Source organism: Talpa europaea (assembly GCF_964194135.1).
Source record: "Talpa europaea genome assembly, chromosome: 8".
Lineage (NCBI taxonomy): Eukaryota > Metazoa > Chordata > Mammalia > Eulipotyphla > Talpidae > Talpa > Talpa europaea.
This window is the reverse complement of record NC_140075.1, coordinates 58,596,350-58,740,528: the sequence shown is the minus strand read 5'-3', so window position 1 is coordinate 58,740,528 and position 144,179 is coordinate 58,596,350. Positions and strand designations below refer to the sequence as shown.

The 144,179-nt window shown below is 35.6% G+C and overlaps 10 protein-coding genes across 11 annotated transcripts in view; 6 read left to right on the top strand and 4 right to left on the bottom strand.

Annotated features, from left to right (window-relative positions):
• The window catches only part of LOC311175294 (olfactory receptor 4F6-like), a gene marked incomplete at both ends in the record, with an annotated part of 11,234 nt that extends 6,289 nt beyond the window's left edge, over positions 1-4,945 (bottom strand). Inside the window, one exon of the mRNA XM_084240191.1 lies at positions 4,780-4,945. Coding sequence (XP_084096317.1) covers positions 4,780-4,945 — 166 coding nt within the window. The remainder of the gene's footprint in view (positions 1-4,779) is intronic.
• Positions 4,946-11,447: 6,502 nt separating this feature from the next.
• LOC311175293 (olfactory receptor 4F6-like) lies at positions 11,448-12,389 on the bottom strand (the record flags this gene model as incomplete). The annotated part of the gene is made up of 1 exon (XM_084240190.1): positions 11,448-12,389. One exon carries the CDS (start codon positions 12,387-12,389, stop codon positions 11,448-11,450), a length of 942 nt encoding a protein of 313 aa, XP_084096316.1.
• A 16,056-nt stretch (positions 12,390-28,445) lies between these two features.
• Positions 28,446-29,384, bottom strand: LOC311175549 (olfactory receptor 4F6-like; the record flags this gene model as incomplete). Its single annotated transcript, XM_084240477.1, has 1 exon — positions 28,446-29,384. One exon carries the CDS (start codon positions 29,382-29,384, stop codon positions 28,446-28,448), a length of 939 nt encoding a protein of 312 aa, XP_084096603.1.
• Positions 29,385-48,584: 19,200 nt separating this feature from the next.
• LOC311175292 (olfactory receptor 4K2-like) lies at positions 48,585-49,496 on the top strand (the record flags this gene model as incomplete). Its single annotated transcript, XM_084240189.1, has 1 exon — positions 48,585-49,496. One exon carries the CDS (start codon positions 48,585-48,587, stop codon positions 49,494-49,496), a length of 912 nt encoding a protein of 303 aa, XP_084096315.1.
• A 6,831-nt stretch (positions 49,497-56,327) lies between these two features.
• Positions 56,328-57,266, top strand: LOC311175556 (olfactory receptor 4K3-like; the record flags this gene model as incomplete). Its single annotated transcript, XM_084240485.1, has 1 exon — positions 56,328-57,266. The coding sequence occupies one exon, from the start codon at positions 56,328-56,330 to the stop codon at positions 57,264-57,266; it is 939 nt and encodes a 312-aa protein (XP_084096611.1).
• Positions 57,267-69,104: 11,838 nt separating this feature from the next.
• On the top strand, positions 69,105-69,979 carry LOC311175569 (olfactory receptor 4K15-like; the record flags this gene model as incomplete). The annotated part of the gene is given in 2 exon segments (XM_084240496.1): positions 69,105-69,929; positions 69,932-69,979. Coding segments are annotated over 2 exon segments (873 nt in total).
• Positions 69,980-76,009: 6,030 nt separating this feature from the next.
• LOC311175550 (olfactory receptor 4K1-like) lies at positions 76,010-76,948 on the top strand (the record flags this gene model as incomplete). Its single annotated transcript, XM_084240478.1, has 1 exon — positions 76,010-76,948. The coding sequence occupies one exon, from the start codon at positions 76,010-76,012 to the stop codon at positions 76,946-76,948; it is 939 nt and encodes a 312-aa protein (XP_084096604.1).
• Positions 76,949-80,870: 3,922 nt separating this feature from the next.
• LOC311175290 (olfactory receptor 4F15-like) lies at positions 80,871-100,069 on the top strand (the record flags this gene model as incomplete). The annotated part of the gene is made up of 2 exons (XM_084240187.1): positions 80,871-81,235; positions 99,493-100,069. The coding sequence occupies 2 exons, from the start codon at positions 80,871-80,873 to the stop codon at positions 100,067-100,069; spliced, it is 942 nt and encodes a 313-aa protein (XP_084096313.1).
• A 10,873-nt stretch (positions 100,070-110,942) lies between these two features.
• Positions 110,943-118,388, top strand: LOC311175554 (olfactory receptor 4F4; the record flags this gene model as incomplete). 2 transcript variants are annotated; one of them, XM_084240482.1, is made up of 2 exons in its annotated part: positions 110,943-111,291; positions 117,658-118,388. In XM_084240482.1, 2 exons carry the CDS (start codon positions 110,943-110,945, stop codon positions 118,245-118,247), a joined length of 939 nt encoding a protein of 312 aa, XP_084096608.1. In that variant the 3' UTR covers positions 118,248-118,388. The 2 variants fall into 2 exon arrangements, with proteins under 2 accessions (XP_084096608.1, XP_084096609.1); XM_084240483.1 differs by lacking the exon at positions 110,943-111,291 and having other exon boundaries at positions 117,315-118,388.
• Positions 118,389-135,567: 17,179 nt separating this feature from the next.
• Positions 135,568-136,542, bottom strand: LOC311175574 (olfactory receptor 4F3/4F16/4F29-like; the record flags this gene model as incomplete). The annotated part of the gene is made up of 1 exon (XM_084240501.1): positions 135,568-136,542. The coding sequence occupies exon 1, from the start codon at positions 136,504-136,506 to the stop codon at positions 135,568-135,570; it is 939 nt and encodes a 312-aa protein (XP_084096627.1). The 5' UTR covers positions 136,507-136,542.
• Positions 136,543-144,179: the final 7,637 nt, after the last annotated feature.

Sequence of the window (144,179 nt, the reverse complement as noted above, 5' to 3'; positions counted from 1 at the left end):
AGAGCAGGGAACAGAACAGGCAGACTGATGAAACACACTGCTGCTGAGGGGAGCAACGGGAGTGGTAGGAGAGGTCTATTGTGTCATGTGGGACCCTTGCAGGCAGCCGGGGATAGAACCAACGCTGCAAAGGCAGCTTCACAGCCCAGCGCTCAACCGCTGCACCACCAGGGGAGGCCCAACTGTTAGTTTCTTTATAAAAAATCTATTGCTTGGTTGATTGATACTACAAGTTAGTGATAACAGGAAAAGGAGAGACAGAAAGTCAGGGACAAGGAAAGTAAAGGAAAAGGAGTGTTGGAAAAAAGCTACAAAAAGCATCACAAAAATAAAGGGGAAGAATTTGCAACATTAAGGCAGGAGGAGCCCAGAGTCTTCTCTTGCTGCTCACTGCTTAAAATTCTGCAGCAACTTCTTTGGCTTTCACAATTGCCTGATACCTAAAGCTACTGCAATTTGTCCAAGTCAAAGCCCCAGACACTCATCTTTCTCTCTACCTCAGAAAACTCATCAACTGCTGGGACACTATTTCAGAAATTCTCAGGTTGATGAATACTTTTGTTTTACACCAAAGGTGTCCCTGACCTTTTCTTCATTTGGCTGATTATTTCTGCTCAAAAAATTGTACCTGCACCAGTTACTCATGCATCACTCCTACTCTCCTCCAGTCTCCATTAAGTCATTCTTCTTTGGCTACAACATTATATGCAGGTTGTTCATAATACTTTTCATAATAATTATAAGTGATGAGTTTCTGTGTCTGTCCTGTTAGGTCTAATAGCTTCTTGCGAACAAGGACAGTTTCTTACTCTAAATACTGGTTCAGGTAATTGTTATGTGGTTGGGAAAGTGAGGGGATAGATACTTGTAGTCATGCATACGTACATAAATGCATGGATTTTCCTGAAATGGTCTCTCAAAAAGAATACTTCAGAAATACTTTGCTTCCCCGTTAGAAAACTGATGGCAATACAATTATTAAAACATAATAGCTACTCTAGAAGCCATATGAACCTACAGCAGTTCCGGGAAAATTCACATTCACGAGCATTTCACGAGTCCATATGAAATGTAATATATAATTTTCAATTTAACTAAAACACAATTCTACAAATATGACATACAGAACGTATATATGAAACTTACAATGTAAACGTAAAATATAACCTGGATCAAGAAAGTTTCCTGTATATATCAGGCACAATCTAAGTTTGTGGAGCAATGCAATTTGAAGAGAAAAATCTCATTTCATTGAGAGATACTGGCACCTGTGGGGGTTCAAAAAATGCTCCCTGAATTTAAAAGTAGAGTGAGATAGAATGAGATCGAGTAGTGACAGGGTAGGGAGACATTTTTATAAAGTAGTGGCACAGCCACTAAACATTACCTTTAAAGTAAACATCTGATATTTTCAACAGATTATTCTTTAAAAATTATACCATCCCCACTTACCTGACCCCCCAAAAAAATGCACTGCAAAAATGAATATGTTCAGCATTACTAGACTTTTTATGGAATATTTCCCTTGTGATCTACGTGGTTAGTTTTTCTCACAGCTGTTCCAGCTTTATTCATAGCTTTTGGTGACTACTTGATGACTCAGTGACCTGAGTCCCCAGTCCATTCACCTTGGGAGCTCTGTTTTAATTCTCATGTCATTAAAACAAAAAAGAGTATTAAAAGTTTGCTTTAAAAAATAAATGGAGGGACCTCCCTGGTGGCATGAAGGGTTAAGACACAGCACTATGAAGCGATCCACAGCCACTGCAGCATGAGTTCAATCCCCGGCCAGGGAGGTGACCCACATGGCACAGCAGACTTCTGCCTCACTCACAGTTCTCCTCAGCAGTGTATTTCAGCATATCCGCCTGTTCTGCTCCCCACTCTGTCTCTGTGAATCCTCTCACCCACAGCATCTCTGGTATGCATAAATAAATAAATCTTAAAAAAAATAAATGGAAAGCAAAGGAAGCTATGTGTAATAAAATATGACAGTAAAACATCTTCAAGATCAATATCTCCTAATCTTTTAAAGTCTATATTGTATACTTACACCAATATCAGTAAAAAGGGAATAGCTATTAGCAAGTTCATTAGTAAGGGCCACTTAACTTCCTAGTGGAATATCCATGATATACTGGTATTAATTAACATGGAAATTTAATATATTGGTCAAAATCACTCTACTACACCCACAGCCAATATTCAAGTGCCATTAATTTCTGATCTTAAAGTCCAAGGCTTTAATTCCTACACTGCACTGCTTCCTTTTATATCATTACTGTAAAACACAAATAAGAGTTCACAGGTGGAATTAGCTTATAACTTTTCCAGTGTCTTTACATATATGATCTCATCTATTCTTCCCAACAAAATAGTTAGGTGGAAGTGTACCATTCTTCCCTCCAATAAAGAAATGAGGTTGTGATTTGTATGCACTTAATGGTAGAAAAGGAGCATGGATTTATGTTTCCTAGGATTTGATCCATTTGTCTTTTTTTTGTCCACTAATTCATATCAAATTACTGAATGACTGAAATGTTGCTCAGAGAAGCAGCGGGCACACACAGGAGAGCTATCACTACACGTTCTTATCTCAAGAACTCTACTTCAACACACCATTTCAATAAACTTCATTTTTGTTACTTAAATTTGGGTCAATTAATTCAATATTACTAAGCCTTAAGTGAATATCTACATTATACTTTAGTACACACAAAAGTATAATTTTAACAAATATCAAGCAATGAGAAAGGTAAACCTAAGGTAAATATGACTATGAAGCCACATGTTGAACCACTGGGTGACTGAAATCTTATGAAAATATCATTTCCTCATTTACTATTCTCTAGTATCAACTTTACCTGATGTTGTTTAACTAAAGTGCATACAACATTACTTCATCATTTAAGGATACAATTTAGTGATATTTTGTATGATATTTTGTATGATATTTTGTATGATATTTTGTATATTTTGTATTGTGCAATCATCACCTTACCCTGTCACAGGATATATCATCACCCAAATAGGAAACAGAGTCCCTTGAGCATTCAACCTACTGAAGTGCATCAATCTTTCATAGCGGAGTAATATTCTTCTGTATGAATAGGCCACGTGTCTATCCACTCATCAGGTGATGCACATTTGGATTGTATTTATCTTTGGCTATTGTGACTAGTGCTACTACGAACATTCACGTATAAATTTTTGTTTGAATACCTATTTTCAATTCCTTTCAGTAAAAATCTATGAATGAAATTGACAAGTAATGTGATAATTCTATGCTTAAACTTTTTGAGGCACTCCCTTATTACTTTGGAAAATAGCTGCACCATTTTATATACCTACCAACAATATGCAGGATTTCAATTTATCAACATCTTTGCCAACTCTGTTTTCTTTTTTTGTTTCATTTTTTAAAAAGTATAATATATATCTTAATAGATATATAGCAGGATAGTATCATGGTTTTATTTATCTTATCTTCCTTTATTTGCCTTTTGAACATGAAATACAATCTTCATGAATACTACAAAGTTCACATGTGTTTTTATCTTTTTTTTTTTTTGGTCATCAGGTAACAGTGGTTTAAAATACTACATACGATTCAGAGGTACAGGATCAAATCTTTTCAGATGGATGCTCCCACAATATACCCACATCCAAGCCACCCATAATCCTACACCACAGTCTACTGCATACCCTCCCACCTTTGCTTTCTACTACTATCACCCCTTAATAATAAGTCATTGATTGGGAACAAATATTTGCAAATTATATACCTGAGAAAAAGACTTGCATTCCTAAATATGGAAAAAATTCTTAAACCTCAATATTAAGAAAACAATGAAATTTTTAAAAGTAGAAAATATCTAAATAGGTATCTCACCAAAGAAGAAATGCAGACAACAAAAAAAAAAGTATATGAAAGATGCTTAACATCCATTGTCACTAAGGAATTTTAAATCTAAGCAATAAATGTGATACTAATATTCACCTATCAAACTGACAAAATAAGCAAATTGACAATATAAAGCCACATCAGGAATGCCAAAGCTGGAGCACCATATAGTACCAGAAAATAAATTTGCACACACACACTCAAACACCCATACACATACACAAAGATGGGGCTACAACAAAGGGGCACAGGACACAAATGTAAGGGATCCTAATGGCCACAATTAGAAAGATTTATGTAACAAGATAAATAAATTGGTACTAGATTATTACCCAATTATTAACTATCTATGAGTTCATATTAATAGAAATGAATTAGTTAAGCTCATTGAAGAATAATTGAGTAACATATATATGCTATATATATATATATATATATAATATGGGTTTATATTTGTCAACTATTCTTCAATTATGCAATTGACAAATACAAATGTATACATGTACAAAGTGTTGACATATATATACATTGCTTACATTGAGGAATGATTATGAAAAATCAAGGTAAACATGTCCCTCACTTCAGGTGGTTTACTTGTGTGTGTGTACTCTCCTCTCACCAGTTATTCTTAACTATAATAAGAGCCATATTATTAACTATAGATACAACACAGTATATTAGACAAGAGCTCTTCAAATATATTGTTACAGTTTTCTCCAGCTATCAGAAAGCAGAATATTCCTATTTGTTACCATTTGTCAAGTTATTTTTTTCATTCTTTGAACACTGTTACCATTAATTTATATGGAAAAAAAACTTGAATACTCCCAGATTCCCAATAATCTTCCAGACTCCCAATAATTTATCAATCATACTGAATGGGAACATTCCACTTTTGGATGGCAAGGGTAGCCTGTAACGGAAAATTTGTACCTTTTGACTTATGTGACACATTCTTCCTCCCCTGTAGTCCATGACAACCACAATTCTACTCTCTCTTTCTGTGAAATAGTTCTTATCTTTTGAATTCCACATGGACATGATTTCATATAATAGTTGTCTTTATTTCATTTTGCATAATCTCCTCCAATTTCATTGACACTGTCAAAAATGGCAAATTTTCCTGATTTTTTTAAGGTTGAATAACATCCCCACTTGTATCATTTTTTACTTTACCCATTAAAGGACATTTAGGATGATTCCCTATCTCAGCTATTGTGACATGCTGAAATGAACATAAATATGCAGATACTTCTTGGTGATACTAATGTCAGTTACTTTGGATATATACCCACCATGATATTGGTGAATCATGTTTTAGTACAATATTCAATTTCTTGAAAAACCTCCATAATGTTTTAAGTAATGGCTGTGCAGTTTTACATTTCCACAAAATGTGCTGAGGAGATTGCTCACCTCCATATACTACCAACCTTTCCTCTTTTTTTTTTTTTTTTGAATTTCATTGAGGTAACACTGGTTTATACTTTCTGTGATCCAGAGGTATAGGGGCACAGTCAACCTTGCAAGGATGTTTGCATCAGCTAGGTTGTACCCAATCAGGAGTAATGAAGCACACTTGAAAGCATATACTAAGTAATAAGTAACACAGAGATCCAATAAAGGGTGAAGAATGTGATCACAGGAAGGCTTCTCTGGTGGCGCAAGAGGATAAGTCTCAGCACTATGAAACTATTTGCAGTCACTGCAGTATGAGTTCGATCCCCAGCCATGGAACTAACCTATATGGCATAGCAGACCTCTCCTAACTTGCCCCCTGCTCCCCTCAGCAGTATATTTCAGTCAATCTACCTGTTCTGTTCCCTACTCTGTCTCTGGTGAATCATCTCACCCCCTGCAACTCTGGCCTATATCCTAGTTCTTGTATGCATAAATAAATAAATCTTTAAAAAAAAAGAATATGGTCACAGGGATATAAGTGCAATTTCTGAACAAAATGTTCTGGAAAATAAATTATCTGGTCTAAGGGTAAATCCTAAGAAATAGCATTTAAAAAAAAAGAACAACACATCTCTGAATGTTTGAAAACTTGTTTGCATGTTTAATTCCAAATAGTCCCATGAGTTACTAAGCAATTCCTTTATTTTCATAAATTAAGTTGTAATTCTGTAACCTATAAAATAAAAAGATGTAGCCTATCAGAAATATTGCAATCATAATTTCAATAAATATGAGATAATTTATGAACTTCCATAGAATATTTCTGGCTCTTAGACTATGATGTGAAATGAAAATTTAGAAATATGAACTTATTTTATTCTGTAAGCATTCAGAAGAATCTATCACATACCATACTCCTTAGTAATCATAATTAGTAACAAAATTAGTCAAGTATAATAGTCACCTACTTCAGTTGGCTCTTTAACACAATTAACATAATCATGAAGCCATGTTTGTTGGTAATGGGATTACTAGCATTCCATTTAACATTCACAGGCAGCTCAGCACTGCATTCATGCCTAAGGACAAACCAAGTCAATTCCATGAGCCCTATTTGAGTCTATTTCCTGGGAGTAATTCAATTAAAATTTTCTTAGGAGACAAAAACTACATTAGTCATTTTAATGAAATAATTGCATTTAAGGTGGTGAACTAGGTGTTGAAGAATTAAAAATTAATGTTTTAAATGTCAACTGAAGTAAAACATACCAGCTCAGGGATTATTAAAGAGTTTGGTTTCATTTAAACTTAGAGTTTGGTATTATTAAAAAGAAAAGAGTTTAATATTATTAATCTTAGAAACTTAAAAAGGGTGCCCATGAACTTGAAACACTTTTGAAAACAGGGCAGTGGCTGTGTTAGTAATTTTGAGAATAAACATTAGCTTCCTAAACCAATTAATATGTCACCTTCTGGTGATATGTTAAAAACAAAAAGCATTTATGTAAAATGCTTAAAAGTATCTTACACATAACAAAAACACAAATTCCAAATGTTTTCAAAGGCTATCCATTATTATTAATATAAAAGTCAGAGACATTTTGGGTCCTCCCTCCATAACAGATAATACAGTTTCTGTCTGCCATCCGCACCTCATGTCATCCTCCAATGGCATCTAAGACTTCACAGGCCATGGAAGAAAAAAAAATGCAGATGACAAAATCTTAGAAATAAATAGTATATTTCCAGATAATGGGTGTACTATTTACTATGTCTGTCTGTCTGTATGTATGTATCTTAGTCTGTGGTTTCCTTAAAAAAAAAAAAAATCCAACAGAGAGTCAACAAAAGAAAAATTACATAAAAAAGACTTCATCAAAACTAAAGCCCAAAAATAGATGACTGGATCAAGAAGATGTGGTACATATATACCATGGAATATTACTCAGCATTCAAACAAGATAAACACATGCAATTTGCTGCAACATGGATGGCGCTGGAAGGGATCATGCTCAGCGAAATAAGCCAAAAAGAAAAAGAAAAATACCGGATGGTCTCACTCATAGCAGGAATCTAGAAAACTTAAATAAGGGACCAGGAAAATGAATAACTATAAGAAAGTGAAAATCAAAATCAACAAAAAACTATGAACCAGAGACACTTTTAGGGGGGCGGGGGCGGGAGGGGAGGGATTGGGGTCAGAATGGGGGGCTGCAATTGTATGGGGAATATAACAATAAAATTTATAAAAAAAAAAAAAACTAAAGCCTTTTGCATGTTAAAAGATATAGAGGAGAGAGCATTTAGTAAATCTTGTGTCTTAGAAGGGTCTGGTGGTGGGATGAATGGTGGTCCTCAAGAAGCTATGTCTATATCCTAATTCCTGAAACTGCAAATGTGACCTTATTTGGAAAAGGAGTCTTTGCAAATATGAGAATCTTGAAATGAGAGCATCCGGGAGAACTTGTGTGGGTCCTAGTTCCAATAACAAGTGTTCTAATAAGAGACAGAAAACAAGAATACATATTAGAAGACTATGAAAATAGAGGTAGAGATTAGGGTTATGCAGAGTCTGAGAAGGGGCATAGCCCCTCCAATATATTGCTACCAGATTTCTAAATCCCAAAACGGAGAAAGAATAAATCTGCTATCCATTCACCAGCCTGGCACTGATGAACGGCTAAAAGTGGCATATTCATGCAATAGAAAATAATTTAGCCATAAAAATGAATGAAAAACTGATACATGTTACAATATGGGTGACCTTGAAAACATTACATTACGTGAAATAAGTGAGACACAGAAGGGTTACACAGTGCAATTCCACTTCTATGAAATGTCAAGATCAGTCAAATCTATAGAGACAGAAAGTGAATTCATGGTTTCTGGGAAATAGGAGGATAAGGGAAGTGGGCTTAATTGTTAGCAGGTATAGTGTTTCTACTGAGTGATGGGAATGTTTTTAAAAGCAGAAAAAACAAGCAGGAAATATTATATGTCCAAAAGTTAAGGAGCAAGGAATACAAATTCACACACCACGGATTTTCTCTATTTATTAATTTTATTGTTACATGAAAGTTAAAATTAAGATTAAGTATGATAGAAATATGTAAAGATTTAACTTGATTCCCAATTTTGTTTTTAAAAATCTTCTCAATCAGGCATAAAGTGTTTTTAAAAATTCACGCACTCAACAAGCTTTCGTCGACTGCGTTTGAAAGGACCTATTATATATAAAATATTTTTCATGGTTTGGCATGAAAACCTCAACTGCCTTTAGGAATGAAGTCTTTAGTGAAATCAGTAGACATTAAGTAACCACTGGTGTAAACAGTTACAGATGTATTTGAAGAAGTGTATGCTTCATTATTGGGTTATAAAATCATATGTGTGTATATATATGATTGTATATATGTATATGTATATATATGTATACATATATAACCATATTTCAAGAATATATGGTTAGTGTAATTATAAATTTGATTTTTTTTACCTTACATGGAGAAAAAAAAATTTTTGCTACATTTTATGTTCGACTGTCATAGATTAAAAAGTTTGTCAATGCCTCTTCACAGATCTGACTTTTATGTCAATTGTTTTGCTTGCTTGTGTGTAATTTTGAACACGTCTTTCATAATATTGTCCTTATTTTTACTTGCTCTTTTTAAATTTTTTATATTTATTTTAGTAAATTTACTACAAAAATTTGAAACTTGCTTTAGTGTCTAGATTTCATTAAGGATTGTCATTCCTTTACTTCAAAGAACATCGGGCTTCCACTATTTGAGTTGCAAGTTCTGAAAACTACCTATTGCTAAAGAGAAAAATCAACACATTTTTATTTTTTCTACCCCTTTCCCAACAAAATGTTTAATTTATTAGAGATTAACATTACATACTATTCTTTCATGTGGAGCCTCACTTTTGTTTAAATACTAAATCTATTATATAATCTACACAATTATTAGCACCAGCATTGCTGAAGGGTCCCCAAATAGCTCTTGATTGCATGGAGTTAACTTTTTACAAGATTCCTCAGAAAATGATTATTATACATATAACATCTGACAAAACCTTCCAAGCTTAAAATTATTTCTCTATTATTCTGATACATTTGAAAGACTGACTACACACTAAATATTTATCTCACATTGTATTTCCTTGAATATTGTGAGAGACAACGTGGTTTCATTGTTGCCTTTTGAGATTATTAGTAAGATCTCAGATGACAACATGATTTTGATTCCTATTTAGGTAACGTGACTTTTTGATACCACCAGGCTCAAAAGAAATTCAGAAATGGAATATTCTGAATTCAAAATATTTTCAAACTATCCCATACTTTATTAGGTTATCTCTTTAGAATTAACCATATAAGACATTTTATATTAATTGTAATTTTGTCCATTATATTCTTCTTTGAATATCTAGTAGTTTATTCTTCGTTTATGAAATGATTTTGTCAAGTTTAAATTCAGTTCTGAGGGTCTCCCTGGTGGTGCAGGGTTTAAGATGCAATCTATGAAGCAATCCACAGCCACGGCAGCAGGAGTTCGAATCCTGGCCGGCAGGGAGAAACCCACATGGCAGGACAGACCTCTCCTGTCTTGCCTGCTGCTCCCCTCAGCAGTGCATTTCGGTCCGTCTGCCTGTTCTGTTCCCCACTCTGTCTCTGGTGAATTCCCCACTCTGTCTCTGGTGAATTCTCTCATCCTCCTATGCACCTCTGGCTGTACCCCAATTCTTGTATAAAATAAATAAATCTTTAAAAATAAATAAATAAATTCAGTTCTGAGTTTAATTTGGCTTTTATTTTTAGATATTTCCATTCAAAATTTTAAATTTGTGATTCTTTTGTATCTTCAATTGCAGTTTTAATTCAATTTATTTTAAATTGGAATATTATCATATTGTTTTATCACTTGATGGTGGAATCTGTTGCACTGAAAAGATTTCAATTGGATAAATATTAAAGGTGATCCATATCCGAGGACATCTCATTAAAAAAAAAAAACTGAAATTTTGATGACAGAGAATTTTGATTAGAAATATTTAAAATTTGAGATGTTTAGTCTCAAAGGGAAGATTTAACCCCTAAATTTAGAAGACACCACGGGAGATTTCTTCTGTACAATTCAGACTCAAAACAAGGAAAATATAGAAACTGTGTAATGAAACAAATTGCATCTCATATAGGAATACTATTTCAACAACCAAATATTTTCAAGACATTGTTTTGCATATGTTGGTGTCTTTTGAGGCTTGACTTACAATTGAGACTTAATGAGAAACAGAGTTGGTTGGTCAGTACTGCATTTCATCCAATATCAAGCAATACAACATTTGAGATTTCTCTCTTTGCTCGAATATTTTTTAGATCTCCCTCTTGTTTTCATCTCTATGACTGAATGCATTTTCTTAATTCAATGATATCACTGTGCATATTTAGAGGTAATATTTAAGGATATTATGAGAGAAAGAAGACATAATTTAACTTCTTAGGTACCAAACTTAAAAAAAAATTCAGTCCTTTAGTCATTAGCATAATAAAAGGGTGGAAAAAATTTTAAACTCTAAAAATTGCATCACAAAATTTTTCTACATTTTGTACTTTCCTGCATATTTGACTAATATACAAAATTTAATCTAACAAATTACTTTTCCTTTCAAAATTATATTCATGTGACTGAGTAATTTTAGTAACATCAGTCACAAAGGAAAAGGAGCAATAGCAAACCCAATGAACATCAAAAATGATCCTCCATTGCATAGCCAAAAATACCAGAACAAATCATTCTCTTCAAAGGTGATATTTTCTGTATGATTATTCAGGAAAACATTAAGAAGGAAGAACAGATCTGAATATATAGCGGGTGGTCTGGATTTCATTTTCAAAAGTATTTATTCTACAACAAAATGTAGATCAGAGTGCTTTCCATAATTTGAAAATATAAATACTATGTAAAATTGATTCTACATAGTAATTAATACTATAAAGTTATATGTAAATAACTTGGAATGATTTCACCAAGATTATTTGACCTCATGAACTAAAGACAATAAATTGTCTCAGACAATATGTTTTAAAAATTCAAGTTCACAATAGTATTTCAGAAGATACCATTTGTGCTAATGTGAGCTATTTAGGAAAGCTTCTCAAACTCAGTAACTGACTACTCAGTTTCCTCATTGATGTCTTCATATCTTTGTTTCTCAATGTGTAGATGGCAGGATTCAGAATGGGTGTAATCAAATAATCCAAAACAGCTAGAAACTTATCCCCTGGCACTGGGGGAAACGGCCATATGTATAAAAACAAGATTGGCCCAAAGAATAAAACCACTACAGTGACATGTGCTGACAGAGTAGAGAGGGCCTTAGACAAACCAGAAGGAGAGCTTTTCCATACAGTGACCAGAATGTATATATAGGAAACAGTCAATAAGGAGAATGTCCCCATGGAAATGAACCCACTGTTGGCAGTCACCATAAATTCCATTTTGTATGTGTCCATGCAAGAAAGTTTGATAAACCAAGGAAGGTCACAGTAAAAGTTATCTATCTCATTAGGACCACAGAAAGTCAAATGAACCACAAAGGCTAGCTGGACCACAGAGTGAATGAGGCCTACAACCCAAGCAAAAGCTACAAGCAATATGCATATTCTTGGGTTCATGATAGTCAGGTAGTGGAGGGGCTTACATATGGCCACATATCGGTCCAAGGCCATGGCGATGAGCAGCACCATCTCAGATGCACCCATGAGATGAAGGACAAATATCTGCATGACACACCCTGGGAAGGATATGGTCTTCTGTCCTGAGGACAGGTTAGAAATCATCTTGGGAACAGTTGCAGAAGAAAGACAGAAATCAATAAATGAGAGATTGGCTAAAAGGAAGTACATGGGGGAATGTAAACGAGGATCAAATATCACAGCAAGCACCACAAGGAAGTTTCCCAGAAAAATTGTTACATAAAATACTGTAGAGAAGAAAAGGAGGAAATGTTGCATTGGGATGGAGGCAGAAAGTCCAAGCAATACAAATTGAGACACTTCAGAGTAATTTGCTTCATACATTAGCTTTTTTTCTTGTGATGCCTAAAACAACAAAAGCAAAAGAACATTTTTTATCAAACATTAATATATAATGAACATTGAGTAATTCAATAATATTGTCTCTCAAATAAAGGAGACATCTTCACTAACAAGCACAAGGGTTTTGAAAATGTTATCCATTCATATCTCTATTCAGCTAATATCCCCAGTGAGTATAACTAATATTCCTAATATGTGTCTCTTATGTGACAGGCACTATGCCAACTTCTGAGCCAAAACACTAATTTTGATTGAGGGAATTTATAGGTTAATGATGGATGTAGACATTAATAGCTTTAAATAACAATACAATTCACAGGACTGATGTAAAGGAAAAGGCAGAGTACTATCAGGACAGGTGACTCATCACATCACAGAGGTGCTTTTTCACACACTGCTAATTAACTAGCAATATTACTGAAAAGAAAATGGAATAGCCCAGACGTGGACATGCTGTGTGCAAAGACCCTGAGACAGGAAGCTTATGGGAAAGAAGACAAATGACTGTGATTAGTTGAAAATAATAGGCCAGACAGGATGGAATCTTGCATCCATAATGAGAACTCTGCCTTCATCCTAAAAGCAATAGATAGTATGGACACTTAAGCGGAGGGTTCACCATATTTCTGCTATAAGTAACAAAAGTTTCCATGTAAATAATGGAATGAAAGATCTACAATTAACTTAGTGTTATGTCTCAGGAGACTACGGAAGACATATTTCACATAAGTGTGGACAGGGTGACTTATTTAAGCATGGTGCCCACACAAGTAAAACTTGGAAAATCAGATCTCTGCCTCTCAACATAAAGTCAGTAACTCAACTGAATATTGAAATGTTAAACAGTGCACATTAAGATGGAAAATCCATTGTAAGCAGGACCTATTATAAAAAAAATCAGGGAGAAAATAATTGATAGTGTTAAAACATTAAAATCACAGCAAATTGTGCACATATATAAATAAATATTGTGTATAAATATACACATGTAAATAACTTTTTATATTTGGAGGCATAAATACTATCAATGAAAGTAAAAAAACTATAGAATTTACTTGTAAAATATCACACTGGTGATTGTTTTTAATATAAAATTAATTTCTTCAAAATGTTAAAAGTATGAAATACCAAGTTTAAAAAATGAGTAAAACATATGAAGACTTTGACAAAGGAAGAAATCTCTTACTCAATAAATATATGAAAATGAAAACTGCCATTATAAATCAATTAAATATAAATAGGACCTAGGGGTACTGCTGTGTACTATCAATTTTTAGAATTTTAAAAATGGATATATCATGGTTGTGACTATAAAAAATGAACACTTATTCCCTGATAATGACAGTGAAAATTGATACAACTTTCCAAGAAGACACTTTCCAAATAAATATAAAAGTTTAAAACTTCTCTTAACTTATGAATAATAGTTAAGATATTTCATTTAGAGTAATAATGAGTGATAGTTAAAAATTAAGGTATGAGGTACTGATTAGACCAATGTTTATTTTAAAAATCTACAAATAGAATAATGTTCATGATAGAGAATTAACAAGTACTCCAACAACAAAGGCAATCAACTTCATATATTAAGAAAAAATATTAATTTATGTCCATAGTGGATGCTGAGTTATAGGCCAATATTTAAAATACACCTATTGAGAAAAAGAATAAATAACAAATATGTAGGTAATCAATTTTTAAAACCCATATCTGTTTAAAAATTAGAATGATGTCAATATTTAATCCTAATATTAAATAGTTCATCTCTGTCTTATATGCATTTATTAATTTGAACTATATGAAATGATTCCTAGTAAGTAAAAAGATGGTCAGTTATCAATTTGAGAGTTCAATATGATATCCCAACTCAATTTTTCTTTATACAATTGAAACTGTTTGATATTTAAGTATCCAAATTACTGATGCTTATTCTGTACCTCAATGAGTCCACACTTGTACTACCACCTCCAAGTCTACCCAGTCCCTCATTATGTCTTTCTCATGTCATGGGCCTTCCCCATGTCACTCCACATGGTCTCCTAAGGACACCACACCTTCATACCCTCAGAACCAAAGCAGCATGTTGTGGGAAATGATCCACAACAGTCAAGAAGAGAGAGGGCAGTCAAGCAGGCAGGAAAGGGCATCAGGAAATCCATGAACATACAGCAGTAATGTGAACCTAAAGGAAACACTGATGTGATGATGCTAGGAGGTGCTAATGTAGGAATACAGATGGAGAATTTTGCACCCAATAAACTGGTAGATAAATATAGGCCATGACTGAGCAAAAGAGAATGGAACAATCACTAGGTAAGCAGCAGAGAATGATTTTCAAAGTAGAACAACAGCAGACACTTCAAAGGCCCTGTAGTCAAGTTTCTGGCTTAAAGTTATGATCATGCACACAATAGGACCAATGCATTACCTTGGCTTTCACTTCCATGCATCTATATTTTTGCTTTTTATGAGTGGTTAAAACAACCACGTACTATGTATGACATAAAAAATGCATTTTAAATCAAAATAAACAGTTCAAGATGCACTTGAAGGGTAGTAATGACAACACCATTCAATTAAAAATTTAAAGTGCACTAATAGGTTTCCCTGATGTCCTAAGGGTTAAGTCTCAGCACTAGCCCCTTGATGCCCTGAGTTCTATCCCCAATCAGGGAGATAACCTACATATGGTGCAGCAGACCTCTCCTGTCTAGCCCACTGCTCCTCTTAGGAGTGCATTTCAGTAATTCAGCTCCCCACTCTTTCTCTCTCTCTGTTAAATCCTCTCACTCCCCCCTCCATTTCTCATTTGCACCCCAGTTCTTTTACACATAAATAAATCTTGAAAAAGATTAGAGTGCACTAAAGTTTTATAGCTATGTTAACAGCTATTTACTTATCAGAATTCAGAAGAGGTCAAGCCTGAAAATATTCTCTATAACAGATTTATTCCCAAGGTAAAAATAATCATATTTGAATGCAGTCAACTGCTAGTTTCTTTACAATAAATATTTGCTTGGTTGATTGATATTATGAAGAAAAGAGACAACAGGAGAGAAATTCAGGCACAAGGGAAGTAAAGGAAAAGGAATGTTGGAAAGAAACAAGAAAGAGCATCACAGAAGTAAAGGGAAGCAGCTGCAACACACTAAGGAGGGAGTGGCCTAGAGTCTTCTCTTGCTGCTCATGCTTAAAATTCCTCTGTATCCTCACTGGCTGTCACAACACCTTGGCTAACACCTAAAGCTATTGCAGTATGTCCACAGCCAGTGCCCCCAGACACTCATTTTTTAATTTTTTTTTTTGCAAGCTGGAAGAGTATTTTTTTTGTTTATTTAAATATTTTATTTTATATAATTCTTACATCGTTTTTCATTTTTGCACAATGTATGCATTTTCATTTTGGTTATATTCCCCATACAATTGCATCCCCCTGATTTTGACCCTAATCCTTCCTCTCCCCACCCCCAGCAATCAAAAAATATAAACTCATGCAATTTGCAGCAACATGGATGGAGCTGGAAGGGATCATGCTCAGTGAAACAAGCCAGAAAGAAAAAGAAAAATACCTGATGGTCTCACTCATAGCAGGAATTTAGAAAACCTAAATAAGGGACCAGAAAAAAGACTAACTATAATACAGACACTCATTTTTATCTCCACCTAGAAAACTCATCAACTGCTGGGACACAACAACTTTTAGATAGTTGTGGGCATGCTTATACATAAATGCATGGATATTCCTGAAATGGTTTCCAGTAAAGAATACTTCAGAAATACTTTGCTTACCTGTTAGAAAACTGATGGCATTACAATTCTTAGACTATTGTTGTTACTCTAGCAACTATATGAACCTATTGCAGTTTTGATAAAAATTCACATTCATACTCATTTCACTATTCAATGTGAAATGTAATATATAATTTACAATTTAAACACAATTCTACAAATATGATACATAAAACTTACATATGAAACTTACAACCTGTAAGTGTAAAATATAATATAGACCAAGAAAGATTCCTATATATCAGGCACAATCTAGGTTTGTGGAACTATGCAATTGGAAGAGAAATTTCACATTTCATTTAAAAAGACTGGCACAATGCTCCCTGAATTGAAAAGTAGAACGGAGATGGGAATGAGAGGGAGGACTGAGAGGGCATTGAGATATTTTCATAAAGTTGTGGCACAGGTACTAAGCTTTAAAAATAGTTGATAATTTCAGCAGCCTATTCTTTACAATTATTACATCCCCACTTACCTGAGCAAAAAAAAAAATGCACTGCAGAAATGAATATTTTCAATATTACTAGACTTTTAAAGGAATGTTTCCCTCTGTGATCTATGAGTTTAGTTTTTCTCATGACTGCTCCGGCTTTATTCACAGCTTCGGTGATCACTTGAGGACTCAGTGACCTGAATTCCCAACCCATTCACCATGGGAACTCCATTTTAATTCTCATGACATTAAAAGAAAAATTAATATAAAATTTTGTTAAAAAAGTAATGAAAAGCAAAGGAAGCTATGTGCAATAAAATATGATAATAAAGTATCTTCAAGAAAGATCAATATCTCCCAACATTTTAAGGCTATTTGTAAGTATCACTTAGACCAATACCAGTGAAAAGGGAATAGCTATTAATTAACAAGTTCATTTGTGAGGGCCATTAAAAACCCTAGTGGAAACATATATGGAGTATCCATGAAAACACAATCCCTGCACTTTAGCTCATTTGTATAGTTACCCTCCCCATTTTAGATATACTAGCATAATTAACATGGAAATTTAATGTATTGGCAAAATCACTCTGCTATACCCATAGTCAATATTCAAATGCCATTAATTTCTGATCTCAAAGTCCATGGCTTTAATCCCCACACTACACTGCCTCCTTTTATATCATTTCTATAACACACAAATAAGAGTTCACAAGTAGAATTAGCTTATAACTTTTCTAGTGTCTTTATATATATTATCTCATCTATTCTTCCTAACAAAACAGTCAGATGGAAGTGCACCATTCTTCCCTTAGATGAAGAAATGAGGTTGTATCACTTGTCATCAGGGAAATGCAAATCAAAACTACCATGAGATACCATCTTACACCAGTAAGAATGGCACATATTAAAAAAACTAGCAACAACAAATGTTGGCGAGGGTGTGGGGAAAAAGGAACTCTTCTGCACTGTTGGTGGGAGTGCAAACTGGTCCAACCACTGTGGAAAGCTGTGTGGAGATTTCTGGACCTACTAAACATAGAGCTTCCATATGATCCAGCAATTCCACTCCTAGGTATTTACCCAAAGGACACAGAAACATCAATTCCAAAGAACACCTGCACCCCTATGTTTATAGCAGCACTGTTTACAATAGCTAAGCTTTGGAAACAACCCAAATGCCCAAAAATAGATGACTGGATCAAGAAGATGTGGTACATATATACCATGGAATATTACTCAGCATTCAAAAAAGATAAACACATGCAATTTGCTGCAACATGGATGGCGCTGGAAGGGATCATGCTCAGCGAAATAAGCCAAAAAGAAAAAGAAAAATACCGGATGGTCTCACTCATAGCAGGAATCTAGAAAACTTAAATAAGGGACCAGGAAAAAGAATAACTATAAGAAAGTAAAAATCAAAATCAACAAAAAACTATGAACCAGAGTCACTTTTAGGGGGGCGGGGGCGGGAGGGGAGGGATTGGGGTCAGAATGGGGGGCTGCAATTGTATGGGGAATATAACAATAAAATTTATAAAAAAAAAAAAAAAAAAAAAAGAAAGACAATCAAACAATCTCCACAAACACCTGCCTGTGCCCTGGCACTAAGGGAGTGAAGCCTGTGCCTAAAGAGGGTAGCTAGGCCTGAGGAAGCCCAGTAGAGAGACTCAGGGTGCTGTGTCCTTCTGCTCCATTTGCTGATGTGTGATTTCTGGGAAGCCTTGAAACACAGCTAAACTTTGGTTTCTGCTTTAGTAAAATGCGGGGGAGGGGGGGACTTTATAGAACAGTCAGGGGGAAAATGCATGAAAAAGGAGCTTATAAACCATATTCCCACCAGGAGTACAACAGAGTCACATTCCCAGTGGTGACCCAGCAACAGGCTTCAGGCACAGCAGGTCCACGCTAGATAAAGGACAGGTATGCAGGGGGTGGGCTACAGGGAGGAAGGGGTGTTATTATTATCAAGTCATACCATTTCAAAGGAGAGCCCTGCTAAGCCAGATAACTTGAATAAAGTTTTAATGATAGGTCTGAAAACTCTTCTCCCGGTGGACTTCATTTAGTATATACCTATTGATTCTCAACTACAAACACCTGAAACTTGTATGTTGCAATGCTATGTTACTTCAACTACAAAAAAGAAAAAAAAAAAAAAAAAAAAAAAAAAAAGAAATGAGGTTGTGATTTGTATGCACTCAATCGTAGAAAAGGAGAATGAATTTAAGCTCCCTGGGATTCAATCCACTGGTCTTTTTTTCAAAAATCATACCACACTTACTGAATGACTGAAAGGCTACTCAGAGAAGCAATGGGAATACACAGGAGAGCAAACACCACACATTCTTATCTTAAGAACTCCATCTCAGGGCCTCCCCTGGTAATGCAGCAGTTGAGCGCTGGGCTATGAAGCTGCCTGCAGCCTCTGCAGCGCTGGTTCGATCCCCAGCCACTGGCGAGGGTCCCACATGGCACAACAGACCTCTCCTGCCGCGCCTGCTGCTCCCCTCAGCAGTGTATTTCGTCAGTCTGCCTGTTCTGGTCCCAGCTCTGGCTCTGGTGAATTCTCTCACCCTCCCACGCTTCTGACTGTACCCAGTGCTTGTATAAATAAATAAATAAATAAATAAATAAATAAATAAATAAATAAATAAATAAATAAATCTTAAAAAAAAAAACTCCATGTCAACTTATTGTTTCAACAAACTTGATTTTTGCTAGCTAAATTGCTGTCAACTATTCTAAGTTTACCAAATTTTAGGTGAACATTTACATAATACCTAAGTACACACAACTGTATAATTTTAACAGGTACCAAGCAAACAGAAAGGTAAACCTGAGCTAAATATGACTATGAAACCATACGCTAAACCAGTAGGTGACTGAAATCTTAACTTAGAATAAAAGTATCCATTCCTCATTTATTATTTTCTAGTGTCTAACTGCACCTGTTTTTGTTTAACTAACTTCACCTAACATTAACCCATTTAAGGGCAAAATCTATGACATTTTATATGATTAAAATATTGTGCAATTATCACCTGATCTAGTCACAGGATATGTCATCATCCAAATAGGAAACGAGTGACCCTTGAACATTCTCCCCCTGGCCGCCCCTCACCCCCCAGAATCATTTGTCTGCTTTCTCTATGAATTTGCCTATTATGGATATTTCATATAAATAAGCACATACAACATGTAACTTTTAATATCTGATTTCTTTCACTCAGTATGTTTTTGAAGTCACACATAAGAAGTGTGTTTCAATGTACCATTCTTTCAGTGAGGAGTAATATTCCTGTCTGAATAGACAACACATGTGCAATAGATGCACATTTGCATTTTATTTTCCTTTGGTTATTGTGACAGTGCTACTGTAAACACTCATGTGTAAAGTTTTGTTTGAATACATATTTTCAATTCTCTTTAGTAAATATCTATGAATGAAATCGGTGGGTCATATAATAATTCCATGGTTAAACTTTTTGAGGCACTCCCTTATTATTATTTTCTAAAATAGTTGCATCATTTTATATACCTATCAACAATATACAGGCTTTTAATTTCTCTATATCCTGGCCATTACTTATTGCTTATTTTCTGTTTTGTGGGTTTTTTTTTTGTTTGTTTTGTTGTTGTTGTTTGATGTTTGCCTTTTTCTACATATAGTAGACAGGAAGTAATATTTTATCATGGTTTTGGTTTATCCTTCTTTGTTTGCTTCCTCAAACTCAAAATACAATCTTTATGAATATAATGAAGTGCATATGTTTTAGATTCTATTCTTTTTTCATCAAGATAATTGGTTTGAAATACTACACATGAATCAGAGGTATAGAATCATGTCTTCCTCACCACACCCACCTCCATCTTCCACACCACACCCATCTCCATCACAGTCCATTATGCACCCTGTCTATTTTGCTTTCTACCCACCTCTCCCCCAGAAGAGGTCACTGATTGGAAAACAAAGCCAAAAATATAAATACTTGCAATTTATATACTTGTTAAAGGACTTGAATCCAAAATGTGGAAAGTCCCTTAAAGCTCAACATTAAGAAAACAACCCAATTTTCAAAGAAGTAAAGATCTAAATAGATATATCACCGAAAAAGAAATGCAGATGACAAAAAAAAGTGTATGAAAGTTGCTTAAGCATTAAATAATTTTTGTCATTAAATAATTTTCAATCTAAGCAACAAATGCATCACTAATACTCACCTATCAAACTGAATTGAAAGCCTAGGAATAATCCCATATACAAACAATCAACCAAACTGACAAAAATTCAACAAAATGACAATACCAAATCAAGGCAAGAATGCAGAATCTGGAGCATCCCAGAGTACCAATAAATAAGTGTACATATACACACCACACACACACACACACACAAAATGTGGGAATATCAAAGAGGCACAGAATACAAATGTAAGGAAACCCAATATCCACAGGTAGAACGAATTATGTAACAAGATAAATATATCTCTACTGAATTATAACCCAGGTATAAACTGAATATCCATGAGTCCATACTAATAGCAATGAATTAATTTAGCCCATTAAAGAATAATTGAATAACACATAATATACAGTTATATTTGTCATGTAATTGGCAAGTGTAAATGTATAAATATATAAATTTTTGACTTGACATATAATGTGCACTGATTCTGATAATCAAGATAAACACATCCCTCACTTCACATAGTTACTATGTGTGTCTGTGTGTGTGTGTATTCTATTCTCAGCAACTTACAAATATAACAGAATCATATTATTAACTATAAGTACCACACAGTATATTAGGTGAGAGCTCCTCAAATGTATTCTGTTACAGGTTTCTCCCACTATAAGAAAGCAGAATATTCCATTTTGGAATGAATTAGTAAATTATTTTGTTTCATTTTATGAACACCGCCACCATTAATTTATATGGAAAACAAACTTGAATACTGCCACAATGAATTACCACATCATATTGAATAAGAACATTCCACTTTTGGATGGCAAGCGAAGCCTGTAACTGAAAATTTGTACATGTTGACTTATGTCACCCATTGTCCTTTCCCTATAGTCCAATGACAACCACCATTCTACTCTTTGTGTCTATGAAATTGTTCTTATTTTTTGGGATGCCTCATGTAGGTGATTCCATGTAATATGTCTGTCTTTGTTTATTTCATATAGCATAATATCTTCCAATTTCACTGATGTTGTCAAAAATGCAAATTTTCCTTATTTTTTATGGTTGAATAACATACCCTTTGGTGTATCACCTTTCCTTTATCCACTGAAGGATATTGAAGTGATACCTAATTTTCTCAGCACCATATTTTTAAGAGACTCTCTTCTCTCCAGCATACACACTGACCCCTTTGTTATAAACTAACTGTCCATATAAATGTGTGTTTATATCTGGGCCATCAATTCTCTTTCATTGGTCATATGTCTATTTTTTTAAAGATTTATTTATTTATACAAGAACTGGGGTACAGGCCAGAGGCACGGGAGGGTGAGAGAATTCACCAGAGACTGAGTGGGGAGCAGAACAGGCAAACAGACCGAAGACAATGCTGGGGGGAGCAGCGGGCGAGGCAGGAGAGGTCTGCCGCACCATGTGGGTAACTTCCTGGCCGGCCAGGAATCGAACCCACACTGCAGAGGCTGCAGACAGCTTCACAGCACGGCACTCAACATGCTGCGCCACCGGGGAGGCCCCATATGTCTATTTTTAATTAAAAAATATATTATCTTGACTGCTATAGTCTTTTACTGTGAAGCCTGAGAGCATGAGACCCCCATTACTTTTCTCATATGTCATGATGTTTGGGGTATTCATAGTCCTTTATGATTCCCTATAAATTTCAATGTTTGCTCTATTTCTTTGAAGAATTCCATTGAAACTTTGATAGGGATTGCATTGAATCTTTATCCAATCATGCTAGGATAAGACTGACTTTTTAGCAATGTTAATTACTCCAATCTATGAGCACTGGCTATCTTTCCATTTCCTTATGACTTCTATTTCTTTTAACAATGTCTTCTAGTTTTCATTGAATTAATCCTTTACTTTCATTTTTAGATTTATTCCTATTTATTCAATACTTTTTGAGATGCAATAGTATATGGGCTTGTGTTCTTGGTTTCATTCTTTTTTAGTTCATTATTTGCATATAGGAATGCAACATACTTTTGTATGTTGATTTTGTAACTTGCCATTTTAGTATACTGAGTTACTGTTTCTAATAACTTTCAGTAATGACTTTTGGGTTTGTCTATGTATATGATCATGTCTTCTGCAAATAGTAATAGTATTACATCTTCTTTTCCTATTTGGAAATCTATTATATCTTTCTCTTGCCTAAAGGCTTTAGCTAGGAATTCCAATACTATATTGTGCAGTAGTGGTAAGAGTGGATACCCTTGTCATGACCTGATCTTACAGGAGAAACTTTCAGGTTTTCAATATTCAATATGACGCTACCTGTGGGTTGTCACATATGGCCTTTATCATATTGAGGTATGTTCCATCTATTCTCATTTTACTAAAAATTTTTTCATAAGTGGATGCTGGATATTGTCAAATGCCTCCTCTATACCTATTGATATTATCATATGATCTGTCTTTCCTTTTGTTGATATTGTGAGTTATCATGATGAATTTGCATATGTTGAACAATCCTTGCATCTTGAGATAAATCCCACTTAGTCATGCTGTATGATTCTTTTAATGTGTGTTAAATTTGGTTGGCTAAGAATTTGTTCAGGATTTTTGCATCTGTTTTCATCTTGGATATAGCTCTATACTTTTCATTTTTTTGTGATGTCCTTGTCTGCTTTTGGCATCAGAGTAATGTTGGTCTCAGAAAAAGTATTTGCTGGTCTCATAAAAGTATTTTTTTTGAGGACTTTGGTAAGGGTATTAGTTCCCCTTTGAAGATTTGGTAAAACTCACTAGGCAAACCATCTGGCCCTGATATTTTGGGTTTTTTTGGGGGGGGGATTTTAATTACTGTATCAATGTGCTTGCTTGTAATTTGTCTGCTCATTTTGCATTCCTTCCTGATTCAGTTTTGAAAAGCTGTATCCTTCTAAGAATTTGTCCTTTTCTTCCTGATTTTTAAATGTGTTTGTATAAAGACATTCATAGCAGTCTGTTATTGCCCTCTATATTTCTGAGGTGTCTTTCGTAGTTTGTCATCTTCATTTCTGGTACTATTTATTCAAGATTTCTCCATTTTTTAGTTTGGGAGTTTAGTAAGAGGTTGTATATATTATTTTTCAAACAATCAGCTTCAGGTTTCATTGATCTTTTGAAACTGCCTTTCTGACTTTTATTTCATTTATTTCTGCTGTAAATTTTATTATTTCCTTCTTCCTAAGGTTTTTTTCTCATTTATTTTTCTAGTTCCTTAAGATATAAAGTTAGATTATTTGTTTGAACTCTTTTTTCTCAATGTGGGCCTTTGTTTCTATTATCCTCTCTCTTACTACTGCTTTTGTTGTGTCCCTTAGTATTTGTTATGTCATGTCTCCAATTTCATTTGCTTCCAAGGATTTTTTAAATTATTTTATATATTTTTTACATTTTTGTACAATGCATGCATTTTCATCTTGGTTATAGCCCCCATAAAATTCCCACCACCCATTCACTTGTGAACTATCACCATGGTCCCTTGTGCTCTTCCTAGTCTTGGTCTCATTTATAGCAAGAATGTAGAGGATCCAAATAAGGGATCAGGAAAAAAACTAATTATAAAAAAGTAAAAATAAAAATCAACAGGCAACTATAAATCAGAGACATACCACAGTGGGGGAAAGGGAGTTATTTGCTAGGATTTTTAAAATTTCTCATTATTCTAATACTCACTCACTAGTAGTGTTGTTCAATCTCCACCTGTTTAGAAAACTTTTTGTGTCTCCTTGATCCTTGTGATTTATTTCAAGATTAATAGCATTTTGATCAGAGAAGGTAAATGATACATTTTAAATATTCATTAATTTATTTATACTTATTTGAGACCCAACATGTATGCTAGGCTGGAAAATGTTCCATGTGCACTTGTATACTCAGCTTTTTGGTCTTACTAGACCTACCAGTAGGTTTAGTAGGACCATCTGGGCTAGTAGGACCATATGGTCTAACTCCTCATTCCAGGCTATTGCTTCCTTGTTGATTTTCTGTCTGGCTGATCTGTCCATTAATATAAGTGAGATGCTGAAGTCCCCTCTCACTAATGTGTTGTGGTCAATATCTGTTTTCAGATGAGTTAATATAATAGTTGTTTTATATATTTTGGCAATCATCATTTTGTGCATATATATTGATTAGTGTTATATCTTCCTGATGCAATGATCCATTAATCATACCATAATGTTGAGCCCTTTCTCTTGTTACTTTTTTTTTTTAAGATTTTATTTATTTATATAAGCACTGGGTACAGTGAGAAGCGTGGGAGGGTGACTCAATTCACCAGAGCCAGAGCGGAGAACAGAACAGGCAGACTGATGAAATACACTGCTGAGGGGAGCAGCAGGCGGCAGGAGAGGTCTGCACGCCATGTGTGACCCTTGCCTGAAGGCCAGGGATCAAACAGGCGCTGCAGAGGCTGCGGGCAGCTTCACAGCCCAGCGCTCAACCACTGCACCACCGGGGAGACCCTCTTGTTACTTTTTTTAACTGGATGTTTATTTTATCTGATATAACTATGGCTGTCCCTTTCTTTTTGTGGGTCCCATATTCCTGTGGTATTGTTTTCCAGCCATTTACTTTGAACTTTTTTATTCATTTGTTCATTCATTCATTCATTCATTTGGCTTCTCTCTCTCTCCTTCCTTCTACATGGGCTCTTACTGCACTGCTACCTTTGAGGTCACTGATTCAATTATGTTATCTGTTCTACTTCTAAACCTTATTCTAGAGTTATTCATCTAACTTATTGAACACTTTACCTCCTATACTTCTGTTTTTCTTATTTATTTTGTATTGTTTCTTATTTCTACCTTTTGTTCACAGATTTTTTCTGAGCTCATTAATTTGTCTTTTTAAGTTTTTCATCTCTTTGATTAGCTTCTCTGAGTTCTTTTGTAATACTTTGACCCACCTGTCTGAGTTTCAGTCTATATCTTTGAGTTCCTTTATTGTAATGGTTCTGAAATATGTATCTAAAAGGACAATATAATCTTCCATCTTTTCAAGTTTGGATTCTAGAGAAATGTTCTCTCCTTGAAGTATCATACTTCTTTTGAGTTCCTATATTCCATGTATACCACATCTTAATTCAGTCATCTGTTTTGAAATGTTTTCATAACTTGGTTATTATAAATAGTGAGTCAGTAAACATTGGAATGCACACATCACTTTAAATCAGTGTTTCTGCACTCTTTGCAACTCTTTGCAATGCAAATTAGTTCTTAGCTACCTAGGAAAGAATTGCTTGATCGTATGGCAGATTCATTTTTAATATTTTACAAAATGTCCATTCTATTTTACATAAGACCTGGACCAGTTCACATACCCAACAAGAATATACAAGGGTTTCTCTGTCTCCACCAACTCACTAGCACTTGTTATTTCTGGACTTTTTATACAGGTGTCAGAAAATATCTCATTGTGATTCAGATTTCCATTTCCCTAACATTTGGTGATGTTGATCAGCTTTTAATATACCTACTGGAAATAAATACATCTTCTTTGGGAAAAAGCCTATTCAGGTATTTTGTCCAACTTTTAATTGGATTATCTTCTTTTTTGCAATTGAATGATATGAGTCATTTATAATGTTGGAAATCAACCCCTTATTATATAGATGACCTACAAATATTTTTTTGCCATTCTGGAGGTTGCTTTTTCTGTTCATTGACTATTTCCTTGTTCTACAGAAAGATTTTTAGTTTGATATAGTTTCACATGGTTATTTTAGCTTTTGTTTCCTGTGCTTTTCATGTCTTAAAAAAATCATTACCAAGACCAAAATCAAAAGAGATTTCACCTATGATTTTTTTTTTTTTTTTTTTTTTTTTTTTTGTGGGACCCTTGCCAGTGGCCAGGGAATGAACCGGTGCTGCAGAGGCTCAACCGCTGCACCACTAGGGGAGGCCCTCACCTATGATTTTTATAGGCATAAAATGGTATCATTTCCAATACTTAAATTTTTAATTCACAGGACACATTTTATGAGTGGTTTAAGACAGGCATTGCATTTCATGTTTTCCATTTGCATTTATCATTTTCTCAGCACCACTTATTGAAGGGACTGTCTTTTTTAGGTTAAGTATTCTTGGTTCTGTTGTCAAAATTAGTTGATTATATGAATATGGGGTTATTTCTGGGCTATCAATTCTGTTATATTGCTCGATGTATCTGTTTTTATGACAGTGGCATAGTGTTTTGATATTATGGCAATATATTTTGAAATCAAGAAGCGTGACTCCTCCAGTTTTTTTCATCATTCCTAGGACTGCTTTTACTATTTGGGGTCACTCTGCACAATTTTCAAAACAAATTTATTAATACTATACAAATGTTGCTAAAGAATTCACCAGACATTAAAAAGTTAAACAGATTTTACAGACTGCCCAATAATTTAAAATGAAAGTTATGGCAAAATTTTCAAAATGGGGAATTGTGCCTGTGAAGATTTACAATTCAAGTACTTCAGTTTCACAAGGAACATTTAACACAAAAATTAGAAGATAAAACACAAATTGAGACACTTCAGAATTTGAAAGGACAAATTATGAAAGCTATTTTATACAAAATGGGATATATGATGTGAAATATAAGGAAACAAATTCCATCTCAATATAAAAATATATTTTCAACAAGTAATGCATTCCCAATGTTACCTTATTACATTGTGTGGTTGCAAAATAAATGACCCCATAAGTCTAAACAGGCTTAGGAAGGATTTAGTGCTCAGCCCTGCCTTAGGTTATATTTGAGCTCCCACTCTTTAATGTGATTTTTTTCAAGCCATGCTAGTGCTACCTTCTTTGACTGAATATTACCTCTAATTAATATCATTTTTCTGTCAGTATACACATTTAGAAGGCATAAATAAAAGCAAAAGTAAGAAGAAAAAATATCTAACTTTGACTTTTTGTTGACCACATCTAAAGTGGCACTCAAATTACTAATAATTATTTAATTATATATTTTCAATCTATTTGTTTTCTGCATACATAAGTAGTAAAAATATTTAATCAATTATGAATTAAATATCTTTCAAAATTATATTTGCATGAGTAAATCTAGTAGCATAAGTAATAAAGGAAGAAAAAGAAGTAACAATAAATTAGAATCAACATAGAAAGAATTCTGTTTTTCTTGCAAAGGACAACCAAGAACAAATAATTCCCTTTACATTAGAACACTTTCAGCACTGGAAATAGCAAAATACACTACTGCTATGTAATTACAGCAAAATCAATTGAAATTCATATATTGTCAAGATTCTATGTATGTGGGGGAAATCTTATAGTCAAAACACTAGCAAATGTGTAAAACAATGGTATTTGAATAAAATATAAATGACAAAACATGTATAACAGGAAATTAAAGATTCTATATGCTAATAAAATGGAAGCCACATAAAATGAATATTTTCTGTATTTCTAAAATCTAGAAATTATGAAAAACAGCATGTAGATAATAAATAATATATTCACACTATTGGACATTAGAGTGAAGTAAACTAAGATTTTTTAGGCTACTGAATTACAAATAATAATTTTTTTCAAGATAGTATAACTTGACAAATATTTGCATATATAATGGTACTTTGAAAAGGTACCTCATGAGTTATTTAAAGGAATTTTCTCAAACTCAGGAGCTGACTACTCAGTCTCCTCATTGAATTCATCATGTCCTTGTTCCTCAATGTGTAAATGGCAGGATTCAGGATGGGTGTAATCAAAAAATCCAAAATGGCAAGGAACTTATCCACTGGCACTGTGGGAAATGGCCAGACATAAACAAAGATGCATGGCCCAAAGAATAAAATCACCACAGTGATGTGAGCAGACAGAGTAGAAAGGGCTTTAGACAAACCACTTGAAGAGCGTTTCCATACTGTTAGTAGGATGAAGATGTAGGAAATAATCAATAAGAAGAAGGTTCCCATGGAAATGAACCCACTGTTGGCAGTCACCATGAATTCCATTTTGTATGTGTCCATGCAGGCAAGTTTGATAAACCAAGGAAGGTCACAGTAAAAACTATCTATCTCATTAGGACCACAGAAAGGTAAATGGACAACAAAAGCTAACTGGACCACAGAGTGAATGAGGCCTACAATCCAAGCAGCAGACAAAAGGAAAATGCACATGCGTGGGTTCATGATGGTCATGTAGTGGAGGGGCTTACATATGGCCACATAGCGGTCTAAGGCCATGTTGATGAGCAGCACCATCTCAGATCCACCCAGGATATGAAGGATGAATATCTGGAAGATACACCCCTGGAAGGATATGGTGTTCTGTCCAGAGGACAGGTCAAAAATCATCTTAGGAACCGTTAAGGTAGAGAGACAGAAATCTATAAATGAGAGATTGGCTAGAAGGAAGTACATGGGGGAATGTAAATGAGGATCAAGTGTCACAGTAATTACAACAAGGAGGTTTCCCAGAAAAATTGCTACATAAAACACTGTAGAGAATACAATGAGGAAATGCTTCACTGGTCTAGAGTTAGAAAGTCCCAGCAATACAAAGTGAGACACTTCAGAATAATTTGCTTCATACATTAGTTTTGTCTGATGATACCTAGAGGACCAAAAACAAAATAATAACCAAGGGCTATTCAAAAATTAGTACTTAAAAAACAATTACAATTTTTATCAATTTTGTATTAGAGAAGAAATCTTCACTAACAGACTTAAGGTGTTTTAAAAATGTTATCAATTAATATCTTCATTCAACTAATATCCCCAGTGAGCATAACCAATATGTCTAATGTGCATTTACTACATGTCAAGTTCTAAGGCAAATCCTAATGTTGACTTGAGGAGGTTTATAGATTAATGGTTTATTTTAAATAGCTTAAAATAAAGATATAATTCATAGGATGGATACAATGGAAAATAAAAGTGTAATATGAAAATAAGGTGACTCATCTCAGTGATGTTTGGTCACATAATTCTAATTACATAGAGATATTACTCAACAGAAAATGGAATAGTTCCGACGTGGCCATGCCATGTGCTAAGACCCTGAGACAAGAAAGCCAGTGGGAAAGAAATAAATTATTGAAATAAGGCAAGATTAATAGGCCAGACAGGATGGACTTACTTCCATGATGAGAACTCTGCCTTCATCCTGACAGCAGTACATAGTATGGGCATTTAAGCAGAGGGTTGACCATATTTCTACATTTAGTCACAAAACCCTCAATGTAAATAATGGAATGAAAGATCTAGAGTAAACTTAGAGTAACTTCTCAGGAGACTACTGAAGATATTTCACATCAGTGTGGACAGAGTGACTTATTCAACCAATGGTGCTGGCATAACAGGTAAAACAGAAAATTCAGATCTCTGTCTCTCAACATAAACTCAAGGAAATAAATTAAATATTTATATATTAAACAGAGAAACAAATGAAAAAAGTATAAGAATATTTAATTAAATATTAAGATGGAAAATTCATTATAAGCTCAACCCTTGTTAATAAAACAGAGAGGAAACAATTGGCAGTGTTTAAAATATCAAAATTAAAATCATGTTAAACATAGATATGCAGAGATATATATAGATGATGTATATACATATACATATTATTGTCTTTAGAGATGTCAGCATAGCAAAAAAAGTAAAAATAACTGTGGAGAATATTTGTAAATATGACAAGGTGATTAATACTTTGAATATAAAATTCTTTCAAATACATAAATAATGTGTACTATACCAGTATTAAAATAAGCCAAATATAAAACATTATTTACAAAAGAGAAATCATGATAGCCATTAAGTAAATATAAAGTGATAAACTCATTAGCTATTATTAAATGTAGATAAGTTTGCTTTGAAGTGTTATTTTTTCTAAGTCAACATTTTTATATTATAATTTATCATGGATGATGCTATGTGGAATGACACTCTGATACTGAAAATGATGTTATAAATTGGTATCTCTTTAAAAACCACGTTCAAAATAGATATTAAAAGTTGAAAATTTTCCTTAACTTCTAAGAAACTCACACCAAGAAATTTTGCTTAGGGAAACAACAATAGATTAACTAAAAATTAAGTGATATGGCTCAGAATTATAAGTGTTTTAAAATGATCTATAAGAAATAACTTATGCCTGCAATACTGAATTTAAATATTCATGATAATTTCCACTGGAGAAGTCATTCAACTTTCTATGTCAAAATAAAAATCAGTACTATGGAAAGATACAAATAATGTATGTTTGATTAAAAAGAGATTGTTACAATCTAAACTATATAGAAAATCCATTTTTAAAACATATATCCAAGAAAAATAGAAAAATGCTTATCTTATATTCTTAGCAATAAATTTTAATCTCTGGACTTCTATGCACTTAGTTTAAACCATATGAAATTATTCTTTTTATAATCAAATATGACTGTTTCAATGTTATAGATTTTAACCTATTAGGTTGTTTCTGATATAATTTATAAACTATCTTTAAACAAACAAACGAAAATATAAGCGCTTATTCCACACTTGGATTGGATACTCAGGGGTCCCCACTTGCACTGACACCACCAAGCTTTCCCTCAGAGTCCAACCAGTACCACTGTTCTTTCTATGTCAACACTCCTCCATTTGCCACCCACATCAAGCATGACTACAACCATGCACCACATTGGTATGAAAGCAGCATAAGCACATGGACACTATATGAGGAAGAATAGGCTTGAGGGCATCCAGGCCAGTTGGGAGTGGGCAAACTGTGGGTTATAAACATGGAGCAGTATTGTAGCCAAAAAGAAACACTACAGGGGGGTGCTAGGAGGTGCTTGACAAGAGCACTGAACAGAGAACTTTGTAACAAATAACTGGGGGGGAAATAGAGCACAGCTAAGCTAGAGAATGGGACAATTACTGTGATGAATGACAGAAGGTGTGACATTTCAAATGATCTATAATGAGATCTACGTAAACATTATGAACAATATGTGTGGTTCTTGAAAATGTGGATATCCTGGCATCTAAAAAAATATGCATTCAGTTTGTCTCCAGATGAGCAAAATAAGAATACTTTAAATATCAACAGGAAATTCAGCAAAATAATACTGATAAATTTTAAATTGGTAGGAAATGGGGAGGTTTTTTGTTTTTCACTTTTACTTTCCAAATCTTAATAATTCCTTTATAAATACAAATGGTCTCCACCTGACTCAGTTCAATAGAAAGGGGGGAATATTAGAATCAATCAGAATACTATACTTGATAGGAAGTTTAACATATTAACTCCTAAGGAGGAAATCTAATTACAAATAGCAGGTATACATGTAAAGGTCACTAACAAGAACAACAACCCATACAAATGTCCAATAAACATATTTATTGATGTTTGTTTACATCATCATCAGTGATTATGACCTTAATTGTTTTTTGTTTAACCGATCAATAGAGAAAGAACAAAGCAGAGAACAGAGATAAAGAAAGAAAATACCCAGTAATTTCAAGCTTTCAATTTAAAAGGTACTTATTCATTGTTGAAAGGATTAGAAGTTGACAGTATTTATTAGAATTTAAAATATACAAATTTATATCTAGACATGGCAACACAAAGACACATATATCTATAGCATGTATACGTATGTATTTATTTACATATATACACATAAGCATATAGATTCATATAATAGAATGTTGTTGACACAGGTCAATTGAGAAGGTTCTGGTCACATTCCAGCACATATATACAATGGAATACTAAGAAGCACTTGAACACAGATAATAGTTCTACACATAGAGTTCTGGAAAGATTTCAATTTTAATGAAAATAACTGTATAAAGTTAATAATATGAAATTTTACGTTTGCATTTGAATTAAAAAATTCTCCAGGAATGCATACCAATTACCAGTGATGAGTCTAGTATTACATGTGACTTTTACTTGCTAATATCTATACTTCTATATTGTTTAAATGGTCTAAAACCACATTATCTTGATTTTGACTTAAAATACATGATATTTTAAATATAAAATAAGAGGTTCAAGTTGCAATCATTCAAATTCCAATTTCACTAAAGGAAACATTTCAAATAAGCATTTAAAGCTGAAATAAAGTTTTACAAATGTGGAACTGTTTAGCCATAAAGCATCACCTCAGTCACATAGGAAATATTCTCAGATTCACCACTAACACAAAATTTGTTTGTGAGCAGTCTAGGGCTAGTTTCTAAAAATTATGTCTGTTGGTTAGTTAATTGATAATAGGAGAAAAAGATGTCAGGAAAAGGGGGGGGTGGGAAATGAAGGAACAGGGAGAGGAAGAAAAAGGAGAGAAGGAAAAAATCAGGTAACCAAAGAATGGCATAAAACGTAAATAGGAAGTGGTAAGACTTCCATACCAAGAGAGCATTTCCTGTCTTCTCTGCCTGCTTAAAATTCCTCAGTACCTTTGCGAGGCTGCCCGCAGCCTCTGCAGCGCCAGTTCGATCCCCGGCCACCGGTGAGGGTCCCACCAAAAAAAAAAAAAAAAAAAAGAAATTTCCTCAGTAACTTCTGCCTTTACAACACCTCTTCCTGACACATTAAGTGTGTGTAATATATTTAGAGCCCATTGCCCCAGGCTCTCATCTTTTCTCTCCACCTCACAATTGCAAATCTATAAAGAAACTCGCTCTTGCAAGTTTAACAGTGTTTTGGTTCTCCAATACAGGTATCCCTGACCTTTTTTCTTTTGGCTGGTAATTTCTGCTCTAAAATTTTTTTATCTCTGCACCAATTTCTCAAGGGTCACTTCCTCTCTCCTCCAGTCTGGATTAGATGTTCCTCCTCTATGCTCCCATCTTATGCTTGAATGCCTCTCATATTACTTTTCATAACATTATAATTTTCAATTGGCTAATCTCTGCTCTGTCCTGCTAGGTCTAAGGCCTGCATGAGGGCTTCTTGTGTCTTACTCATAAATCCTGTCCCATGTAAATGTTGTTAGTTTGGGAGAGGAAGTATGTGGTTTCATGGTTGTGGACATGCACATGTACATCAATACATAGATAACTGATGATAATGGTTCTTGGTAAAAATGTTTTATTTTGCATCCCTTTTCCATTAAAAATCAATGCCAACAATTTTAAAAGTACTGTCACTCATATGGTATCTCTAATGCTATTCATATTATAGGTGACCATTTCCAAGATCCTTCCTGGTTCTTAGTGAAATATAACTAGACTCAGAAATGTCCCCTAAAACAAAGCACAATCTAAGCATATGCAGCAATGCAAACAACCTGGAGTGAAAATTATCACTTCCCCTTAGAAAGATGGGCATCAGTGGGCATTCAATAAATGCTTACTGAAGTGAAATACAGAAATAGAGAAAAGAAAATGGGATGGAGAGAGAGAGGGACAGATAGAAAGAACAAGGGGACATTTTATAGTGTTATATGATAGGTATTATTCATTTTATGAATAATAAAAACAGCTGACAATTTTAAGTCTATTGACATAATACCATTCCTACTTACCTGACCAAAACAAAGGGACATCAGAAATATATAATTTATCTATTGCTAGATCTATTAAAAGTATTTCCCTCTTTGATGCTATGTAGTTAGTACCTCTCACAAATGCTCCAGCACTACCAATGGCTTTTGGTCACCACTTGATGATTTGGTGACCTGAGTCCCCAGGCCATTCACCATGGGAGCTCTACTTTTAATTCCCATGGAATTAAGAGAAGGGAAAATAGTGGAAGTTTAATTTAAACCATAAATGGAAAGCAAATGAAATTATATTCAATAAAATATGAAAGCAAAATATCTTCAAAGAAAATTGGTAACTCCTGGCATTTTAATCTCTAGTTAAAAATTAAATGTTATCTAATCTAATGCCAGTGAAAAAGGAACAACTATTAACATACTCAGTAGTAAGAATTAATTTTAAAAAGCTGGAAGCATATTCATGAAATATCCTTAAAAACAGTCTATCTGCTTTTTGCCTCATTTACATAATTACTATCTCCATTTTAGACATATTAATATCAAATAATATGGAACTTAAATATATTGTCAAAGGTCATTTTGCTAGAGTCAGATCTAACATTCAAATGCAATTTTAAGCACATGTTCAATCTCAACATCATACCATTTTATTTTTTTAACTTTATGTTATTTATGTTTATCTATTTTTTTTAAAGATTTATTCATTTATTTATACAAGAATCAGGGTACAGGGCAGATGTGCGGGAGCATGAGAAGATTCGCCAGAGACAGCTGGGAACAGAACAGGCAGACTGATGAAATACACTGCTGAGGGGAGCAGCAGGCAAGACCGGAAAGGTCTGCTGTGCCATGTGGGACCCTCGCCAGTGGCCGGGATTGAACCAGTGCTGCAGAGGCTGCAGACAGCTCCACAGCGCTGCGCTCAACCACCTAAGCCACCAGGGGAGGCCCTAAGTTATTTATTTTTAAATACTTTTTTTCTTACATTCGTGTTGATTTTTGGATAGTATGTGATTTCTCCCCTCAGGTGTAGTCACCATAATTCTTCCACCACCAACACACACACACAGTCTATCCCTATAGTCTATTTTGCTCTTCTATCTCACCCTACTGTTTTCACATTTCCTCCTTCCTCTCCCCTCCTGGATGCCTCATATCCATGATCAGCTTTCAAGATTTGTATTTGTTTGACCATTTGTTTGGTGTTACTATATTCCACATATACGTGAAAGCATCCGATATTTATCTTTTTCCTTTTGACTTATGGTAATCCTGTCCAGCTCCACCCATTGTTGCCAGAAATGGCCTGAGTTTATCTTTTGTGATCACTGAGTAGTATTCCATTGCATGTATTCCATATGCGTGTTTTTATTTGTGTGTGTGTGTGTGTGTATACACACTACATTCTCTTGATCCATTCATCTGTTTGGGGCATATGGGTTGTTTCCATATATCTTGGCTAGTGTAAATAGTGCTGCAATAAACAGGAGTGCAGGTTTTCTTTCAAATTAGTGTGTTTGTATTCTTTGGGTAGATTTCTATCCAAAGCTGAAATAGCTCAATCACATGACAGATAACATTTTTAGTGTTTTAAGGAACCAGTAGGAGGGCACTGGCAGGATCTCATAAGAGGTTGTGAGGTCTCTGGCCACTCTGGCACCTTCCCTGGTGTGCGTTCAGGGAAGGGTCTCATCATTCTGTGTGAGTCCTGGAAGTTTCACAGAAGGTTGTGAGGCCTCTGCTGATATGGGCAGGTGATAGCAGGGTCTCACAAGAGATCATGAATCCTCAGTGCAGCTTCTCTGGTACAGGCCCAGGTCTCTTCAACTGCTTTCATGTAGAGGTATTTCTAGTCTATATCTCAAGAACAGGGCCTTCCTTTACTTGTTTCTACCCAACTTGATCAGCAGATTAATATCACTGACACTACCTACGTAGTTAATGTTAATCCCAGTAATCTACACAATACTGTGTTGCCAAGTTTGCTTTACAATGCCAACCTACTATTCATGAAGTATGAAAAGAACATTTTTAAATTGTGTCTTTACAATGTTTAAAAAAATAGAAGACAAACAGAAGTTGAAAGACATTCTCTGCTCTAGATTGGAAAAATTATTATTGCTAAAATGCCTGTCTTACTTAAAGCAATATACAGATTCAGTGCAGTGGCATTCCTCAAGCAAATTGAACAAACATTACTGAATTTCATATAAAACTACAACAGACCACAAATAGCCTAAGATATCCTGACAAAAAAAGAATAGCTTTAAAACTACATTACAAAACTACACCAATCAAAACAGTATAGTAATGGAAGAAAAAGAAACACAAAGACCAATGGGATAGAATCAGAGCCCAGCAATTAAACCACATTTACATAGAATATCTATGACAAATTAACCAATGATATACAAGTAAGAAAAGTCTTTTCAACAAATGGACGTTTGGGTAAACTGTACAGTCATATGCAAAAGAATGGAACAAAATCAGGGGGCGGAGCAACATGGCGGCAAGGAGACGCTGCGAGTAAGATCTCCCATTAAAAAAAGTTAATAGGGAGGAAAAGTGGCAGGTCCCAGTGAGAAGTGGGACATGGAAGATAAACGGGTGACGCCAGCAAACTGCCCGAAGAAGAAAGTTGCCACAAAAGAGGACTAGAAGGGAGGGAAGCGCAGAACCCTGCTCCCCTCCCCCACCCACAGAGTCGGCACTCTCCGACTGGCCGAGAGGAGGGAAACAACAAAATAAAAGGACCAACAAGAACAAACTACACAGCAAGCGGGACTGTGAGTGGAAAGGAACTATTGCAGCCACCACACCCCGTGAAAAGGAGCTGTGGAGAACCCTGCAGGATTCCCGGCGGTTGTGAGCAAACGGCTCTGGGCGCCATTAGAGAAGAACAAAGACCCCAGGAGACGCGCACACAGCCAGGGCTGCAGGTAAGCTTGCGCGGAAAAGCGGCGCACTTGGCGCGCTTGAAAAGCAAACGTGGACCAGGATCACAGCTGCCCAGGTCCCTGCGCCTGCGACCTAGGCTTGCGGGGAGATGCGCGGAGGCCCCACACAGGGGTGAAAGTCCCTCACTGAGTAAGCAGGAACCAGGCGCCCAGGCACGGGAGCTGGGTGCAAAAGGCGCCATTCCCACGCCACTGAACTGGGCTACAGCCCACGGCCTGGACCTGAGGGCTTTGAACTGAGACCCGGGCACGAAATTCTGGGCGTGGGTTCTCCACGACGGTGGGGCACAAGGCAGACACAGCATCCCAAAGCCGTTGAGGTTTACCCTACCATTCTCGCTCTCTGTTCCCTGTCCCACGGGGGTGGGGGGATTGAAAAACAGCCCCCCAAGGACAATAGGAGAGATCTCTAGCGCCACCTAGCGACCAGAAAAAAAGTCACTAACACCCCATAGAACAGGGAAATTTCTTAAGAATTCTTGAAAAGGGCAGAAGGCTTCTGGAGGTCCCAGTGGCCAGCTGGGAAGTTAGCCCACGCCAGGCCCCTTCCAACCAGCAGTCTGAGCCCACAGAGGGAGCAGGCACCCACGTCCGGGGCAGACCAGGCACGCAGAAGAGTGTGCCTGAGACCGGATGCGCAGGGACTGCATCCTGCTTTGCCAGTTTAGAACAGGGACATTTCTTCAGTAAAGACTGCCTAAAACCAGCAGAAAGCCCCCCCAGAAGCCAGAGAAGGTTCCTGGAGGAGCCAGAGGGGAGCAGAGAAGTTCACCCAAGATGACAGCCAGTCCTAGCAACACAGTGTCCCAATGCATACAACAAATTAGAAAACAGACAGTAGGGAGTAGAAGAACCACACACAACCTAACAACGCCTCAGGAAAGAAGCACACCACAAAAAGAAAACCACCCTCCAGATTGCAACGACAGTAACTTGGAAGAACTTCTGAGCCTTCCAGAAAGAGAATTTAAAATTGCCCTGATTAAAAAAGTGGCAGAAGTCATAAAGGAAAACAATGATCAGAAGAAGGAAATTGAGTCCCTAAAGAGGGAAAACAATGGTCAGAAGAATGAAATTGAGTCCCTAAAGAGGGAAAACAAAGGTCAGAAGAATGAAATTGAGTCCCTAAAGAGGGAAGTAAAAGAAATGCAAGAGATCAAAGAATTAATGGAGGAACTAAAGAACTCTGGGAAAAGCAATGAAAGCAGAATAGATGAAATGGAAGAACGAATAAGTACTCTTGAAGACACAGAAATAAAAAGAACCAAAACAGAAAAGGAAAGAGAAGTACGAAGGAAAAAGAATGAAGAAAGACTTCGGGAACTATCTGACTCTTTGAGGAAAGGAAATATAAGAGTTATAGGCATTCCAGAAGGAGAGGAGAGAGATGTAGGAACAGAGAAAATATTCCAGGAGATAATTGAACAGAACTTCCCAAATGCGAAGAAGGAGCTGAAAATTGATATACAAGAAGCAAGAAGAACACCAAACTTCCACAACGAAAGGAAAAACACAGCAAGACACATAATAGTAAAGCTCCCAAGAATCCAGGACAAGGAAAAAATAATGAAGCTGACAAGAGGGAAGAAACAGATAACATTCAAAGGAAAACCAATCAGGCTGACATCGGACTTCTCTGAAGAAACACTACGGGCAAGGAGAGAGTGGAGGGACATAGTCAACAGACTCCAAGAAAACAGATGCCAACCAAGAATACTCTATCCCGCAAAGCTCTCCTTCCTCTATGAAGAAAGAATATTGACTTTCCCAGACAAAGAGAAACTCCAGAATTTCATTACGACTAAACCCCCACTCCAAAAAACACTACAAGGAATCCTAAAGCCAGAACCTCAGAGGGACGAATAACAATGAAAGAAGACCAAAAAAAAAAAAGTTATTAAAAGAATAAATAAATAAAATCAAAGGAAAGACAAACACAATGGCAAATACAGATGCTAACATATCAATATTAACTCTAAATGTAAATGGACTAAACTCTTCAATAAAAAGACACAGAGTTGCAGCCTGGATTAAGAAACAAAACCCAACCTTTTGCTGTCTCCAGGAAACACATTTAGCTACAAAAGATAAAAATAGGCTCAAAGTTAAAGGATGGAAAACAATCCTACAAGCAAATGGACCAAAAAAGAAAGCAGGAACAGCTATACTTATATCAGATAAAACAGACTTCAAACTCAAAAAAATAAAAAGACACCCCAATGGTCACTACATTATGATCAAGGGGACAATACTTCAAGAAGAAATAACACTCATTAACATATACTCACCAAACGAAGGAGCACCAAAATATATCAGACAACTGTTGTCCTCTCTGAAAACAGACATCAGAGAAAACACATACGTAGTGGGAGACTTCAACACACCACTATCAACAATGGATAGATCAACAAGACAAAAAATAAGTAAAGAAACTAAAGCTCTAAATAAGGACCTAGAGCATTTGGGCTTAACAGACATCTATAGAACACTAAATCCAAAAAAAATGGAGTACACATTTTTCTCAAGCGCACATGGATCATTCTCCAGGATCGATCACATACTGGGGCATAAGACAAACATCAACAGATACACCATGACTGAAATCATACCAACCATTTTTTCTGACCATGAAGGCATCAAACTAGAAATAAACCATAAAAAGAAGGCAAGGAACTATCCTACCTCATGGAGATTAAAAACCACACTACTGGAAGACCACTGGACTAACGAGGAGATCAAAGAAGAAATTAAAAAATTCTTTGAATTGAATGACAAGGAGGACACTAATATCCTAAATGTATGGGATGCAGCAAAAGCAGTAATAAGAGGAAAATATATAGCAATAGAAGCTCACATCAAAAAACAAGAAAGAACTCAAAAAAACAACCTGATCTCGAAGCTCAGAGATCTAGAAAAAAGAACAACAAAAAAACCCCAAAACCAGTAGAAGAAAAGAAATAATAAAAACCAAAGCAGAAATAAATGAAATTGAAACTAAAAAAACAATCCAAAAGATCAATGAAACCAAGAGCTGGTTCTTTGAAAAAATCAATAAGATAGACAAACCCCTAGCCAGGCTCACAAAGGAAAAAAGGGAGAAAGCACAAATAAACAGGATCATAAATGAAAGAGGAGAAATCACAACGGACACAGCAGAAATCAAAAGAATAATCAGTAACTACTATGAACAGTTATATGGAAATAAGTTCAACAATCTAGAGGAGATGGACAAATTCCTACAACTCTACAATCACCCAAAGCTAGATAAAGAAGAAATAGAACACCTAAACAGACCAATTACAATTAGCGAAATTGAAATGGTAATAAAAAACCTCCCCCAAAACAAAAGCCCAGGACCTGATGGATTTACAAATGAATTCTACCAAAGATTCAGAGACAAATTAGTGCCTATCCTTCACAAACTCTTCCAAAAAATTGAGAAGGAAGGGACAATACCAAACACGTTCTATGAAGCCAACATTACACTAATACCAAAACCGAATAAGGACAACACAAAAAAGGAAAACTACAGGCCAATCTCCCTAATGAACACTGATGCAAAAATCCTCAATAAAATTTTAGCTATCAGAATCCAACAATGTATCCATAAGATAATTCACCACGACCAAGTAGGATTCATTCCAGGGACACAAGGATGGTTTAACATCAGAAAATCAATCAACGTTATCCAACACATCAACAAAAAGAAATATAAAAAACATATGATAATATCAATAGATGCTGAGAAAGCTTTCGACAAAGTGCAACACCCATCCATGATAAAAGCCTTTGAAATTCTTGGGATACAAGGAACATACCTCAACATCATAAAGGCCATCTATGACAAGCCAACAGCCAGTATCATCCTCAATGGTGAAAAGCTGAAAGCAATTCCATTAAGATTTGGAACAAGACAAGGATGTCCACTTTCACCACTGCTTTTCAATACAATACTGGAAGTCCTAGCCAGAGCAATAAGACAAGAGAAAAACATACAAGGAATCCAAATAGGAAAAGAAGAAGTCAAACTATCACTATTTGCAGATGATATGATAATATACATAGAGAACCCCAAAAACTCCACAGAAAAACTAATTCAACTTATCAATCAATTCAGTAAAGTGGCAGGGTACAAAATCAACACGCAAAAGTCAGTAGCCTTCCTATACACAAACAACAAATCTGAAGAAGAAGAAATAAAAAAACCCATCCCTTTTATTATCGAAACAAAAAAAATCAAATATTTGGGAATAAATCTAACAAAAGAGGTAAAGGACCTTTACAAAGAAAAATATAAAACACTGTTAAAAGAAATAGAAGAAGACACAAAGAAATGGAAAGACATCCCCTGCTCATGGATTGGAAGAATAAACATTATTAAAATGGCCATCCTACCAAAAGCAATATACCGATTCAATGCTATTCCAATCAAAATTTCAATGTCATTCTTCAAAGAAATAGAACAATTATTGATGAAATTCATATGGAATCACCAAAAACCCCGAATAGCCAAAGCTCTACTGAAAAAAAAAAAAAAGAAGGAAATGGAGGCATCACACTCCCAGACTTCAAACTATACTACAAAGCCATAATCATCAAAACTGCATTGTATTGGAACAAGAACAGACATACAGACCAATGGAATCGAATAGAAAATCCAGAAATAAACCCACAGATTTATGGTCAACTAATATTTGACAAAGGAGCAAAGACTATGCATTGGAGCAAAGAAAGTTTGTTCAATAAATGGTGCTGGGAAAACTGGGTTGCTACATGCAAAAGAATGAAGCTTGAACACTACCTCACACCATACAAAAAATCAACTCAAAATTGATTAAAGAACTAGACATAAGACCTAAAACCGTAAAATACATAGAAGGAAATATAGGTGAAACACTACGTGATTTGCATATCAAAGACATCTTTACAGACATATCACCCAAAGCAGTGATAGTGAAGGCAAAGATAAACAGCTGGGACTACATCAAATTAAAGAGCTTCTGCACAGCAAAAGAGACAATAACAAAAACAAAGAGAAACCCCACCAACTGGGAGAACATTTTTGCACCCAACACTAATAATAAAGGACTGATCACAAAAATCTGCAAAGAGCTGATGAGACTCAACAACAACAAAGAAAATAACCCAGTCAAAAAATGGCCAGAAGAGCTAAAAAGAAACTTCTCTGAAGAGGAATTGCAAATGGCCAACAGACGTATGAAAAAATTTTCAACATCACTTGTAATCAGGGAAATGCAAATCAAAACTACCATGAGATACCATCTTACACCAGTGAGAATGGCACATATTAAAAAAACTAGCAACAACAAATGTTGGCAAGGTTGTGGAGAAAAAGGAACTCTCCTGCACTGTTGGTGGGAATGCAAACTGGTCCAACCACTATGGAGAGCTGTGTGGAGATTTCTGGACCTACTAAACATAGAGCTTCCATATGATCCAGCAATTCCACTCCTAGGTATTTACCCAAAGGACACAGAAACATCAATTCCAAAGAACACCTGCACCCCTATGTTTATAGCAGCACTCTTTACAATAGCTAAGCTTTGGAAACAGCCCAAATGCCCAAAAATAGATGACTGGATCAAGAAGATGTGGTACATATATACCATTGAATATGGATGGCGCTGGAAGGGATCATGCTCAGCGAAATAAGCCAAAAAGAAAAAGAAAAATACCAGATGGTCTCACTCATAGCAGGAATCTAGAAAACTTAAATAAGGGATCAGGAAAATGAATAACTATAAGAAAGTGAAAATCAAAATCAACAAAAAACTATGAACCAGAGACACTTTTTGGGGGGTGGGGGCCGGGAGGGGAGGGATTGGGGTCAGAATGGGGCATGTGCAGTTGTATGGGGGAATATAAAAATAAAATTTATTATTTAAAAAAAAAAAGAATGGAACAAAATCATTGTGTCATACCACATCCACCTGAAATCATAAAATACTTACTTTTTGAAGACATAGGCAAAACTCTTCATGGCATTGGCTTGAGAGATGTCTTTAGGAATGAACTGCAATGGCAAGACAAAAAAAGCAAAAATAAACTTCTATACAGAAAAGGACACTATTGTTAAAACAAAGAAACATCTTTTTGAACAGAAGAAAGTATTTCTACATCACACATTCAAAAAGAGACTGTTATCCAAGATCTACAAAGAACTCATACAACTCAACACAAAAGAAAACAAATCACCCAATCAAAAAATGGGTAGAAGATCTAAATGGACATGTCTCAAAGAAAACAACCAGGTGGTTACAGGCACCTGAAAATATGCTCATTACTTATCTTCAGGGAAATGAAAGAAAAAAGCACAATCAGATACCATCTCAGACCTGTAAGAATGGCCCATGACAAAAAGACCCAAAAGAACAAGTGTTTGTGAGGGTGTAGTGAAAATGAAAGCCTGATACACTTTTGAAGGGAATGTAGACTGGTCCAGCATCTACGGAAAACAGTATGAAGGTTTCTCAAAATATTAAAACGAAGATACACCATATGATCCAGCAATTCTACTCCAAGACATCTGTTTGCATAATGCAAAAATACTCATTTGAAGGGATATATGCACTTCTTTGTTCACTGCAGCACTATTTATAATATTCAACTTACGGAAGCAACTTAAGTGTCCCCGTGACAGATGAGTGGATTAAGAAGATATAGCATATGTACACAATGGCATACTAATCAGTTATAAAAAACAAATGAACTTTGCCATTTGGGACAACATGGATAAAACTAAAGGGGACTATGCTAAGCAAGTTAAGACAGAAGGAGAAAGACTGATACTGTATGATTTCACTCATATGTGGAATATAGAGGAAAAAAGCAAAGAAACTGTTGAAAAAAAAAAAAAAAAACCTCTAGAAATCTGACTATAGAATTGGGGCTACAAGCAGTGATGGGTGTGTGGGTGCCAAGTCTGGAGGGAATCCAGTGGAAAGTGGTAAAGGAAAATGGGTGCCTTGGTGTTACATGTAGTATGGTAAAATACTTCTACCAAGGTGTGAACCTATGCCTCACAACTACATATGGTGTTATATGCCAGTTCTATCTCAATAAAAATAATTTTAACAATAAATTAAAAAATGTATCCTTAGTATTGAACAAAAAATGTAGGTAAATTTTTAAAACAAATTTTATCTTAAATTCTTGTTATTTCTCTGGAAACAAATATTACCACTGAATAAAAGATATTTAAGTATAAATTTATCTTTTAAAAAATTGAAATTTAAAGTACCCTTTCATATTCTATATATCCAAAACCAAACACTATTCCATTCATGCAATTATGTAATTGCATATAACAGAAACTGAAACAATAACCACCAAAATGTAGACATCTTTTCCTAGTGCAAAAAAGTAACAGGAAAGAACAGAGAGAGAAAGAATACCATGTTTCCTTTTCAAACCTCTATAGTGTTGGGATTCTGATCAATAATATTGAGTTTACAAAATACTTTGCAAATGAAAATAAAAAATAGGATTCCAGGGCCTCACTGGTGGCGCAGCAGTTGAGCGCTGGGTGGCGAAGCTGCCCGCAGCCTCTGCAGCATCAGTTCGATCCCCGGCTGCTCCCCGGCCACCAGAGGAGGGTCCCACATGGCGCGCAGACCTCTCCTGCCGCCCACTGCTCCCCTCAGCAGTGTACCTCGGTCCTTCTGCCTGCTCTCTCCCCACTCTGGCTCTGGTGAATTCTCTCACCCTCCCGCGCTTCTGACTGTACCCAGTGCTTGTATAAATAAAATAAAATAGGTTTCCATTATTGTCTCCTGGTTCAGAAAAAATTCATAATATTTTTTCATTCAATGTTAAACCTGAAACATTGTTTCAAGTAACCACTGAAATTTTTTAGACTTTAATGATTCTTGACTCCAATAAAACCTAAATATCAGCAATTCAAAGCTGGCTGTTCTGTCATAGACACTGTTGTTATACATCAGTGACTAATTCATCTTCCTCTGCAGGTCATCCCCTGCCCACTCACCCAAGTAATCTGACTTCTACTGAGACTGAAATAGCAGTTTAGCTCTGAAATAATGATTAATTTTTTTAAAAGACAAAGATATGTCTTAAAACTGTGCTTAACTTTCATCATTACAATGTCCATAAGTGTGCTCACCAGACCTCTCTTTGATCTTGACCAAAAAACACACTTTCACAAATCTCTCAGAAACTCAGAAATTAAGACTCCCAAGGGAGCATAGCATAGGTTGCCTGAAAATTTCCTACCCCAGAGGCTACTTTTTACAGTGAATATATGCCTCACACTCCCATGAACACTGGTCATAGAAAAATGGATTATTTGCTTGTTGATATATAATTTTGTTTCAGATTCTCAATGGAACGGAGGCAACACTTTATACATGGAAATATATATAGCCAAATATGATGTCTCTCTGTTAAGAAAAGACAGTCTTCACTCTGTAAATTTCTTTAATTCATTTCCTCTATTACAATGAAGGCAAGTTCACAAATATTTTAATATAATATGTCCATGAATATTAATTGAGATGATTTGGGATTGATACATAGCTTTCAAAAATATGAACTATTTCTTCTTCAGGTACATCTTAGGACTTCTGGACTCCCTACAACATCAAAAGGAATCCTTCTAAACGGTCTCACAGCTCCCTAAATGCCTGGTTGAGGAATTATTTATGTTCCCACAGAATTATTATCCTCAGAATCTAAAGTTTTCCTGGATTAAGAAACTATTCCAGGCATAGATATGTAACTGTAATAGAATTTTCTCAACATGGAGAAAGTTGATTGTTATTAAATAGCTCAGGAAGAAACGTAAGAGAAAGTACAGAAGGAACTCTGCAGAATCTATGTCAATAGTTACCATGGAAATGAACTTATGCTCTTGGAACTGAACAGAAGGAGATGCATAATGATACTACAGCAAAAAGACTGCAATCAGAGATCATTGGATGTGTACCTTGGTCTACCATTTCTCAGCTCTGAAACTTATAACAGTTTGTATTGAGGGTCAACCTCAGAATTCTAATTCCTATTCATGGGGTTATTGTGATGACGGAGTTAGACATGTGCAAGTTTCCAGCACACGGTAGGTATGCATAGAGAGAAACAGAGAGACAATAGTCACATGACCCCGAAATAATTAGTAGTTTAAAAAAAGAAAAACAAAAATAGTTTCATTTCTTTTTAGTTTTCTTGTTTTTTTTTTTTTAAGTTTTGATTCTCTTTGGTTAGTTCTTAAGTCATTAGATTACAATTACACTGTAATTGTAGAATCTGTAGACTTATCTCTCTTGCCTGGGATACAGCTGAAAATTAATTTTAACATTATTAATGTGGTTATTCATGTAATTATTTTAGAAATAATATTTTGACTTTTATAATATAAGTACTAGGTGAGAAAGCAGATAAAGTGGTATAACCTATAGCATGTAGAGTCTTTTTCATCTGAAGGACTGAAAGGTGATCAGAGAGTACAGTAAGAAAATATTAAATAAGTTCTTGTTGACTATATTAGAAAAAAGTAAAATCCTCTCCTACATTAAGAACTTTCTAATTCAGTTCTTATTTTCATCCCTGATATCTAATAACTATAGTGGATTTAAACAATATCATCAGCTTCGGTTATAGAAAACAGTGAGGGTAAATTAGAGAAAATCTGAAACAATTAGTGCTAAGACTACTAACAGAATTATAGATACAGAGGATATATTTCATACATCTATTAGCCACTTAAATTTCCTTTTATGTTAATTATGTTTTCACATTCTTTCAAGAAGTTGCTGATACTAAATCATCTTAACTGTATTACTTTGGGCATTTACCTTTTGACTTGATTTTTTTTTCCAGCAGTAAAATAAGTGATTATCATTGTTATGAGCAGGAATTAAAAGTAACTATGAATTATATAACTTGTAGATAAACATAATTAAAAATCTAAATGGGTGTATACCACAAAAAGTTCACCACTAAAATCTTTCTGTAAAGTAACCTATGTATAGCCTTTCAAAAATTAATCAGACTGGACCATTTTAGTTTATGCAGATATTGCCAGATTTGTTTCTTAGGAGTCATCTTGTTTTGTATCGTTAAAATCACATTGTGTATTCTGTGCCCCTAGAACATGTTGACAAAATGAGATTTAAACCCACTGGAGAGTTTCACAATTCAAGACTAAACCTCAGAATTGACTGAAGTACACCACAGATGTGGAAAGATTTCTTCCAGGTTTCGGCAGCTTTGACTTTTAGGTACAGAGAAAATTTTTTTTCCTGGTGTTCATAAGTCATCCTTTGTGCTGAAGATTTATTCTTTCACTGGTTGTTAATCATAATCTCCTTGAGTGATTTAATCCGCTCTTGTATTTTTTTGACTATTTTCATTGACGATACAGATTAGTCATTTTATCAAGACTCTTTAAAACTGATTCTTTAAAACTGATTTATTCACTAATGAAAAACTATTAATTAATAATGTGTTAGATGTTGTCTCAGTTTTTCTTTTTCTTAATACTTTTACTGAAGTACTACTGGTTAATGTCCCTGTCAGTATTTTGAGAGTAGGGGATCTCTCCCCTCAGATGTGATCACCAGTTTCAGTTTTTCAAATTTACATGTAGAAACTACTTTTCTACCATTTCCTTTGAAAACCAAATAAAGTATGTTATTTTACCTTGGGTCCACAATTTGAATTGATTAATTTCTTGATACACCACATATCCTCATCATGTTTTCATGCCTATTTGGTGTTCATATTTAATATTAAAATTACATCAATGAAAACATGACCAATTATAAGACCTAAACAACTATAATAATATCCATGCTCACATTCATCCTTGAATTCCCCTCACTTGAGGTTACTTACATTTTCTCTTTAGTATAAAATTTTATCATTTATACAAGCTCCTGCAAATGCACTGTAAGTGTCTATTGCTTTTCACCTTATAAGAATTGTGCCATGCAGATCTATTTTGGACCTCTTATTTTCTTCGTTACGATATCTACTAAGATACATCTCTATCATTTTATATAGATGTATTTTATTTATGGTTCTGCACAATATTTTATTGTCCTGTTTATGGGCATTAGTGTAAATTTCTCCTTAATAGATGCAAAAGTTTATCTTAAGCATGTAAATAAGAGTGAAATATCTGTGTCATAGAATATGTGATAGTTGAACTTCACAAGATAATGCCAAATGGTTTTCCATAGTGATAACATCAGTACATGCTTCTATCAGTAATGTATAAGAAATCCTCTTAGAATCACATACTATTATTCAGGAAATCTAATGTCATTTTTTTCTTCTTCAGATAAATTTAAAACAAACTGGACTAAATGGAAGAAGCAAACCAGTCTGTGGTTTCTGAATTTATTATTCTTGGACTTTGTCGCTCATGGGAGCTCCAGGCCTTCCTCCTAGTAATATTTTCTTCACTGTATTTGATCACTATTTTGGGCAACATCTTCATTGTACTTTTAATTATTGTTGACCTTCACCTCCACTCCCCTATGTACTTTCTGTTAGCCAATCTTTCTTTCATTGACTTTTGCATTTCCTCAGTCACTACGCCTAAACTGATCACAGACTTTCCCAAGAAAAACAAAACCATCTCTTTCGGAGGCTGTATGTGTCAGATTTTCTTTGGACATTTCTTTGGAGGGGCTGAGATGGTGCTCCTTGTGTCAATGGCCTATGACCGTTATATAGCCATCTGTAAGCCACTCCATTACTCCAGTGTCATGAGCAGACAAATGTGCATTGGATTAGTGATGACATCATGGATCATTGGCTTTGTGCATTCAATAAGTCAACTAGCTTTGATTATAAAGTTGCCCTTCTGTGGACCCAGGGAGCTAGACAGCTTCTTCTGTGATATTCCACTGGTAGTCAAGCTAGCCTGCATGGACACCTATGTCCTAGAAATGTTGATAAATGCTGACAGTGGAGTACTGGCAGCCTTCTGTTTCATTGTGTTGATGATCTCTTACTCTTACATTCTGTTTACGGTCTGTCATCACTCAAAGGATGGGGCATCTAAGGCTCTCTCCACCTGCACTGCTCACATTACTGTGGTGGTGCTATTCTTTGGGCCTTGCATCTTCATCTATCTGTGGCCACTCAGCATCCCTTGGCTAGACAAGTTTCTTGCTGTATTTTATGCAGTCATCACACCTCTCCTAAATCCAGCCATTTATACTTTAAGAAACAAAGAGATTAAAAATGCCATTAAAAGACTACGATTTTAGCCCAGGGATAGATTTCTGTGGGGTTTTTAAAGTTTCACATTTCTAGATATTCACTGTATAATCCCAAAATTGCTCACACCTTCCCTATTACTCAGGGCACAGAAGCATTCCCAATTCACAAATGGAAAGCATTTGTATCTCCAGGTGTTTTTATCAATTCTGTTATATTCTGTAATCATTTCTCCATCATATGATTTCTTGTATGGGGAATCTGGTCTGTCTTTATGACTATTATGTTGGCTGTGCTCAAAGATGTCTTGAAATTAATGATAATGTACTTATTACTATTTATGCTGCTATTTCAACACCCACCAGCACATCCTGAAATTTTCCATTATGCTAAGCATTTCACTGAGCAAAGCATTACATATAGCTCATATCTAAATTTTTCAAGAAAAATGTATCTTGGTAACTTTATTTTTACAAATGGATAAACTAGTATTCAAATAGTTAAGTCTATCTACTTTTTCTGGAGAGACATCTAAAGAAGTAATCAGAAAAAAATTAAATCATAATCACAATCTGCAGCAAGTGTTGTTTCTTCATGTTTCACACATTTGAGAAAGTATAAATATAGTTTAAAAATATACATTAAATACAAAGATAAATACTAGCAATGGTGAGGATTTTTTTTTCTTCTCTTTCTATTTATAAAAAGGCTAAGGAGTTCATTATCTATACCAAAGGAAGCATGGGAAAAGTGTTAATGAAGATGGTATCAAAAAGTCCAATTTTAGAATGAACTATACTACCCATTTAATTCACTACAGTGTTCAGATGACCTATAAGCAACTAAATCATGCACAAAGTTCATGAATTGTTCATCACTACATATAACTTCTGTAAGAATTCTTACTATGTTTCAAAAGGATTAAGTTTCAATTTCCTTACTGAAATCTGTGGAGTCTGATATACTTCAAATTTCACACTATTTTTTTTTTATTTTGTGTTTATTTTGTTTTTATTTTATTGAGGCCATGCTGGTTTACAACATAGCATATCATTTAGGGGTATAGGTTCTCACGTCATTAAATGTATGTTACCACACCACACCCAACACCAAAACACCTATAATCCTCACCCTACCTTGTCCATTTGGTGCCTCTTTTTGCTCCCCATCCTCCAACCTCTCCCTCTGGTGACCCCAACTCTTAAGTTTTAGGGTTTTCTCTTGGTTTGGTTTCATCTGTTCCTTTGTTTTGTTTATCATAATGCTTTTTGAAGCTATCATGGTATTTTGTACTCTGTAAAATTCCCAATGAAGAATCTGAAGCATAAACTTCCAAAAAAATATAATTTCTCTATGTAGGTACAGATATATAGATTTTGAGTCTGAATTTTTTATCCTTTTATATCTTTAGGTACCAGCTTGGAAAATATATACGACTGGTCTTTGAACCTATTAACCTTCTGCTATGCTTTTCAAAGCTACTTAAATTTTAAAATAAAATTAAATTCTAAACTATTACTTGGGTTTTTCTTATTCATTCCTCTGCTAAAGGTTTTCATTGTTTTTTCCATTTCTTTAATTTTTAATGTCATTTTTAAATGTATGAGCTACTTTATATTCTTTGCTCATTTCAAGAATTGAGACCTCTACTGCTGTTAATTATTTTTCTCTACATTTTGAGCCAGAGATTCCTGCTTCTTTTCATGTTTCACAATTATTTTATGCATCATAGGCATTATACATATTGTATTAAGTCATGTAAGTCTGACTTGATTGATACATGCCTCCAGAATCTATTTATTCTTACCTATAGAAGGTATAAGGAAAAAGGTATGATCACATCAATTCTATCAAGAAATAAGTGCATTTGAAAGTAGATTGTAATTTCTATGAGTCAATACACTTTTGGTTTTGAACTGCTCTTTGGAAAAAATCTTTCCACATTTTTATTATCAAACTGAGGGATCTGTCTAAACTCAGTCTGAAAGATTTCATGTTTTGCCCTCCAAATACTCTAGCTTAGGCTTTTAGTCTTTTTCCTGCTAGCTCCGAAATATGGCTAATTTTTCAAGCAGAAATTGGGCTTTACATTTTCCCTATTTAATGTACCCAACAAGAATCCATTAAAAATACAAATGTTAAGCAGAAAAATAAGCATGAACAGAAAATACATCAAATATTATCAATTATGCAATTCAGAAAGAACTTTGTAATTCATTTTTGAAAAGACGTAAAATTCTTTTTAAAATTCTTTTGTTCCTGTGGTGATTTTCTTCATCCTCAATTAAAATACTATTTTTTAATATCAGCTATATTTTGAAATATTAGGTAAACACATCATTTACAATATTCAAGAGAAGAAGTTATTTTAGAGTAATCTGGGTTTTTTATTTAGCAAATTACATTATTTTTATTGAGGTTTACAACATGTATATGATTTAGAGTTATAAGTTCACACTTTCCAAATGTGTTACACCATACCCAACACTAAAAGTACCAATAATCTCCATCATAGTCCATAAATTGGGGCTCTTTATTTTTTTTTAAGATTTATTTATTTATACATACAAGACCTGGGGTGGGGGGGTGAAAGGATTCACCAGAGAGAGTGGGGAGCAGACAGGCAGATCTACTGAAATATACTGCTGAGGGAAGCAGTGGACAAGGCAGGACAGGTCTGCTGCACCATGTGGGTAGCTCCCTGGTTGGCTGGGGATCGAACACGTGCTGCAGTGGCTAGTGATAGCTTGATAGCACTGACTTTAATCCCTGAGGCACCAGGGAGGCCGTGGGGCTCTTCATTTTTCATTCCTTTTGTTGGTGTCTTTCAGCTTCTTTCCTTGGAAATGTGGAGGCCAATTTTCTGGAGTGCCCTTGTTTTGTCCTCATTTCTTGACTTCGGACTTGCCTAAGAAGGTCTACTCAGAGACATTATGTGAAATGTGCTTATTTCTATTATAATCTGCTGTTGTTGTGCTGGAGCCCTGCTGGTATAGTGATAACTGTTGGAAAAGGGGAGCATTCTATATACACTCCTGAGATTACATCACCATCTTCTGGTAGCTCTATATTTTAGAGTGGTGCAGCTTTCAACTCTTCTGACTTCTTTCCCTGGATGCAGCATTCCGAGTGTATTTTCTTGAAGACTTCACTTCTTTAAACTATGATAAAGTTTTTAAATGATGCACTGGCAAATTTCTTTCATCTTTCCTTCACTATGGAGAAGGCTCTGGGTATATTACACCATGTTTACTTATACCATTCCCCTGCCATAACCATAAGGAAAAGATCTTGCTCAAAATTTTACAGTGAGAACCATGTAGGTTTCTAGAAGTGAAGCCTACAATAGTGTACCACCCTAAAAATAAGGCCCTGTGGAGTTTCACATGCTAGTTCAGGCTATAGATCACAATAGATCACAAAATTAACATTCAAGTGTCCCAACCAGTGGCTTCTCCTCCAGTTAAGCAGATCTCCCCTGGATCTCCTCTCTAGGTTTCACGGTGGTAATTTTCCTTATGACCTCAGTTATCTTATGACTACATAAAATGTCATTGATTTTCAGTGTCCATGTATTCTCATTGTAAAAATGCAAGTGACAACTTAAATACTCTAACCTGTCAGGAGTAACTCAGAAATTTCCTACAGTGCTTCTTTTTTTTTTTTTTTTTTTTTGGCAGTGATTTTTATACTCGTCTCAGCTTGACTGATTATATTTCTTTCATTTATTTTGCTTTATATTGTTCTCAAACTTGTACATATCTGATTGCCTTTCATCTCCAAATGGACCTATTATTTCTGATTCCAACAGTGGCAGATATGTTGGACAGGGAAGATCTGGAAAGAACAGTGCTAAAGAAATCATAAGTGTATAGCTGTGTGAGTTTCCCAAAATGAAAATAGTCAGTCTACCAACACCCCAGGAAATAAATGATAATTTACCAACTCTCTAGATATTTTATTGCATTTCAGTGCTTGTGGTTTTTTTCAAGTTTCATAGTAATCACATGTCCTCAGGCTCTCCATTAAATCAACATCCTCCCCCAGAAGATACCTCACATAAATCTTCCATTATCCTTCCATTAATGTCCTTCAATCATAACTTAGAGAAATGTCTATAACATGGTTGACACTCAAACTATCAAATTTCAGACTCTGCTCAAGAAACCACTGAGAATGTTGAAACCTAATGTTCCTGAGCATTAAGTCTGTAGCATAGTTGCAGCATGCTAATATGGGCTGTCATTTGCTCACCCGTATAACTCATCTAACCTCTGTCGGGATGAAAATGACACCTTAGTGCTCCTTATGACATGGCAAACACATAGCAAAAGAACAAAAGTCATATCCTCTTAATAAACAGAATGACGAAACATTCCAATATTTTGTCTCTTATACATTTGTAGTTGTATATAACTGGACTAACTTGAATCTAGCTTTGAAAAAGCATGATGACCTCAATACCCATCTCTTCCTCAGGGAAAGAAAGAAGCTAAAGATCCCTGAGGAATATTATAGGGAATTTTTTCCCCAATACTTAGGTCTATTTAAAACAGATTGATGGAAAGTTTCCAAGCTCAGAGGCTATACTTTAAAGAGTATATATGTCTCATGGAGAGTATATTCCAGCTGCACTGATCATAGCCAAAAATTAACTGGACATCATTTCAGACTTAAATTAGAATATAGAACAAGCCTTTCAGTCAGAGAAGGACAGGTTAAAGAGTTGATCCATGTACAGTAAGTATATCTCAAGCAATCTGATTGTAAATTTTACTTTCAATGCCTCTCCTCCATTTTAAAAAAGCTAGTTTTATTTTCTCTCTGGAGCACATTTTCTATACCTATATGTGGAGCTTAGAGTTCTAAATGTGTTATTTAATGTACTTACAGGAAGGATTATAGGTTTCTCCTCCAACTAATTCATGGACTTCTGAATTGCTACCAGCAGATTCACACACTAACTAAAAGCACTGCCTCTCTACAAAATTAGAAGTTCCCAGAAGTTCTTCAGTTTTGGGAATATGGGTTCTGAAAGACCCTCAATTTCTCCTGATATTTTCTAATTCCTTTGGATCTTACTTCAACTATATAATACAATTGTAAGTGGAAAAAAGCATTAGTGAAAAATTATCTGGGTAAAGTATCATATAATTTGAAGATAATGAAACTGAATGAACTTTAATGCAAATCTGTCCATCTTTCCTATTGCTATTGGCTATTTGTACTTGTGTCTCTGATACCTCTTCACAGAACAAAATACTTTAACCCAGAGAACTTACTTATTTTTTTAATCTTGTAGTCTTGTCCACACTAAGAATCCTATCAGAAGCCATTTCAGTAGGTAAGTTATACTGCTAGATCACTGTTTATATTTCAGTATTATTAATTTCTGATTTGTGACTCAGGGAAAGCAAAGCTCTTTTGTAAAATGACTGGAAATGTGCACATTAAAAAATAGATGAGTGCATTAATGTAGTTTATTAGTCTCATGCTTATAAAAGGAATAAAATAATTAGATTTTATGTAGGTTGACTGTCAAAAGAACCTAAATCAGAAGGTACTTATCATATTTAAAATGTCTTACTTTTACTATGAAAAAAGTGAAGAGAAGAAAGAACAGAATCCAATACATAAAAATGTACAAAGATGGAAGAATTCGAAAGAAAAAGAAAGGTCAATAAATCTTCAAAACATGAGGAAATTCTGTGACCTCATAAAAGATTAAAAGTACATTCAGTTGCTGTGTGGCCAGGCTACATAAAAGAAAGCAATTCAGACACTGCAGGTGGAAATGCAAAGTTCTTTAACCCTATGTAAGGAAGCTAACAAAAAAAATAAAATAATAAGCCTTTAAAAGTACTTAACACAGACTTGGTACATGATAAGTTTCTGGTTAGTCAACTTTATGATCTCTCACTTTCCAGACTGAAAACTTGTAACAGGATAAAAGGCCAAGACATGAGGAAAAACTAAACTGAAAAAAGGAAGGAAGGTAGGAAAGCAAGAAATCTTCAACTTAGCATCTGGTTTAAAGAAAATAAATTTATTTAAAAAGAGAATAATTTTAACAATATACTAAATAGTTTAAGTACAAATGAACTTAGTATTTCTATTTTCTTCCATGATGGCTAGTTCGGAGTAAGGTGTTTTCATGTACTGTGACTGAAACAAGTCTCAAAAAATAAAACTCTGTTACCAGTGAGGAACAAGGACCAGTGGATGCATTTTAATAAGTGGAATTACTCAGATGATGGAATATATGATTTTGTATAAATATTGTTGATGACAAATTCAGAAAGGATGCAAACGTATATTTTTAGAAAGGTTTAGATAGCATTTGAGGTGTTTTTTGGAACATAAATATTTTATTTCAAGTCATTTGATATACATTTTTTCCCTGAGTTCACTAAATACTGCTTCAATTCTATCTGCTCATAAATATCCACTTAGCAATGGGTCCGTTTCTGAGAAGCATGTTTTGCATGATAACAGCCCAGGATTGAACTTGGTAAAATACAGAACATCAAAATATATTTCAGGGCTATGAATTCTCCATTGTTTCAATCTTTTGGAGAAATTGTTTATGGAACACATAACTACTGATGCTTTAAATCAGAATATTCTTCTTGTTACCTGTAAGGGTTATACGTCTGATGGTTAAAGTTTTTGGTCTGCCCTTGTAAACTAAATTAGCTCCCCTTCTTAATCACATATTTAAGAAAACTTTATTTCCAGTTTTGATTATACTGGTAAGATTTTAATTTTGACATGAGAAGTATTTGTCTTTTCTCTGATATCTCAACATTAAGCTTTACTTTCCATTCTAGAGGTTCTTATTTCATCTCTTTTTTAGGTTGCATTAGAGCGTGCTGTACTAAATGGAGCAAGCAAATCAGTCTCTGGTGTCTGAGTTTATTTTTCGTGGACTCTGTAATTCAAGTGAAGCCCAGATCCTCCTCTTACTGCCATTTTCAATTGTCTACCTCATGACTTTTGTGGGCAATCTTCTTGTTGTTCTTATAATCATCCTTGATCCTCATCTCCATTCCCCAATGTACTTTCTCTTAGCCAATCTCTCATTTGTTGACTTCTGCCTTTCCTCAGTAACCACCCCTAAATTGATCACAGACTTTCTGAGAGATAATAAGACCATATCCTTTGAGGGCTGCATGACCCAGATCGTCTGTGTACATTTCTTTGGAGGGGGAGAGATGGTGCTACTTGTGACAATGGCTTATGACCGCTATGTGGCAATTTGCAAGCCACTCCACTACTCCAGCATCATGGACAGACAAAAGTGCATCTGGCTAGTTTTGATAACTTGGATCATTGGCTTGGTGCATTCCACAAGTCAACTGGCTATGGTTTTAGAACTTCCCTTCTGTGGACCCAGAAGAGTGGACAGCTTTTTCTGTGATATCCCTTTGGTGATTAAACTGGCCTGCATGGATACACATAAGACAGAGATGATGATAAATGCTGACAGTGGGGTCTTGGCAACAACCTGTTTTATTATCTTGCTGGTATCCTACACCTATATACTAGTAACTGTCCGCCTTCGCTCCAAAGATGGGGCATCAAAGGCACTCTCTACCTGTACTTCTCATATCACAGTTGTGGTGTTATTCTTTGGACCCTGCATCTTCATCTATCTGTGGCCACTTAGTATCACTTGGGTAGACAAGTTTCTTGCTGTGTTTTACACAGTAATCACACCTCTCCTGAATCCAGCTATTTATACGCTGAGAAATAAAGAAATTAAGAATGCCATAAAAAGACTGATAAATAAGCATATGGATTCAAGAGATAAATTGTAGATCTTTCATGTAATCAAAAGATTCACTATGTGTACCAGCATTGGACCACATTTTAACCTATAAACTGAGTTCAAACTTTACCTGCCCATATCTAAAAGCTACAGGTATTCCAGATGGTCTGTCTTTACTCCATCATGAATTAGGTTTCAAAATCCAGTACAGGGCCTCCCTGGTGGCACAGCGGTTGAGCGCTGGGTTGCGAAGCTGCCTGTAGCCTCTGCAGCACCAGTTCGATCCCCGGCTGCTGGGCGAGGTTCCCACATAGCGCTCAGTCCTCTCCTGCCACCCGCTGCTCCCCTCAACAGTGTACTTTGTTAGTCTGCCCACTCTGCTCTCCCCTCTGGCTCTGGTGAATTCTCTTACTCTCCCGCGCTTCTGACTGTACCCAGTGCTTGTATAAATAAATAAATAGATAAATAAATAAATAAATCTTAAAAAATAAAAACATTAAAAAAAACAGTACATTTATTCTTAATACTTGGAGAAAAAAATAATTTGCATATATATTTGTATAAATTCTCTTTTATATGTTAAAGACTAACAGATGATAATAATGAAAATGATCATTACAAATAAAAATCATACCTACTATCTACTAAACAATGTGTTATGTACCCAACTTCATGTTAACCATTAAGGTAGTTAATTTATTACTGACAAAGTCACACTGAATTAGTTATTATTCTCGTCTCTAAAAACACCTATTTATCTACCCTAAGACTAACTTAGCTACACAGGAAATGAAGACTGGATCAAAAGCATACTATATTATTTTATCTGTTTACATATTGGGAAATATATAATATACAATACTATACATATACATACACATTATAAATATTGTATACACGGAGTATACAATACTATATGATTTAGATGAAAAGGTTCACACTTCCTCAGACTTATGTTACCACACATCCACACAAAAGCACCCATAGTCCTTCCCCATAGACCGCTGGGCCCCCTCCCTACTCTGTTCCTGTAGATGCATGCACTCAGAAAGCAAAATGATGAAAGAATCAAACCATATTACTTTTGCCCTTGTACTTCACAACATAATCGATATATTTCAATTTATGAAGTCTTATATGTAGATTTAAATTTTGTAATTTGAAAAAAAATACCCAAGGAGAAGCTTTTTTAAATCCATGAATCCTCATTTCTTTCCTATGTATATAAATAATCTTTATGAATATAATGTTACCTTACACTTAAGAAATAAGAAAAGACTGTGAGGATGAGGACAAATATGTGTTGCTTCCAAGCAGTAGAAATTTAGTGATGACATGAAAACCAATGAGAAACCATCAATAAAAAACACATAACAATTTCATACAAAAAATAAAAACCACCTTAAAAATGAATTTAAAATGACAAATAGCCTTACAGAGAGGAAGAGGTGATGGAAAAAAAAATTGAAGAGGAATTGTTTCACTGACAACAAAATATTAATGGATATTGAGCTCATTAGTAATATAGGGAAATTCAACTTATCATCATTAGAAATAAGGGAAAAGCAACTTAAGATCATAATGAATTTCCACTGTCCATGAGTTAAATGGGTAAAAAGAAACCTGGCAATAAATATTAGTATTGAGATTTTGTATTAATGGAAATTTTTGCCCTTCTAATGGATGTAAATTGATTTAACCATTCTTCCAAACATTTTGGAATTGTATGGTACAGCTGAGTATATGAATACACTTTTGTCAATAACTGGCTGCTAGTTGGTGCCCAGTGTCCATATGTGGCTTCTTCCTTTTACTAACGGAAATCCTGCCCCCCTCCAAATTTAGCTGGACACAAGACCACCAGGCTAGATAAACCATCTTAGTCTTGGCAGGTGTATGTCACTAAATTACTAATTCTGGCGACAGAGTGTGCCAAGAAATGTGTTACAACTTCCAACTCATCTCTTAAAAGACATCAGCTCTAGATTCCCTTTTTGGACCAGTGTTTGGGTCCCAGAAATACCGGAGCAGAATATTTGGGCTCAATAATGGAAACCACGTGTTGAGAGATACAGAGCGTATGTTCCAACCAGAAAATGCTGTAATTTACAAATTTAAGGGAAAAAAAATAAGAGTAATGCTTTCTTTGTCCTACAAATTAAAAAATAAAAGGTAAAAGTCACAACATAAAGCAATGAGAATTCATTCACTGTAGGGTTAGTCTGTGTACAGTTCTGGAATATATACTACAACAATTTGTTTTCTGTGGTAGCGCTCCCCCGTTACACCATCTCAAAAAAATGTATACACATACACACACACATCACACAAAGATTGTAACGTGAATATAGCAAAAAATAGATGTAATATGGTATTACGATTAGTAAGGAGACTGGACAAAACCAGTTATGTCAGCACCCCATGATAATTCAATAAAATTTCCTCTGATATGCACATTTTACACTCCTAGATGATTCACTGGTGAATAAAATTGTTTCAAACCATTACAATGTCTGAATTTCTAGTGTATTGCTATGTACAGAGGAGGAAAAACATTTATTTTGGGGGTTCAATTCCATACCAATATCTAAAAAGTTAATAACGACATGTCAAAATTTATGTAATAAATCAAAGGAAGCTGACAACCTAACCTATTGAACAAAAATACATAAATTGTACTTACAGTATAAAACAAGTAAAAAACTGTGTCAAGAGTTATTTGCAGTTGTTTTGTTTCCCCAAACCATATGAAATCATCACTCCAGCTGCAAATATGCATGGGACAAAATATGGTTTCTTAGCATATTTTTAGATGAAATTATTTCAGCTGTGCTCACTGATATCAGTCTTCACTTTTAGGACACATCATTTATTCACAAATGATTGGAAGTCTACTTCCTTTCATACCTCTTTGTGGAAGGAATATACAGCATTGAATCCTGATTAAGCCCTTGATAGACCATACAATTAGTCTTGCTAGACTACAAAATGCGGTCTTATGGTAGATCTCATTTCTAGGCATATGAATTTCATTTTACTCATGAGCAGTTCTACACAATTAACTTCTAAGTGGTCCACATTTACAAAAGAAATACAATGGAAATTATTTATTTTTTATTTTTGTATAATTTATTTGTGTATATTTTACATCATTGTTCATTTTTGTACAATATGTGCTTCCTCCTCTTAAAAATTTTGAAATAAATACTAATAAAAGTAAAATACATAGACATAAGAACTTAAGGGATGCAACTACAGCCATGCTTGCTGGAACTTTATCATATGTATTTTAAAAAATGAGATGTACATCAATGGATATTGGTATCCAGCTCAAGAAAATTAATCTCAGAAAGTAGAAAGAAGAAAATAATAGAGCAGAAATTAATGGAATAAAAAATTTAAATCCAAAGACTCAAGAATACCAAAGCTGGTTATTTTAAACGATTAACAGAATTAATACCACATTGCCAAGATAATCAAAAAGAGTAAAAGGGGCAAAAAACTGATACCAGAAATTAAAAGGGAGACAATTCTACAGATCTGCAGTCATCAGAAATATTACAAGATGATGTAATGGAATCTGAGGTTATTCCACCATTCACCCTTCATCCCTCTCTTCTTTCACAGGAGCCACTCACTCTGGTGTTTGCTAGGAAGGCTTCCCTAACATATATTTCCATTAAGAAATATCGAGCACTTCCTTCAAGGTCTCTACTATAAAGACTACCAGAATTGACACTAATAAATTTTTTGAACACTGAATTACTTATGAAGAAAATACTAAGAGGAATCCAGAGCTTAAGGGTTACCACCATAAATTGGTCAAGCAACAATTTGCCTCAGACACCAAATTCCTTCCCTAAACCCATTATTTTTTTAAGATTTATTTATTTGTTTGTTTGTTTGTTTATACAATAACCGGGATACAGGCCAGATGTGCCAGGGGTGAGAGGATTCAACACAGACAAAATGGGGAACAGAAAAGGCAGATTAACTGAAACACCCTGCTGAGGGCAGCAGTGGGCAAGATAGAAGAGTTCTGCTGCACCATGTGGGTAGCTCTCTAGCTGACTGGGGATCAAAATGCTGTGCTTCCTGTGGCTGCAGATAGCTTCATGGTGCTACGACTTAACCCCCTGTGCCACCAGGGAAGTCCCCCTAAATCCATTTTAATTATATAATGGTAGAGCATTTTAAGCTGTGCTAAATATAAATGAGTTCAACTGTTGTCCTGGATTAGTCAATACTATAAAATTAGGTAAATTGGTGTTTTATTTAATAATAATATATGAATATATTTTATTTAGTAATAATATACGAATCAAATGGTCATGTTTCAAAACTACTGACCATTCTCATTTTGAGTTTGGTCAAGTGAGTACAAAAATAAAGCTGCATATTCACATTGCCTCTACTTTCCTTTATGTTGTTTATATTGCTAACAAAGGAAGAGAGGGGGCAAGCAGAAAGCAAGGAGGGAGCACAAGCAACTATGGTGGTGGACTCTGGGGTTTTGGTGGTAGAAGCACTCTGGTAACAGCACCAGAAGAGGGGTTTCTATAATTCCAAAATACAAAAACAGTAGAAGCCAACGGTACTCCAATTACAAAAGAAAGAGAACAGCTAGTCAATAAAAGCTGTGTTCTTAATTCTTTAATGCTGAACCTATTGCCGTCCAACTCTATTATTAGGCTTAACTGAACCTAATAAATACTTACGAATTCAACCTTGCAAAGGAAAGATCCTCAAGCTCTTTAAAGTTGGTTCTGCACCATTTCTTGTCTTGATTTCCCTTCTTCTACGCAATTTATACTTCAAATATTGTAATACAATCCTAATCTCAGACTCATTATATTGCTATCCAGTATTTTCTTAGTTCTATGTATAGAGAGTTGGTCAATGTATTTTCTATAAAAAGCTTTGCCATTTTAGTCAAAAAGGAGTGATATCTTGAAGCTAATCCCACCAGAAAGCTTCAAAGTGATATCTTGAAGCTAATCCCATCATCTTTCCTCTAAATATCTTCTTATGTAAATAGAGTCCTTTAAATAACTTCTCTTTCCTTTAAACAACATATGGCTATTTCTTCACAAAATGGATCCCAAGCCACTGCTGCACAAATGAAAATCAAAGCAATCCTGCAATGAAGTCCTAGGAAGGATAGTAGGCATACTAGGTAATTTGTAAACACTGTGAAAAACATCACTTAAGTTTATTTTGCCCATGAGCACATGCTGCTTTTTCCCCCAAACCAAACAAAAAAGGAAAGCTCCTTTGTCCTCAGAATTCCACATAGAATAATTTTACATACTGAAACACCAAGTGAAATTTTCAATTTATGTTTGCTTTATCCTTGAAGCTCCCACAATTTTAAAATATCCACCTACTTTTGTTATTGTCTCTTTTGCTGTGCAGAAGCTCTTTAATTTGATGTAGTCCCAGCTGTTTATCTTTGCCTTCACTATCAATGCTTTGGGTGATGTGTCTGTAAAGATGTCTTTGATGTGAATATCACGTAGTGTTTCGCCTATATTTCCTTCTATGTATTTTATGGTTTCAGGTCTTATGTCTAGTTCTTTAATCCATTTTGAGTTGATTTTTGTATATGGTGTGAGGTAGCAGTCAAGCTTCATTCTTTTGCATGTAGCGACCCAGTTTTCCCAGCACCATTTATTGAACAAACTTTCTTTGCTCCAATGCATATTCTTTGCTCCTTTGTCAAAGATTAGTTGACCATAAATCTGTGTGTTTATTTCTGGATTTTCTATTTGATTCCATTGGTCTGTGTGTCTGTTCTTGTTCCAATATCATGCAGTTTTGATGATTATGGCTTTGTAGTAGAGTTTGAAGTCTGGGAGTGTGATGCCTCCATTTCCTTCTTTTTTTTTTCAGGAGAGCTTTGGCTATTCGGGGTTTTTTTGTGATTCCATATGAATTTCATCAATAATTGTTCTATTTCTTTGAAGAATGACATTGAAATTTTGATTGGAATAGCATTGAATCTGTAGATTGCTTTTGGTAGGATGACCATTTTAATAATGTTTATTCTTCCAATCCATGAGCAGGGGATGTCTTTCCATTTCTTTGTGTCTTCTTCTATTTCTTTTAACAGTGTTTTATAGTTTTCTTTTTGCATACAACACTAATGATAAAGGACTGATCACAAAAATCTGCAAAGAGCTGATGAGACTCAACAACAACAAAGAAAATAATCCAGTCAAAAAACAGGCAGAAGAGCTAAAAAGAAACTTCTTTGAAGAGGAAATGCAAATGGCCAACAGGCATATGAAAAAATGTTCAACATCACTTGTAATCAGGGAAATGCAAATCAAAACTACCATGAGATACCATCTTACACCAGTGAGAGTGGCACATATTAAAAAAACTGGCAACAACAAATGTTGGCAAGGGTGTGGAGAAAAAGGAACTCTCCTGCACTGCTGGTGGGAGTGCAAACTGGTCCAACCACTATGGAGAGCTGTGTGGAGATTTCTGGACCTACTAAACATAGAGCTTCCATATGATCCAGCAATTCCACTCCTAGGTATTTACCCAAAGGACACAGAAACATCAATTTCAAAGAACACCTGCACCCCTATGTTTATAGCAGCACTGTTTACAATAGCTAAGCTTTGGAAACAGCCCAAATGCCCAAAAATAGATGACTGGATCAAGAAGATGTGGTACATATACACCATGGAATATTACTCAGCATTCAAAAAAGATAAACACATGCAATTTGCAGCAACATGGATGGCACTGGAAGGGATCATGCTCAGCGAAATAAGCCAGAAAGAAAAAGAAAAATACTGGATGGTCTCACTCATAGCAGGAATCTAGAAAACTTAAATAAGAGACCAGGAAAATGAATAAATATAAGAAAGTGAAAATCAAAATCAGGGCCTCCCTGGTGGCGCAGCGGTTGAGCGCTGGGTTGCGAAGCTGCCTGCAGCCTCTGCAGCCGGTTCGATCCCCGGCTGCTCCCCGGCCACCGGAGGAGGGTCCCACATGGCGAGCAGACCTCTCCTGCCGCCCGCTGCTCCCCTCAGCAGTGTACTTCGGTCCTTCTGCCTGCTCTGCTCCCTGCTCTGGCTCTGGTGAATTCTCTCACCCTCCCGTGCTTCTGACTGTACCCAGTGCATGTATAAACCAAACAAACAAATAATTAATAAATAAATAAATAAATAAATAAATAAGACATGCCTCTAGAAAAATTAAAAAAAAAATAAAAAGAAAATCAAAATCAACAAAAAACTATGAACCAGAGACACTTTGGGGGAGGGTGGGGGGTGGGAGGGGAGGGATTGGGGTCAAAATGGGGGGTTGCAATTGTATGGGGAATATAAAAATAAAATTTATTATTAAAAATATAAGAACAATAACCATAAGGCAAAAATAAATGTAAAAAAATCTATGTAAAAAAAAAAAACACCTACGATTTCCAAAACTCTAAGTGCAATTAGTCGTAAGGAATGAGTCGTGACATTTGGTGTTTAACATGATATTGATGCCAAACATATAATCAGTTATTCTGACAACTTTCAATAATTCAATGAATATCTGTAACCTCAATTTTGAAAAAAAATATTGTCAGAACCACACAATAAATGGTCATCACTTTGAACTGTTGGATTTCCTCAGAACTCTGTTCTGCATCACATGATACTTGAATCTTGGGAAAAGCCAATGGTCATGAATGACCCAATTTCTATAGAATGTCTTTAATTGCTGCACCACCCAGGAGGCCCTGGGGCTCTTTATTTTTCATTCCTTTTCTTGCTGCCTTTCAGCTTCTTTCCTTGGAAATGTGGAGGTCAATTTTCTGGAGTGCCCTTGTTTTGTCCTCATTTCTTGACTTTGGACTTGCCTAAGAAGGTCTCCTCAGAGACAGTGCATGACATGTGGTTATTTCTATTATAATCTGCTCTTGTTGTGCTGGAGCCCTGCTGGTATAGTGATAACCTGTTGTAAAAGGGGAGCATTCTATATACACTCCTGAGATTACATCACCATCTTCTGGTAGCTCTATATTTTAGAGTGGTGCACCTGTCAACTCTTCTGACTTCCCTCCCTGGATGCAGCATTCCGAGTGTATTTTCTTGAAGCCTTCACTTCTTTAAAATATGATAAAGTTTTTAAATGATGCACTGGCAAATTTCTTTCATCTTTCCTTCACTATGGAGAAGGCTCTGGGTATATTACACCATGTTTACTTATACCATTCCCCTGCCATAACCATAAGGAAAAGATCTTTCTCAAAATTTTACAGTGAGAACCATGTAGGGTTTCTAGAAGTGAAGCCTACAAAAGTGTGCCACCCTAAAAATAAGGCCCTGTGGAGTTTCACATGCTAGCTCAGGCTATGGATCACAATAGATCACAAAATTACCATTCAAGTGTCCCAACCAGTGGCTTTGCCTCCAGTTAAGCAGATCTCCCCTGGATCTCCTCTGTAGGTATCACGGTGGTAATTTTCCTTATGACCTCAGTTATCTTATGACTACATAAAAAGTCATTGATTTTCAGTGTCCATGTATTCTCATTGTAAAAATGCAAGTGACAACTTAAATACTCTAATCTGTCAAGAGTAAATCAGAAGTTTCCTACAGTGCTTTTTTTTTTTTTTGGCAGTGCTTTTTATACTCATCTCAGCTTCACTGATTATATTTCTTTCATTTATTTTGCTTTATATAGTTCTCAAACTTGCATACTTCTGATTGCCTTTCATCTCCAAATGGACCTATTATTTCTGATTACAACAGTGGCAGATATGTTGGACAGGGAAGATCTGGAAAGGACAGTGCTAAAGAAATCATAAGTGTATAGCTGTGTGAGTTTCCCCAAAATGAAAATAGTCAGTCTACCAACACCCCGGGAAATAATTGAAAAATTACCAACTCTCTAGATATTTTATTGCATTTCAGTGCTTGTGGTTTTTTTCAAGTTTCATAGTAATAACATGTCCTCAGGCTCTCCATTAAATCAACATCCTCCCCCAGAAGATACCTCTCATAAGTCTTCCATTATCCTTCCATTAATGTCCTTCAATCATAACTTAGAGAAATGTCTATAACATGGTTGACACTCAAACTATCAATTTCAGGACTCTGCTCAAGGAACCACTGAGAATGTTGAAACATAATGCTCCTGAAATTCAACAGAGGTTCAACTCATGAGCATTAAGTCGGTAGCACAGTTGCAGCACACTAATACGGGCTGTAATTTGCTCACCCGTGTAAATCATCTAACCTCTGTCTGGATGGAAATGAATCTTAGTGTTCTTTATGACATGGCAAAGATAGAGCAAAAGAACAAAAGTCATATCCTCTTAATAAACAGAATGACGAAACATTCCAAAATTCTGTCTCTTACACATTTGTAGTTGTATATAACTGGACTAACTTGAATCTAGCTTTGAAAAAGCATGATGACCTCAATACCCATCTCTTCCTCAGGGAAAGAAAGAAGCTAAAGATCCCTGAGGAGTATTATAGAGAATTTTTTCCCCAATACTTAGGTCTATTTAAAACAGATTGATGGAAAGTTTCCAAGCTCAGAGGCTATACTTTAAAGAATATATATGCCTCATGGAGAGTATATTCCAGCTGCACTGATCATAGCCAAAAATTAACTGGACATCATTTCAGACTTAAATTAGAATATAGAACAAGCCTGTCAGTCAGAGAAGGCCAGGATAAAGAGTTGATCCATATACGGTAAGTATATCTCAAGCAATCTGATTGTAAAATTTTACTTTCAATGCCTCTCCTTCATTTTAAAACTAAGCTAGTTTTATTTTCTCTCTGGAGCACTTTTTCTATACATATATGTGGAGCTTAGAGTTCTAAATGTGTTATTTAATGTACTTACAGGAAGGATTATAGGTTTCTCCTCCAACTAATTCATGGACTTCTGAATTGCAACCAGCAGATTCACACACTAACTAAAAGCACTACCTTTCTACATAATTAGAAGTTCCCAGAAGTTCTTCAGTTTTGCGAAGATGGGTTCTGAAAGACCCTCCAATTTCTCCTGATATTTTCTAATTCCTTTGGATCTTACGTCAACTATATAATACAATTGTAAGTGGAAAAAAGCATTAGTAAAAATTATCTGTGTAAAGTATCATACAATTTGAAGATAATGAAACTGAATGAATTTTAATGGAAATCTGTCCATCTTTCCTATTGCTATTGGCTATTTGTACTTGTGTCTCTGATACCTCTTCACAGAACAAAATACCCTAACTCAGAGAACTTACTTATTTTTTTATTCTTGTAGTCTTGTCCACACAAGACTTGATAGGATTCTTGTCTAAGAATCCTATAAGAAGCCATTTCAGTAGGTAAGTTATACTGCTAGATCACTGTTTATATTTCAGTATTATTAATTTCTATTTTGTGACTTAGGAAAGCAAAGCTTTCTTGTAAAATGACTAGAAATGTGCACATTAAAATATAGATGAGTGCATTAATGTAGTTTATTAGTCTCACATGCTTTTAAAAGGAATAAAATAATTAGATTTCATGTAGGTTGACTGTGAAAAGAACCTAAATCATATGATACTTATCATATTTAAAATGTCTTACTTTTACTATGAAAAAAAGTGAAGAGAAGAAAGAACAGAATCCAATACATAAAAATGTACAAAGATGGAAAGAATTCAAAAGAAAAAGAAAGGTCAATAAAGCTTCAAAACATGAGGAAATTCTGTGACATCATAAAAGATTGAAAGTATATTCAGTTGCTGTGTGGCCAGGCTACACAAAAGAAAGCAATTCAGACACTGCTGGTGGAAATGCAAATCTTTAACCCTATGGAAGGAAGCTAAAAAAATAAATAAATAAACTTTTTAAGGTTCTTAACACAGACTTGGTACATGATAACTTTCTGGTTAGTCAACTTTATGATCTCTCAGTTTCCAGACTGAAAACTTGTAACAGGATAAAAGACCAAGACATGAGGAAAAACTAAACTGAAAAAAGGAAGGAAGGTAGGAAAGCAAGAAATCTTCAACTTAGCATCTGGTTTAAAGAAAATAAATTTATTTAAAAAGAGAATAATTTTAACAATATACTAAATCGTTTAAGTACAAATGAACTTAGAATTTCTATTTTGTTCCATGAAGGCCAGTCAGGAGTAAGGTTTTTCATGTACTGTCACTTAAACAAGTCTCAAAAAATAAAACTCTGTTACCAGTGAGGAACAAGGACCAGTGGATGTATTTTAATAAGTGGATTTACTCAGATGATGGAATATATGATTTTGTATAAATATTGTTGATGAGAAATTCATAAAGGATGCAAATGTATATTTTTAGAAAGGTTTAGATAGCATCTGAGATATTTTTTGGAACATAAATATCTTATCTCAAGTCATTTGATATACAGTTTTTCCCTGAGTTCACTGAATACTGCTTCAATTCTATCTGCTCATAAATATCCACTTAGCAATGGGTCTGTTTCTGAGAGGCATGTTTTGCATGATAACAGCCCAGGATTGAACTTGGTAAAATACAGAACCTCAAAATATATTTCAGGACTATGAATTCTCCTTGCAGAAGCCATTGTTTCAATCTTTGGAGAAACTGTTTATGGAACACATAACTACTGATGCTTTCAATCAGAATATTCTTCTTGTTACCTGTAAGGGTTATATGTCTGATGGTTAAAGTTTTTGGTCTGCCCTTTTATACTAAATAAGCTCCCTTCTTAATCACATATTTAAGAAAACTTTATTTCCAGTTTTGATTATACTGGTAAGATTTTAATATTGACATGAGAAGTATTTGTCTCTTCTCTGACATCTCAACATTGAGCTTTACTTTCCATTCTAGAGGTTCTTATTTCATCTCTTTTTTAGGTTGCATTAGAGCGTGCTGTACTAAATGGAGCAAGCAAATCTGTCTCTGGTGTCTGAGTTTATTTTTGATGGACTCTGTAATTCAAGTGAAGCCCAGACCTTCCTCTTACTGCCATTTTCAATTGTCTACCTCATGACTTTTGTGGGCAATCTTCTTGTTGTTCTTATAATCATCCTTGATCCTCATCTCCATTCCCCAATGTACTTTCTCTTAGCCAATCTCTCATTTGTTGACTTCTGCATTTCCTCAGTAACCACCCCTAAATTGATCACAGACTTTCTGAGAGATAATAAGACCATATCCTTTGAGGGCTGCATGACCCAGATCGTCGGTGTGCATTTATTTGCAGGGGGAGAGATGGTGCTACTTGTGACAATGGCTTATGACCGCTATGTGGCAATTTGCAAGCCACTCCACTACTCCAGCATCATGGACAGACAAAAGTGCATCTGGCTAGTTTTGATAACTTGGATCATTGGCTTGGTGCATTCCACAAGTCAACTGGCTATGGTTTTAGAACTTCCCTTCTGTGGACCCAGAAGAGTGGACAGCTTTTTCTGTGATATCCCTTTGGTGATTAAACTGGCCTGCATGGATACACATAAGACAGAGATGATGATAAATGCTGACAGTGGGGTCTTGGCAACAACCTGTTTTATTATCTTGCTGGTATCCTACACCTATATACTAGTAACTGTCCGCCTTCGCTCCAAAGATGGGGCATCAAAGGCACTCTCTACCTGTACTTCTCATATCACAGTTGTGGTGTTATTCTTTGGACCCTGCATCTTCATCTATCTGTGGCCACTTAGTATCACTTGGGTAGACAAGTTTCTTGCTGTGTTTTACACAGTAATCACACCTCTCCTGAATCCAGCTATTTATACGCTGAGAAATAAAGAAATTAAGAATGCCATAAAAAGACTGATAAATAAGCATATGGATTCAAGAGATAAATCGTAGATCTTTCATGTAATCAAAAGATTCACTATGTGTACCAGCATTGGACCACATTTTAACCTATAAACTGAGCTCAAACTTTACCTGCCCATATCTAAAAGCTACAGGTATTCCAGATGGACTGTCTTTACTCCATCATGAAATAGGTTTCCAAATCCAGTACAGGGCCTCCCCAGTGGCACAGTGGTTGAGCGCTGGGTTGCGAAGCTGCCTGTAGCCTCTGCAGCACCAGTTCGATCCCCGGCTGCTGTGAGAGGTTCCCACATAGCGCACAGACCTCTCCTGCTGCCCGCTGCTCCCCTCAGCAGTGTACTTTGCTAGTCTGCACACTCTGCTCTCCCCTCTGGCTCTGGTGAATTCTCTTACCCTCCCGCACTTCTGACTGTACCCAGTGCTTGTATAAATAAATAAATAAATACATAAATAGATAAATAAATAAATCTTAAAAAATAAAAACATTAAAAAAACCCAGTACATTTATTCTTAACACTTGATAAGAAAAATAATTTGCATATATATTTTCATAAATTCTCTTTTATATGTTAAAGACTAACAGATGATAATAATGAAAATAATCATTACATATAAAAATCGTAACTACTATCTACTAAACAGTGTGTTATGTACCCAACTTCATGTTAACCATTATGGCAGTTAATTTATTACTGACAAAGTCACTCTGAATTAGTTATTATTCTCGTCTCTAAAAACACCTATTTATCTACCCTAAGACTAACTTAGCTACACAGGAAATGAAGACTGGATCAAAAGCATACTATATTATCTGTTTACATATTGGGAAATATATAATATACAATACTATACATATACATACACATTATAAATATTGTATACACGGAGTATACAATACTATATGATTTAGATGAACAGGTTCACACTTCCTCAGACTTATGTTACCACACATCCACACAAAAAGCACCCATAGTCCTTCCCCATAGACCGCTGGGCCCCCTCCCTACTCTGTTCCTGTAGATGCATGCACTCAGAAAGCAAAATGATGAATGAATCAAACAATATTACTTTTGCCCTTGTACTTCACAACATAATCGATATATTTCAATTTATGAAGTCTTATATGTAGATTTAAATTTTGTAATTTGAAAAAAAATACCCAAGGAGAAGCTTTTTTAAATCCATGAATCCTCATTTCTTTCCTATGTATATAAATAATCTTTATGAATATAATGTTACCTTACACTTAAGAAATAAGAAAAGACTGTGAGGATGAGGACAAATATGTGTTGCTTCCAAGCAGTAGAAATTTAGTGATGACATGAAAACCAATGAGAAACCATCAATAAAGAACACATAACAATTTCATACAAAAAATAAAAACCACCTTAAAAATGAATTTAAAAAGACAAATAGCCTTACAGAGAGGAAGAGGAGATGGAAAAAAAAATTGAAGAGGAATTGTTTCACTGACAACAAAATATAAATGGACATTGAGCTCATTAGTAATTAGGGAAATTCAACATATCATCATTAGAAATAAGGGAAAAGCAACTTAAGATCATAATGAATTTCCACTGTCCACCAGTTTAATGGGTAAAAAACAAACCTAGCAATAAATATTAGTATTGAGATTTTGTATTAATGGAAATTTTTGCCCTACTAGTGGATGTAAATTGATTTAACCATTCTTCCAAACATTTTGGAATTGTATGGTACATCTGAGTATATGAATACACTTTTGTCAATAACTGGCTGCTAGTTGGTGCCCAGTGTCCATATGTGGCTTCTTCCTTTTACTAATGGAAATCCGCCCCACTCCAAATTTAGCTGGACACAAGACCACCAGGCTAGATAAACCGTCTTAGTCTTGGCAGGTGTATGTCACTAAATTACTAATTCTGGCGACAGAGTGTGCCAAGAAATGTGTTACAACTTCCAACTCATCTCTTAAAAGACATCAGTTCTAGATTCCCTTTCTGGACCAGTGTTTGGGTCCGAGAAATACCGGAGCAGTATATTTGGGCTCAATAATGGAAACCACGTGTTGAGAGATACAGAGCGTATGTTCCAACCAGAAAATGCTGTAATTTACAAATTTAAGGGAAAAAAATAAGAGTAATGCTTTCTTTGTCCTACAAATTAAAAAATAAAAGGTAAAAGTCACAACATAAAGCAATGAGAATTCATTCACTGTAGGGTTAGTCTGTGTACAGTTCTGGAATATATACTACAACAATTTGTTTTCTGTGATAGCGCTCCCCCGTTACACCATCTCAAAAAATGTATACACATACACACACACATCACACAAAGATTGTAACGTGAATATAGCAAAAAATAGATGTAATATGGTGTTATGATTAGTAAGGAGACTGGACAAAACCAGTTATGTCAGCACCCCATGATAATTCAATAAAATTTCCTCTGATATGCACATTTTACACTCCTACATGATGTATGTCATTCACGAATTCATTGCTATTTCAGGCTATAGATCACAATAGATCACAAAATTACCATTCAAGTGTCCCAACCAGTGGCTTCTCCTCCAGTTAAGCAGATCTCCCCTGGATCTCCTCTGTAGGTTTCATGGTGGTAATTTTCCTTATGACCTCAGTTATCTTATGACTACATAAAAAGTCATTGATTTTCAGTGTCCATGTATTCTCATTGTAAAAATGCAAGTGACAACTTAAATACTCTAGCCTGTCAGGAGTAAATCAGAATTTTCCTACAGTGCTTTTTTTTTTTTTTTTTGGCAGTGCTTTTTATACTCATCTCAGCTTGACTGATTATATTTCTTTCATTTAGTTTGCTTTATATAGTTCTCAAACTTGCATACTTCTGATTGCCTTTCATCTCCAAATGGACCTATTATTTCTGATTCCAACAGTGGCAGATATGTTGGACAGGGAAGATCTGGAAAGGACAGTGCTAAAGAAATCGTAAGTGTATAGCTGTGTGAGTTTCCCCAAAATGAAAATAGTCAGTCTACCAACACCCCGGGACATAAATGAATAATTACCAGCTCTCTAGATATTTTATTGCATTTCAGTGCTTGTGGTTTTTTTCAAGTTTCATAGTAATCACATGTCCTCAGGCTCTCCTTTAAATCAGCATCCTCCCCCAGAAGATACCTCTCATACATCTTCCATTATCCTTCCATAAATGTCCATCAATCATAACTTAGAGAAATGTCTATAACATGGTTGACACTCAAACTATCAAATTTCAGACTCTGCCCAAGAAACCACTGAGAATGTTGAAACCTAATGATCCTGAGCATTAAGTCCATAGCATAGTTGCAGCACGCTAATATGGGCTGTCATTTGCTCACCCGTATAACTCATCTAACCTCTGTCGGCATGAAAATGATACAGTGCTCCTTATGACATGGCAAACATAGAGCAAAAGAACAAAAGTCATATCCTCTTAATAAACAGAATGATGAAATATTCCAATATTTTGTCTCTTATACATTTGTAGTTGTATATAACTGGACTAACTTGAATCTAGCTTTGAAAAAGATGATGACCTCAATACCCATCTCTTCCTCAGGGAAAGAAGAAGCTAAAGATCCCTGAGGAGTATTATAGAGAATTTTTTCCCCAATACTTAGGTCTATTTAAAACAGATTGATGGAAAGTTTCCAAGCTCAGAGGCTATACTTTAAAGAGTATATATGTCTCATGGAGAGTATATTCCAGCTGCACTGATCATAGCCAAAAATTAACTGGACATCATTTCAGACTTAAATTAGAATATAGTACAAGCCTGTCAGAGAAGGACAGGTTAAAGAGTTGATCCATGTACGGTAAGTATATCTCAAGCAATCTGATTGTAAAATTTTACTTTCAATGCCTCTCCTCCATTTTAAAACTAAGCTAGTTTTATTTTCTCTCTGGAGCACTTTTTCTATACATATATGTGGAGCTTAGAGTTCTAAATGTGTTATTTAATGTACTTACAGGAAGGATTATAGGTTTCTCCTCCAACTAATTCATGGACATCTGAATTGCTACCAGCAGATTCACACACTAACTAAAAGCACTGCCTTTCTACAAAATTAGAAGTTCCCAGAAGTTCTTCAGTTTTGGGAAGATAGATTCTGAAAGACCCTCCAATTTCTCCTGATATTTTCTAATTCCTTTGGATCTTACTTCAACTATATAATACAATTGTAAGTGGAAAAAAGCATTAGTGAAAAATTATCTGGGTAAAGTATCATACAATTTGAAGATAATGAAATTGAATGAATTTTAATGGAAATCTGTCCATCTTTCCTATTGCTATTGGCTATTTGTACTTGTGTCTCTGATACCTCTTCACAGAACAAAATACTTTAACCCAGAGAACTTACTTATTTTTTTTATTCTTGTAGTTGTCCACACTAAGAATCCTATCAGAAGCCATTTCAGTAGGTAAGTTATACTGCTATATCACTGTTTACATTTCAGTATTATTAATTTCTATTTTGTGACTTAGGAAAGCAAAGCTCTCTTGTAAAATGACTAGAAATGTGCACATTAAAATATAGATGAGTGCATTAATGTAGTTTATTAGTCTCACATGCTTTTAAAAGGAATAAAATAATTAGATTTCATGTAGGTTGACTGTCAAAAGAACCTAAATCAGATGATACTTATCATATTTAAAATGTCTTACTTTTACTATGAAAAAAAGTGAAGAGAAAAAAGAACAGAATCCAATACACAAAAAATGTACAAAGATGGAAAGAATTCGAAAGAAAAAGAAATGTCAATAAAGCTTCAAAACATGAGGAAAATCTGTGATGTCATATAAGATTAAAAGTACATTCAGTTGCTGTGTGGCCAGGCTACATAAAAGAAAGTAATTCAGACACTGCTGGTGGAAATGCAAAGTTCTTTAACCCTATGGAAGGAAGCTAACAAAAAAAAAAGAAATAATAAGCCTTTAAAAGTACTTAACACAGACTTGGTACATGATAAGTTTCTGGTAGTCAACTTTATGATCTCTCACTTTCCAGACTGAAAACTTGTAACAGGATAAAAGGCCAAGACATGAGGAATAACTACAGTGAAAAAGGGAAGGGAGGAAGGAAGGAAGGAAGGAAAGAGAGCTTGAACTTGGCATCTGGTTTATAGGAAATAAATTTACTTCAACCGAGATTAATTTTAACAATATACTAAATCGTTTAAGTACAAATGAACTTAGAATTTCTATTTTCTTCCATGAAGGCCAGTCAGGAGTAAGGTACTTTCATATATCCTCACTTAAACAAGTCTCAAAAAATAAATCTCTGTTACCAATGAGGAACAAGGACCAGTGGATGTATTTTAATAAGTGGATTTATTCAGATGATGGAATATATGATTTTGTGTAAATATTTTTGATGAGAAATTCAAAATGCATGCAAATGTATATTTTTAGAAAGGTTTAGTTAGCATCTGAGGTGTATTTTGGAACATAAATATCTGATTTCAAGTCATTTGACATACAGTTTTTCCCTGAGTCACTGAATACTGCTTCAATTCTATGTGCTCATAAATATCCACTTAGCAATGTGTCTGTTTCTGAGAAGTATGTTTTGCATTATAAGTGTAGCATTAGATTACTGCCCTGGATTGAACTTGGCAAAATACAGAACCAAAATATATTCAGGGCTATGAATTCTCCTTGCAGAAGCCATTGTTTCAATCTTTGGAGAAACTGTTTATGGAACACATAACTACTGATGCTTTCAATCAGAATATTCTTCTTGTTACCTGTAAGGGGTTATACGTCTGATGGTTAAAGGTTTTGGTCTGCCCTTGTATACTAAATTAGCTCCCCTTCCTAATCATGTATTCAAGAAAAATTTATTTCCAGTTTTGATTTTACTGGTAAGATTTTAATTTTGACATGAGAAGTATTTGTCTCTTCTCTGACATCTCAACATTGAGCTTTACTTTCCATTCTAAAGATTCTTATTTCATCTCTTTTTTAGGTTGCATTAGAGTGTACTGTACTAAATGGAGGAAGCAAATCAGTCTCTGGTGTCTGAGTTTATTTTTGATGGACTCTGTAATTCAAGTGAAGTCCAGACCCTCCTCTTACTGCCATTTTCAATTGTCTACCTCATGACTTTTGTGGGCAATCTTCTTGTTGTTCTTATAATCATCCTTGATCCTCATCTCCATTCCCCAATGTACTTTCTCTTAGCCAATCTCTCATTTGTTGACTTCTGCCTTTCCTCAGTAATCACCCCTAAATTGATCACAGACTTCCTAAGAGTTAATAAGACCATATCATTTGAGGGCTGCATGACCCAGATCGTCTGTGCACATTTCTTTGGTGGGGAAGAGATGGTGCTACTTGTGACAATGGCTTATGACCGCTATGTGGCAATTTGCAAGCCACTCCACTACTCCAGCATCATGGACAGACAAAAGTGCATCTGGCTAGTTTTGATAACTTGGATCATTGGCTTGGTGCATTCCACAAGTCAACTGGCTATGGTTTTAGAACTTCCCTTCTGTGGACCCAGAAGAGTGGACAGCTTTTTCTGTGATATCCCTTTGGTGATTAAACTGGCCTGCATGGATACACATAAGACAGAGATGATGATAAATGCTGACAGTGGGGTCTTGGCAACAACCTGTTTTATTATCTTGCTGGTATCCTACACCTATATACTAGTAACTGTCCACCTTCGCTCCAAAGATGGGACATCAAAGGCACTCTCTACCTGTACTTCTCATATCACAGTTGTGATGTTATTCTTTGGACCCTGCATCTTCATCTATCTGTGGCCACCTAGTACCATCTGGGTAGACAAGTTTCTTGCTGTGTTTTACACAGTAATCACACCTCTCCTGAATCCAGCTATTTATACGCTGAGAAATAAAGAAATTAAGAATGCCATAAAAAGACTGATAAATAAGCATATGGATTCAAGAGATAAATTGTAGATCTTTCATGTAATCAAAAGATTCACTATGTGTACCAGCACTGGACCACATTTTAACCTATAAACTGGGCAAACCTTTACCTGCTTGTATCAATAAGCTATAGGTATTCCAGATGGATTCTCTTTACTCCATCATGAAAATACTTTTAAAAATCCAGTACATTTATTCTTATCACTTGGAGAAAAAAATAATTTGCATATATATTTGCATAAATTCTTTTTTGTATGTTCAAGACTAACAGATGATAATAATGAAAATGATCATTACAAATAAAAAGCATAACTACTATCTACTAAACAGTGTGTTATGTACCCAACTTCATGTTAACCATTAAGGTAGTTAATTTATTACTGACAAAGTCACTCTGAATTAGTTATTATTCTCGTCTCTAAAAACACCTATTTATCTACCCTAAGACTAACTTAGCTACACAGGAAATGAAGACTGGATCAAAAGCATACTATATTATCTGTTTATATATTGGGAAATATATAATATACAATACTATACATATACATACACATTATCAATATTGTATACATGAAGTATACAATACTATATGATTTAGATGAACAGGTTCACACTTCCTCAGACTTATGTTACCACACATTAGGGATGAGTAGTGACATTTGGTATTTAACATGATATTGATACCAAGCATATAATAAGTTATTCTGATAACTTTCAATAATTCAATGAATATCTGTAACCTCAACTTTGAAAAAAATATTGTCAGAACCACACAATGAATGGTCATCATATTGAACTGTTGGATTTCCTTAGAACTCTGTTCTGCATCACATGATACTTGAGCCTTGGGAAAAGCCCATGGTCATGAAGGACCCAATATCTATAGGAAGCCAATAATGAAGTATATATTAGTCATTAATATCTACTCCTGTTAATGGCTCCACTCCTGATGGTGAGAACTGTTTATAACTATGTGTCTAAAAGGGCATTATTCTGGGCCTCCCTGGTGGTGCAGTGTTTGAGCGCTGGGTTGCAAAGCTGCCCGCATCCTCTACAGCACTGGTTCAATTCCCGTCCACCAGGCGAGAGTCCCACATGGCGCGCAGACCTCTCCTGCCACCCGCTGCTCCCCTCAGCAGTGTACTTCATCAGTCTGCCTGTTCTGCTCTTTGCTCTGTCTCTGGTGAATTCTCTCGCCCCAACCTCCCACGCTTCTGACTATACCCAGTACTTGTATAAATAAATCTTTAAAAAAAAAACAAAAATAAATAAAAGGGCATTATTCTCTCTGTTTCTCAATCCATTGCTGTTGCTGTAAATAAATAACCTGGACTGTGCAAGTAGGTAGAAAACAATTTTTAATTGTCCAGCATCTGGTTCCATCATTATTATTGCTTTTTTTTATACCTCACAATCTTTCTCTCCTCTGTTGTCCTTTTGCTTTGTTAACTCACTTTATTTGAATGTTTTTAAGATATGTTGATTTATTCCCTCCCACCTAGTCTTATTTTCATAGTTAAAAGTGTAAAATGGACAGAACATAAAAGATTCTTCAGTGTTCTGATATTTTTGTTAAAGTAGGATATGAATATATTAAATTTTTCATCCCTTTTATTGTCTGAATATGAAAACAATGTTTACATTTGTCATTCTATTCCTACTGACACAACAAGAATGAACACGCCTCTTGTCAGATTTATACAACTACTGTTGCCAATCTGAAAACTCCAGGCTATTTCCTGAAAATCAGCAAAATGTAATACTTATTTAGCTGCTGCATGCCATAGAATTTTCAGATGTCTGTTGTTTCAACTCAGTTCTCAAAACTATTATAGAGGTATTATCTCTGAGTAGACATCTTTAACATGAAAAACTGATGCAGAGGGCAATCCCATGTCTCATGTAGACCATACACCAAGTATGTTAGTGCAGGTAGGTAGAAAAAAAATCTCTAATTGTTTTCACTCAGTGGGTTGAAAGATGCATACTGTTTGATTCCTATGTCTGTGGTCTTAAACACTGGATGCTGATCCTATACAATGTTCCTGCTTCCTTAATTAATATTGATGAAACTGTTCTTAAATTAGAAAACTACAAATATTACCTCTAAAAATGAAGCAAATCATGTTGGGGATACAGAAACAAATATAAAATTTAAAATTCCATCCCCTGAAAAATTTTTGGGTGAATCTTAAACCTCACACAAAATGCCATTTGGCCTTCAAAATAGATTTTTCTCTATAAAATTTCCTGAATTTACTTTTATTTTTCCATGCCAGTCAATTTAGTTTTATTAATAATTTTAAAACTATGTTATATGAATGTATCTATTTAATCTGCACTGTATTCCTCAACATTAATATGTCTCCATTTAGTTCCTACTATATAAAATGCTGGTAGGTAGTAGCATTGCAAATATATTTCTTTCTTTTGTGTATTTATTTCCTTTCAAAATATTTTTTATAGAACTGCTGTGTTACAGTCAGAAGATATCTTATTATTCAGTTGCCCTCTTGAATGATTCCCATTAGCTGAGAATAAGGAATACTGCTTCCCCAATCCCACACCAACGATGGGTTTGTTGAGGAAAAACTAGAAAAATGCAATTGTTTTTGAATTAGGACTACTAGAAAGGACAAGAAGGGATAACATTCTTATCTTTGCATAAGTGACTGAACATGCATTTAGCTCTACATCCTTTCTAATTATTCTCTATTTCTTTCAGTACATGGTACTTTAAAATTTCATGATTGCTTCACTTTTAGGAATAATACCAGCATCAGGAAAAAATATCAGGAAAATCCCTCTCCATTTGAAAATTTGTCCTTTTATTTGGGAAAGAAAGTCCTCCACAGATGACATTGTTTTACATCACATTGAAGAGTTCTGGATTCTATGCCCCATCTTAGACAAATCCATGCCTAAGTAAGATAGAAACTGATTTAGAAAAATCATGCTCTCAAGCTGGAATAGTATTAAATCTCCTAAATTGAGACCACTACCTGGAGTTTCTATGGGAAAGAATGAGAGAGGATAAAGTCTTTCTATAAAGACATTATAGAACTCAAGGGCAGCTGGAGTTATAGAAATGAAGGCATGATAAACAGGGAAGGGAGAGCAAGACAAATGATTAAAAAAATAATATTACATAAGGTATTTCGAATTCAGTTTCATTCTACAAATAAGGAAGATATGGACACCAGTTTCACTTGTCAATCATGAGGATAGGCTTGCTGATGAAAAGGTGACTGAAATGGCTGGAATTTTTCAGTTAAGTGAATACCTAGATGAGTGCTCAGAGAATACATATATAAATCCTTGACAGGAAAAATAAAAATTGCCTGAAAATGAAAGAAGAAAAGATATAATCCCATTTTCATCCATCTAAAATATTCATAGGGCCTCCCTGGTGGTGTAGTGGGTTGAGCACCGGGCTGTGAAGCTGTCCGCAGCCTCTGCAGTGAGGGTTCGATTCCCAGCCAGTCAGGGAGATTCCCAAATGGCGTGGCAGACCTCTCCTGCCTTGTCCTCCGCTCCATCTGCCTATTCTGCTCCCAGCTCTCTCTGGTGAATTCTCTCAACCTCCAATGCCTCTGACCTGTACCCCAGTTCTTGTATAAATAAATGAAATCTTTAAAAAAATAAAAAATTCTCCTAGGACCCACAGAAGGAAATGCCACTATCTAAAAATAAATAAATTAATTAATTATTCATAATATTTTTTCTTTTTATGTGTTCACTCTCCTGATGACAATAATTATATTTTCTTTATTTTTCTAATCTAATTAAGTGATTTTTACCTCTAGGAAATAAACTGGTGGCAAGTAGGAAATAATAGAATAACAGAATAAACTAGTGGCATAAGTAGGAAATCTACTTTGTACCACTGATTCTGACTTTTCATATGTTTTATCCTCAGGTGATTTGATAATCAGCTCACCTGCCCAAGTCAATGGGTATACTAAATATCTCTGTGGTTTCTGAGTTTGTGTTGATGAGATTCTCTAGTTCTTGGGAAACTAAAGTTTTCCTCAATGTGATAGTCTCCTTGATCTACTTAGGGATTGCCCTGGGAAATCTTTTCATTTTGTTCTTGGTGATATTTGATTCTCACTTACATTCTCCTATATACTTCCTGCTGGCCAACCTTTCCCTCATTGATGTGGGTATTTCCTCTACCACCATCCCCAAGATGATTACAGACCTTTTAAAAGAACACAGAGCAATTTCTTTCCAAAGTTGTATCACACAGATATGCTTCATCCACATCATTGGAGGAGTCGAGATGGTGCTGCTCATCGCCATGGCCTTTGACAGGTACACAGCGATCTGCAAGCCTCTCCACTACTTGAGCATCATGAGCCCCAAAATATGTTTCATTTTTAATTGTTTGGATGGGTGATTTGAGTGATACATGCTATGTCTCAATTTGTGTTTGTTATAAACTTGCCCTTTTGTGGTCCTAAGAAAGTGGACAGCTTTTACTGTGACTTTCCCAGGGTTATAAAACTTGCATGCCTAGATGGAGCCAAGTTTGAATTTATTATTGCTGCCAACAGTGGCTTCATGACCATGGGCACTTTTTTCCTGCTAATCCTCTCCTATATCTTTATTTTGGTCACTGTCTGGAAACATTCTTCGCAGACTTATCCAAGGCATGTGTCACAATGTCATCTCATATTACAGTAGTGGTTCTTTTTTTCACTCCATGTATGTTTCTCTATGTATGGCCTTTTCCCACATCATCAATTGATAAATATCTGTTCATTGTTGACTTTACCATCACCTCTGTCTTAAATCCTGCTATGTATACACTGAGGAACAAAAACATAAAAGTATCTGTGCAGGGCCTCCCCTGGTGGCGCAGCGGTTGAGTGCTGGGCTGCGAGGCTGCCCACAGCCTCTGCAGCGCCGGTTCATTCCCCTGCCGCTGGCGAGGGTCCCACAAAAAAAAAAAAAAAAGTAGCTGTGCAAAGAATGAACAAACAAAGACATTATGTCAAATTTTTCTAATTGCACCTGACTTTGGATTTCTAAAACAATATATCTACCCTTTGGACATTTCCAACCAGGCATCTCACACTTAACATGGCCATATCTGAACATAACTACCTTGCTTACCAGATTTCTACTACTTCTGTAGAACATTTTCTTATTATCTTTATCACTATGGTAAAAGTGAAGGCACCATGATATGGGTTATTTTAGCAAACAGCATCACAATATACTAAATGATATTTATAATTGAAATTGTGATTTTCGGATGTTAAACCATCCTTGTGTCCCTGGAATGAATCCTACTTGGTCGTGGTGAATTACCTTATGGATACACTGTTGGATTCTGATAGCTAAAATTTTATTGAGGATTTTTGCATCAGTGTTCATTAGGGAGATTGGCCTATAGTTTTCTTTTTTTGTGTTGTCCTTGTTCGGTTTTGGTATTAGTGTAATGTTGGCTTCATAGAACGTGTTAGGTATTATACCTTCCTTCTCAATTTTTTGGAAGAGTTTGTGAAGGATAGGCACAAATTCGTCTCTGAATGTTTGGTAGAATTCATTTGTAAATCCATCAGGTCCTGGGCTTTTGTTTTTGGGGAGGTTTTTGATTACCATTTCAATTTCGCTAATTGTAATTGGTCTGTTTAGGTGTTCTATTTCTTCTTTATCTAGCTTTGGGTGATTGTAGAGTTGTAGGAATTTGTCCATCTCCTCTAGATTGTTGAACTTGTTTCCATATAACTGTTCATAGTAGTTATTAATTATTCTTTTGATTTCTGCTGTGTCCGTTGTGATTTCTCCTCTTTCATTTATTATCCTATTTATTTGTGCTTTCTCCCTTTTTGCCCTTGTGAGCCTGGCTAGGGGTTTATCTATTTTATTTATTTTTTCGAAGAACCAGCTCTTGGTTTCATTGATCTTTTGGATTGTTTTTTTCGTTTCGATTTCATTTATTTCTGCTTTGGTTTTTATTATTTCTTTTCTTCTACTGGTTTTGGGGTTTTTTTGTTGTTCTTTTTCTAGATCTTTGAGCTTCAAGATTAGGTTGTTTCTTTGAGTTCTTTCTTGTTTCTTGATGTGAGCATCTATTGCTATATATTTTCCTCTTATTACTGCTTTTGCTGCATCCCATACATTTAGGAAGTTGGTGTCCTCCTTGTCATTCAATTCAAAGAATTTTTTAATTTCTTCTTTTATCTCCTCGTTAGTCCAGTGGATTTCCAGCAGTGTGGGTTTCAATCTCCACGAGGTAGGAGAGTACCTTGCCTTCTTTTTATGGTTTATTTCTAGCTTGATGCCTTCATGGTCAGAAAAGATGGTTGATATGATTTCAGTCTTGGTGTATCTGTTGATGTTTGTCTTGTGCCCCAGTATATGATCGATCCTAGAGAATGATCCGTGTGCGCTTGAGAAAAATGTATACTCAGATTTTTTTGGGTTTAGTGTTCTATATATGTCTGTTAAGCCCAAGCACTCTAGATCCTTATTTAGAGCTTTAGTGTCTTTACTTATTTTTTGTCTTGTTGATCTATCCATTGTTGATAGTGGTGTGTTGAAGTCTCCCACTACGTATGTGTTTTCTCTGATGTCTGTTTTCAGAGATGCCAATAGTTGTCTGATATATTTTGGTGCTCCTTCATTTGGTGAATATATGTTAATGAGTGTTATTTTTTTCTTGAAGTATTGTCCCCTTGATCATAATGTAATGACCACTGGGGTCTCTTTTTATCTTTTTAAGTTTGAAATCTGTTTTATCTGATATGAGTATAGCTGTTCCTGCCTTCTTTTTTGGTCCATTTGCTTGTAGAATTGTTTTCCATCCTTTAACTTTGAGTCTATTTTTATCTTTTGCAGCTAAATGTGTTTCCTGGAGACAGCAAAAGGTTGGGTTTTGTTTCTTAATCCAGCCTGCAACTCTGTGTCTTTTTATTGGAGAGTTTAGTCCATTTATATTTAGAGTTAGTATTGATATGTTAGCATCTGTATTTGCCATTGTGTTTGTCTTTCCTTTGATTGTATTTATTTATTCTTTTAATAACTTTCTTTGGCCTTCTTTTGTTGTTATTCATCCCTCTGAGGTTCTGGCTTTAGGACTCCTTGTAGTATTTTTTGGAGTGGGGGTTTAGTCGTAATGAAATTCCGGAGTTTCTGTTTGTCTGGGAAGGTCCATATTCTTTCTTCAAAGAGGAAGGAGAGCTTCGCGGGATAGAGTATTCTTGGTTGGCATCTGTTTTCTTGGAGTCTGTTGACTATGTCCCTCCACTCTCTCCTTGCCCGTATTATTTCTTCAGAGAAGTCTGATGTCACTCTGATTGGTTTCCCTTTGAATGTTATCTGTTTCTTCCCTCTTGTTAGTTTCATTATTTTTTCCTTGTCTTGGATTCTTGGAAGCTTTACTATTATGTGTCTTGCTGTATTTTTCCTTTTGTCATGGAAGTTTGGTGTTCTTCTTGCTTCTTGTATATCAATTTTCAGATCCTTCTTTGCGTTTGGGAAGTTCTCTTCAATTATATCTGAATATTTTCTCTGTTCCTACATCTCTCTCCTCTCCTTCTGGGATTCCTATAACTCTTATATTTCCTTTCCTCACGGAGTCAGATAGTTCCTGAAGTCTTTCTTCGGGCTTTTTCCTTCGTACTTCTCCTTCCTTTTCTGTTTTAGTTCTTTTTATTTCTGTGTCTTCAAGAGTACGTATTCATTCTTCCATTTCATCTATTCTGCTTCCATTGCTTTTCCCAGAGTTCTTTAGTGTCTCCATTAATTCTTTGATCTCCTGCATTTCTTTTACTTCCCTCTTTAGGGACTCAATTTCATTCTTCTGGTCATTAATTATTTTCCCCTTATCATTGTTTTCCTTTATGACTCCTGTCAGTTTTTTAATCATAGCAATTTTAAATTCTCTATCTGGAAGGCTCAGAAGTTCTTCCAAGTTACTGTCGTTGCAATCTGGTAGATGGTTTTCTTTTTGCGGTGTGTTTTTTTGCTGAGGAGTTGCTGGGTTGCATGTGGTTTTTCTACTCCCTACTGCCTGTTTTCTAATTTCCCATATTCCTTGTGACACTGTGTTGCTGGTACTGGCCGGCATCTTGGGCGACCTTCCCAGCTCACCACTGGCTCCTCTGGGGAACTTCTGCTGGGTTCACAAGTCTTCAGCAAAGAAAGGTCCCTGCTCTGTCTCCTCGGTGAGCCTTCTGCTGGGTTCACACAGTCTCCAGCAAGAAAGGTCCCTGCTGCAAAATGCCGGTGCAGGGGACGCGCTCCCCTGCACGCCTGGTCTGCCCCAGCGGTGGGTGCTGCTCCCCTCTGGGCTGGAACTGCAGGCTAGAAGGCGCCCAGTATGGGCAATCCTCCAAGCTTACCTCTGTCTCCTCGGTGAGCCTTCTGCTGGGTTCACACAGTCTCCAGCAAGAAAGGTCCCTGCTGCAAAATGGCGATGTGGGAACGCGCTCTCCAACAATAAAATATTTTTTTTTTAAAAATTCCCAATTGAAGGGAAAGAAAGTTGGCAAAATTTTTCATGTTCACAGTGTGCATTAACTCCTTAGAGTAGCCACTCTTTCCCAAACAAAATATTGTGCATGTAGGGAAGCCACGCACCAGTCTACAGATAGATTCTTGGGTGCTGGCAGTAGAAAGCCATCTGCTTGTTTGGAAATGAAAAAATGCCAAGGTTTGTTCTACCTTTTACAGACACATAGTACCCACTTAACTTCTCTTTCATCCTGTCATAGACTTTTTTTTTTTAAAGCTGGTGGCTATTTTCAAATTCACAAAAGAAAGTCTTAAAACAAGAGGGACCAGCTATAGCAGCTAGTAATATATTGTTATATTCTTTTCTATTATCCATTCAAACCCCTCTTATCTTCAGGCAGTTCTTTTGCTAATTAATGATGCTTGCCCAGTGAGTGACTCAGTTCATTTATGAGCAGTTAGGAGCTCTGGTTAAAATATCTTGCTAGTCTATTGCTATGATTGCTCTTTTACAGTTGCCTTCAATCACGTAACCTCCAAATGGTATGTCAGGGGCTCCCTAGTTTTAGACACTTTTCACTGCATCATCCATTAAGAAACAGTAAGCCTGCCTTTACCCAATATGGGCTAAAAATGAGTAACTTATCTTTTCTGAATGGTCTTCCAACATGAAGAATCCAAAGACTGAAAAATAGCTGGAAATACTAGGTTTACTAGAACCTATAGTCTGTTTTGCAAAAAAGTATCCTCTCCACTCTAGCAAATCCTAAAATTGCAGAGACATAAAGCAGAAACTGTTACAGAAATTCATTGGAATCCATGTCAAGAGATATGACTGTTTTCTCTAGCTCTTTGGTTTGCAGTACCATGTATCTCATCCATGGAGGACACAGCATTATCTAAAGTTCACTGGTTCAAAGTAAATGCCCTGAACCACACACCCCAACTCTGCAGGGTCTCATCTCCAAGTTGGCACTTCAGTTGAAACTTTAACAACTATTCCAGTGTTCTATCAGATCAACAAATCCAAGTTGTGTAATATATGATAGGATCAATCGGTTCCCTAGTTATGTGTGCTTTTGTGCACTTTTTTCACTGACCTAGGGAAATGTTGTGTAAGATTTAATGTTGGAAATCAAACTCTGTGAACATATAGATGGTAGTGTTGGCCACTGAAAGTTTCCTACTGAAAGCAGGAAAAATAATGTACTAATAGTCAATGACTTTAAATTCTCATTGTCAACATAAGTTGTCTCCTGCTGAAACCTGATTGTCATTTTTCACTCCATTAAAAAAAAGTAAAAGAAATATTTAAATGGTTCCACTAATAAATTCTCCAAGCATGTAAGAAAAAAGGACATTCTTAACACCTTTAGAAATACATAAAAAAGAAGAAATGGCTTAGGTAGCTAGGATAAAAACAAAAGGTTTAATTGCCAAACTGGACACACAAAAATCAGAGGTCTTAATTTCAAACTTTTTTAATAATTCAAAAAGTACAAATAACTACAAGACACAAGTAAAGCAGAATCCAAGACTGCTTCACTTCAGTTTCTTTCTTGTTGTACAATGATGTTTTCTACCTCAAATATAAAATATGAGGTTTCTACTGATGAATGAAAGCTAATCATTTGCTAAAGTGGAGTTATTATGTTCATGAAATATCTCCCTTTTATATTCCAATAGTTACAGAAAAATATATTTCTGTTGATGGAGTCCAAGTTCATTTACTCTGAGCAGTTTGCTATGAGCCTAGGAGGGCGAGATATATTCAGCTAGTAGCATTCCATTATCTATCTTGTAATAAATACCCTAGGAGAATATCCAGTTAGTAGTATGTCTTTGTGGTAATTTACCAGATCTCATTTCTTTGTGTTATTCTGCTGTTTCCATTCATTTCTCCCTCCACCTCTTCTCTTTCCTTTCCCTCCTTCCCTCCCTCTCTCTCTCTAACTCTGTCAGCCCCCTTCCCCTTTCTTCCTCCCTGTTTCTCTCTCTCTCTCTCTTAATTACAAACAGAGGATGGGTTGCAGATTATTTAGTAATTCTCCCCTCCTAGTAACCAGAATATATTTGAAGGAAAATGAACACTACAAGAAAAGAAGATTATAAATGAATTTATGTATCTCTTCAATGCAGATACAAATAGCTATAAAGCAATAACAAACTAAAACCAATGATATAGTCATGACGAAAGCAAGGGTAAGACAGTTTTTTACTTCCAGAATGCAAATTTATTGTAAAATCTGGAAATCAATAGAGGAATTTACCAAGTTAAGAATATGTGCAAGAAAAATCATTTAATAAAGTTCAATACTCATTTTCACTAAATCTTATAGCAGAGCCTTAGCAAACTATCCATAGAAGGTGTGTTAGGTTGAAGAGTATACCAAAAAAAAAAAAAAATCATGTCTACACATAACCTCAGAATGTGACCTTACTTAGAAGAGGGTATTTGTAGACAGAATTAATATAGGGATCAAGATGAGATCTTACTGATCTAGTGTGGACCTGAAATCAAATAAATGTCCTCAGACAGAAATGGACATACACAGAGATACCAGGAAGAAGCTATTTGAAGACAGAAGGAGAGATTGGAATTATATTGCAGGATGCCAAGGAGGCCAGAACCCATCAAAAGCTGGAAGACATGAAGAGAAATTTTCCCTGAACATTAAGAGGGATCACAACCCTGCTAATACCTTGGTTTTAAATATCTGAGCTTTAGTACTTTGAAGGGATAAATTCCTGTTTTTTCTTAAGTTGTGAAGTTTATGAAAATTTGGTATATCTATCCTAGAAAACTAATATAGATAGTTTTAGTTTTAATAGAAGGAAATTTATTCTGATAAAAGGTATTTACACAATAACTCAAGATTCACTGTTGGTAATATATAATATTGAGAGATTAGTAGTATGTCCTCATTCTTCCTAGAACTACTTCTATTTTCCATTTTGATGACTTTTCATGAGGAAAATAAGGCAAGAATATTAAAGATTGAAAGTTATAAACTGATCTAGTGTGGAAGAAAAATCATTTAATAAAGTTCAATACTCATTTTCACTAAATCTCATAGCAGAGCCTTAGCAAACTATCCATAGAAGGTGTTTTTCATGGACATTACCATGTATAAGTTATCTTTTCCACAGACTCCTAGAGCATAAACTACCTCTTCATAATAGTACTTTGTAGGCTGTTGCCTATCTGATTTCTTTTTCATTCAACAGACGGTAAAATAATTCCGTGCAGGAATTAATGGGGAGAATAAAAAATTATAAAGTAGCTTCCATAGTGTTTTAATAGTAGAGACATAAGTAAAGAAAACTGAGCTTCTACAAGGCAACACCAAAATCACAAGATTTTCAGAAAAAGATGACTACAAATGTTGTAATTGAACTGTTATCTGTTATATAACTGAAGAGACTATATAGTACTCACATGATTTTGAATCAAAAAGTATGATATGATTTTCAGAACACTAGGAAGGGAACCAATTAGTTTAAGACAGGATTTCTCAGCTTCAGCATCATTGACATATTGAGTTGTCAGTTTTTGTGTGGGGAGCTATTCTATATGTTTTGGAATATTTGGTGGTATCCCTGCCCTATATTCAATAGTTGTCAGTAATAGAAAATCCTAGGCCTCACAAGGTGACAACCCAAAATACCTTCAGACATTGCCAAAGGTTCCTTAAAGGAAAAAGTCATCCTGCACTGAGAATCACTTTTTTAAGGATCATTATGGATTTTCACTTAGTTCAAGTTATATGTTAACTTCAATTGTTTAGTATATACCAAGGTGGTTGGTGCACTATAGTGGCAATACCTAAGCAGGAAAGGGAAATACTATATAGTACCAACTATAGTATAAGTCAATGTTATGTCAATTTAAAAAGTAAAAAGATATCTTGTTTAATATTTTGTTGGTCTTTTTTTGACACTTTAAATATCAGTTGCGTATACTGACCCATCTCTACTTAGGCACCTCAAATTTAGTATGTCCAAAACAAACTCATCATCTGCCATCCTAAGCCTGTTACTCAATGTGTATAGTGGAAGACATAACCATTACCATCATAGAAAATACAAAGCCATCATACTAAGAATTGGTATTCTTAGAAAGAACAGCATGTTCTGATTAAAAACGTTTTAATTTTGATAAATTCATGTGGTCAAAGTCAAATATATCACTTTGAATTGTTATACATGTAGGTCCAATGATGTTATTTATCACTTAAAAGAAGACCCAAAGACAAAATCTGAGTGCAAGTCATTTATTTAGAAAAGAATCCTAGAAAACACTGGTTCAAAAGTGGAGACATGAAACATAAATAGAAAGGGTGCCAAAGGAGGGTGAATTAATTGGTATTCCACTACTACGGACAACTGGATTGCAATTCTGCCATGGTCCCATAAGAGACTGTATACGTCCTATGTCATACTTGTCCCACTTGAGCAGCAAGGAAGCTGTGTATTTCTCTATTGGTGTAAGACTGCTCTGGGACAGCAATACTATGGCAGTTTCAGGCTGTTCCATATAGTGAGTTGAGAACTTTTGCAAACCAAAGTCCTCAGGCAAAGTCTCTATAGTTTATAGTATAAAACAATCTATTTCTCAGGAATATTAAATACAGAGAGATATGTGTGAGACATCAAGAGCATCAAATACACTTCACATCTTCCCATGCTGAGAGATGATCATGCTTTGTGTAAGTTCATTACATCATAGATACTTCAAAAACACAAGTGTTAATGGAGCAAGTGTTAAGGTATATTGTCTTGGCATATGTTCCTAGAATGACATTCATCATCTTCCTCCTCTACAGTTCATTCTAGATTCCTCTTACATTTATACAGTACTTCTACTGATTTAGATCATTTGCCCACCTTTGTATCTTCCTAGGTGAGCAGTCTGGGTCCATGACTACCTTAATTGATGCAATTACCCATTTATAGTTATCATGAATCATGGTAATACAAGAGAAGTACTGTCTTCATTATAATAAAGGGTAATTATCCCTGGCATTATATTTAGTAGCTTCTTTCTTTGCCTGCTTATCTACAAACATAAGGAAACCAAAATGACAAGGGAGCTATTAAGACCTAGGTATACTGAAATGCTTATTCCACCCCCAGAAAAAGGATTCTCCTCAACCCAGCAGAGGTCAAGATGCAGATCCAGAAGCTCCAAGTCCCCAAGGAAGTGATGATATATTAAGCTACTCTCATCATCACCCTTGGTTTCCAGACCGATAATTCTGGGACACAACACCTAATAATATCTGTTTGTTCAAAGTTTATATCACAAAATAAAGTACAAAATGCTATAGCCAAACTTATTTGCACTTTTACTTGTATCTTTAAAAGGCTACTCTCATGTTCTATCAAACTGACAATTTCTGTTATTGTATACTGTATTGTATATTGCATCACCAGTGGTTTACTTAGTTGTAGGCCCATTATTGTACTTTCTTTGCTGTGAAGTATATTCCTTTGACCAAAGCAGCAATGTTATGAGAGACATTATGTATCCTATGTATTTTTGGGTGATTTAATGAGAAACTGTTGTGAGGATAGTTAAAACCATACCTGGAAAACACAGCTATCCTACAAAGAATAATTCACTATTCTTCAACCATAACAAGGGATCCAGTGTGGACAACTTGTTATCAAGTTGTTAACTGAAGCCTCATCAAAGGAAACTATATCAAGGAATGAACATTAATATGTGCTTCTGAAAGGTAAAAAAAAAATCAAGCTTGGTTGTAGCTTGCAGCCTTAATTAGAAGACCCTGCTGAAAGAACACATGTAAAGACTTCATCCTTGTCTTTCAGCACTCCTGCATTCGTGAGCCCATTGCACAAGCACTGGAGTAGATTATCAACTCTGCTACTTAACACTATTCATGAATACAGTAAGATAAGAAGCAACAGAAATAGACATTCTTTCTTCCTGCTTTTCTCTGACTAAAAGAACAATTACATTACATCTCAACATGACCTTTCAATTATATTAATCACTACTGAACTTAAATTAGAGTCTAACAGTGTTAGGGCAGGAATGGCCACAGTGCAGGTTTTCTATGTTCCTGCAGACTGGGTAAAGGAGGAGTCAGAGTCCTCAGTGGTTTTTGCAGGTCTTTTATTGGGATTTACCCAGTACACAGCAGGCAGAAGTGCTGGGGGGCCGAGAGGCTGGCAGGCCTCCCGGCCCCCAGCAAGTCTTCACTCTATCTGGGCTCTCCTGCGTTCTCTGCTTCTCTCTGGGCTTCTGTTTATTCTCGGCTTCTACTGGCATCTCCGTGACACCGCCCTTAAAAAAGCACAGTCTCAGCCCAGGTGAATCCCATCTACCTATGCCCACACCCTAATCCAGTTGCCCGCAATCAAGCATGCATTCAGGACCACAAGGATCCATCATCTATCCTGATGGTGGGAGGGCAGGAAAGCCTGACATTTTTTCCCTACCCTACAAACAGTTTTATAGAAATTACAAAACTGAATCACTTGAGAACAGTAAGGAAAAGGGTGCAGAAAAATTATGACTAACTTTCACATGAGGGTCACGAAGTAGAACTGTTGGAGCCATAACCAACTGGAAGAGTGAGACAAAATCGCCTCCTCATAGAAAAGGCTAGTATTTGCAGTCCAAGGCTGATATGTGAAAAACCTACACTGCCCCCACCCGGTCCAAAACCCAGACAACTGAATGCTCTCACTAGCAGAGTTGAAACACTTGGATCGTAACAAGTAGGAACAACCTAAGGTAAGACTCCACACTCAAAGGCAAAGAGAACAATTCCTGACTTTAGCCCTGTCTAAACTATACTTTTCATCCAGTGCTACATCTATTACTCAAAGAGTACCCAGAGGTTGAAGCTGACACAAAACTGTATAAGACACTTTGGCTGAGGTGTTTGCCTAAAGAGGGGATCACTCTGGATCCCAACCACACAACTCAGACACCCAGCACTGTAGGAAGTTTGAAGCATTGATGCTCACTGGAAGCAAACTTTTGGTGCCCTTCTGGCCTGGTTCTTTCCTGTTACTCTTTATTGGTACCAGTGCCCCATTCATCTGAATACATGCAAAGGCACTAGTCTATAAAATAACAGACAACTAAAACTCCTGGGTAACAAACCTAGGATTATTGTCAACTTCATGTAGAAGGGACATAAATCTAACTTTTTAAGATAAAAAGGAAATTTCCTATTATAACCTATACAAACTAAAAATGAAGTGACAGAAGAACAAATCCCAAATGCTGGAGAAGAAAAAACCCAAGTGGAGTATCAATCAACAGAACTGCAGAACAGGTCTGATGAAAATTTTAAGATAATAGCTATATACTCAGGCTTGCCAAATTAAAACAAATGATGGATGATCAAAATCAGGAACACAGTATTTTAAAAATTGAAACTGCTACATCTAAACGTAATTTATAAAAAAAATTCTATAACCTAATTAAAAAATGTAACACAAGTCCTCAACTGTAGACAAAGTTAATGGAGAGAATTTAAAGCTTAAAAGTACATGGTGGAGAACACACAAATAGAAAACCATAGAGAAAAAGGAATTTAAAAAAATAAAAAGTGTAAGAACTCCTTGGGGTAACCTAACAAGAAATAACATCCATATCAGGAGGATCCTAGAAACATAGGAGAAAAAGTATAGAACATTTATTTAAATAAATAACTGCTGGGAACCAGCTCAATCTGAGAAACAAGCCAGTCATTATAATCTAAGAGGGCCCAAAAGTGCCAACCAAAGTAATACCAGGCAGATATCCTCCAAGACACATTACAATCAAACTATTAAAAGCCAATAACAAGAATATTAAAAAAAAATAAGAGAAAGAATAGGAACCTATAAAGGAATACCTATTAGACTGTCTGCAGACTTTTTCAGTGGAAACCTGAAATAGCAGGAGCTATTCAAAGTACTCAAATAAGATGATTCCAGTCTAGAAAACTTTATCCTGCAAAATTATCATTAAACACAGAACAAAGAGTAAGGAGCTTGACTGAAAACACAATTTAAAGAATATGTCAGCACCAAGCTGAACACAAAAGTACTAAAGGGTCTATTATTAGGCCATGAGAAAACAAATACAGAGGTATGGGACATTGTGTAGGAAGAGGAGAGTGAAAATGTGGCCCATTAGAAAAAGGCTGAGATCAGACCATCCAATAGACCATGGAAATGGAAATGGAACCTAAACTAATACTTTCATAAGTCAAAATAGAAGACAGTAAGTATAGGTAAGGATGTGGAGAAAAAGGAACCCTCGTTCACTTAAAAAAAAATATGAAGGCAAACTAAAAACCATTTTAAAAATAACAAAATGGTAATAAACACATGTGTCATTAATCAACTTGAGTGTAAATGACTTATATTCACCAGTCAAAATATCTAGAATGGGTGATTGAACTTTAAAACAAAGTAACTTTCTGTAGTTTACAGGAAACTCATCTTACCACTGAACACAGCATGGATGCAAGAAATAAAAACCAGTGATCATATAAAATTGAGAGAAAGAATTTGTTATTCACCATTCACTTACAATTTAAAAAACATTAATCAGGGAGTTAAGGAAAAAACCTCAACAAAATAAAGACCATGTGTGCCAAACCCACAGTTAATGTCATTACTACATGGTGCAAAACTGAAATATTTCCTCTAAGGTGAGATATAAGACAAGGACGGCCACTTTCAGCATTGGGAGTCTTAACTAGAGCAATCAAACAAGAGAAAGATATAAAAGCAATTCAATTTGGAAAGAAGTAAAACTATCACTATTTGCAGGTAATATGATAATTAACATACATCTAAAAAAAAAACCCTAAAACTCCACTAAAACTATTAGAAACAATAAATGAGTATAGTGGAGTGGCAGGTTACAAAATCAATTAACAAAAACAATTGTGTTCCTATATGCAAACAACTACCCAGATGAGAAAGAAATCAAGAAAACAATCCAGACTGTTTCACTACTGAGTTTAACCAAGATCGACTATGAATAATATATCTATCTTTCTCAAACTCTTTTAAAACTTTGTGATATAATACTTTCAGACATTATGTGGCCAACATTTCCCTGATACCAAAACCAGACAAAGACATTACAAAAACAAACAGCAAAAACAACAACAACAAAAAAAAACCACTATAGACCATTATAAATTATTTTGAAAATTAGGTAAGAAACTTTGTTTCTGAGAGCATAAAATCTTATTAACTTTTAAGTTCAAGCTTTCAGTTCTTCTATATGGCAGAAAAAAGGCACTTCATTTCTTGCTTGTTTCTAGAAAAAAATATTGACAAATAGGGCTCACTCTCTCCTGCTTTGCTAAGGGGACATCTGTAACAATAATGGATGGCATATCACTCTTCCCCAACTCAGTAAATTTAAGTACACTCATGATTCCACATTTCCTGTACTAAATGGAATTTCTTACCCATTAGTCCAATACTTTATCTCATCCAGTTTACTAAAGATATTCTTACATTTTCCATCTTTCCTTCTCATCATGAAGTAACACATTTGATATTTTTTCTCTTGAGAAAATGAAAATGACTAATAGATCTGGTTCCCAGGAGAAATCAACAAAAGACTGGTTATTACAGATCTCATAAGCATCAATGGGTCACTAACTCTAGTGCTACTAATTAACTGTATTCTCACTGGGAAGAAACTTATATAGTTTTGTATTGGAGGTAATCATACTACATTGCAGAGTCCAAAATTACTGAGTTCCTCCAAATGCTGTTGCACACCCTACAACACATCAGGTAGGTCAGAACATGCTCCCAACATTGAGCAAGAACAGCAATTTCTAATTTCTTGTGTTTCCCCACTAATTTCTGTCTTTCATTTCCACTTGTCTGCTTCCTTTTTGCCTTCAATTATTCCAATCCTTTTCACAATATTTTAATCACTGAGTTCTACTATACATAAAGGAGGAGATATTTCTGAAAGGAAAGGAATTGCATTTCTAATTCTCTTTGGTGAGTCTATATCTCAAGAATCTTTTCTCTCTCACCACTTTCTTCATCATCTTATATGATACTTCACATTTCACAATGCGGGCACCAAATATGTTCATGTCTTGGCCACTACATTCCCACTCATTCTCCTAACAAATTATACCCTGGGAAATAATTCCCTGTCCTGATATAATGAATTCTGAGGTCAATCAGTTCCCTCTGCTTGGCATAACTAATAAAGCATTTGACGTTAGTCAATGACTGGGTCAAGAATTAATGGGAGAGGGCCTCCCCGGTGGCGCAGCGGTTGAGCGCTGGGTTGCGAAGCTGCCCGCGGCCTCTGCGGTGCCAGTTCGATCCCGGCTGCTCCCCGGCCACGGGAGGAGGGTCCCACATGGCGTGCAGACCTCTCCTGCTGCCCGCTGCTCCCCTCAGCAGTGTACTTCGGTCCTTCTGCCTGCTCTGCTCCCCGCTCTGGCTCTGGTGAATTCTCTCACCCTCCCGTGCTTCTGACTGTACCCAGTGCATGTATAAACAAAACAAACAAACAAACCAGCAAACAAATAAATAAAGCATGCCTCTATTAAAAAAAAAATTATAAAAAAATAAAAAAAAAGAATTAATGGGAGAATGTTAAGAAAGAATATCGCTTGATAGTATTGTTGTCCCTCACTTCTTAAAAGGACCTCTATTACAAGCAAGCTAAGGTAATTAAGATATTAAAGGAGAAATTATTAAATGTGGTATATCAGTGAATAAGACATTGATAAAAATCAGTTTTTAATAGCTGTGCTACCTTTTTTTCCCAGTTTTCGGGCATAAATTGGTCATATTGGACATATAACTGGTCTTGACCACTTAGATGAGAGGAAATTTTCAATCAGCAAAGAATTTATCTACGTCACTTTTTTTTGGGGGGGGTGGATGGGGGGCATTACCTACTTGAAAACTTTCCAATGTTCTAAATGGCAAATCCAAAATATCCAGCAAGGATAATAACAAATTCTTCTGGGATTCTGCTTATGGAGAATTTCTGATTTTTCGTTGCTTTTTAAGGAAGCAAAAGAACTAAATATTTGATGGGATTTGAATACACTCCTGCCTCATGCTCTAAGTATGAACTCACCGTTTATTAACTACTTATTAGAACCTACTCCTGATAAGCCTTGAACAAAAGAGGATATCCTCTTTAAATAGGGTAATCCCTATAACATAGTGTGCAGTTACTAGTAAGTCTGATCTCACCAAACAGTTTTAGGTATTTTCTTTGACAAATTTCTTCAGATTTCAGTCTTAACTGTTTTATATAGATAACATCAGGGAAAATTAAGAAGAATAAAATTTGGTTAGCAAACTAAAATTTAGGCTTATATTAGTGCTTTTCCATTGTTTTCAGTGCATGACTTCCCTGTATCAAATTACTACAACATATCAGGAGTCTATAAAGTGCCCTTAAGATATTGATCATTTATATTCTTCAACTCAAAACTATATATATATATATATATATATATTATATATATATACACACATATATATATTCAATTTTTTCTGAACAAAGAAATATATACATTTCTGGCCAAAACCAGCATAAAATACCCACGTTTCCTTCATAATAATCCAAGTAATTGTCTTTGACTGACCAAAAGTGGTGGTTAACCAGGGCTAGTAAAACAATGAATGAATGGTTAACCAGGGCTAGTAAAACAATGAATGCAGTCACACACAAAAACTACATCACACATATATGCTCTACTGCCTCCATATTATCTCAGTGTATCCCATCTTTTCCTTTTCTTGCCTCTCATTCTCTCCTGATGCTTTCCTTTCAAAACTTTTCATATTTTTTTCTATATAGCTAGCTAACCATTTGCATATTAAAATAACATTATTCAAAAATTGTGTTGATGTATATATACACACATATTTTTGAAGTACATGCATATAAAAAGCATATATCATAAGACATAATCTTCATAATCAATTGTCACTTAATAATTTAATCGACATGTCAACAAATCTAAATCTGCATCATTACAATGGTCACATACATTTTGGTATGAAACTTATCAATCTCCTCTTTCTGCCTATTATGTCTTACTATTTTAATTTTTCTATTTCTAATTTTTTACTATAGATCATATAATGAGTGAATCCAAGTATATAATGTAGACATCTTCAACTATTCCATTTATATGTAGTGATAACAGATATTCTATTTTAAAATGTTACTGCTAGAAATTTTATTTGCTTTCAAATAGCACTTTACCAAAACTAACCTTTAAATAGCTGAAGACAAGTTGTCTTTATATTTACTTTATCTTTATCTGTAGTTTATCTTTATTTATCTTTTTTTTTTAGTTTATCTTTATCTGTAGTTTTCATATGATCTTAGTGTATCAAAATCAGTTTGTTTGAGAGAAGACACCAATACTTCCCTTTTTCTGTTTGAATTACCACTCCAGAACAGAGCTCTCAAAAGCACAGAATCTCCTTCAATCCTAGAAAAATACTGAAAAACTTCTTTCTGAGCCTTCTGATCTTTTCTTTGGGATTTCAAGTTTCATTTGATTTAAAGTAAGTCTAATAACCAAGATAATGGCTACATTCAAAAGCATTGGAAACTAACAAAGGACTAAGCTTTTTCATTTCATGATATTATCCCTATTAGATTCAACACGCTTTCCCTCATTTGCTGTTCACTGTCCTATGTGTAATTAAATGCTTGAGACTTCTCAGGTATGAAGTAAAATAATAATCTGAGAATGCATTCTCCTAGAGTATGTGTGGACAAATGTGAATAGGAATTTGAACATTTCAAATAAGGCTGACAAATCATGACAAGGAAAATGTTTTGTTGAATAAACAAGGCTAAACAAGCCAACTGCTGCCTCACAGAGCAGCAGCATTGGTAGCTGCGTGGGGAGAGGGAATGACTACTCAAAGTCCAAGTGGGTTGGAGCAATGAGAAGCCTAAAGGGGTACACTGGGAAGTAATGTGCTGCCTAGATCCAAAGGCAGCCTTTTATTTCTTAGAATCAAGTACAAAGGTGGGGTAAGTAGGTAGGGAGTGTACATGCATGGGGGATGTAAACTAGGGTGGAGTGATCAGGGTCTATTGCCTGGAGGTTCCATGATTCCTGCTAGTCAAAGCATATTATCTGTGTTCTTTATTCTTACCTAAAGTTCTGCTAATCTTTTCAAGTAAAGTATTTTAGCTGATTTGCTAGTCTGGTCATAATATCTGCCTGCTGTTTTCAGCAGATACTGGTTTCCCAGTATGTTCCTTATGCCTGGACTTTAGTCCTTGATGAGAGGCTTCCTACCTGACTGTATGCCTTGCTGACCAGTAAGAACTCTGGGTACTAAGACAATATCGCCGACAACAAGGAGGGCTGGGGATCCACAGCCAGAATTATTGCATAATAACGATGGGAAAGAAGTACCCTATTAGGAGAATGTTACGTTTTGCTCCTAATTCATCCAATACTCCTAATTCATCTAATACTTGCTGTATTCCCCCTGTGATTTTTTTCCTGTCTTTCCTAAATTCTGATTATTTCAATTCTCCTATTCCTTTATCTTCTTTTTATCTGCCTTCTCGGTATGTTTTCTACCATCACATTTTGGGATGTGCAACATATTTCCCACAAAGTCATTCATGAGCAAACAGGCAATGTTTAGTAACCATGTTTCCCAATTCTTTCTTATTTTCTATATTCAGGATTCTTCAGCTTCTCTACTGACTGAGTCGATGGTAGAGTAAATGACTCTGTGGTATCTGTATTTGTATTGACTGGACTTTCAAATTCATGGGAGATGCATCTTTTTCTCTTTTGGTTTTTTTCTGTTTTCTACATGGGAATTATCTTGGGAAACCTCTTCATTGTATTCATAGTAACTATTGACTCTCACTTACACTCTCCCATGTATTTCCTATTGGCCAACCTCTCACTTCTTGATCTAGGACTTTCCTCTACCACAGTACCCAAACTTATCTCTGATCTTTTTATTGACAGCAACATCATTTCTTTTCCAAAATGCATGGTACAGATATTTTTTATTCATGTCATTGGGGGAGTTGAGATGGTGCTTCTCATAGCCATGGCATATGACAGGTATACTGCAATCTGTAAGCCTCTCCACTACCTAGTCATTATGAGCCCCAAAATGTGTGTTTCCTTTGTAATGGCTGCATGGACAGTGGGGATAATTCACGCTGTATCTCAGTTTGTTTTTGTTATAAACTTGCCCTTTTGTGGACCTAATAAAATAGATAGTTTTTATTGTGATTTTCCTCGGGTCATGAAACTTGCTTGTGTAAACACTTATAAGCTAGAGTTTATAATCATTGCTAACAGTGGGCTTATATCAATGGCTACCTTCTTCTTCTTAATTATATCCTATATCTTCATTTTGGTCACTGTCTGGAAACGTTCTTCAGGGGACCTATCCAAAGCATTTGTCACACTGTCAGCTCACATAACTGTAGTGATTTTGTTTTTTACTCCATGTATGTTTCTCTATGTTTGGCCTTTCCCTACAACATCACTAGATAAGTATTTGTTCATTGTCGACTTTGCTATAACTCCTGTCTTAAATCCTGCCATTTATACATTAAGAAACAAAGACATGAGAGTGGCCATGAGAAGACTGAGCAAACGAATTATGGATTCTAGTGGGATATCAGAATGAATGGAACAAATGCAGAGTACAAGATGCTTCAGACTGACCAAAATACTGAAGGTCACTGGACTGTCATTATTATTATGGTAAGAATTACTATTTGGGGAGATACTCCAACAAAGATACACCCATAAAAACTGATTAGCAATTCAGAGATGACTTTATTTTGCTAACCACAGAGAATAAATTGACTTCATTACTTCCATTGAGAAGAGAAATGAGAATAGAAAATTGACCTATTTTTAATACAAGAAGAAATTTAATGAGTTTAAAGAATAAAATTAATCTTTAAATATAAATTTATGGGTGACATTTTTTAGGACTTGCTAATTACTCTAAATTATTTATTTATAAATAAATATATCATCATAAACTTACAGATTCAACAAATGAAATATGAGATGGGGTAAATCATAAAGAATATTTTTAAATTTCTATTTTAATGTTAGTTTAATTTAGATTAAGAAAATCAATTACATGTTACTTATGGTAAGCTCTGAATTCAAATTTGGCACTATCTTGAGCTGTCAGTTGAGGATGCTATTTTAGTTTTATGTTTAGAGTTGAGTGATAGCTGTTAGAGAATTTCTTTAACACTATCAACACTTTAATCATAGAAACATACTGAAATTATTTGAACTTTTGCCTGCCTCTCTATTATTCTAAAAATGAAGACCTCTAATATTCAATCATCCTAGGATGTGTATTTACATGCCCTGGTTTCTTTGAATGTGATTTCTGGGTCAGGCAAAAGATCCCCCAAGAGTTTATATCTCTGTAGTTGATAGTCTTGGATAAACATAAAGCCAAAATTTTTGAGGCACATTCAATTTAGTTGAGGATGTCTAGATTGGGAATAAAAATCTTTATGGAAGTTACACATAACATTTTTATTTGTTTCTACTGCTTTGTAAATAAAATCTGTGCAATTAAAAGAAACTAACACTGGGGCCTCCCTGGTGGTGCAAGGGGTTAAGATGCAGCACTATGAAGTTATCTGCAGCTACTGCAGCACAAATTCAATCCCCAGCCAGGGAGATGACACACATGGTGCAGCAGACCTCCCCTGACTCGCCCCCTGCTCCCCTCAGCAGTGTATTTCAGAAGATCTGCCTGTTCTGCTCCCTACTCTGTCTCTGGTTAATCCTCTCACCCACTGCATCTCTGGCCTGCGCCCCAGCTCTTGTATGCCTAAATAAATAACTGATTAAAAAAAAAAAAAAAACTAACACCTATGTTACTTTGTCCTATTTTTCTTGTAAACAAATCTCCTATGTAAACAAATCAATAATACTTTCTAATTCTTTACTATTCATTTGGATAGGAAATTCTTCTTTATTTAATCACTGCACACTACTCCCTCCTTCAAATATTCTAACTGGCTTCTGAAATAAAAGTCTCCTGGTTAACTCTTGGTGAATTCCTTCCCAGTATATTTGCTGAGTTTCTCTGATCAGTCCAATCATCAAGCTTAGTATTCCTCAGAATTCCATCTCTGGCTTTTCTCACACTGAACACTGTCCCTAGGTGACATCCATTCCCATGGCTTTAATTACCATGAAAAACCTAGGTTTTTTCAAAGTTTGGGTTCTATTCATTGAGTTCTTAATCCACAAGTGTAACTACCTACTTACTTGGATGCTTCACAAGCACCTTCCATTCAACAAGTCTAAAACTAAACTAATCATTTCCTTAAACCTGCTTCTCTTTGAAGGTTCCCAGTCACAATAAAATGACACAATGTTCACTCAGTTGATAAATTCAGTACCTGAGAGTAATAATGAACTCGACTCTCATTCTGATCCCCAACATTCAATAAATCAGCAAGTCCTATTAATTTCATCTTCTAAACACCTCTAAAATATGATTTCTTATTATCTTCTGCAGTGTCACCTTTTCTAAGCCTTCACATTATCTTTGGAATAGAACATTAAGTCACCTGGGAAGATATCCTATATTGCCAAAATCAACAAAGATATAAAATAATGATACTTCATTTAAAAAATAAATATTTAAAAAGAATATTAAGTTACCCACTTCAAATCTGATTTGTTTTAATCCCCATTGTCTTGACTTCCCTGAAATCTTCTCTAATCTTCAGGGCATTTCACTGACCAATCTGTCTGAGACATGTGCCCTTCACTCTTTACCTATTAATATCTACTTATTTACCAAATAGCATTTCCAACATCATTTGCCAGGAAGATTTCTCTGAACTCCTGGATCCAAAAGAACTCCTTCCATAGGATATTATTATATTAGTCCCTACTACCATTTTCATATTAGTCACATTCATAATTTCTTATTCAATATACATATTCTTTATTACACTTTAGATTCCATGTGAGAACTTACATTCATCATGTTTACTGCTATAACATCAATATGAAAAATGCTCAATAAACATTAATCACTGCATAAATGGATAAACCCAAATGAAGAGTGAAAACCTAGGAATGTGAATAATTTATTGAATAGTGTCATCTGGGCTTTCTTTTAGATTCAATTAAAGCTGACAGAAGTAAAGAACTCCCTCCTTTTGTTTCTCCTGTCTCTTTATTTTCTTGCTATCCTCTCCACAGTACTATGTAATGAAATCTTATGCATTCCTTTTGCAGTTTAGGTATATTCAAAGTTTGAGTCAATCTCAGCTGAAGCAGGCTGGAAATCATTTATCTCACACTTCGGTGGTATTCCTAGGTTTCAAATTCCACATTAACAGCTCTTGCTCCTTTGTTTGCCAAGGAGCCTTCTCCACTGCCAACCAAATACATGATCAATGCATTAGAAAATAGTCCTCAAATTACATCATGCTTTGAGCCTGGCTGGTCAACTACTTAGGACTTCATTTCTATCTAGATTCTCCCTCATTCATCTTAATATACTGTTTGCTGATAGTCTTCCACTTAGAACAAAGTCACATAAGGACAGGCACCCATTGGTATGATAGAATAAGTTACAGGGCATCCCTGGTGGTGCAAGGGGTTAAGATGCAAACTATGAAGCTGTCCGCAGCCTCTGCAGCACGAGTTCAATCCCCTGCCCGGCCAGGGAGCAACCCACATGGCGCAGTAGACCTCTCCTGACTCACTCACTGCTCCCCTCAGCAGTGCACATTGCAATCTGCCTGTCCTGTTCCCCACTCGGTCTCTGGTGAATCCTCTCGCTCCCCTCCTCACACCTCTGGCCTGTACCCCAGCTCTTGTATGCATAAATAAATCTTTAAAAAAAATAATAAGTTACAGAACTCTGTACTTTTCACTGTGCTACTAAAGAACAAGAAAAACAAAATCCCTCTAGTATCAGTTTAGTTGTGCTCCTTCTAGACAACTAAATTGCTTTACTACATTTTATATAAACTATAATTCATGTAACTGACCAGGCATTCCTATTATTCTTGTTTTTATACTTGTTTATAAATTTTGGGGGTCTCAATATTTTTCAAAAATTTCTTCTGCTACTCTAGAGAATATGATTCCCCTTGTTTCTGAACAAGAGAAAATTAAATACATCTCTAAACAAATACAACTCAAAAGAAAAATAAAGCCTTAGTAGTTTTGAGGAGTCCATCATAACCTGAAGGCCAAATTCTTACATACATTAAAGATAAAGCCAGCCTTTTCCAGACTGATCCAATAGCCTTGTGTAAGGTCAGGAACGGACACAGAGCAGGTTTTCTATGATCCTGCAGACTGGGTAAAGGAGGAGTCAGAGTCCTCAGTGGCTTTTTGCAGGCTTTTTTTAGGGTTTACCAGGTACACAGCAGGCAGGGGTACTGGGAGGCCAGGAGGCTGGCAGGCCTCCCAGCCCCCTCCGGTGATCTTCTGCTTCTCTTGCTTCTCTCTCAGCTTCTACTGGTGTCCCCGTGACACCGCCCTTAAAAGCCCAGTCGAATCCCATCTACCTATGCCCACATGCTACTCCAGGTGCCCGCCATCAGGCATGCATTCAGGACTGTAGGGTTCCGTCATCTATCCTAATGGCGGGAAGGTAGAAAAGCCTGATACCTTTTACCTTACCCTACACCTTGTCTCAGTGGCTTTGAATGATTATCTCCCTCTCAGGTAAACACAATACGATTATAAACAGCTCAAAATACCTCACTATATTTTCCTTTCTTTTAGGTTTGTATATGTTTTCACATGTCTTCTTAAGAAATTGACCATTCTCACTGGTGTAAGATGGTATCTCATGGTAGTTTTGATTTGCATTTCCCTGATTGCAAGTGATGTTGAACATTTTTTCATATGCCTGTTGGCCATTCGCATTTCCTCTTCAGAGAAGTTTCTTTTTAGTTCCTCTGTGACACTGGAAGGGATCATGCTCAGTGAAATAAGCCAAAAAGAAAAAGAAAAATACCGGATGGTCTCACTCATAGCAGGGATCTAGAAAACTTAAATAAGGGACCAGGAAAATGAATAACTATAAGAAAGTGAAAATCAAAATCAACAAAAACTATGAACCAGAGACACTTTTTGGGGGGTGGGAGGCGGGAGGGGAGGGATTGGGGTCAGAATGGGGGGATTGCAATAGTATGGGGAATATAAAAATAAAATTTATTAATTAAAAAAAATTAAAAAAAATAAAAATATAAAAAAAAAGAAAGAAAAAAAAAAAGAAAAGAAATTGACCAAATAAAATAGAAGTTTTACTTGCATCCAGTCAACTCTGGGAGGATAAAGGTTAAAAGTCTTCAAGCAGACCTTTATCCACATTACTCCAAAGTTTGACAATACATGTACACATTCACAGGTAAACATGATATAACTGATAACAGGTGAATGATCAATTTATTCCACAGTTATCAATTATAAGAATTATCTTCACATAGTACAGGTTAGAGATTTATTTTTTCAAGTATTATTTATGGAGCTATCTGCCTACTCAGGATATATTTTCATACCCTTATCTCAGTCTTTTCAGGCAAGTCACACCCCAAGTTCATATACCCTAAATTGGAAAATTTTAATACTAATCGACACATTATCTCAAAACCTTCCTTCTTCCCATCTGTTTCATCACCAGGCAATTCCTTCAATACTTCTCCCTTGGGAAAACCAATGTGACTCAAAGACTTAGTCCTCAGGAGAAATTAATGATGAGCTGGGTATTGGCCTTCTCTGCCGCATCTGTGGGTCACTCTCCAGTGCAGCTAGTTAGCTTCTTTTCCATTATGGAAAATCTTATATAAGGTTTTGTGTTTGGGGGAAAGGGATCACTCTTAACAGAAATGAAGACTAAGCTTTCTGAATCTCTCTTCTAAAAATACACATGACTGAACAGGCAGGTAAGAAAATATTTTTAAATTACAAAACAGTTTCTGTCATGGTTGCTTCCTTCCATCTCCCTCAACTTGCCTTCAATTTCTGCTCTTCTATAAAATATTTGTGTTGGAAATTTTCTGCTTTCTGAATTTTTTCTTTCCTTTTATTCCATATTATCTCTCTCCTCACATTTCAATCAATGAACTGAACTGAATCATCTTCTAAAAATTACATATACATACACTTTGATATTTTAATTTACTTAATGTGAAGATTTTTCAAGACTCACATGTTTCTGATTTCTGTGCTCTCCATCTCACTTTAAATATAATTTTCCATTGTGTGAAAACAGACATCTGGCCTCAGCTACTCCCATTCCTACTATTTAGGAACCAATTTCTATTTGAAAACAGAGGAAGGGAATCTCAGTTCTCAATTTCCAAGTTTCTGGTGTTTCTTCTCTTTTAATATTATGTTTCTGGACATTTGAAGGGCCCAGACAATGCCCAGTCTGAGAGGCTATGCTCAATTTTTAAAATATTCTGGTGCTACATCAGGAGATAGTATAGAAAGACCAGTATCTATAAATTCTGAAATGGAACTGTTCAAGAACTGGCCAGGTTATTTGAAGAACTGGGAAGAATAACATCAAATGAAAAAGGAAATAGTCTTGGGACCAACCTGGTGGCACAAAAGGTTAAGACACAGCACTATGAAGCTATCCACAGCCACTGCATCATAAGTTAGATCCCTCACCAGGGAGGTGACCCACATGGTGCCACAGACCTCTCAGGTCTCGCATGCTCCTCCCCTCAGCAGTGTATTTCAGCCAATCTGCCAGTTCTGTTCCCCACTCTGTCTCTGGTGAATCCTCTCACCCCTCTCACATCTGGCCTATACCCCAGTTCTTGTATGCATAAATAAATAAAACTTTAAAAAAGATAAAGGGAACAGTCTTTTAAGGAAAGGCCAGTTTTATTTTAAATGAAATAACTCCGGAGTGGAAAAATCTCTTCCAGCTAGATTGGAATAATCCTACCAAATAAAAATAATTCTAGATTTATGGGCCTCCGCTAGTGGCGCAGCAGTTGAGCGCTGGGCTGCAAAGCTGCCCGCAGCCTCTGCCGCACCGGTTCAATCCCCGGCCACCGACGAGGGTCCTGCATGGCGCAGACCTCTCCTGCCATGCCTGCTGCTCCCCTCAGCAGTGTATTTCGTCAGTCTGCCTATTCTGTTCCCTGCTCTGGTGAGTTCTTTCACCCTCCCATGCTTCTGACTGTACCCCGTGCTTGTATAAATAAATAAAAATAAATATTTAAAAAAATTATAATTCTAGATTTTTAATGATTTTTTATATTAAGGAGGTATACAATATTTTTGAAGAAGAGTACTGAACTGGAAGTTAGGCTGACTTCTGGTTCTGTTTCTGTAAATATATTGCTATAAATTCACTGAGTAGCCATTTAACCTCACTGGGTTGTTTCTCTACTTGTAGAATGAAGTAAATGGATGGGAAATCTGTGTTCTTTTCTACTTCTGTACAAATATAATTCTAATCATCTTTTCTGTTTAATATGTATCCACATTTCCTATTTAAAGATGTGCCCCCAGGCCCTGAAAGACTGACAAATTTTAAATCTCCAATAGAAAAGATGGCAAACTCTATGGGGAGTTGGAATCTGAAGAACTCCTGGGAGCGTCACAAAGTCACCATTGTTTCTGAAGAAGGCAGAAAAATGAAATGCATGGTCTTTTTCTCCAAACAAGTTTTCTGAAGTCATGATTTCTTCACAATGATAAATACTAATTCCAGATGTCTGAAACAGATAGGGTGGGACTTTCCTCATTTACCTAAATAATTACTTTTTTATACTTGGTTTGTCCACAGGAAGCATAGGCTTGTGGAAAAGTATCATTAAATTCAATTTCTTTACATATTTGTCAGTTACTATTTTGCTTCTTTAAACAAGTTAGTACCTATTTCTAGAATATTTATTCATCAAATTTTTTGAGCTTTTTCATTTACCAGGCATTATTTTAGGCAGGTGGTACAGTGTTGACCAAAGCACAAAGGGGGTGGGGAGGTTCCTACATTATGAACTTATATTTTGTTATTTTTTTAAATTTTTTTAAGATTTATTTATTTGTTTGTTTGTTTATTTGTTTATTTATATAAGCACTGGGTACAGTCAGAAGCGCGGGAGGGTGAGAGAATTCACCAGAGCCAGAGCAGGGAGCAGAACAGGCAGAAGGACCAAAGTACACTGCTGAGGGGAGCAGTGGGCGGCAGGAGAGGTCTGCGTGCCATGCGAGTCCCTCCTCCAGTGGCCGGGGAGCAGCTGGGGGTCGAACCCGCGCTGCAGAGGCTGCGGGCAGCTTTGCAACCCAGGGCTCAACTGCTGCGCCATGGGGGAGGCCCCATTATGAACTTTTATTTTATATTTATTAAAACTCTAAATATCAGAACTAGAGTAAGTAAAATACTTCCTGGATGCTAAAGAGATGTTTTTGATCAGTTATTGCCTAATTTTTTAGAGATGACTCACCTGCCAGTTAGCTAAACCATTATCTCTGCACCACCAAACCTCACTGCCACACCTATTATCCATATACTAAGTCTTAACTTTTCTAACAGTAACTTTTTTCCCACAGCTTCACTACTACTTCCCATCCTTTCAGTCAAAATGTATGTAAAATAGTATATAAAAATCCAAATGAGGTTCACAATCTTAATTATTCATAACGCTTCAATATGTGTTGACTTAAATAATGACAAATGGCTTAAGCAGAAATGCAGTTACATCAATGCCTCTTCTGATCACCTTTTTAATCTTCATAATTTCTCCTTTGAATTCTTATTCCTTCTCCTACATTTTTTGTTGTTCTACTCTTTTTCCATTCCATGTTCATTCTTCCTGTTTCTTTAGATTTTCTTTCCTGCTTATTCCTTATCTGTTCTACCACACTGATTATACTCATAGTGTAATTCTGTATTGTGAATGTCCCATTTTAGAATAATTAAAGATCATAGATCAAATTACATGCTACAAATGGTAACTTTTAGCCTTTTAGGTTGCTTCAGGTAGTATGAAAATTTCCCATTTAAACACTTGTTTACCACTCAAAAACTATTTTAGAGTATTAATTCAACAGTAGTGAGAATTTTTTAAATTGACTATTCCTTTTATAATGTCAACATTCACTTTAATGATGAGATTATCCAAGCATTGGATTTATATGTTTTATATCTTAGTTTAACGGGTAAAACATTTTTCTTAACCAAATAACATGGTTCTTTGGTCCACTATTTCTCCAAAGACACTGAATTCAGTAGTGAGCTTAGGAAGTTACCAGATAACTTCTGCTCACTGGAATAGAGGTCATTACCATGAAACCTCCCAGGGACGACTTTATTAACTCTATAATGCTCCCCTGATTAAATTCCCGTCACAAAAGCCACTGTCCACATGCCACTGCAACATGTATAATTTATATATGAATGAGAAATATAGTGATAGTAAAAATGAATTGAAAATGGTAAAACAGAGAAATTGAAAGTTCATTAGATAATGAAAAAAGGCAAAAGGCAATGTAAGAATTGATCAAGAGGTAACAAAAATAATTGAAAATTGTGGAAATAGGAAAGAAATCAAAGCTACTTGTCTCCAAAAGCTATAGCTTTCCCCAAATATTACCTCTATTCTCCCATTGCACTTTAATTCCTCTATTCATTTCACCATTTGTTGCATCTCTCTTAATATATTCCACTGCAATATTAATAATGGTGCTTACTGTGAATTGGATTCAGTTGTTTTTGTGGGTACTAGAACTCATTCCAAATGGCTAACCCTTGTCAAAGTAAAGCAGGGTCAATTACCTGGATGGGTTGAACTAAGAAGTTTCAACTTCAGGAGAGTTTTGTACAACGTCCAAGAAGTTTAATTAGTTTCATTTATTTACCTGTATTCCCCTCTTTAAATGTTTTCATCTGAGTCAATTTCTGGCAGTTTATAAAATGACTGATAGGATAAGAGGAGTATTAAAATGCTTTATTTCCTAAGCCATTCCTTCAATGATCCGTGATCTTTGCTGTTATCATAAAAAAAAAAAAACTAATATAAATGTGATGGGATGCTGAAAGATATTTCAAAATCTAAAAAGAGAATTTTAAAAGTTCTAAAAATATCAAATACAACTACTGTTATTTAAAGTTTTGGTGTATGCAAACTGTTTCCTTTATTGCACTTGATATTATAAAGAAACATCTTCCTAATGCTGTTATAAACTTATCTATTAATATTTATTTTAAGGACTACTATATCCCATTATGTGCATAGCTTTAAGCCTAATCTTTGGCATTTAAATTGTTCAAAGTTTTACCACCATAAAGTTTGATGAATACTTTTGTAGCAAAAACTTATTCTGTACAAACAGAATCCCATAAGGAATAGTATTGTATCGAATAATATAGACTTAAGATTCTTTATGTATGAAGATACTATTTCACTAAGAAATTGACAGTTTTCATAGTACTATCGTAAAACTATTTTCTATATATGAAAAAAATAGCATTACATTTGATTACATTTAATTTCTAAGGAAGATTTTTATGTAGATGCATACACATACATATATAATTTTTATTTCTTAATTCTCTCTTCATATTATTTGTCTGTTTACCTACTAGATCCTAGTGCTTTAAATGACTGGTTTGATTTTTTTTTTTAAAGATTTATTTATTTATTTATACAAGCACTGGGTACAGTCAGAAGCGCGGGAGGGTGAGAGAATTCACCAGAGCCAGAGCAGGGAGCAGAACAGGCAGAAGGACCTAAGTACACTGCTGAGGGGAGCAGCAGGAGGCAAAAGAGGTCTGCTCGCCATGTGGGACCCTCCTGTGGTGGCCGGGGAGCAGCCGGGGATTGAACTGGTGCTGTAGAGGCTGCGGGCAGCTTCACAACCCAGCGCTCAACCACTGCGACACCGGGGAGGCCCCTGGTTTGATTTTTTTAATATTATGAATATATCAACATTTTGTCTAGAATTCCAAGTTCAAGTATTATTTATGCATAGGTCTGGAATTTAATAGTTTTTAAGGACATTTAGGAAATAGGCTTCAGAGGGTACTTAACTGGTAGTATGAATTTTATGCTCATTTCAAATTTTTACTTCATTATATTATTCTTGATTTTGTCTTTAAAGATTGTCCTTTTTTATTTTTAAGGCCATTTTTGCATGCTCATATATACTCTTTAAATTTTCTTGGATTCAACTTTTATTTTTGGTTTTAATTTTTATTATTTTCTCTCACCTGAATTCCTTGAGCATCTTTTCCACATTCTTTTCTAGCTTGAGTTGCCTGATTAGTTCACATATCTGAATAAATGAGATTATTTAAAGCAATAGCTTTCCTCAAAGTCAGGTCATATTACATTAATTGATATACCCTGAGAGCCCATTATTTTATAATCTCCTAAAATTAAGTAAAAGACCATTAATAACCAATTTAATCAATCAATATTTTAGCCCATTCTTTTTAATGCCTTTAAGTTGACCCTTCTCTTCTTTTCAGGTCATTTCAGCATCTCCCCTTCAATGGACCAATTAAATTAAATTCAATGGACCAAGTAAACAGCTCTGTGGTAACGGAATTTGTATTACTAGGACTTACACATTCCTTAGGAATGCAACTCTTTCTTTTTTTTTTCTTCTCTCTATTCTATGTGGGAATTATTCTGGGAAACATCTTCATCGTGTTCACAGTGATTTTTGATTCTCACCTCCACTCCCCCATGTATATTCTTCTCGCCAACCTATCACTCATTGACCTAGGCCTTTCATCTACCACAATTCCTAGGATGATATCTGATCTTTTCAGTGACTGTAAAATCATTTCCTTCCACAACTGCATGATACAAATGTTCTTTATCCATGTCATGGGAGGAGTTGAGATGGTGCTGCTCATCGCCATGGCGTATGACAGGTACACAGCAATCTGCAAGCCTCTCCATTACCTAACTATCATGAATCACAAAATGTGTATGCTTTTGGTAGTGGCTGCTTGGATCACTGGAGTGATTCATGCTATGTCTCAGTTTGCTTTTGTCATAAATTTACCTTTCTGTGGTCCTAATAATGTGGGGAGTTTTTACTGTGATCTTCCTCGAGTTATTAAACTTGCTTGCAAGGACACTTACAGACTAGAATTTGTGGTTACTGCCAACAGTGGCATCATCTCGATGGGAACCTTCTTTTTCTTAATTGCATCATATATTTTTATTCTGGCTACTGTCAGACAACATTCTTCAAAGGACTTATCTAAAGCATTCTTCACTTTATCAGCTCATATTACTGTAGTGGTTTTGTTTTTTGTTCCATGCATGTTTCTCTATGTGTGGCCTTTCCCTATAAAGTCACTGGATAATTTTTTTGCCATTGTGGACTTTGTTGTCACTCCAGTATTAAATCCTGCTATCTATACTTTAAGGAACAGAGATATGAAGCTGGCAATGAGAAGGCTAAGTCGACAGGTAGTAAGTTCTAAGGACATGACATGAAAGACTTCACTGATGAAAGTACAAGATGACTGTCATGAACCATCAGCCTCCTCATGAGCATGGTAAAAACCATGAACTGTGTACATTTTCATTATTGCCTTTAAAAAACTGAAACATCTACAGAAAAAAAGAGGCATTCAAAGAATTTCATTTTCAGATAGAGTTGCAACAATTTTTGTAAATTCTAAAAAATAAAGTATTGTGTACTTCTATCTAACCCACATATCTAAATTGTAGTTACCATCAATGACCACGTTTAGCTTTCGTAGATACGATGAGAAATCAATCAATATTTCTCATGGAAATTATGTATGTCCAATGGATAAAGTGAGTGTATGTAAACCAGTAGACATTAAAATGGAAGAAAAAACCATTCTCATCCTAATTATATTTTAAGTTAGATAAATAGGCAGTCATTACTATGTTACAATTCTTAATTGGTTTCAGCCTTTTCTTTGACTGTCAATATATTTTGTACAATGTTATTTTTGAAACAAATTCTATTGTTTTGCATTATGCAAAATTGTCTGTGCTCCATATTTTTCAGTAGAAAAATTCTGTTGCCTCTGCAGTCTTCCTCCAAGCATTTCTTGATTCCCTCTAAAAAATATGTCTACAGTTAATTTTAAAAGTATCTTAAGGGACATATTTCCAAAAATAGGGTACCCCAATCAGATCTCAGCTTGTTTAATGTGCCTGTTCTTAAACTAAGGCACTTAATAGTAAGAGATAATTGACATCTTCACCTGAAATGTCTAAGGAGCACAACTGGTCTAGGAGCACAATTGAGAGATGAAGTGAATGTATTTTTATGAATGATTTAAGGACCATTAATTGTGAAGACTCACCTGAGTTGAGTTGTGATGATTCAACTTTTAATGATAATTAGAGGTACTCAATAAAATAATAAATGACATGAGTCTTCTTATTAATGGTTAAGATGTTTTTCTTATATTTTATCCACAAATTGATCATTAGAATTTTATGCTATCAAACTCTGAAGCATTATTACTTTTTGTCTTATTAGTCCCTTTGGATTTTAATTTTGCCTCTTTATCTTATTTTAAGTAGTTTACTACAAATCGTAAAAAGTGTAAGGTAGTAAAGATACCTAACTAAGCCAAGAAATAGTGACAACTGCCTTTAACTCAAGAAGCAGCTGTGTGTTTCCTCATGAGAGGACCTGTTAGCGTATAAAAGCTGCCTCGGTACTCAATGCTCAGGCTGGCTATTTCCAGTTCACTTCACCCGCCCCTGGTCACTTTCATTAATGACTCTTAACTAATCGAATGGTATATTAAGGAGGACAATTCATATAGATTTTTCCTGTCAGAAATTTTATGCTATAAGAGATACAAATAGAAGGAAAATCTGTAATCTTCTTTGCTCTGAAGGTTGCCGAGTATCTTCCAGTTATGACGGAGGTAAGTGAAATGGTGAAAGCGAAATACATTAGCAGAATGAAACAAATTATAGCATTTTATTGGAAATGAGATGCTTTCATTAAAAATAATATACTCTGCAAAATTCAACTGCATGTTTAGCTTCAGGAAACACAGAATAATCTCATGAGGTTGGCTTAAGGACTTACAAGAGTTGGTATAAATAACATTAGCAGGATAGCCCTTGCTGTATTATATTAGCAACAACTGCCCAATTCTGAACTTTCTAGACTAATCTATTATTTCCTCTCTAATTGAGGTTCCTTTTATTCATATTTCCCCAAATTGAGTGTTCTCTTAACTCTTTCCCTACCATGCTGAGAAGGAAAATGATTGTTCATGACTACCCTTAGACTTCTTTTTTATACTGGGAAAAATTTTTAAATTGTTAAATTTTTAGAGAACTTTGAAAACGGTAATATGAGCTTTTTGGACAGGGCTGAGGAATGAGATTCAGGGTAATGAAGAGAAAGGTGTATGGGATATGGTATAATTGTGATTAAGAGAACAAAACATGGACACTCAGCTCACTAAGAAATTTAACAGGAATAACCCTTTATCCACTCATGTCTCCCTTATCATTTTCCCCTCCTCTCTTTTACATCTTACTTGCTTGCTGACTTAATCACTACACCTTATCCTACAAGTCTTCTGATAGCCATGTTTCTACTTCTGGCTACCATTTCTCTTACTGAACAAATGCTTGAAACAGTAGTTTTCTCTCGCCAAAAACAAGTGGAATAGCTTATAAGTCATTTGTGTAGTCACTTTTCACTCTAGCTTAGTAGACAGCCACTTAAAAGGATGCCCCAACAATACCCCTAGATGTGTAGACAACTATCATTTTCCTTTACCTCCTTCCAAACTTATTCCTATTGTAAAAGTAATTCATGTCATATATTGCCATACTAGTGCTCATCAAAATATCATCAGAAATAAGATGACAATGCTCACCATTACTCAGAATAAAAACATTAGCCTCATAATTTTTCATATTCCACATCCTGTTCACAAATATCTGTCTTACTACCTTAGTAATGGCTATTGTGCACTGCACTGACTACAATTTGTTAGAAATGCTCATAATTCTTCAGTAATTCTTCACTATTTCATAATAAATAAAAAATTCTTAGTAGGCATGACAAAACCATTTTTCAATTTTATCTTCTTTTAAACTCCTTTACATTTCATGCACATTTTATTACATTTTTCTCACGTTTTTATTTCAGCTATGACTTCCCTTTCTTTTATCCTTTATTTCAGTTTTTAAATTATTTTTCTGTTATTTTATTTATTGTTATTTTATTTTCACCATTGAATTCGGCTTAACTTCTTTTTCTTTTTTTTCTTTTTTTTTAATTTTTTTATAGAGGCATGCTTTATTTATTTATTTGTTTGTTTGTTTTGTTTATACATGCACTGGGTACAGTCAGAAGCGCGGGAGGGTGAGAGAATTCACCAGAGCCAGAGCGGGGAGCAGAGCAGGCAGAAGGACCTAAGTACACTGCTGAGGGGAGCAGCGGGCGGCAGGAGAGGTCTGCGCGCCATGTGGGACCCTCCTGTGGTGGCCGGGGAGCAGCCAGGGATCGAACTGGCGCTGCAGAGGCCGCGGGCAGCTTCGCAACCCAGCGCTCAACCGCTGCGCAACCAGGAAGGCCCTTAACTTCTTTTTCTAAGCATTTTTGTTTAACTTAAACTTCCTCTATGGCTGAATCTCTACATCTGTCTTAGTCTTCTATGTTTTCCACAAAAGTTCCTAGAAGCTATAAGAATTATTCTGAAATTGCATGCTTCCTCATTCCCAAAGAGTTTTAGAGTAACAAGATTTTGAGAATTTTTTTTAAAGATTTATTTATTTATTTATACAAGCACTGGGTACAGTCAGAAGCACGGGAGGGTGAGAGAATTCACCAGAGCCAAAGAGGGAGACAGAACAGGCAGACTGACTGAAATACACTGCTGAGGGGAGCAGCGGGCAGCAGGAAAGGTCTGCGCGCCATGTGGGACCCTCGACCGGTGGCCGGGGATCAAAGTGGCACTGCAGAGGCTGCAGGCAGCTTCACAACCCAGCGCTCAACCGCTGTGCCACCGGGGAGGCCCGGTTTTGAGAATTTTTGGTCCAATGCACTCTTCTAAACATGGGAACAAAGGTATATAGGAAATTGACAATCAATTATTTTATTATGATTGCTATTTCCAGAATACAAGTAAAAATGTTTAATGATTATTGTGCAAATAGGATTTATTAATCAGAAGATGATAAATCTAATTACTGATAACTATCTAAATCTATCGAGCAGTTATTAAATATAAAAACTGTGCAAAACAAACATTTACTATTTCATTTGAAATTCAAATAACCATAAGAAGTGAACATAACTAGTATCCACATTCACAAAAGTGGTAAAATAAGTCTTAAAAAGGTCCAAGGTCCAAAGACTATATATACCACAACTTACTCATTTGTCCTTGAGCACTTGGGCTGTTTATACAAGTTAGCTATTGTAAATAGTGCTGCAATGAACACAGAAGTGCATTATATGTGTTTTTGTATTCTTAGGTTTGATACCTAGGAGTAGAACTGCTGGATCATATGGTAGATCTATTTTTAATATTTAGGAACCCTCCATGTTATTTTCATATAAGGCATTGACTAGTCTACATCCTGCCAACAGTGTACAAGTGTTTATTTTTTTCAACATCCTCACCAACATTTGTTTCTGGACTTTTTGATCTGTGTCATTCTCAGAGGTGTGCAATGGTATCTCATTGTGGGTTTAAAAAAAAAAAAGATTTATTCATTTATGCATACAAGAGCTGGGATACAGGTCAGAGATGCAGGAGGTGAGAGGACTTACCAGAGACAGAGTGGGGAACAGAACAGGCAGACTGACCGAAGCACATTGCTGAGGGGAGCAGCAGGTGAGTAGGGAGAGGTCTGCTGTGCTATGTGGGTTGCTCCCTGGCCGGCCGGGGATCAAACCCGTGCTGCAGAGGCTGCGGACTGCTTCATAGTGCAGTGCTTAACCCCTTGCACCACCAGAGAGACCTTCTCATTGTGGTTTTGATTTGCATTTATTTGTTTGATGATATGAACTCATCATTTCCAACAACATGGATGGAACTGGAGGGGATAATGCTAGGCTAAATAAGTCAGAATGAGAAAGACAAGTACTGCATGCTTTCACTTATATATGGAATATAAAGAACCAAAAAAGAGGGTCAGTCAAAAGCAAACTACTAACAAACCCTAGAAATCTGTCTGCAGAATTAAACTTACAGGGGTAGGGGGATTGTGGAAAGCAAAGTATGGAGGGGTCCTAATGGATTATGGTGGAAGACTATGGGTACCTTGGTTGTGGGTATGGTGTGGTAACATACATCTTAAGAGGTGTGGTACTATATGTCTGAATTACATAAAGTATTGTAAACCAATTTTACCTCAATAAAATTTAAATAATAAAAAATTAAAAATAAAGACTATATACAAACCCATATAACTGCCTCACATAGCAAAATTGTAAATGAGGATTTGTTTGAATGTGATGGATTTCCAATTACTACACATTAAAAAAAAGCCTTGGTAAATATGAAGCTCATACAATTTTTGTATATAAGAGCTAAGATGTGGGCTAAGAATATAAGCTGTTTTCAGATTTACAAAAAAAGGGGATAAAGGTAGGTGATAGTATGGACTTAGAGAGTACAATGGACAGTTATTTTATTAGTAATATGCCCAGCAAAAAGTGCAAACACTGCAAAAACTTGGAATATATGACTATAAGGCATAGTCAGTGGGGGAGTGTGGGATAAAATGTTGAGTCTACATTGCTTGCATTTTGAATATCTTTATAACAAACTATAGAAAGTCATTATGAGTGAGCAGAATTATTGAAAATGAAGCTTTGAATTTCAATATAACTCTGACTTCCTTCTTATTATCTTCTCCAAGGTGACTACAGAGATTATTTCCTGGAACGAATCAATAAGTGAAACAAATCACTCCATGGTGACTGAGTTCATTTTTTTGGGACTGTCCGATTCTCAGGAACTGCAGATTTTCCTATTTGTGTTCTTTTTTGTATTCTATATAGGAATTGTGTTTGGAAACCTTCTTATTGTCACAACTGTAACTTCTGACTCCCACCTGCACTCACCCATGTACTTCCTGCTCGCTAACCTCTCACTCGTTGATCTGTGTCTGTCCTCAGTTACAGCCCCTAAGATGATTGCGGACTTTTTCCGTAAACGCAAAGTTATCTCTTATAAGGGCTGCCTTACTCAAATATTTCTCCTTCATTTATTTGGTGGGACTGAGTTGGTGATCCTTATAGCCATGGCCTTTGACAGATATATAGCAATCTGTAAACCCCTTCGCTACACTACAATTATGCGAGGCAATGTATGTATTGGCATTGTGACAGCTGCATGGGGGACTGGCTTCCTACACTCAGTGAGCCAGTTGGCCTTTGCAGTGAACTTACCCTTCTGTGGTCCCAATGAAGTTGACAGCTTTTATTGTGACCTTCCTAGGGTCATCAAGCTTGCCTGCACAGACACATACAGATTGGATATCATGGTCATCGCTAACAGCGGTGTGCTCACTGTGTGTTCTTTTGCTCTCCTCATTGTCTCCTACACTATCATCTTAGCGACCATCCTGCATCGCCCTTCAGACAGGTCTACTAAGGCTCTGTCCACTTTATCTGCTCACATCACAGTTGTTCTTTTGTTCTTTGGACCATGTATCTTCATTTATGCCTGGCCATTCCCCATCAAATCATTAGATAAATTTCTTGCTGTGTTTTATTCTGTGGTCACTCCTCTCTTGAATCCAATAATATACACACTGAGGAACAAAGACATGAAAAGTGCAATGAAACGGCTGAGAAAATGGAATGTGAATTCTAGGATAAAATCTTAGATCTTAGACCAATCTGAGATAAGGACATAGCATATTATCAAACTGGTAAATTACTTAGTAAAGGTCATGAAAATTTTACCTTTCATTTTCTTAGCAATTGTCAAAGAACTTTTACATACATTGCCTCAATTTACCCTTTGACAATCTTGTACTTTAAATATTTAGGTACAGATGGAAGTTTAATATCATGCTTTGCAAATATCTCACTAATTCTCAGAAATATGAAAGACATAAATGTGTTAGAATTTGTACAGCCCTTTGTGTTCCTGAGTGACACAGAAGGTAAGAGAAGATAAAAACTAGCCTAGTTTCTAAGATTTTGTTAGATTTTTGTTTGGCTCAATTTCCCTAAACTCATAAAGGTGCCACACACCTAACCAAAAGCTACACTTAGTGATAAAAAATATATGTCAACTTTTTTTTTGACCATCTAATAAAATTATTATGAAATTAGCATTATTTTTATATCTTCATAATCAGCATTTCTCTTTAAATGCTGTATGTACATAACTCAAAAAGGAAAAGCTGGTGAGGTGATTTTAAGAAAACAATTTTTCCTAAACATTTAAGTGTTAGTAACAGTCTACATTGAGTACTTTTATATATTTAATTAATTAAACACAATCACATTGGATTTCCTAAAGTACATCAAACATCTTAAAAAACTAACAAAACATTATCAAATGCTTACAAAAATTATTATATAACATTGATTTTTAAGTTGCGAATACCATGCATATAAAGTTATTCATCATATCCACATTTTAATTATTATTTTTATGAGGTTTAAAAAAATTCCTATTCTGAATTTAAGTTCACCACCTATCACTGTAACACTATGTCACCTATTACTATAATATTATGTTACCTATCACTATAACAGGCATGAAGTACTTTATAAAGAGTTATAGGAAGAGTGAGTCTGACAACAAGAAATTTGCCTTATAGATACCTATAATATTTTGGTATATATCTGCTCACAGAGCAATAAACAGTATTTAGAGAGATCCAAGTTTTTCAGCATGTCAGCACAAAGTATATCATTTGGACCTATCTATGTCATTTTCCACTGTTAGTTTTTAAGAGTGCAAGATTGTGTGTTTGTTTGTTTTTCTTTTTTTAATGATGTGTCATTATTTTATATCCTGCTTTGTTTTTCACAATATGGCATTTCTCCCCTCAAGTGTGGTCACCCTAGTTTTCCTACCACCAGAGCATCATAGTCCTTCACAATAGTCTATTAAAAGCAAAAATTTCCAAGTTAAAAAGAGATGGCTTCAACTCTACTTAGCCGTACAAACCATAGCAATGGGCACATTGTTTAACATTCATAAGCTTCAGTTTTCAGTATTCATATATGTAAAAGGGAGATAATTCTTATACACAAGATTATTTAAGGGTAATGAAACAATAGGGTAAGTAGCATATCTGGTGGCATATTTTCAGGATTCAATAATTATTAGGAACTAATTATTATTAAGATCATATAAATTCTATAAATCCACAAGCCAAGTTCTCAACATTTATTTTATGCCACATGCTCAAGGGATAGGGCCCATTCCAGTTTTAACAGATGTTCATTTGAGGGCATAGCAGTTAAGTGGAAGCGTACAGATTTATGTGAAAGCATGTACTCATGCACAGATACTCTATCCCCCTAGGAAGGATGCCAAAAAGACGATGTAGAAGTGGAGAAAAGTATCGGTTAAAGAAATGCTTGACAAGTGAGTGACAAATAGCTGTTCTATGGTAAGAATCACTAATTATTACTAATTCTAAGTAGAAAAGGAATGTAGTTTTTCAAAGTGTGGTGTGAATTAATAAGGAGAACCAGATGATGAAAGGATTAGGATTATGTTTACCCAGAAAAAAGAGAATAGAAACTCCATGAGTAGCTTAAAAGCAGAAGAAAATTAGTATATGATTAATTATAGTCTCTCAAATTGGTGGAGAAATGAAGGACCTATTAATATGATAGTGGAATAACTGGATAGTAAGATGGAAAAAGATAGATATATTGGAACTAATCCTCATGCCAGGACAATTTCTCAATGTATTCAAATATAAATCTACATAAACAATTTTAAAATGCAAATATCTTTATAATCCATGGATATAATAAATATTGATAACATGAACCTTATTAACTACAATCAATATTTTACTACTTATCAATATTACCACTATACTACTGTACAGTATCAACTACTTATCAATAAATTTAACAACATAAAATTAAAGATTTCACTGCATCATAAAACTATGAGAAAAGTAAAAAAGATCAATCATACACTAGGGGAAAGTATTTTCAACCCACATCAAAAGATTGATAGTTTTTTTTTTTTAAGATTTATTTTATTTCTACAAGAACTGGGGTACAGGCCAGATGTGTGGGAGGGTGAGAAGACTCATCAGAGACAGAGCAGGCAGACTGACCAAAACACATTGCTGAGGGGAGTAGCTGGTGAGACAGGAAGGTCTGACACACCATGTGGGCCACTCCGTTACTGGCAGGGATTGAACCGCCACTGCAGAGGCTGCGGACAGCCTCACAGCACTGTGCTCAATGACCTGCGCCACCAGGGAGGCCCAAAAGATTAATAGTTTTTTTGTTTTTTTAAAGATTTATTTATTTATTTATACAAGTACTGGGTACAGTCAGAAGTGCGGGAGGCTGAGAGAATTCACCAGAGCCAGAGCCGGGAGCAGAACAGGCAGACTGACAAAGTACACTGCTGAGGGGAGCAGCAGGCATGGCAGGCGAGGTCTGCGCGCCATGTGGGACCCTCCCCTGTGGTCAGGGATCGAACCGGCGCTACAGAGGTTGCGGGCAGCTTCGTAGCCCAGAGCTCAACCACTGCGCCACCAGGGAGGCCCAAGATTAATAGTTTTAATACACAAAGAACTTCTAAAAAAAGAAAGCATAAGATGGGCAGAATAAATGAATTTACAGTTCATATAAAGGAGATAATTCTATACACATGAAAAAATGTTCAAACTCTCTCATATTAAGATATATGCAGAGTAAAACTAAAGTAAAACATTAATTTTGACTTGAAAGATATCAAACATCTGATGTCAATATTTAACAATATAACTTGTTGGTAAAGCTATAAAAGGCATTTATAAGGATTCTTGATGAAAATAAAAAATGGTATAAATTCTTGACATTTCTGCAAAATTGACTATGCTACTAACTTTTGGTCCAGCAATTCTATTTCTATTCTCTATATTTGCAAAAATATAAAATTATCAATGTACAAGTTTACTTGTTGGTGCATCATTTTTAAATGCAAAAGAATGGAAAACACCCAAATGACAATAAGGACTACATAAATTATGTGCATATATTATACACCATTAAGCTACTATATAAATGACTGAGAAATATTTCCAAGTACTGCTCTGAAAAAAATCTATAAGGTATATGATAAGTGAAAACAGGAATTTCATTAGAATATCTTTAGTATGCTAAATTGTATGCTAAAATGTGGAGATGTATATACATGTATATGGAAAATTTATATGCATGTACAACTTACACATTTTATAAATACAGACATACATATACTTTAAATGGTAAATAAAAAGTAATTTTAAATGTTTTTTTTAAGGAGGGAGGAGGAAACAAGGCAAAGGAAAAGGATAAAAGCTAGATTTTTCTGAATGTCTTATTTTATAACTTGTCTTTGAAAGCATGTAAATGCTTTTACATAAATAAAATTACATAAATTTTCACCTTCTGCTATATTATGCTGGTTGGCTCCTGTTACTACAGAGGTGACCTCACCTCATTTTTTTTTTTTTTCGTTTTTGGTGACTTTCATGCTCAAATCTCCACCTTTCTTACAATGTAGCTCTTTGATTTTTCTTTCTCTCTCACTCAACAACATAAGTGTGGGTCTAGTTTGTCCCCAAAGCCTGCCTTGTTCATAAGCATCTGATTCTAGGCACTTTTCACCAACACCTGAGATGTATGGGCCTGAAATAATTAGGCATCCTTGCAAAAGTCGGATAGATGACTCTTTTTCCTCTTTCTTCCTCCATGGATCGACTTATTCAGAACAGCCATGAATATTCCACCAGACCGAAAGTAAATGTACTCAGTCCGAAATTAAATGTACTCACTTCTACAGAGATGAGTACAGTGAAAAAGAAAATTAAGGTCCAAGTCAAGAACAGAACAGAATCCTGTTCTTTCAAATCCAGTGTGTATACTCAGTAATAGATTTCAGAGGCAGAAATACCTTCAGCCTCCAGAAGATGAAAGAAATTTCCAACATTATCCTGAAATTTAGCTGCAGACAGGTTAAGACCTGGACCCAGACATAGAAAGTGAAATAGAATAGGTGGCAGAACAACAACTGGCCAAAGTATTAAACAGTTTGACTCAGGTCTCAAAACCTACAGAATACCCAGGACTCTGTATCTATCACCAGTGATGATTGGTGCATGTTTCTGAAGCCTTCCAAAAGCAGCCTGGAATGATCAGATGGTAATTAATAGTTCAGAACTGCAGAGAGAAATTTGTACAAAGATGTATGATGAAAGATTGTTCATATTTTCTGAGACTGGGACTATTCTTCAAAACCTCAATTGTGAAGTTTGTGTCAATGCTTCATTGATTTCTTCTGCCCTTTTACTCTGTTTTACTATGACCCCTAATTTTTTTCATTCTTCTAATTTTTTTAGAAAGATGTTTAGTGTTATGCTGCATCATGATAGTAATAGTGCCAGTTTAACTGGTTAGTTTATAACTTTAAGTAAAAATAAAATATATATTTTAGTTAAAAATTAAAATGAAAAGAAATTTCATGTACACTCATGCACATGCACACACACAGGAAAAAGGCTTTGCTGACAATATCTGCTGAGGTCAGATCTAAGCTGTAGCTGAAGGATCGTTTGCAGTCTGGGGTTTCTGAGAACAGTGTTGATAGAGTCTACATTGAGATGATGGTGATGGGTGATCACCCACACATCAGCTAAAGGAGTTGCAGCAAGCAAAAAAGTGTATGCCCTGGATACTCTGTAGCAGCAAAGTCCTCACCACTTACCTACCCTGCCTTCACCCCAGGCCCTGCGTTCCTGGAATACCACCCTCTTAAGTTTCAGCCACTGTGACTGGTAATGAGCCCTTATGATAGAAAACAACAGAAAGCACAGCATCCAAAGATAATACGTCTTTCAAGTAAAACAAGAGGCCATCGCAGCAGGGCTGGGAAGGAAAACAATCTAGCCTAATCCACAGAAATAAACCGAAGCAAATGGACACAAAGGACTATAACAATGAAAATAGCAAAAATTGGCTAGGCCCAACAGGGCAAAAGAGGAGGTTCTATTCTTCATTCCTGAGAGGAACATACAATAGCTAATCAGAGGAACAATATACCTGGAGATTCCTGTGGCCTAAGGAAAAAATAAAATACTACTTGGACATAAGACACTGACACAGACTACCAGGAAGGGCATGGAGAAGATTCACGTTTCAAACGGTACCCTAAAAAATGCAAGGAAAGATTCCCAACCTGGGTAGGTACTAAATATACAACCAAAACCAAGATACAACATTGTGAAACTACCAAGAATACAAAACAAAGACTTGAAGATCTGCTAGAGAAAACAAAAAGGCAACCTATAAAGTAACTCCCATGAGACATCAGAATTGTATAGGAAAAAAACTAAAAGTAAGGAGAGAATAATATGACACTTTCAAAACAGTTATATATAAAAGCTGCCTGTCATGTATACTCTAGCCTGCAAGACTCTGCTTCAGATATGAGGTAGACATAAAGGCCTTCCCAGACAAACACCAGCTGAAGGAGTTTAAAAAATCTAGACCTTCCCTGTAAGAAATATTGAATGGACATATAGTATCTGCACTAAACAAAAGAAAATCCAAAACCTCTGAACAAGGTAAAAAAATCAACAATTAAAGACATAATGGAAGGAGCAAATAGTCATATATCAATAATTACCCTAAATGAACTCACCAATCAAAAGACACCGAGTGACTGGTTATTTCAGAAAACAAAGACCAGCTTTCTGCTGTCTCCAGAAGACCCATCCATCTAACGTTCAAAGATGAGCATGGGCTCAAAGCAAATGGTGTAAAACAATACTACAAGCAAAAGGTAGCCTGCAAAAGGCAGGGACAGCCATACAAACATCACATAAAATAGACAGCTGAAAAAAAAAAAAGGGAAACAAGAGACAGGGAGGGAAATTATGTAATAATAAAGGGATCAATATATCAGGATAACAATAAACAAGTTTAAAAGCTGAAACTGTCTGCAACACAATAGCATAAGGAGATTTAAAAACCCAATTTTCATCAGTAGATATGTCAATAAGACAGAAAATCAACAAGGAAAACAATCACCTTAAATGAAAATTAGAACACATGGGCTTAATATACATTTGTAAGGCACACAACCCCAGAAAACTGACTACGCATTCTTCAGCAGAGTACCTGAAACATTCCCAAGAGCTGACATATTGGGTCTCAAAATAAATGTCAACACATTCATAAAGACTGAAATCATATCAAGTATCTTCTCTCATTACAATGATATCAAATTAAAAATCATAAAAAGAAAGGGGGAAAATCCTGCAGTATGTGGTGACTGAAGAACACACTATTGAATGAGTGTAGTGCAATGAGGAAATCGAACAGGAAATGGAAAGATTCTGAGAGACAACTGAAAATGAAGAGAAGGTAGATATACTGAAACTATGGGATGCAGCAAGTACAGTAATAAAATGGAAATATATAGCAATACAGGCCCACATCAAGAAACATCTAAGATCTCAAATAAATAGTGAAACCTTATACCTCAAATAACTAAAAAAGGAAGAAAAAGCAGAATAAAAAAGTCAGTAAAAGGAAGGAAATAATAAAAACTAGAGCAGAAGCAAACAAAATAGATATCATAAAGACAGTTCAAAAGATCAAGGAAGGGCCTCCCCGTGTGGCACAGCAGTTGAGCGCTGGGCTGCTAATCTGCCCAGAGCCTCTGCAGTACCACCAGTTCGGTCCCAGGCCACCTGGTGAGGGTCCCACACTTCGCGCAGACCTCTCCTTCCGCCTGCTGCTCTCCTCAGCAGTGTACTTCGGTCCTTCTGCCTGTTCTGCTCCCTGCTCTGGCTCTGGTGAATTATCTCACCCTCCCACACTTCTGACTGTACCCAGTGCTTGTACAAATAAATGATTGATAGATAGATAGATAGATAGATAGATAGATAGATAGATAGATAGATAGATGAAGGAAACCAAAAGCTGGTTCTATGAAAACTCTAGTAAACGGAATCAGAAACAAAAGAGGACTTTAAAAGGACATCTGAGAGTCAAAAAAAAATAATAAAAGGCTAAAGAGAAAAAAAAAAAAAAGGACATCTGAGAAATACAGAGTATCATAAGAGACTAGTATGAACATCAATATCCCAATACATTGGATAATACAGAAAAAATGGATAATTCTTAGAAACAAACTTTTCAAAACTGAATCAGGAACAAAAATAGAAAACCTGAACAGACAATTTTATAAGCAAGGATAGTGAAATGGTCGTCAAAAGTCTCTCTTAAAACAAAAGTCCTGGGTCAGTTTCTCTACCGAGTTTTAACAAATCTATCCTTCTCAAATTTTCCAAAAACTGAAAGAATATTTTCAAAGCCATTTTGTGAGGCAAATATTACCCTAATACAAAAGTATATAAAGACATCACAATAAAGAAAAACTACCTATTTCTTTGATAAATACACATATAAAAGTTTCAATTTTTTCAAAAAACAGAGCAAACATCACTGACAGTTAATGGAAACAGAGAAGATCCTGAGTAGACAAAGTAATCTTGATAAAAAGAAGACAAGAGGTAGCATACTCCCAGACATCAAACTACATGACACAGCTATAGGAATCATAGCATTATAGCATCTGGAATAAATATAGACATACAAACAGAACAGACCTAAAAAGACATATAGATGGCCAGCTGTCATGTGAAGAAATGTCCATCACTTATCCACACGGAAATGCAACTCATAACCACAATGAGATACCACCTCACAGCTCTGAGAAGAGCCCTCATAAAAAGTCCAGAAAGAGTACTGGACAGATATAGAGAAAATGGAACTCTCATTAACTGTTGCAACAATGAAGACTGGTCCAGTCCCTATGGAAAGCAGTATGAAGGCATTTCATAATATTAAAAATGAATCTACCGCATGACCCAGCATTTCCTCTCATAGGTATCTACCAGAAAATGCAAACACACTAATTCAAAGTGATAAATACACACTTATGTTCACTGTAACACTATCTACAAAAGAAAGTTGTGGAAAATACCTAAGTGCTCTAAGACATATGAGTGGATTAATAAGATGTTGATTATATATATATATATATATATATATACACACACACACACACTACACACACACAATGGAATCCTACTCAAAAGTATAAAAAAAAAACCATGAAATCCTGCTATTTGCAACAACACGGATGCAACTGAAAAGGACTGTTGTAAGTGAAATGTCAGAAGTATAAAGACAAATATCAGATGATTTCATCCTTATGTGGAATGCAAACAACCTAAACAATGAAACAGAAAAAACTAAATCCAAACAAATCCTAGAAATCTAACCAGAGAATTGAGGCTATCAAAGGGGGAGAATAAGGAGTAGTGAACACAGTGGGGAGGGGAATGATGGATTATGGTGGAGGATTATGTGTTCCTTGCCAGTGGGTGTGATATGGAAACATACATATGAAGAAGTGTGAAACTACACCTCTAAAACATAGACAACGGGGCCTCCCCTGGTGGCGCAGGTGGTTGAGTGCTGTGCTATGAAGCTGTCCGCAGCCTCTGCAGTGCCAGTTTGAAGCGGGCCAGCCCAGCGAGGGTCCCACATGGTGTGGCAGACCTCTCCTCCCTCGCCCGCTGTTGCCCTCAGCAGTGTATTTCATCAGTCTGCCTGTTCTGTTCCCTGCTCTGTCTCTGGTGAATCCTCTCACCCTCCCACGCATCTGGCTCATACCCCAGTTCTTGTATAAATAAATCAATCGACAATGTTATAAATGAATGTTACCTCAAAAATACAATTAAAATTAATAAAGTGAAATGAACTTTGCAAAAAAAAAAAAACCACTCAGGAATCATGGGGAAGAATAAAAGAAAGTAACCATGTTTGTTTTTAAGAACTGCTCCAGAAAGCTTTTCCCCACACACTCCCAAATAAATAAATAAATAACCTATCTTTTGTCTTTGCTTCTGTGAAATCTTTAAGTTCAGAGTCAATGCTATGCCTATAATCACTTCTATCAATATAAACTTCCCTCTTAGAAGTGCTTTTGCTTCATTCAATAAGTTTTGGTATGTTCTATTTGTGTTTATGTTTGTCTTAACACATTTTTTATTTCCCTTTGATTTCTTATATGACCCAGTGATTTTTCGAGTGCATTTTTTTCAATTTCCACACATTTGTGAATCCTCCAGAATTCTTCCTATTACTGATATCTAATTTCATATCACTTTGGTCAATCTTCTTAAATGTGTTTTCAATCTTCTTGAATATGTTAGGATTCATTTTATAGCCAACATATGTTCTACATGCAATATCTCTTATATGTATTAAGAATGTATATTCTGCTTCTGTTGAGCGGAAACATCTTTATTTTTGTGTGTTAGATCTATTTGGTCATAGTGTTGTTCAAATCTTCTGTTCCCTTTTTTATTTACACCTGGATGATGTACCTTTATTTGTAAGTGGGGTACTGATGTAACCCACTATTATCATATTGCTCCCTATTTCTCCATTCAGCTCTATTACTTGCTTTATATACTTCATGCTATGATGTTGGGTGTATAAATACTTACATTTTTTATGAAATGACCATTAGGCAATGGCCAAGAAGTATATCAGAACATGTTCAACATCCTATGTTATTAGGGTAAAACACATCAAAATCACAAGATATTATTTTATATCTACCATGAGTTCATATTTTTTTAAAAAACGTAAAAAGGTAAGTGTTAACAAGGATGTAGAGCAATTTAAAACCCCATACACTTCTCAGGAGAAGACAAAATCATTCAATTACTTTGGGAAATATTTTTATAAATTCTTAAAATGCTAAACAGAGTTGGCATATTTTCCAGCAAGACCACTCTTAGGTACATACCCACAAAAATAGAAAACTAGCATTCAAGCAAAATTTATATACAGGTTGAAATCAGTACTATTCATCATAGCAAAAAATCAGTACTATTCATCATTCATCATCAACAGATGAACGGATAAACTAATGTAATGTGGCCATACAGTGGAATATTATTCAACTACAACACAAAAAGGAATAAAGTATTGGCACATACAATAATGTGGATGAACCTCAAAACATGCTGACTGAAAGAATATAAAGGGTTACATATGACATGATTCCATTCATATAAAATATCCAATATAGGCAAATCCAGGGAAACACAGCAGATGGGTGATTTCCCAGAGCTACAAAGAGTGCCAGGGAAAACTGCTTAATGATATGTGGTTGCCTTTGTGGTGATCAAAATGTTCTAGAACAAAAGAGGAACTTATCCTACAGTAATATCAATAAAGATACAAAAAAACCCCACATATGCAGTATTACCATAATTGCAAAATTTTAGAAACTACATAAATGTGAAAATATTGGAAGAAAGTTCAATGAGCCATCAAATATTCAATATAAACACAGTGGGGTACTAAGCAGCTATAAAAGATCATAAATAGTTCCAGAAACTGATAGAGAATGATTTTATCAGTGCAATATACAAAATATGAAACAATACTCAAATTCCATATAAGAAATAAGGGAAAAAGAATATGTACCAGAATCTAATGATATATGTTATGTATAAGAAGTGGGCAAAATGTGATGGAAGGACTATAGTAGGTGACATTCCCTTGAAATGCATAATTTTGAATTTTAATCTTGTTAATCATTACATTTTCAATATTTTAAATTTATCCATGATAAAGGCATTAAAACTAACACAAAAAGAACAAATGATCCCAATATGTTTAAAAACAATGTCATAGCCAAACTGAAGAAAAATAAGAATTAATGTGCTAATTAATTTTGGATGACTGCTCCTTTATTTTCTATAAACTTGTAAAAATAGTATTTTGACTCCATACTGTTTGTCTTAAAAATAAAACTACGCATTTTTTTTTATTTTCCCACCAATTATTTGTTCTTCATTCCAGTCAATTTATTTAGTAGTTCTGAAGCAATGTTGTATCCACTGTTGATTAAGCAAATGACAATGGACTACTGTGGTGGACTATGGGTGCCTTTGTTACTGGTGCAGTGTGGTAACAAACCTGGGTTGGGGGAGACCTTATAGTTGTAATATAAAAATGGTATAAACTGGGGGCCTCCCTGGGGTTAAGCACTGCACTATGAAGCAATCCGAAGCCTCTGCAGCACAAGTTCAATCCCTGGCCAGCCAGGGAGCTAGCCCACATAGCACAGCAGACCTCTCCTGTCTCGTCTGCTGCTCCCCTCAGCAGTGTATTTCAGTCAATCTGCTTGTTCTGTTCCCCACTCTGTCTCTGGTGAATGCTCTCATCCCCTGCATCTCTGGCCTGTTCCCCAGCTTTTGTATGCATAAATAAATAAATCTTTTAAAAAAGTGGTATAAACCAATGTTACTTCAATTTATTTAGACACACACAGACAGACACACACAGTCAGGACCCATGATTCTCACTGTCAGAATGCAAGGAGACACGTGCAAAGACAGAATTTCACAGAAAATAAGATGGCACTGGCTTTAGATAGAATCAGAACTATCAATGTAATCGCTCTTTTTTCTCTTTCTTTCCATTCTCACTTTCCCCATACTATATGTACGTATCTATATCTATATATATGTACATATACACACAATACACACAAATGTACATATGTTCATATGTATGTATATACACATACTGACATTAAAAGCTACTAATAACAGTGGTAAGAGTCATAATGATGTCTCCTAATACATAAATATAACATCACATAATCTTACCAAAATTGGATAAATTCAGTTAAAATACAAAGGTCAATGGAAATGTTAAAATAAACCTGGAATCCTCAATCAGCAAATATCAGAATGTGTGAAATCAAGTGTCAAAAGGTCCAAGTTTTTCAACAAGTAAATTATAAGTCAAAAAAATAAAAAAGTGCAGTGAAATCTCTGTTAGAGTTTCAAAGATAAGTCAAATGAAAAAAAAATGAGCAAGACATTCTTGAGGCTTGGGATACACATTTGGAACACATTTGTACACACATTTGGAATCTTTAATAGAATAGACGCTTGGTTATTTTTTAGGAAAGTATAGCTGTGATTTGGATGCGTGAAACAGAAAACTTCTGGAGTAGGATAGGTGCCCTAGCTCTGTATCTTGACAAGCTATGATTACTTTATAAAAACTTGTTAAGCCATAAATTTGTTTTGTATCATTTTCTGTATTGTCTTATTTTACAATTAAAAATAATAAAACCAAGGCACATGAACAAGTGGCAGCATAAAACTTCAAACTAATAAACCACCCATGACTAGGGGGCTGCACTCAACTACTCTTGATAGAATATAAACACCATCAGTGTACTCATTTTCAATGAGCAGGTAAAATTTTACTCCTCTGCCTCAGGGCAACTGCATCTTCTGGGAATCAGTACAACTCAGAAGTTTCTGTCTGTTGCATAATTCTACCTTGTGCAAAGAAAATGCTGCCATTATACAGGCAGCTAATTAACAACAATAATTGTGCTTGGGTAGTGATAAAGTGGAACTTCAGAGACTTGGTACTGCCAGCCAGAAGTCAGTCTGTTATGGGAATTTGTATCTTAAAACATGTTGATTTTCCCAGGGTAAAAGTGGGAAGGGGAAAGTGGTTAATGAGTCACATGGGGATGACATCTTTTTCTGTAAATTGCCATTTCCTTTCCCAAAGAGAAAGATTTTTCTCTTTGTTTTTAAGCCATTTCCTTTCCCAAAGAGAAAGATTTTTCCCTTTGCCTGTGAAGCAAACACAACCAATGAATAAGGAGGAAACCAAATAATGATTGAATAAAAACAGAGAAGGGAACATTACATCAATGATTTTGCTTTGAATGTTAACTTCAAGTTAGGAATGTAAAGGACAGATTGAGTAAAAGCTGCCAAAACAATCTATTATTTTGCTTAATTATCCACCTAGCAACTTGTATAACAAATGGAGAAAAGGCAATGTTATGAAAAATAGCAGTCACAAAAATCTAGAGGAAATAACCAAGGATAAATATTTTTGATTTATTTTTCTATAGAAAATTTTAAATAATAATGATGCAAAGTATAAATACTACTGATTCTTCAGAGTTATTATTTAAGATCCTGAATTAAAAAATGCAAAAATGCTACCTACCTTTTTTACTAAATCCTTTCCCTATCTGTAAGTTAGTGGAAAATTCCTGTGAACTCAAGAAATAAGATCTAGAGCCTACACATCTAACAACTTTGCTCCTATAACCTCCCTATGTATTTTTGTATTATTTTATTTTGAAGCAGAGATACATGTAGAATATTTACAATGTTTAATGTTACACCAGAATAATTATATAACTGACAGTGCTTTTTTAATTACCTAATCAAATAGAAAAATAAATCTTTAGCTGATGTCTATTTTACCAATATAATATGGCTGTCCCTGCTTTTCTTCAGTCCCATTTGCTTACTGGATTGTTTCCAACCATTTACATTGAGTCAATGTTTATCTGTGGAGCTGAGTTGGGTCTCCTAGATATAGTGGACCACTGGATTGTGGTTTGTGATCCAACTTGCCACAGTGTGCCTTATGAATTGTAAGTTGAGTCCATTTACAATTAGGTTGATCATTGATATATGAGTATTTGCAACTGTCATTTTGTCTTTAGCTTTCTGGTTCTATTACTCTGACAACTGCTATGGATATTCTTCTCTTCAATTTATATAGAAGAATTTTTCCCAACATTTCTTGTAGGGGTAGTTTTGACTTTGCAAATGCTCTCAGTTTCTCTTTTCCAAGAAGCCTCTGTATCTCTTTTATATCTGAGTGTCTAGCAAGTATATTCTTTGCTGACAGTTTTTATCTTTCATCATTTGAATATACCATTCTATTATCTCTTTGCTTATAGATTTCTTCTGCTAAGTTTGATGTAAGCTTGATGGGACTACCTTTATAGGTTACCTGCTTCTTTTCTTTGACTTGTTATTTTTCAATTTCTTATATCTAATTTTCATCTTATGGCAATTTTTAATTCTATCTGATAAGAAGATACAAATATTTCACACTTTTCTCTTTTGTGATATAGTCCCTTGAGGTATCATGGTGCCATCTGTTTTAGTTTTCTATGTGCTTATTTAGAGTAACATTTTTTTTTTAAGTATCTGTTGTAATAACATAGAAAGATATACCACTACTTTTCTAGCAGGTAGATCTGTGTTTTAAGTTTTTTGACTTTTGCTAGTTTCTGTTGTAAATACGAAATCTGTTAGGGGGTAGGGCATGAAGGGTTACAACTGATGGTGTGAATATGTTAGTGGCTAGGGAGGGCTGGTTTTTGTTTGTGGCACCACTGATAACCCTTTTCTGGGGTTGCAGACCTGAGACTCTGTAATCCATGTACACTCAGTGCAGTACTTCATAAAGTCAGTAACAGTACCTGGGGGAGCAAGAAAAGCAGTACAATTCAGAGAAAAACCTCTGATCTCCTTACAGGAGACTGGCTGTCTTCCACTGTGCTCTAGGGCCCGATTCTTAACCTCTCCGTATTTTTATTTCCTCACATATAGGAAGGGCTGAGAAGAGAACCAACCCTCAGAATAGAAGTCACCTTCTGGTCAGAGAAGACTCTTCTCTATCAATATTATAACCATAAAATATCTTCACTGTGAGTTCTGGGTTGTAATTTATTTGCTTAATCTGATTCCTGTTCCAAAGGAAATGATTTAGGCATCTGTAAAGGATTTCTTTAGAAACACACACACATACATACATCTATATAAACTAGTTTTCAGAAAACAAATTTATTCTGTAATGATTACACTACCTTTATGACTTTATTCAGATTCAGACCAGATTATGATACAAAATTGGAAAAAAAAAAAGGATTTCATCAACATAATAAAACCAAAATAAAACTCATGGTTGCTTCTGTGTGATATTCATTAACATACAACACATTTGGGAAAAATAATATCCTACGAATGTTTTATTATTTTCACCAAGTAATAGAGTTCTATATTTGAGTACATTCACAAATATATTTTTATGCAATACATTCTTATTTCTCTAATTAAAAAAAATGAAAAACTAAGAAGCACAGCATGAAACAATAAATGTTGCACCTCACATGTAAAATCTCAAACAGTCATATTTGAGGGGATATGGGAAAAACGGGAGATGTGAATCAAAGCATACAAGTTTTCAGATGGAAGATGAATGTGTTCTGGAGACCTAACATAAAATATGGTGACTATAGTTAATAATAATACTTTGGTATTTTAATTGTGTCCATTTGTACACATCAAGTATTCTCACTACATGCTAAAAAAATATGATAACTATATGAGATGATGCATGTGCTCATTTGTCTAATTATAGTAATTATTCCATAATTACTGTACAAACATGTTGTACAGCTTAAAGATACACAATTTCTATTTTGTCAGTCTTACTTCAACAAAGTTTGTGAAATGGAAAAAGAAACACTAAATTTTACTCAGTATAATAGCTACCATATATTTATTTTTATTTTAGATACTCATGACAAGCACACACACACACACACATACACGTGTGCACACACAATCTTATTTCATGTATATCCCAAACCTGTAAGTCCTCACCATCATAATCACCACAAAAATCACTGATATCACTGGATTTCCTGGATAGTTCTCATTTGTAACATGAACACTACATGTAAATAATTTATACCACTGTAATCTCTATTATAATTTTTTTTCTCACTTTACTAGTTCCCATAATCTCAATGGCATCCCACTAGGCTGAATAATATAAATCCAGGGGAATCACTTAGTTTAGTCAGTTTGTGTTTCTTTTTTTTTAAGATTTATTTATTTATGCATACAAGAGATTTATTTGTTTATGCATACACCTCTGGCACAAGCCAGAGTTGTGGGGGGGTGGTGAGAGGATTCACCAGAGACAGAGTGGAGGACAGAACAGGCAGATTGACTGAAATACACTGCTGAGGGGAGCAGTGGGCAAGACAGGAGAGGTCTACTGCACCATGTGGGTTGCTCCCTGATCTGCCATGGATGGAAATCATGCTGTAGAGGCTGCAGATTGCTTCATAGTGCAGTGCTTAACCCCTTGTACCACCAGGGAGGCCCCAGAGTTTGTATTTCTGATACTCACCAATTCATGGGAGAAGGAGCTTAACCTCCTGGGCTTCTCCTCTATGCTATGTGACGCAAAAATGACAGGTATCTTCTGTGACCATTGATCCTCAAATACATTCCCTCCTAAACTTACTACTGGCTAGTCTCTACTTCACTGATGGGAGTGAAAGCCTGCTGTTTCATATCACCCAACATGATTTATGAGTTTTCTTTAAAGGCTGCACTGCAAACATCTCCGTTAGCCTGACAAAGGTATCTATAAAAATCTTGTAACTAGCATCACACTTGATGAGAAACACTAAATGCTCTTTTCAAAAGAGCAGAAACACATCAAAGATGTTCATTCCTCTATTCAGTATCAAACAGAATGACCTAGAAGTTTATACGGTAACAGTTATGAATAAAATTGTCCCTAACCAAAATAGAGGTAAAATGTCTTTATTTGTTGATAACATGTTAGTCAAAATAAAATGCTTAAATCCATTTAAAAACTAGTAAAAGTAATAAGTTTTCAGTCTATAATGTCAATAAACAAAAATCTAATTTCTATTTAACAACAAAAAATGTAAATTGAAACAAAAAATACTATTTAATAGAGCATCCAAATTGAAATACCTAGCAATGAAAGTCAGAAAAGAAAAGAAAAACAAACAAGTGATCAACAAGACCTGTTCACCAATAACTACAAAACATTGCTGAAATTAATTTAATGGGACTTACATAGATAGGGAGATAAATTATTTTCATGGGACACTCCTCATAAGGTATAAATACATTCATCAATTAAGAATTATGGTACACCTAAATCAATATTTGATGCCTCGTGATCCCTAAATTTAAAGTATGAAAGAAAGGAAGACAAGGATACACCATTGTTAGTGAAAAAGTTTTAACATATCATTTATGAAATCTTCCTGTAAGTCACAAGCTGTTTGCACACTCTTTTCATTGCTGCCTTCATTTCCTTATTCCTGAATGTATAGATAACTGGATTCAGAAAAGGAGTGAGAACTGCATCAAAAATAGCAAGAAACTTGTCCATTTGTGAACTGGGGTGTGGCCATGTATATACAAATATGGTTGGACCAAAGAACAAAATGACCACAGAGATGTGAGCTGACAGGGTGGAAAGAGCCTTGGATGAACCACCTGAGGAAGTTTTACAAACAGTAAACAGGATGAAAATGTAGGAGATGATGAGTATGAGGAAAGAACCAACACAGACAAACCCACTGTTGGTAGTTACCATAAACTGCAATTTGTAGGTATCTGTACAGGCCAGCCTGAGGAGGCGGGGAAGGTCACAGTAAAAGCTGTCCAATACATTCGGACCACAGAAGGGTAAATTAATAATAAATGCCAGTTGGAAGAGTGAGTGACTGACACCAAGGGCCCAGGCGGCAGCCAGAAATAAAATGCACACTCGTGGGCTCATGATGGTCAGGTAGTGGAGAGGCTTACATATGGCCACATATCTGTCAAAGGCCATGGCAATGAGCAGCACCATCTCCACACCACCAATGAAATGGATGAAGAAGATCTGAGTAATGCAGCCTCCAAAGGAGATGACTTTACGCTTCCTGAAAAGATCATAAAGCATTTTGGGTGAGGCAGTAGAGCAGGCTCCCAAGTCAATGAAAGACAGACTGGCAAGTAGGAAGTACATTGGGGAATGTAAATGAGGATCAATGCTCACAGAAAACACAATGAGGATGTTCCCAGTTATGCTTGCCACATAAAACACAGTAGTGAACACCAGGAGAAAAAGCTGCAGCTCCCATGAATGGGTGAGTCCCAGAAACACAAACTCAGACACAACTGAGCGATTCCCTCCATCCATCGATCCAGCCAATTCAGGTGCAACTGAAATTATGAGAACTAGGAGTGAGAAAGAAATTGTGATCTTTGGAGATGACAATGGAATTAATTATTTACATTGTTCACATTACAAATATGAATGACTGGGTAATCAAATTCTTGACACTTACTCAATAATGAAGATGGTGATAGTGATGATGATGATGACATAGTACAACTCAAGAGATTATATCATGAAGCTATATAGCAGCAAACATCTCACAAGCTAAAATTATCAGGAGAGTTAATAAGTACAAAATCTTCACATGTACCTGTAGCAAGAAACAGAAGACACAGAAAGTATACTTCAAAGGGAGAAGAAAGAGTAGACAGAATAAATTTAATTGTCCAATGGGAAAGTATACAGCTATACATATTTTATCTGACCTTACATTCCCATATCAACATATTTCACCTCTTCTTTTACAGTTATTCTCATATTCTTGTCTCTATACAGCGTAGGGTTGGTGGGAACTACATGATTAATTGATGGATCACCTCTTAGGAGTGAGAGTTTTCTGAAACATTGTGATGGGTCTTCAAAAGCATGACAAGAAGAAACAAAGTAGAGAACAGGATGTAGATTGGGATTAAAATACCTGAAACTGGGGAATATGAAATATCAAAACTAGGCAAAAGTAGTTAAAGGAGGAGTACATGTTCCTTATCTGAGAATTTCATTTTCAGAGTAGGCTCACAGCTCTACCTTCCCCTATTTTATTGTGGCGAAAAAGAAAAAAATAAAAAGATAGCATAAAATTTACCATTTAACCCTTCTTAACTATACAGGTCAGTATTATTAAATATATTATTGTGAAACAAATCTATAGAATGTGTCCCGTTGCAAATCTGTTTAATTGCTATACCAATTAAACTAGTCTCCCTTTCCTGTCACCCCACTCACTACCTTTCTACATCCTCTCTATGAATTTGACTACTTTACACACCTTGTATAAATGGAATCATGCAGTTTTTTTTTTTTTCTTTTTGTGACTGGCTTATTCATTTAGCATATTATTCTCAGTGTTCAGCTACTGCATCATCCCATTTTTTAAAAGTTCTGTAAAAATCAAACCAAACTCTCCACTGGCCACATTACTCAATAAAGGTATATCTGAAGCCTACACCTAGCCTTGCAATACTTTTATCCAGATCAAAAATGTGCGCAAATATTTCAAATTCCACCTACTTTCTGCTAAAACATATGCCTACATTGCTAAAAAGACTGTGAAATACATCTGTAAACTGCTTTATTGGTCCATAAAATTAAGATGCTCATGGCCATCACATAAAACATTGAGATATTCAAGTTTTCCCTCATCATTACCTCAATCTCAGCCACTCATAATCTTTTACTTCCCAATGGAATCTCAATCCTTTTAAATTATACAGTGCTTTCCTTTTTATAACCTGTTCCTATATCTGACATTATACTCACTCTTGGAGTCTGAAATCCAAGCGGACAACTTTCTTCTCAAGAATATATGTAATATGGAATATTACTGAGCAATCAAAAAGATAAACACATGCCATTTGCAGCAACATGGATAGAGCTCGAAGGGATTATGCCCAGTGAAACAGCCAGGAAGAAAAAGAAAGATGCTGGCTGGTTTCACTTATAGGAGGAATGTAGAGAATCCAAATAAGGGATTGGGGGAAAAAGGAATTATAATACTAATAATAAAATAAACTATTATAAAGTAAAATTAGTATAAAGTAAAAATCAAAATCAACAGGCAACTATAAACCAGAGACATTCTGCATTTTAACCCATTCTGCAGGAAGGGAGAAGGGAGCAGGTCAAAACAGGGGTGGGAAGACCAAAAGGGACTGTTGTAATGTGGGAACAGTGAATGGGCAGTGGGAACTTCACAGGGACTATAATCAAGATGAAATGCATACATTGTACAAAAATGCAAAAACATGTAAAAATATATAACATAAAATAATAGAAATAAATATTTTAATTTTTAAAAAAGAAAACATGTGCATGTAAGCTTTTAACCCATTTGTAAATGAAAAGAAACTTCAGTAACATTATAGGAGAGCACTAGAGCTTTCACCTTGATGTAATTACATGCATCTAAATCTAATACTAAAAGATTGGTGCCTTTTAAGTTTTGAGCATGTTTTCAGGGATAGAGGGAATGGAGGAGGTGGAGAGGATTTGATTGCTCTGTCTCAATCTACCTACCATAATCAATGGCTAGTGGAGGGTGAGGCCTGAAAACAGATCCTGAAGTTTAACTCTCTCTAATGGTACTGGAATACACAAGACCAGGTTTTCTGATATTCTCCATTTACTGACAAAGATCCAGATATTTGAAGAAGAAATTTCTCAGAGAAATACATTCCAAGTTTATGATTTTATCTATCCTAACACATCTCTCCAACCCAAAACTTCCAGAACCTCTCATTGTTTGCTGACTCCCGTTCTGACTCACCACCACTAACATGAGTTTCTCCATCCCCAACTAAATCAAATTATTTTGCTGTCAACTCCTGAGCTTAAAATTCAGAGACTCAAAATACATTCTTTTTATAGACTCAAAATTTTCTGTCACAGAAATCTGTGAGCCTGGGCTAGGGAGTAGGGTATCACATATACTGCTCGTTGTGGGAACAGCAGATGAATGAAGAAGACCAGTGGTATAAAAACTCATGAGTAAATAAGCAAGGCACCAGTGAGAAGGCCAGATATACTCAGCAGATGTGAAACAATGTGACTCTATGTGAGAAAGCACAAGCACCCAGGAGAATCACTGCTACTTTGAACTAAGAGACAAGAGATCTGGGCTGACAATTATTTAGATTAAAAAAAAAAAAAAAACCACGAAGGACCTCCCTGGATGGCTCAGCAGTTGAGCCCAGGGCAGCGAAGCTGCCCGCAACCTCTGAAGCACCAGTTCTCGATGCCCGGCAGCCGGCGAGGGTCCCACATGGCACGACAGACCTCTCCTGCCACACCTGCTGCTCCCCTCAGCAGTGTATTTCGTCAGTCTGCCTGTTCTGTTCCCCGCTCTGACTCTGGTGAATTCTCTCACCCTCCCGGGCTTCTGACTGTACCCAGTGCTTGTAAAAATAAATAAATAAATCTTTAAAAAAAAAAACACAAAAACAAAAAACTAATTCTTGATCCAGAACTTAGAATAAGAGAAGAGTAAAAATAATCAAAATTAAAAATGTGTTCTCTAAGTCAAAACTGATACAAAACACAACCATTACACAAACTATAATTTGCACTAAATTATTTGGCTTCACAATAATTAAATACCCAAAAAGTGACAATTGTTAGAAGTAAACTGTTTATATAGAAATGAGATTTTCATTGCTGCATATTCTCTGTGTTCTTTTATTTTGTTCCAAAGGAATGTTTGTTAGCATTATGTCACTTCTGCCTTCTGTGTTTAACTCTCCTCAAAACTCAATTATTTCATAAGCTTTTCTTGATAATTCATTCCACAATGGTCACAATTTTTTCTCTAACATCTGTAAGTCATGAACTCAATAAACACATTGGAAAAATATAAATCACACACATAAAAGCCACAAAACAAAGCAGTATACAAATGCACTGGAGCAATTTGTTGATGTGAGAAAAATACAACAGAAATTCAGTGGAAGTATCTGTAGATACTATTATCTACAGATGAAAGTTTTTAGGAAGAGGATGCATTGTGATCTCTACCTTTAAATGGGAGGTGATAAAAAATCTTGACCATAATCAAGAGAGTCATTTGCTATTTGCCATAACGCTTTAGAGATTTCATTCAATTATTACCCAGAGTTGTCAATTAGGCATAAAAGCAAGTAAATATTTCCAGAATGAGAGCCTGGTTGATCACAGATCCACACTCCAGGAACCATGAATCTGTTGGTCCCCTCTCTCCATTATCTTTCAAAGAAATTGCACAGGTAGAAAGTATTTCTCATCTCAAAATTAATAGTAACCATAACCGATAGTTTCCATCCAGTGGCATCCCCCTCTATACAACATATATCTTCTTTGGGGAGAGGAGGAAATTTTCTCTCAATACTCACCTTAATTCACCCAATACACAACATAATTTCAAAAAGCTAGGCAATAATCTGAGGAATACATGTCAATAGGGAAGAGCAAAAGTACAAAGAAAACATTAAAAGAGACAAACATGAGGGAAATGGTAAATTACATGAGATATGCACAATGCTAATAAAATGGAGACATAAAGAAAAGAACACAGGCAAAGACAGATGGGAAGCGCACAGATACTTTAAGTGTGGTAGATATTAAATAGGAAGATCCAGTTAAGACATCTAATCAAACAACTGAAAAAGCTAACTCTTTCAGTACCTGCCCAGCGAGAATCACAGAATTTTGTGAATACCATTTGGATAAAAAATGAAAGCTTTCTTTTCATAAAACAATGCAAACATGAATCATCCAAATTATCACTGCTAGCTCTGTTTCTAAAGTCTATCAGTTCTGTATTTCAGAATCCAATACTCACTTGCTATAGGTGCATGGGAAAGTTATTTAATTACTGTGAGCCTCAGTTTCCCTAATTGTAAAGGAGATAATACCATGGCCCTTGCAGGCTGTGGGGAGTCTAGGTGATGTGGTAGATGTAACACATACCTAATACAGCTACCACTCACATTGTGGGAGCATATAAAATTGTACCTGATAGACGGTAAGGGCAGTTAACTCTACGTCCCAGTGCACAGTCCCATGTTTAAAAAAACTCTTTACTTCTGAACCCATTACTTTGAGGGAATTAAGTGAAGCTGATAAAGTTAGCTTTTCATTACCAGTTAGTGATCAGCAGCATGACAGCCTTCATTAGAAATATTTCCATAGACCTATTTCTCCTAAATGGAGACATAGTTCAGAGCCTGTTTTATGGTAAGTTTGTGTTCTGACAAATAATAAGGTAGATCATGCCATTTACCGAACCTTCCTTTCCCTACAGCCAAAGTCAACAATAAATTCTCACAACTATTTTGAAGCTTTTCAACCACCACACAGGCCATTACAGCTGCATGGGGGGGTCAGTGTTCATAGAAATTCTAAAGCCTGTGTCTATCTAAAAATTTGTATACCTTTGATTAGAAAGGAAGGTGTAACAACAAATACTTATCTCTCAGAAAACAAGGATATGTTTTCAATATCCACTTAGCATTCTTTAGTCACAACTGTGGCTACTGCACAAGGAAAATGACAAAGACAGTTTATACATGCCAAGAAATCAGTTATGGTTACATGGCAACTCAGACCAATGTATCCTAATTCAGTTTTTCCTATTCTTTCATGCATTCTTATTAATTTTACTAACTAAAATTTTATACTGACTATCCTGTGTTAGTGGCATAAAAATAAACAATGCCTAGCTGACATTTTCAGTCAATAGCCAAAGGCATAGGAATACGAATACCACAGACTTAGCAGTGCCTGGGAAAAGTGGAAGAAACAGGGCCTCCCCGGTGGCGCATTGGTTGAGCGCTGGGTTGCGAAGCTGCCCGCAGCCTCTGCAGTGCCAAGCGCCGGTTCGATCCCCGGCTGCTCCCCGGCCACCAAAGGAGGGTCCCACATGGCATGCAGACCTCTCCTGCCGCCAGCTGTTCTGCTCAGCAGTGTGCTTCGGTCTTTCTGCCTGCTCTGCTCTGCTCCCTGCTCTGGTGAATTCTCTCACCCTCCCACGCTTCTGACTGTACCCAGTGCTTGTATGTATAAATAAATAAATAAATAAATAAATAAATAAATAAATAAATAAATAAATCTTTTTAAAAAAAAAGAATAAAAATAAGTGGAAGAAACAAACTGCATCTCTCATGATTAGCGGAGACAAGGTGGAAAATGTCTGACTAAGCAGAATTTTTATTCAGAGAAAATAACAATATATTAAGGCTGCATTTCAGGAATCACTTCAAGAAGCTAGCACACTATGAGAAATGGCGTGAAGTTCAAGGATCTCTGGGATGTTGAAGAATACACATTGCTGGAGAATAGAAATTGTTTAAGAGAAGTGTGGAAAATAAGGTGAGAAAGTTGATACTAGCTTTATTTAACCTCAGGTTCTAATTTATGATGACTGATCATTTTTAATAAAAAAGCAGAGCAAAGACTTAGGATAAATGCATGAATGCTCCATGATGAGGACTCATTTGACAGTGTGATGAAAAGCTGCAAGGAAGGAACAAAAAAGAGAACACTCCCAGTTAATAGGCTGGGGTAGCAGAGTGGATCTGACCTGAGACAATCACCAAGCAGTCTCCTCCTAAGAACAAAGAAAATCTTGCTCTCTGATATTCTTAAAATTTTAAACCCTCAATCATCCGTTCTTCCAAGGGAACTAAGATATCACCATCATCAAAGATTCAGATATGGACCCAAAAGTATCAAGCAGATGCTACTGAGGATCATCACCAACACACAAAAATATCTGTATCAAACAGTGTCTCAATAAACATGGAAGCTAATTGCAGCCCCAGAGGGAAGTGACCAGGTGATGCTGCTGATCTGGGATTGCCAGACTGAGAATACTTGGCCTGGGGAATTATCAAGTGTGCTTCTGGTTTTCCCAGGGTAGCCAACCAGAGAAGCTGTGGATGAGAAGAAATAAGAGTTTTGAAATTTTCTTAGGATGAAAAAACTTATCACCATATTCCATACCTGTTTTAAAATCTTTATTTTTTTAAATATTTATATTATTTATGTATACAAGAACTGGGGTACAGGCCAGAGGTGCAGGAGGTAAGAAGGTGTACCAGAGACAGAGCAGGGAACAGAACAGGCAGACTAACAGAAATACACGGCTGAGGGGAGCAGTAGGCCTGACAGGAGAGGTCTGCTGCGCCATGTGGGTTAGCTCCCTGGTTGGCTGGGGATCGAACTCATGCTGCAGAGGCTATGGCTAGCCTCAGAGTGCTTTGCCTAATCCCCTGCACCACCAGGGAGGCCCTTAAAATCTTTATTTTAAAATTGCATAATATTGGGCCTCCGAGGTAGCACAGTGGGTTGAGTGCTGCACTGTGAAGCTGTCTGCAGCCTCTGCAGAGTAGGTTCAATTCCCGGCCAGCCAGGGAAAAACCAACATGTCGCAGCAGTCCTCTCCTGTCTCACCCGCTGCTCCCCTCAGCAGTGTCTTCGGTCCATCTGCCTGATCTGCTCCCCACTCTGTCTCTGCTGAATTCTCTCACCCTCCCGTGCCTCTGAACTCTCCCCCAGTTTTTGTACAAATAAATAAATCTTAAAAAATATATAAATAAATAAAATTGCATAATATGCAACTACAGAACCACAACTTGAATAAACTTAGGCAAGTGGATGAATGTATTGGGCATCTATTACTTCAGCTTGTAACCAGATAGTAGAGGAAAGAATGAAGCTGAACGCTCAAACAGGAAATCAGAATTGAATGCAACTAAGTTCCTGTTTAAATCCTGTGTTTTTTCTCACATATTTTCTCATTATCCTAGATTTGATTTCTGAAAAAGGGACATATGACTGTGAACAGTTTCTATATGTCAGCTTCAAATGAGAGCTCAAGTGCAACATCCTAAGGAAACTCAGATTGGTCCACTTTGGTCAGAGACTTCTACCTGCATCATTCACCTCTGGTTAGGACTTGGTTCAGAAGCCCCACCTTTGGCCAAACAAGAGACCAGAGAGGTGGT